The sequence below is a fragment of the Silene latifolia genome, chromosome 5 (assembly GCF_048544455.1).
Source record: "Silene latifolia isolate original U9 population chromosome 5, ASM4854445v1, whole genome shotgun sequence".
Taxonomy (NCBI): domain Eukaryota; kingdom Viridiplantae; phylum Streptophyta; class Magnoliopsida; order Caryophyllales; family Caryophyllaceae; genus Silene; species Silene latifolia.
In genome coordinates, this window is record NC_133530.1 from 88280397 (window position 1) to 88397627 (window position 117231).

Consider the following 117231-nt stretch of genomic DNA (forward strand, 5'->3'; position numbering starts at 1 on the left):
ATTCCTCCAAAATAAACATATTATAACTAAAGCTAACCTTTATGTGATTCGCAAATTAGATTAACCTACAACATCTACCCATATATTCAACTCTGTAAGCATAAGACGGTGTAAAGGCTGAATGGTGGTACACAAAACAACATGTATTCCAATCATATATATAACATGTTTGGAGAATTTGTTATATCTTTAACCAATAAAATTTGTTTTCATAATTTACAATTAAGACTGGTAATTCCCTGTAAACTTCATGCAAAATATATAATATGACACCTAATTGGTAGATGTGTGAAAATTTCTTTGTAAACAATATCTTTCGCGTGGCACTGGTATACTTGTTTTCTATCATCAATGTAGAGCATTCATCCCTTGGTGATGTTGTTTTTGACGTTGTTACTTAAAGCTAACCATGACTAAAATCTGAGTTCCAACATATAAATTTCAACATGATTAAGTAACTGCCCCTTGTCTCTATTTATCGTCATGGCGAAGTATGACATCAATGGATATTGTCTCCGCTTAAACACGAAATAGATTTTTGTATCTGAGAACCCATCATTATCCCCGTGTACATGTATGAAGATATGAGTCATTAAAGTTGCATGTCTAGTACATAGATGTATCTTTATATCTTAGAGAATAACCAAATACTCCAATAACTAAATATTACATTTGTCTCAATAAAATATTTACATATGCTTCATATAAATACACAAAGACCAAGGTACAAAGAGAGGGGAATTGATTTTAATATTTTTTAAAGATAAAGTAGAGAGTATAAAACATATCCAAAATAGAAATGTAAACTATTGACTGAAACACTCAAAAAAGGATAATGTAAACTATTGACCAGGGAGGGAGTAAATGTTTAATTTTTTAGAGTTTAGAATGGATAGTAGGCACTACTTGTAAATTCGATTAGATCTAGATTAATTTTATTAAAAAAATTGATTATAGGATTAATTAACGGGCAATATGAGTTATATTAACTTCATTGTGTATGCACTTTATTGTGAAATTTCCAAGAGAAGTGGTGATTGACCCCCCATAACTTTATGCAATTATGAAATTAACCCCCATAACTTTCAATTGGAGTGATTAGGCCCCATAACTTACATCATAAGTGAAATTAAACCTCTTTATCAAAATCTCACGAGAAATTCAATTTATCATATCATAAAAGTAAAAATGCTTAGGTTCTTATGAAAAATACGAAATAAAATTTCTAAAATTAAAAAAAAAAATAGCATAAATTAGATAAAATAAAATTAAAAATATTTTACGAAAAGCAAACAATTTATTATTTTTATATAAAGTACATATTTTTCAAATTTTTGTAAAGAAATTTCAATTGCAAAATATTTTGTTAGGTAGTTGTGTTAAAATCAGAGGTCGAAATAAAAGATTTTCATGACAAAAAAAATATAATAAAAGGGTAAAAAAGTATTCAAAATTTTCTATTTTTCAACAATTAAAAAAAGTTTACACAAAGTTGTTAATTGTTTTTTTCCTAAAAAAATCATACCGATTTACATAGGTATGTAAAAAATGGTTTAGTATGTATTACGTATGATTTTAGTATGTTATATGTATACTTGTTGGTATAGTTGTTGGTATATAAATTTTTGTGAGATTTTTGATTAATTTTTTAAAACTTTTATTTTGTATTTTTCATAAGAACATAACCATTTTTACTTTTGTGATATGATAAATTCAATTTCTCGTGAGATTTAATAAAGGGTTTAATTTCACTTATTATGCAAGTTATGGGGCTTAATCACTCCAATTGAAAGTTACGGGTAGAGATGGCAATCCCAGCCGGGCTAAGGCTGGCGGCACGGGCACGGCACGAGTCCGGCACGGGAACGACACGGCACAGATGAATAATACTGATGGCACGGGCACGGCACGAACGGGATTGAGGCGGGCCGCGGCAGCATTTTTTGGAAATTCCCGTGCCTAGGCACGGCACGACCCTAGCACGGAGGGTCCGGCACGAACCAGGCACGGCGGGCCTGGCACGGCACGGCCCGAGATTTGGCCCGTTTCTTAATTATTTAATTAAATTCCATTTTTAATATCGTTTTTTAATTATTTAATTAAATCTAGTACATTAAAAATACAAGTAATCAACTAATCAAGACATCAAGTACATTAATATTTAATCAAATATATATTTAAATCGTTAATATTCATTATTTATATAAATAAAAGTGTATTTAGAAAAAAAATACTAAGGTTATTGGGCCGGCCCACGTGCTAGGCACGATTAGCCCATGGGCCAGGCACGACCCGAGCACGAAATTGGGCGTGCCAAGAGCGGGCCGCGGGGGGGATTTGGGTGAGTGGGCTAGGCACGGCACGGCACGGCACGGCCAGCCCAATATCCGTGCTTGGGTCGGGCCATTTTTTGGGGAAGGCACGATGGGTCGGCATGCGGGCCGGTCCAGCACGGCCCAATGTCAACTCTAGTTACAGGGGTTAATTTCACAATTGCACAAAGTTATGGGGGTCTAGTTCATTTTCAATTTAAGATAGAATGAGAAGTTAAAGTTAACATTACTTATAAATTTATACTCACTAAACTATATATATATATATATATATATAGGAATGGGATCATGTGAGGATACACTATCTTTTTGAGGATTGAGGATTTCTTTACAATATCACAGGTTGTTCGAAACAATATCACACGAAAAAAATAGTTGTGCAAAAAAAAAAAAAAAAAAAAAAATTTTTTTTTTATAAAAAAAAAATTTTTTTTGGACAAGTCTGATTTTTTCGTGATATTCAATACAATATCACAGGTTGTTCGAAACAATATCACACGAAAAAAATAGTCACAAAAAAAAAAAAAAAAAAAAAATTATAAATTTTTTTTTTTTTTGATAAGTCTAATTTTTTCGTGATATTCAATACAATATCACAGGTTGTTCGAAACAATATCACACGAAAAAAATAGCTGCGCAAAAAAAAAAAATTTTTTTTTTTTTATAAATTTTTTTTTTTTTTGGACAAGTCTGATTTTTTTCGTGATATTGTATTGAAGAACCCGTGATATTGTATTGCAATCCTCAATCCTCAAATATATATATATATATAGAGTCGGGATCCGGTGAGAACTCCTAAATATTTGAGGATTGAGTAACGAATAAAGTATCACACCATATACAAAACAATATCGCGAGGAAAATTGACAAACAAAACCACCTAAAACTCAAAAAATCAATCGTCAGTTTCTCTCTCTAATAATTTTACCAAAAATCAATCAAACATCTCAAACGAAAACTATTACAAAATCCTCTCTAAAATCTCGCCGAAAATCCGTAAAAACTTAAAATTCAAAGACGATTTCAACTGCATTTCAACATTCTAGATGTATCCGTTCACTAGATTGAATAATCTCACCAGAATTCTCTCCAAAATCGTTGAGGTACATTTGTTTCTCATCTTTATCCATTTTTGCGATTTTTTTCAACTTTTGTAGCATTAAATTGATTATACATTTTGATTTTGTTCGAAATTATTGTATGTATGTTGAATTAGATGAATTTAATTGGATTAAATCAACAAAATCGAACTAATTATCGAGTTATTTAGGGTTCTTTCGTGTTCTTGCTGTAAATTTCTAAATATCTTACTTATAAATGATTTTAAACATTTTTCGTTCATAATATCGACACATTGAATCAATTACTATCATCAATTGAAGTTTTAGTTGTTTATAAGATGTCTTTTTAGTTTGAATCGCTAAAATTAGGATTTTATATTGATCGATTGTGAAAATTAGGGTTCAACTTTGTTTAATTGTGAAAATTAGGGTTTCATATTGTTTTAATCGCGAAAGTTAGGGTTTAACATTGTTTAATTGTGCAAAATTACAGTTTCATATGATAGAATTGAAGTAATCGTTTGTTTTCAGTAAAATGAGTAATGTCGAATTACATGTTGGCTATGATAACGGAAAACGTGTGATCTTTGTTGTTTGTATGATGTGATATCAATGTGAATATTCGTGGTACTCTATTTTCATACATTTTGGCAAGTTGACTACTACATAATTAAGTTGTAAAATGTCATCAAGGCACTAAAATGCTATAGTATGGTATTTTCATTTGTAAAATGTCACCGTTTTGCGAAAAATAATGTAAAATGTTGCTGTAAATGCTGTAATATGGTGTGTTTTTTATATTTGTTGTATTTTCTTTTGTCTGAAAGATGATGTTTGTACTTTTTTTTCCTTTTTTTTGCAGATTTCTTCGCTTTTGGAGGTTACTTAAGAGTATGTGTGCATGTTGGCGAAGTCTATAGTACATGATCAACTAAACAAATCATGTTTTTTTATTCATTTCTCTTATAAAGACAAATTCTGTATTCTTAGATATTGTTTCAAGCGATTATTAATTTGTATCTTTTTTTTTTTTGCATTTTTGAGTTGGAATGTAAAGTAATGGTAACAATATTATAGTTGTATCAGGATTTGCCTCTTTTTTTATGTCATTAAATAGAGAATATATGGTTCTTAAAGTATTTCATTTTTTTTGGTAAACAATATCACACGTTTGTTTTAGCAATATCACAAGTTTTAGTAAACAATATCACATTTAATTATAAAAAATATCACCTTTCATGACACAATATCAAATGACTTTGAGAACAATATCACACTATTAGTTTAACAATATCACAAGATGTGGTAAACGATATCACACTACTGGCTTAACAATATCACAAGATGTGGTAAACAATATCATAAAACAATATCACCATTATTGTGTTAATAATATCATATAATTTAGTTCTTTCAAAAAAAATATCAAATGATATGGTAAACAATATCAAGTTATTGTGCTAATAATATCACACTATGTTATTAACAATATCATATATTTATCTTTATTTGCTAGTTTCCAAACAGTTATAAGAAACAATATATATCTTCATAAGTATCACGTCATATTGTTCTAGAAGCATTACCGAACAATATCAAACTTCACAGATCCCGGTATCACACTTTATCCAAAACAATATCACATTCACAAGGAATTTTGAAACCCTCAAACTTTTTGCTATTGAGAAACAATATCACAGCATATAAGATAAAATATCATTGCTGATTCTAAACAATATCACAAAATTACAATAATAATATTAATTTATAACGACTATAACAGATTACTATCCTTCCAAAATTACATCAATCAGTGCATATTCAATTAAAGTTCTGTCAACACAATCTGAGTACACAGATTAGTTCCTTTCTCTTCCTCTACCTTTACCAATTTCCTTTTATTATCCTTTTTGGCATCTTTTTCCAGCACAATCTTCAACTTCTTGCTTGACGTTTGTTCAACCTCATCTTGTTTTAAACACCAGTACAACCGTTTTTACAACCATTTCATGACCATGACTCAACTTAATGCAGTCACCTGACTATCTACTCAACTTTTAGGAACTCAATTATATCAAACCATTAGTACGACACCAATGAAGAATATCATGAAACTTCATATCCCCTTGGAAAGTAACACTGATCCTTAGCTTCATTTCTGACTTGGTTTTATCAATTAGCTTCTCTGGACGCATCATGAGACTTCATATCCCCTTCAAAGAGGATCTGTCATTCCCAGTAAGCAAACATGTGAGAGATATACAAGGATGCAAAATAAAGCTCGTCAAGACGAATGAACCATATTGTGTTGTGGCGTCTACTTCCACTTTCATCGATGATCCATCTCAAATAAATAAAAGGTGGCCAACACATTTACTCCGCAGGATGCTTCACCTTTAAGCCGCTTAACCAACCTGGTTTACGCAACCAACAATCTAGTGGGACAAAGTCCAACCTATTGTACCAATAGAAGAAAGTGGATTAATCAAAACTCGAATCCACCAATGAATTAAGAGCACTCACAGAAAATATGAGCAAGGCCACAACTGAAATTAGACAAATCCGATCTAATTTTTTTCAATACCTGATGAAAACAATGGAATCAGAAGAACCAACAACATCTTAAAATTTATGTTGTGCTTGCTGGTCAACAAGATGAAATGGTGATGGTCAAACAAAATACCGCAACTCAATAAACAAGCAGAATGTAAATCAGAAACATATGATAACAACTCAACATCAAATCTATACCAAAACCAAACATACACCAAACTTGGAGACTCATTTGGCAGGTAAATTAAGCCTTAAGCCCAAAGCTTCGTATGCCAATTTGGACCAAGTCATATCTCTGTCCAATAGGCCGCTCAAAGCTAAACAACTTTCACGAGCTGACAAAAAATAGCACAAAAAACTACAATGTAAACAAACAAGTAGTAATTGATTTCTGACAATCAAAGTAAAAGGGATGTAATAAAACAATATCACACAGTCTGCTAAACAATATCACATAGTCTTCTAAACAATATCACACTGGATACTTTAGCAGCAAATACGTGATATTTATAAGATGTCAAACAATTTAGAACCTAAATCGGCGAAATATATACTACTACTAGCTAACAGTAAAAAGTAACAATGTAAAACAGATGTAAATAAATCTGACACAAATTTAAAGAAATTTGAAACAAGATACTACACATATAAATTAGGTTTATATGACAACAAAACTCGAACAAAGTGAAATAATTTAAAATCGCAATCAAATAACAAGACTATGAATCAATCTCATCAAAATTATAAATCGAGAACAAAAAACTCATAACAACAGGTGAGTTTAACATAGATCAGGAAAAAATACTGAATATATAACAAATTCGTAACTTGTTCGAATTAAATTAACCTAGATATATGAGAAAGAAGACCAATAAATCATATGAAATCCTCACAAATTAAACCTAATTTAGGAAAAAGAGATACAAAGCATTGAAATCACGAAGAGTAGCTGCAAAATCATAACAAACGCAGTAAGATGACTAGTAATTGCAAATATATGTAGCGAAACAACAATCACATGAAAATAAAACTGAAATTAAAAACTAAAGATAAAGTATATGTACCTAACATCGCGATTTCAATTGAAAGAGTATGATCGTTGATAAGAAATAGAAGAATGACAAATGATTGAGTTGAGATTGAATTCGAAACAAAAAAGTCACGAAAACAGGAAAATTAGTGATTCATCGAAGAAGATAGAAGGTAGATAGAGAAAGACTTTAACTGAGAATGAATGAATTAGGTTTGTTCGATGGAATAAGGAGTATATATGTGCATCCGCGAAATTACCATATTACCCTTACTTATCCGCACCAAATCATGGATGTTGGATCTCTTAGATCTGACAGCTAGTATTAATCCTCAATCCTCAAATATATGAGTCATACTCACATGATCCCATTCCTATATATATATATATATATATATATATATATATATATATATATATATATATATATATATATATATTTGGTTTCATCACTTCTTCTCACCTCATCCCCTTCTGTTGAGTTTATGGATTCGAGTACCTAAGAGGGGGAGGGGGTGAATTAGGTACTATTTAAAAAATTTTAACTTCAACTTTATTGATTTAAAGTGAGTTAAGGGAACAAGAAGATAAGAGAGTACTTGGTGTAGTAAGTTAAGATTAAACGAGTGATATAATGAATGTTTGCTGAAGTATGAAAGTAACAACGGTTCGGACTGTAGCTATTTGTCTCAGTTTATGAAGTACAGACTGCAGACCAAATGTGACAGTATGATGAACTGTTACTTCGAAGGTAAAGCAAAGCAAAACAAACAAAGTAAAAGAAGCAGCGGAAATGAAAGAAATAAATCAAACACGAGATTTTGAATTGGTTCGGCAAATACTCAAGTGCCTACGTCCAATATACCTTTTTATTGATTTCTTTTAGTGATCTACTCCGACTACTAAAAGACCCGTACAATAAAAAACACCAACCTACTCCGGTTGTAAAGCGAGTCCAAGAACTACTCCGTTCTTATGACAAGCCAACTTGCAACCTACTCCGGCTGCCAAGAGTTAAAGACTACTCCGTCCTAAACTCTACTAACTCTTGAGCAATTTCCTCAATCTCATTTTGCATTACCTCAAGCTTATCATTTTGAAACCGACACTTATCAAAAAGTTGGTCAAGAAGCTTACATACTTTCTCTTTGGAGTAAGTTCTAGCCTTGGCCCTTAGATGATTTACCTCGTTGTCGGAATCGGAGTCGGAATCGTCGGGATTAGCCATGAGGCATCTTAAATGTTCAATTTTTGAGGTTTTTGAGACTTTTTCTTTAAAATTATTTGAAAGACACATTTTAGCCTCTAGTTCCTCCTCGATGAGTTCATCATCTTCCTCGGAGTCGGACATTCCCCAAATGGCACTCATGACTCTATGTTTATAGTCCTTTTTAACCTTTTCTCTTCTTTCCTTAGATTTGATATCATCCCACTTGGGACATTCTTTAATTTGGTGAGTTTTATCACCACATTTAAAGCATCCCACGGTGGAGTTAGGTCGTCTCTTAGGAAAGCGTTTTTTCGAGTAATTATTAGTGAATCTTTTGTTTCCTTGACCATTGACTAACCCGGCTAGGTTTCTTGAGAACATAGCAAACTCGTCATCCTCATCATCTTCTTCATCACTTGGAGAAGATGTGAGGGCGAGACTCTTTCCCTTTGAGGACTCACTAGAATGCTTGTCGAGGTTGAACTCGTGAGCCATTAGTGATCCCATTAGTTCATGAAGAGATAGGGTTGACAAGTCTTTAGCTTCCTCTATGGCGGTGACCTTGGGTTGCCACTTAGAGGTTAGACTACGAAGGATTTTTCGAATGGTGTCCTCGGACTCGAAGTTCCTTCCTAGACTTTTAAGCTCATTAATAATACAAGAAAAACGTGCAGAGAAACTATTTATGGACTCGTCCTTTGACATTCTAAACATCTCATATTGTTGCATGAGAATGTCAATACGGTGTTTTCTTACTTGGGACGTCCCTTCATAGGCAAGTACAAGGGAATCCCAAATAGATTTTGCCGTAGGACATCCAGAGATTCGACTAACTTCCCCCTCACCAACACAACGTTGAAGAATCGACATTGCTTTGGAATTCTTTTCGGCGAGTTTAAAGTCGTTTTCATTGTAATTTCTTTCCTCTTTTGTCTTGGTGAACCGTTTAAGATATCGGTTTCCTCAATGACAAGAGGTCCATTTTGGATGATGTTCTAACATTGATAGTCTATGCTTTTGATGTAATGTTCCATTTTGAGTTTCCACCAACCAAAATTCGAACCGGTAAAGACCGGGATCTTGGAGTGTTTCTCGGAATCCATTACCCATGAATCAAACTCTAAGGCGATTAGCCTCGATCAAGAGCACGAGGCTCTGATACCAATTGTTGAGTTTATGGATTCGAGTACCTAAGAGGGGGAGGGGGTGAATTAGGTACTATTTAAAAAATTTTAACTTCAACTTTATTGATTTAAAGTGAGTTAAGAGAACAAGAAGATAAGAGAGTACTTGGTGTAGTAAGTTAAGATTAAACGAGTGATATAATGAATGTTTGCTGAAGTATGAAAGTAACAACGGTTCAGACTGTAGCTATTTGTCTCAGTTTATGAAGTACAGACTGCAGACCAAATGTGACAGTATGATGAACTGTTACTTCGAAGGTAAAGCAAAGCAAAACAAACAAAGTAAAAGAAGTAGCGGAAATGAAAGAAATAAATCAAACACGAGATTTTGAATTGGTTCGGCAAATACTCAAGTCCCTACGTCCAATCTACCTTTTTATTGATTTCTTTTAGTGATCTACTCCGACTACTAAAAGACCCGTACAATAAAAAACACCAACCTACTCCGGTTGTAAAGCGAGTCCAAGAACTACTCCGTTCTTATGACAAGCCAACTTGCAACCTACTCCGGTTGCCAAGTGTTAAAGACTACTCCGTCCTAAACTCTACTAACACACTTAGAATGTTATAGGATCAAGTTTCCACTAACATATTCTTAGCAAAGAATAGAGATGGACAACTTTTACAAGATCAACAATTCTTAAGCAAGAGAGTTTAGTATGTTAAAAATAATGAGTACAGAGCCACGACATCAGTAACAACTTGAAGACTCTTTAGAGATTTTGCAAAGGACACACGGTTTAAAGCTTTTAAAACAAATTTGCAAACTTGAAATTAATTTTAGAAAGAATTCTTGAGATTTTATGAGGGAGATGGCTCGCCTTTTATAGAGGAAATGGGTGAGGAGGTTGCTAGGGTTTTGAAGGGTCAAAGACCACACATGTGAAGAGCTCCAATAACCACCCAATACTTACACCAAAGAAGGTTCTTTTGCAAAGGCAAGAATAGAGAAAGAGTGTTTGAAAGATATCCTTAAAAGCTCATGCAAATTAAGAAAACAAAGAGAGAAAAGACAAGTTACATGATGACAAGTTTACACAAATGAGGCAAAAAGCATTTCTTGTTTTCTAAAAGACCAAAGGGTTGAATTTGCACAAAGAGGAAACATTTTGAAAATAATAATTATTTAAACCACTCTTTATTGAAGGTAACAGTCGTCTTGACTGTTTCTATTACTCTAAGATACTCTACTTTCTCACTTGTACATTAGATGACACTTGACTCATTACAATGGGATCCTTAACAACTTCAACACTTCTTAATCCAAGCTTGATTTAATCATTAATCCTGAAAAGGTAAACTAAGATAACACAAATCAAATGGGCATGTTATCATCAATCATAGGGAACCCAACAAATTCCCCCTTTGATGATGACAAGCCCCAAACGAATGTATAAGCAATGTAAACACCTTAATTCAAGATTTTGATCAAGCAAGATCAAGTGAGAGAAGGGACAGTATTACCGTATATAAAGCAAGCACTTAAATCAAACTAACCGTGACAATTTTACATTGCCCCAAAACAAGATTCAAAGTTAAGAAGGTTAGGCAAGACATTAGTTAATCAATATGCAAAGAGATTAAGAGCATGAGTTTACCTTTTCCCCCTCTTGACATCATCAAAAAGGATAGGGATGTCAAAGGCATTAGAGTGCAGATAACCATAAGAAAACGCAAAAAGACACATATAACCGTGACAAGATAACAAAGTCAACATAAACATACGGATTAAACAAGTTAACCATAGTTCACCACGGCTAAATAAAGTTTAAGATACACCACCAAGCATCAAAATAACGAGTAAAAAAAATAATCTTAGGAGGGCACAACACGGTGGGACAAAATGAAAAAGGCAAGGACAAAGGTCAAGGGGCCGAAATAGATAGGATAGGCTAAGGGGAGGAAGCTTGTTCACCATCCGAGCCACTACCCAAGGGATCATCATCCAATGGAGCATCATCACCATGTTCCTTTGTTGAGACAAGAGTGGATATAATGTCCACTTCACCACGAATGAGGTCCACGGTGGAAGCAAGAGCCGAGATGGCCAAATCCTTTTGGCTAGCATCGTGCTTAACCCAAGCACTCAACTCAGCCACGGCTTGAAGAACTTCCCGCATACTACCCGTATTCACTTGACTAGACGACCCACCATCAGGATCCGTCTTAATTGTCATAGAAATCAATTCATCATTTTCCACTTTGATAAGCATTTTCCCCATTTGACCATTACTCATAATGTCACACATGTCTAATGACCCTAAGCTAGTAATCACTAATACCCCATGTGCCTTGAGCACAACCGACAACCACATTCCATAAGGTAAGTGTAGCATGCTAGAAGAGGGTCTACGGAGTTTGGTCGAAATAAGATGAAATTGCTTAAACATTAACCCAACTAAGTTCACCTTCTTGTGAGTTGCAATGTGATAAATTAGGTATTGTTGGGCTATGGAGAGTTTTACCCGGTCACCCGAAGGGTAAATGGAACGACACAACATGTTAAAGACAATTCGAAGAGGAGGGTGTATTTGAGTGTTGCTAACGGGACCACAAGAGACTGCTTTAGGACACACAGTTTGAGCGACGCCGAGGGGTGAGGCGTAAGGTAAAGCAACCCAGGTTTCGGAGGGAGTTTGTCATAACCTCCGGTTGGGATACCAAGGGCTGTAGCAAAATCAGATTGAGTAAGTTTCAGAGGCTTACCGTTCACCTTAGCCGTGAGAAATTCACCCGTTTTATCAACACGGACGGTTGCAAAGAATTGAATCACTTCACTAACAAATATCGGTTCCCGTACTTCCAACAATTTTTCCCAACCTTGAGCCAAGATCATGTCACGGACAGTGTGAAAGACGGGAGGCTCGAACCAAGATTGATTGTAAACCCGAGGAGAATGGATGGCTTTGGGATTCATCAACCTCTCACAATTTTTGTAGATGGAGGTGGGAAGATCCAAACTTTCGAGTTGTTCCCAAATAAGAGTCAAATCCCATTTAGAGGTTAGGGAAACCGAATCAGAGGGTGAAAGGTACACTAATTTCTTCTTTGTTGGTTTTGATTTTTTCAAGGGTGGTTCACTGGGTGTTTCAACAGGAGGATTGATAGAGGGGTTTTCAATGTTGCTTTGCTCGACACTTTCGGAGATAGGGGTAATTGGGATGAAGAAGCTTTATCTTTTCTTTTGTTGTTTTTCTTTGCCGGAATCGGATCAGATTCGGCAGACTTAGTTGGATTCTCATTCAAATCGAATTCAGTTTCTTCAATATCATCAACATTCACCTTAACCGGTTCAGAGGAAAAGCTTGGGACAGTAGTACTCTTCTTTCGACCTTGAGTACGACGCCCGACCATGGAGGAAATGGGGATGTCGTCAGATGGGACCGATGATGGTGGAATAGTGGAGAGAGGTGTTGGATGAGGGTTTGGTGGTTCTGGGTTCGGTGATGGGGTTGGAGCCGTGTTTGAGGTTTGTGGAGGAAAGGCATGGGAGATTTTGGGTGAAGGCATGTTTGGAGTTGTTGTTGTTGGTGGGTCAGATGTGACGGGTGGTGAGGTCATTTTTGTGGGTTTGACGGGTATAGTTGTATTGAAGGATGTTTTTACCATGGTGGGTTAAGGGTAGGTTAGTGGGTAGGTGAGATGGTAGGATTTGGGAGATGAAGAGATGGATGGATTTGGAAATATCGGTGGGTTGAGGGAGTTGGGACGATGGATTGTAGGTAGGAAGTGGCCCAAACATTAAATGAGGTTAATGATGTAGTTGGCCCAACTAAACAAATTTAATTACTCGAGATAAGACGCAAGGTAACATATTATAAACGTAAATTTAGATGTGAGGTTGAGTGATTACCGACTCACGAATACGGTGTCAATTTTTGGTCTAAAAATAATGTCAATGCACTTAGAACACCAAATAACATATTTCTATTTTATTTTAATCAATTAAGGAAATTTGTAAAACTCACACTAAAAATCACAAGCAATTAATTAACCCAATTTCTAGTCTAAATTTCTCAAAATGTTCTCTTGCAAGTGGCTTAGTGAAAATATCGGCAATTTGATTTTCGGTTTTGCAAAAGATAAGTTTAATATGTCCTTTTTCCACATGATCACGAATAAAATGGTGACGAATATCAATATGCTTAGTTTTAGAGTGTTGAATAGGATTTTTGGAAATATTTATTGCACTCGTATTATCACACATTAAGGGAATGGAGTCAAAAATAATACCAAAATCCAAGAGTTGTTGTTTTACCCAAAGGAGTTGAGAACAACAATGTGCCGCACTAACATACTCACTTTCGGCCGTAGAAAGAGCTACCATGTTTTGTTTCTTTGAGCCCCAAGAAGTCAAGCAAGGACCCAAGAACGTTGCAATTCCGGAGGTGCTCTTTCTATCCACCGTGCATCCCGCATAGTCCGCATCCGAAAAACCTATGAGATCAAAAGGACAATGTAAGGGATACCATAAGTAAAGATTTTGTGTTCCAATCAAATACCGAAGAATTCTTTTAACGACTTTGAAATGTGATTCTTTCGGATTTGCTTGGAACCTAGCACATAAACAAACACTAAAGAGAATGTCGGGACGACTTGCGGTCAAGTAGAGAAGTGAGCCTATCATACCTCTATACACCTTATCACTAACATTCTTACCGAGTTCATCTTTGTCCAATTTGGACCCGGCTACCATAGATGTATCATGAGACTTACCATTAGTCTTCCCAAATTTCTTAAGCATTTCCTTAATGTACTTTTGTTGATGGATCATGATTCCATCCTTTGATTGTTTAATTTGGAGCCCAAGGAAAAATCCTAGCTCACCCATCATGCTCATTTCAAACTCCGATTTCATTAGTTCGGAAAAATATAAGTAAAGGAGTTCATTTGTTGCACCAAATATAATGTCATCAACATATACTTGTACAACCAACAGTTCGTCTGACTGTGACTTTAAGAACAATGTTTTTTCAACGGAGCCTCTTTTAAAACCATTTTCAATAAGAAATTTAGACAATCTATCATACCAACACCTAGGTGCTTGTTTTAAACCATAAAGAGCTTTGTCTAATTTGAAAACATGGTTAGGCAAGTCATTGTTTTCAAAACCCGATGGTTGCTCTACAAAGACATCTTCTTCCAAATATCCATTTAAGAAAGCGGTTTTAACATCCATTTGGAAGAGTTTAATGCCTTTGTGAGCCGCAAAAGCTATAAGTAATCGTATGGCCTCAAGTCTAGCTACCGGTGCATAGGTTTCATCGTAATCAATACCCTCTTGTTGGTTATAACCTTGCACCACTAGCCTAGCCTTGTTCCTTACAATTTCTCCCGAGTCATCAAGCTTATTGCGAAAGACCCACCTAGTACCAATGACGGTACGATTAGGCGGTCTAGGGACTAAGTGCCATACCTCGTTTCTTTTAAATTGATTGAGTTCTTCTTGCATAGCAAGCAACCAGATCTGCATCGATCAAGGCGATCACATTTGAAGGTTCAATTTGAGAAAGGAAGGCATTGTGGGCACAAAATTCATTGAGATGAGCGAGATTGTTGAGGGATGATCTTGTTCGAATTCCCGAGTTGAGATCACTTGTGAGATTAGAGAGTGGATGAGAGCCTTGATGTTTCCACTTCTTTGGAACAATGGTTTCTTGTTCCCCCTGAGCCGCATCAGTCACAATGACTGTTTCTTTTGGCCTGGAGTGATCTTCATCATCACTGTTTTGGGTTGCTTCAGTTCTGGAGGTGGAGGCAACAGTCGTTGGGTCTGTTGCTTCCAGAGAAGAAACAGTAGCAGATGTGCTACGTGTTCCCCCTGAGTTGCTGATATCCTTTGAAGGTGACAGTCCCTGTGTCTGTTGCAATTCAGCATTGGGAGTTTCTTCATCCTCGAACACGAAGTCCTTTCGAACAAGACCAATCTCAAACTCATCGTCCTCATCCTCATCATCATCATCCACGTTTTGTACCTGTCCAAGTACACTAGATTCATCAAAAATGACATGGATGCTTTCTTCAATTAACATGGTTCGTTTGTTGTAAACCTTATAGGCCTTGCTATGATCGGAGTAGCCAATAAATACTCCTTCATCACTACGTGGATTGAACTTACCCAAATTGTTTTTACCATTGTTATGAACAAAACATTTGCTTCCAAAACATCTGAAATATGAAATATTGGGTTTTCTACCACGTAGCAATTCATAGGGAGTTTTATTCAATATACTCCTTATCATGACACGATTATGAATGTAGCAAGCGGTATTTACCGCTTCGGCCCAAAAGTTCTTAGGCAACTTACTATATAATAACATTGTTCTAGCCATTCCTTCAAGGGTTCTACTCATCCTTTCAACCACACCATTTTGTTGTGGGGTTCTAGGAGCCGAGAAGTTATGGTCTACACCATTGTCATCACAATAAGCACCAAATGATGAGTTTTCGAATTCGGTTCCGTGATCGGTTCTCATTGAAACAAGTTTTAAATCAAGTTTATTTTGAATCTTTCTTAACCAAATTAGAAACTCATCAAATGTCTCATCCTTAGAGCTTAGGAAGAGTGCCCAAACAAACCTAGAGTAATCATCAACAATGACACACACATAACGACTACCACCTCTACTTCTAGTTCTCATTGGTCCACACAAGTCGATATGTAAAAGTTGCAAGGGTTGAGATGTACTCACAATTCTTTTGGATTTAAAGGAACTTCTAACATGTTTGCCCTTAGCACATTCATCACATACTTTATCAAAGTCAAATTTCATATTGGGAATGCCTTCAACTAAGTCGAGTCTTTTAAGGGTATTAAGAGTTTTAGTACTAACATGACCAAACCTTTTATGCCATAACCAAGGATCATTGTTCATTACACTCATGCAAGACATAGTGTGACCGGATAGAGTGTTCAAATTAGTTAAGTACACGTCTTTGACACGTCTTCCTTCGAGTATTAGTTCTTTGGTAGTGGCATCAATTATTCGACACATATTAGGACTAAATTCTACTATATTACCCTTATCACAAAGTTGAGAAATGCTAAGAAGATTATGCTTCAAACCTTTGACAAGCCGCACGTTGTCGACACAAAGTAATGGTGACTTACCAACCTTTCCAATGCCAATTACTTCACCTTTCTTGTTGTCACCAAACCTTACCGTGCCACCATTGTATGCTTTGAGTTAGAGGAATTGGCTTCTATCACCCGTCATGTGACGAGAGCATCCACTATCCAAGTACCAATTGCGGCCGCCTCTCACCAAGCCCTACACAAAATTAGATTTTGAGTTTAGGAACCCAAATGAATTTGGGTCCCTTTTTGTGATCAACATATCTTGTGGTGTCTTTCTTAACGCACATTTGCTTTATTGTTTTGGTATTCTTGTTAATGTCATAAAATCGTTTTGTACATCCATTGAAAACATGACCATTGTCACCACAATAATTGCAAATGATGTATTCGGGAAGACCCACGTATTTCCTTCCTCTAAAATCAGCTTTAGGCTTCTGGATGCAACAGTCAGTCTGACTGTTCCATTTGAAGCCCAAACCAGCAACTTTGTCACATTTCTCGATTTGATTCGTGAGGAAGTTTAACACGGTTTGACTTACTTCCCATTTTTCAGTGATGTTTTTGGCACTCACAAGTTCATTGGTCAAGTCATTGACTCTAGAGAGGAGATGCAAATTCTTTTCTTTTTCTCTCTTGAGTTCATCATTGTTGACACTTTCTATGGACAATCTTTTCTCAACTATAAAGTCATGAGTGTGGTTGTTGAGTTTAGACACAAGATACATGATTCTTTCTTTGGACTCTTCATATTTAGATGTCATCTCGTCAAGACTTTTGTTTAGATCAACGATTTCATCGGATCTATGATGAGGAGAAGACCCAGAAGTGCTACATTCGGGCATACCTTTTTGAAAGAAAGTAAGCCTATCATGAAGAACTTCTATTTCATTCTTGAGACAAATAACCTCACCTTTTAGACACTTGTTTTCATTCTCTAAACATTCAATCTTTTCTTTAGACTTGTCTAAATCTATGTCAGAAGCAACAGTCTTAGACACTGTTTCTCTTAGGTCTACAACTTCAACTACAAAGTCATAGATCTCATTTTCAAGAGCATCTTTGTCCTTCAAAAGTTCATCACGTTCCTTGGTTAGTGAGGAAACTTGCATCACCAAGGTAGTGTTGACGTTTTCAAGGTCAGAGACGTCTGTGGGGGTCATCCTAAGACGTTCTAGTTCTTTAGTCAAATGCTTGTTCAACTTGTTGACTATTTTAACTTCGTCATAAGCCTCAGAGGTGACAGTGACGCTGTCTGTTGCTTTCAGTTCATTTTTAAGGTTAAAGTTCTCTTGAGCAATTTCCTCAATCTCATTTTGCATTACCTCAAACTTATCATTTTGAAACCGACACTTATAAAAAAGTTGGTCAAGAAGCTTACATACTTTCTCTTTGGAGTAAGTTCTAGCCTTGGCCTTTAGATGATTTACCTCGTTGTCGGAATCGGAGTCGGAATCGTCGGGATTAGCCATGAGGCATCTTAAATGTTCAATTTTTGAGGTTTTTGAGACTTTTTCTTTAAAATTATTTGAAAGACACATTTTAGCCTCTAGTTCCTCCTAGAGGAGTTCATCATCTTCCTCGGAGTCGGACATTTCCCAAATGGCACTCATGACTCTATGTTTATAGTCCTTTTTAACCTTTTCTCTTCTTTCCTTAGATTTGATATCATCCCACTTGGGACATTCTTTAATTTGGTGAGTTTTATCACCACATTTAAAGCATCCCACGGTGGAGTTAGGTCGTCTCTTAGGAAAGCGTTTTTTCGAGTAATTATTAGTGAATCTTTTGTTTCCTTGACCATTGACTAACCCGGCTAGGTTTCTTGAGAACATAGCAAACTCGTCATCCTCATCATCTTCTTCATCACTTGGAGAAGATGTGAGGGCGAGACTCTTTCCCTTTGAGGACTCACTAGAATGCTTGTCGAGGTTGAACTCGTGAGCCATTAGTGATCCCATTAGTTCATGAAGAGATAGGGTTGACAAGTCTTTAGCTTCCTCTATGGCGGTGACCTTGGGTTGCCACTTAGAGGTTAGACTACGGAGGATTTTTCGAATGGTGTCCTCGGACTCGAACTTCCTTCCTAGACTTTTAAGCTCATTAATAATACAAGAAAAACGTGCAGAGAAACTATTTATGGACTCGTCCTTTGACATTCTAAACATCTCATATTGTTGCATGAGAAGGTCAATACGGTGTTTTCTTACTTGGGACGTCCCTTCATAGGCAAGTACAAGGGAATCCCAAATAGATTTTGCCGTAGGACATCCGGAGATTCGACTAACTTCCCCCTCACCAACACAACGTTGAAGAATCGACATTGCTTTGGAATTCTTTTCGGCGAGTTTAAAGTCGTTTTCATTGTAATTTCTTTCCTCTTTTGTCTTGGTGAAACCATTTAAGATATCGGTTTCCTCAATGACAAGAGGTCCATTTTGGATGATGTTCCAACATTGATAGTCTATGCTTTTGATGTAATGTTCCATTTTGAGTTTCCACCAACCAAAATTCGAACCGGTAAAGACCGGGATCTTGGAGTGTTTCTCGGAATCCATTACCCATGAATCAAACTCTAAGGCGATTAGCCTCGATCAAGAGCACAAGGCTCTGATACCAATTGTTGAGTTTATGGATTCGAGTACCTAAGAGGGGGAGGGGGTGAATTAGGTACTATTTAAAAAATTTTAACTTCAACTTTATTGATTTAAAGTGAGTTAAGAGAACAAGAAGATAAGAGAGTACTTGGTGTAGTAAGTTAAGATTAAACGAGTGATATAATGAATGTTTGCTGAAGTATGAAAGTAACAACGGTTCGGACTGTAGTTATTTGTCTCAATTTATGAAGTACAGACTGCAGACCAAATGTGACAGTATGATGAACTGTTACTTCGAAGGTAAAGCAAAGCAAAACAAACAAAGTAAAAGAAGTAGCGGAAATGAAAGAAATAAATCAAACACGAGATTTTGAATTGGTTCGGCAAATACTCAAGTCCCTACGTCCAATCTACCTTTTTATTGATTTCTTTTAGTGATCTACTCCGACTACTAAAAGACCCGTACAATAAAAAACACCAACCTACTCCGGTTGTAAAGCGAGTCCAAGAACTACTCCGTTCTTATGACAAGCCAACTTGCAACCTACTCCGGTTGCCAAGTGTTAAAGACTACTCCGTCCTAAACTCTACTAACACACTTAGAATGTTATAGGATCAAGTTTCCACTAACATATTCTTAGCAAAGAATAGAGATGGACAACTTTTACAAGATCAACAATTCTTAAGCAAGAGAGTTTAGTATGTTAAAGTAACAGTAGCCACGACTGTAACAACTTGAAGACTCTTTAGAGATTTTGCAAAGGACACACGGTTTAAAGCTTTTAAAACAAATTTGCAAACTTGAAATTAATTTTAGAAAGAATTCTTGAGATTTTATGAGGGAGATGGCTCGCCTTTTATAGAGGAAATGGGTGAGGAGGTTGCTAGGGTTTTGAAGGGTCAAAGACCACACATGTGAAGAGCTCCAATAACCACCCAATACTTACACCAAAGAAGGTTCTTTTGCAAAGGCAAGAATAGAGAAAGAGTGTTTGAAAGATATCCTTAAAAGCTCATGCAAATTAAGAAAACAAAGAGAGAAAAGACAAGTTACATGATGACAAGTTTACACAAATGAGGCAAAAAGCATTTCTTGTTTTCTAAAAGACCAAAGGGTTGAATTTGCACAAAGAGGAAACATTTTGAAAATAATAATTATTTAAACCACTCTTTATTGAAGGCTAAATCCTAATAAAAATATGAAGTTTATCTTTGAAAAATAAGAGACACGTGAAAGAGTTTTCGAAAGATAAAAAGGCTTCAAGTGTTACGAATTGTGGCAACAATCCAAGCAGCTGTTCACTTGTGAAAGTAACAGTCGTCTTGACTGTTTCTATTACTCTAAGATACTCTACTTTCTCACTTGTACATTAGATGACACTTGACTCATTACAATGGGATGCTTAACAACTTCAACACTTCTTAATCCAAGCTTGATTTAATCATTAATCCTGAAAAGGTAAACTAAGATAACACAAATCAAATGGGCATGTTATCATCAATCATAGGGAACCCAACACCTTCACTACACTCTACAATAGTCTCACACACATTACCTCCATCACCACTATCAATACTCGTCAATTTCCCCTCAACCTTACCAGAAACCGACTCAATCAGATCCGAAACATCAAACAATCCATCACCATCACTATCAGATACCTTCCCAACGAAACTCAAACTCATCGCTCTCCTCAACTTAATCGACCGCGACGCCGCAGCCGCTGCAGCAAGCGTCGCACCAGGCTTCCCTGCCGCCCTATATCCGCTGCCAAAAACCGACGCCGACCGCGAATTCGACGGTTTTCTACTAGTATATCCGGAATACTCATCCAATTTACACCGTTGAATCAAATTATACTTCACTTGATCGTAATTAGACGATTTTGATGTCGAAACTAGGGTTTGAGAATTAGTGCTTATCGAAACGACGTCGTTGTCGTCACTGTCGTGATCGGAGTTGTTGAGAAGGTCATCCACACGGCGGCGATCATCGTCGTTGTCATAAGAGGTGGAGGAAGAAGAGGTGGAGTCAACGGCAGCGTTGTGTCTGCGGAGTAATGAGTCAAGGTCGAGTTCGTCGGCCATTGATGTGGGTTTTAGTGGATTGATGACGTTTTTAGTCATTGTTGGTACGAAGAGTGAAACTGGAAGTTTTATTGTTGTTTATCTATGCCGTGTATTTTTCCTAATCTAATGGCCCGGATTTTTCAAACTCACAACTCACCGTAAGAACCAAACTCACGAGATCCCGCCTCTATATATATTTTTTTCCTATAAATCTTAATATTAGTATTATACTATGAATATTAATATTATTATAGTGATAATAACAATAATATTTTAATATTATTGTTATTAATATGATTATTTCAGTTAAGTTCAGCTCAATTCAGCTTTATTCAGTCAGCTTAACTCTATTCAGGTCAGTTCAGCTCCATTCAGCTCAGTTCAGTTCAGTTCACCTCTAAAAAGTCAGAAAAAACAGAGCCTTAATCTTTTAGTTATAGGGGGTTATCATTAAATAAATAAATATGTCTTGCTTGTGACCCGTCTTCAGCCTGTGACCTCTCACATCCTTTCTCCGACTAGCCCTCCTACTTGTTTTTGTGAGAGGTCTTTTTAAAGAGGGGGATTTTGTCCGTTTTCAATGAGGATTTGTTTAAATATAGTCATTATTTGTTTAAAGAACTAATCAATCCAAGACCCGGTATAACGTTGCAATACTGAATATATTAGACAAAAAAATTGCTTACTCTTACGAATATCATATATCAAACTAGAGAAAATAAAACCCCGTATAACGTCGTCCTTTCTATTTTAAGAATAAACTTGATGAACAATTTGATCATCAAGAGTAAATTTGTCAAGTTGTCATTTAGTAATTGACCATCTCCACTTTCGTTAATCTTTATACCAAAAACAAAAGGACCAAAAATAAACATGTATAAAAAGGAGTTAATTTAACCCATTTCGGACGCTAATCAGATCAGAAACGTATATAAACCTGACTTTTTAACCCACCCACTTGACCCGTTTCCCACTTTTGACATAAAAAAAAGGAAAAAGGGAAAAATGATACTTGATGGCCAAGGTGTGTACGGGTGAAGCTCATTTGCAGAGAGTATAGAGCAGAGAGAAAGAGAGAGAGAGGGTAAGAAGAAGAAAGAAATTAAAGCCGTAAGAAAAATTAAAGCCATAATTTTCAAAATCCGAACACAAAAGTAGTAATGACAGGGATGGGGGAGGAGGATGAGTTTTATGATTTAATTAGTAGAGATTTTAAAGGAGAAAAGGAAAAAGAAATAGAAGAGAGAAACTGGAGAAATGACTTATTAATGGATGTTGATTCTGGCGGTTCCTCTCCCCGTGTCACAATTTCTCTTGAAGGGAATCCATTTGGGCCGGTGTCTCGCTTTACAGATATGGTGGTAATGTTGCCTTAAATATCTCTAAGGTACTATCTCAAGGTTTGAATCCTTATTGTTTGGCATATTCACTGTATCATTCAATGTGTATTCAATGTGATATATCGACCCTTGCATGCAAACGACACCACCTTTGATCATGTCGTATGTTGTTTTGCATGGGATATCAAGGGTGATCGTTTTGTTTTCTAATGAACAGATTTAGAAGGTGGTGTGCTGAAATTGATCAAGAGTATAAGTCACATCCATGATGTAATGATTTTCCAAATCATTGACTTTCGTCAAAACGACAAGAGACTACGCAAGAAGCTCAACAAGGGGACACGGGAGGTGATTATATAGAAGTATATAACTATAATCGCTCAGACGGAGAGAGCGTAATAAAAAAAAGGAAAAAAAATAGAAAACAATAATCGCCGCAAAACACTAACAAACGTAGCAATATTCGTGACAAAATAATAATAAATTGTGGCAAAAGTTTAGTAACTTGTGGCCATATACATAACAATAAATATATTTTGATGGTATATTATGACAATATACGTATTGGTTAATAATTTTTTTTTTCTTACGAGAGTTTTTTGTCCATATGGCCCAGTGTTATCGCAAATTCGCCTTGTATAACACCACCACCTTGACAACATAGCTAGACCCGTGAATTTCACAAGTAATAAAACTAGTTTTTCATTAATAAATCATTCCTCCAATTTCTCTCTTAAATTAAACCAACTGGCAAAAACTTGACAAACGAATCAAAACATTGTCAGATATAAGTCACTTAAATTAAACCAACTGGAAAACATGAATTACAGTATAAAGGAAACGATTCATAAAACCAACAACATAACAAATTAAAATATATTTATTGGAAACAACAACAACAATAACAACAACAACAACAACACTCAACAATAATACTCGACAATAATACTCAATATACTCAATATAATCAAATAAATAAACTAAACCAAATATACAATCCACAACTTAGAAACTCATGACAAATGACCATATTTTAAATAAATAAAGTGAACAGAAACTATTATAGGTATTGTAGGTTTTATAGTCATTACACAACCATAAATTTCCATATTTTAATTTAATTTTTAATTTATTTTGTGCTATTATTAAATTAGATAATTGATTGTCGAGCACCTCAAGAGATGAATTAAATAGGACAAAATGTTAATAAAATTATGGGCGTTGAGTAATATAAGGACTTTTAATAAAATTATTAACATATTATATTACAAAAATTAATTAAATAGGAAAAACTTTTAATTAATTTTGTGTGTGTTGAGTATTATGAAGAGTTTTAATCAATTTGTTATCATGTTTAATTAAAAAAATAGAAAAATGTTAATAATAGTGGGTGTTCAGTAATATGAAGAGGCTTAATTAATTTATTAACAAGTTTTATCACAAAAATTTTAAAAACAATGATTTAAATAGGAAATGTTAATAACGGTGAGTTTTTAGTAATATGAAGAGGTTTAATTAATTCCTTAACATGTTTTATTACAAAAATTTCAATTAAAATTTCAATTTTAATTATAAATTACGAAATTTATTAACATGTTTTATTACAAAAAATTCAATTAAAATGTAAATACTAATTATAAATTATGAAATTTGATGTAAATTTGTAAGGGTTATATAAATTTTGGAAGATAATATATTTAATATACAAAATTAATTTAACAATAATGATAATATCCTTTCATATTATAGATATAAGTGAATTAAATTAATTTATAGATAAATGATTTAAATTAATGTATAAATGAAAATTAATGTCATGTAATAATAAATTGATAATCCATGTCACATTAATTCGCCATGTCACATTAAAAATATGCAACATCACATTTAAATATGCCTTCTCACATTAAATTTTAATCTAGCTGATATTTTGGATCCTACGTGGCTTTGTCTAGGTGACGTTTATTTGTCACTTTAGGGTAGCCTTTTAATTATATTTTATAGATATTTTAATTGTCATAAATCATATATTAGCATAGTTATGAACTTTAATAAATGCTAGTCTTACTATATACCAATTTGTCAAAATTCTAGATGATAAAATGATAAAATGAGTTAAATGATAAAATGAGTTAAATAGTAGCCTACTACAAATCTCATTACAATCTCTAATTAAGTGTTATAAGAAATATGCATTAGATAATATGACATGTACGCATAAATATTAGATAATATTTTACATTTAGCCATTATCTATGTCAATAGATTTTTTTGTCCAACGTGTTAATAAAATTGAGATTCTCGCAACTCCAATTTCATTCTATGAGAGCTATTTTTCAAAGGAAAAATGATGAATAAAAAAGAAACACATACCCAAATAAAACATACATTTGAAAGTTTTTGAAATACTAAATTTTATTTATGAACCTAAAAACAATTAGTCATTCACATTCAATGTTGTCAATTTTGTAGTTAGTTTATAACATAATATTGAGTGGAATGGAGGGAATATTTGTTTAAACAATTCTAGTATTTCTCTTCTTCAAATAGTCTTCTTTCTCCAATTAACTATCCCTAAAAAAATCCACCGAGTGATTAATAAAAACAAAATGATGGAGTTTGATTTATGTAATATTAACCTTATCGTTATTTATTTAAGTTTTCCCTTAAACAATGTAAGAAATAGGGTATTGAATCATAAAGATGTAAGTATATTTACCTACGAATAGCATAACTCCACAAATCTTGATAGCCCCTAAATGAGAACAAAACAACATATATGTAATGGTTAAATGTAACACCCCGTAAATTTGAAGACCTTTATTATATTTTAAAAGTAATATTTTAATCTATTTTAATTTAATATTAATTTATTTGAAATAAAATTTATTTGATAAAATATAATCTTATTTTATTTTGAAGAAATGTAATTATTTTTGATAGTTTAGAAATGTTTAAAAGTGATTTAAACTATATTTAAACATTTTCCTTTGATAAAATAGATTTCGGATAAAAGTCGTAAAATTGGGATTTTCCATTTCTTACGGTCGTTGGGTAAACAAATTTGGATATTGGGCATATGAGTACTTAATCTTTTAGTAAAATCGTGTTTAAGAACTTTAGCGTTTTCGGAAATCGCGTTCGACGAATATTTCTAATTACCGTCAAAACAAACCCAAACCGCGAACAAAACAAGTAGACCCGACTCACCCTTTGACTGCCTGGTACTGTTCATCCGGGCACTATTCACCCTCTAGGGGTCTTCACTCTTCAATTCATTCCTCCATAATTCACTCTTTCTCTTCCTTTTATCAAACAACCAAATTCCTCTAAAAATAACCTCCTTACAATCCCTAAAACCACCATAAATCCTTCATTTCTCCACCAATTTGCATAAAACTTATATATTTGGAATTCTCTCTTCAATCCCCATCTACTAGTAAGCTTTATTTTCATTTCCCCCAATTTCATTTCGGGTCTTATCTTTTTAGGGTTTCGAATTTAGGACTAATTTATGTGTTTTTGTTGTTCTTATAGGTGAAGAATATGAAGATGAGTTAGGAGACTCATATATTGTGGAAGATGATGCATAATTTCGGTCTATAGGATCTTTCTCAAGTTTATTTTGCTCCCTTTCTAGCTTAAGGTAACTATTCCGAGTTACTCGACGAAATAATGTCACATTAGTGTTGTTTATGATGTGTTGGATGCTTATGTGATTAATAACATGTTAACTTTAATTTTCACATGAATTGATGTTGTTAAAGTTTGTTAAATATGTTGTTTTTCACATGTTTAAGTGTTGAAACGGAATGAATATTGTTGAATGTTGCTTGAAAGGGATGTTGTATTGATGTTGGAACAAATTGCAAATGGAGACTTGTGTTGACCGAGAGAACTGAACCAAAACAGCCCGGTTCAGGCCCGGTCTGACCCGGTTCATGGCCCGTTGTGTGGGTCGGGTCTTGGGTCTATTGTTTTATGTTTTGGGTCTTTTGTTTGCGTATTTATGTATTTTGGTATTTTTGGCATGTGGGTAATCATTATTATGCGAGAATTTAAATGAATTGGATATTTTGTAAATTGAAATATATTCCCTTATGTTGATAGTTTTTCACATGATAGAAATTGAAAATGGCATGAGAATGATATTGTGATGAATTTTGTGATTTGGGCCAAAGTAGGCCAAGACTCTGAGTTGGGCCAGATTGATCGAACTTGTTTGGTCAAACTAGGTTTAAACCGGTCATCCTCGATTTGACCGATGACCCGTCGCGGGACTCGGGTCGAGGGTTTGTCTTTGAGGTGAGATTGGTTGTTATTGGATGTTTTATGTTGATGCCTTGATATTTGTGATTATCGTTTCACATGTTGGTTATTGGATGCTTTGGATGCCTTATGCTTGAGTGTTGTTGCCTCTTTGCCATTTTAGCTTGTTCTCATGGATTATGGTACTGTTGGTTAGCTGGAATTTGGATTATTATTGATATTGGAGATATTGTTGGATTGTCAGCTGAATATGCTCTTGCGTAGCCTTTCATATGCTAGGTTGTGTATGATCATTTGTGTGTGCAAGTTTGGACTTTTTGCCCCTTTTATGGTTAATTGGGTGTCCTACTTGTCTTGTGTGGTGTGGGCTAAAGTATTCAAGCTGGGACTAGGTCCTAGGTGAGTATTTCAGCCTTCGTCATAGATAGGCCATTATAGTTTTTGACGAGTGTATATTTGCTGCTTAATAGCCTCTGTGTCCTAGCTTGGTGGGTTTATATCCAAGTGGGGCATGACCTGTTTGCCCTACCTTAGAGTAAGTGGTCAGTTTAAGTACTAGCCAACCCTTTGGTGGACTCCTTAGGTGTACTCATGTGGTTTTATCGTGAGTCTTGGATGCGGTGGATTGTATCCGCATGTCTTTAGGTCTGCGCAGGTCTAGGATTAGGGTATGTTTACCTTACCTCGTGGTATAGACTCGAGTTACAGAGTGACTATTGACCGTCCTAAGAACTTATGCCTGTCTCTAGATATATTGTCCTTTCTTGTTTGATGATCCTATGAGTCGTAGAAGGTGAGATGCAAGCCGGCTACGGTTGATAGGGTTTGGATTCCTGGATGTTATGTGATTCACATGATAGTGTAGTATGAGTCAGTCTAGTATTCACATGCTAGGACTATGCGTTGTTTATATTCTTGTTCACATGATAAGCATGATTGTCTTGCATTTGTATGCTAAGGCTATGTGTTGTTCATATTCATATTCATATTCTTATGTTTACATGTTATATTAACTATGACATTTCGTGGCTGGGAGAACTCGGAGTTACTCCCCACTGACTGTGGCTTTCGTATTTGTATAAAATGCGATTGACAGGTAGGTGATGCATATATGGGGTACATGGACGAGCTAGCGAGCAAAGTAACCTTGGGACCTAGATTGACTTTATTTTATTGTGACCCTTAAACACTTTTGATGTCATATACTTTTTAGGGACATATATGTCTCCCTTTTTCATATTTGGGTTGTATAACTTTGTTTCGCGACTTTAGCGATGTTTTATTTATTAGATTTATTTTAGACCTTGCATGTTTGACACCTTCCCATTTGGATATTTTTATAACAGGTTCAGGTTTCGTTTTCGATTTTAAAAATTACAGGTATTTACCCAAATGAACCTATTACAAACATATTCATGCAGTTCTTATCTAGAATTATGTGTTTACTTTTCCGCAATAAATGAGGGTGTCACATTAAAAATGTGAAGATTACTTCATAACCAATGAAACTTAAAAATAAATAAATAAATTATTAATTTAAAACCTTAGTACACTTATCTTGATGTTGATACAATGATAAGAAAGATTATTGACACACAAGACCATCTTTGAGCCCGTGCGGCTGCACAGAACCCTCAATTTTTTGAGCCAGAATTCAAAATAAAAGAAAGAATAAATAAATGCAGTACATTAAATGTTCAATAAAGGATAATGTCTTGGTGGTTAGTAATTGGGTTTTTAGATACTAGATCTCAGGTTCAAGATTTAGTAGCCACATTTATGTACTTTTTTTTGCCTTCTTTTTTAATATTTTGTTTCTTAAAATGTTATATATGGCCCCATATCTAGAGTTCGCACTGGGGCCCCTAATACCCCTAGACGGCCCTGTTGACACAAACACACACACACACACACACACACACACACACACACACATATATATAAAATTCTTTTGGCGATTAGGGTAAAAAAATATTCGTTTGAATTTCGGCTCACAAATTTGCCTTCTATCAAACATTTATAGCCAAATGAGGATGCGTTTTATGACTTTTGGCTTTTTTATTATTACCAAATTTAATATATACATAAATATGTATAAACGTTTTATGACTTTTGAGCATTTATTTTCATTATTAGCAAATTTAATATAGACATAAATATAGAGTAATGAGAATGAAATATAAGAGGTTTACTTTTTTTTTTTTTTTTACAAAATCCACATTGCATGAGAATTGTTTAGTAAGTTATCTTACGAACTGAAAAATGGTAGATATTTTGTCTTCCCTTTTATTTATAAATCATATTTATAGATTTACATATGTATTCAATTTAATGAAATTGAACAAGTTTATTGCAATAATATTTAAGAAGGAGTTGCACATATAAATAATTTAAAATTAAAGTGATTTAATTTATTTATTTTTGGTTTAACCAATTGTAGTTTTAAAAATTAAAATGTCAATGTTTAATGTTAAGTATGTTATTATTTACCCTTAATATTTACGAATTATTTATTATTTCATAAACGACTTAAAATTAGACGTATGTGATATTTATTTGTTACTTATTAATATCCTAAGAGTAAACGTAGAAATTTAAAATTTAGTATGAATTTTGATTTTTTAATCGTTTTTTTTTTAATTTATCTAGAAATTAAAAATGTCAAAATTTAATGTTTGTTATGCTAATTTATTTTCTATGTAAGTATTTTGTAATTTGTGTATCGTTTTAAATGGATCATTATACGAACATTAATTACCCTCTTAATTAAACACGTCATACTACATGGATGATTGGTGACGTGGAATTTTGGTAATGCAAGGTGACATTTAGTAATTGTAGATACCTCATTTCTGCACCTCCCGCAAACCACCCGGTGATGATTGGGCCGCATGTTTGGTACGCGGAACGATTTGTGACAGTTCGTAAGTTTATCGTCAGGTGATTGCTCAAACATTAATGTCTACCTCATAAATGTCATCTACGCGTCGATACGGTCGTTTTGGCAGTAATTAGAGTACATTTGGAGTCCGGGCCTAAAACCGTCTTCATTTTCTGATAACCGTAAAATCCCGAGTCAGAATGTTCTAAAATGTTCCGGATATTTCTATTCCATATTTTAAATAAATCTTTCACAAATCTTTAATCTTTGGTAAACAATTTCTCGTAATATTCACACAAAATATTAAGGAAAACCAAATTATTCCGTCTTTCCATAACCTAAACACGGAATTCTTTCTTCCGCAGGAGGAAACCACCTGGGAACAGACGCAGTAGGTGCTGCGCCTCTTCCAAGAGACGCAGTGACTGCTGCGCCTCTTCCCAGGTCCTTTTCTGCGTAGTTTTCGTATCTTTTTCATATCTTTCCGAGATTCACTTCCAAAGTCTCTCCGAAAACCCTACTCCTTCACGTGATTAGTATAAATAGGAGCCTTCGCTCCTCATATTTCTCACGCGAGTGTCCGTCCTTCTCTTCTCCCTTTGCATTCTAGACCTTTGTTCTTACTTTTTGGCGTCTACGTGCTTGAACATTCGACCACGTAAGCTCGGATCCTTCTGAGTACCAGCCTCGTTTGCATGACCGACCAATTTGACCAACTCCACATCAATCAACTTAATTAATCTAACCGTTTTCCTCTTACGAGGGCACTTTCTTTACATTCGAGTCGAGCATCACTAATCGATAACTTAGTTTATCTCGTTTCGTCAACATGTAAGTCTGAGGGTGTAAATCTCACTTTTATTATTGTATTTTATTGTATCATTAATGTAAGGTTTATGTCGAAAGCACCTCTTAAAACCGATTTCAAAACCTCTTTAAAAAACCTTTTTTACGGATTTCCAGAAGACAAACCGTCGAGAAAGGACGCAACAACTGTTGCGCCTCTTCGAAGGAGCGCAGTACCTGCTGCGCCTCTTCGTGAGGCTGCCGCTGTTCCTGCTTCCTTTCTTCTTCCTTCGTCCTCTGTAAATTCGTTGTTTTGTTATTTGTTTTCGTTTGTTCTTCAATTTCTTAACATAATAGCATAATAATTTCACATGTATATTATTCATCATTAATACGTATAATTCATTGTTAAATCCGACTTAAATCCCAAGTAATCAATATTTGCGGGTTTTCGTCATTAAATTCAAACTCGGGTTTTGGAGGTCCGGTTCATTCATATTATTGAGTCTCTGGAATTCGTCATTGATACATTCTAACCTGTCTTTTGTCATATATTCATCATTAGTTCATCGTATCCATCGTATTTAGCCTAATTAGTTTAATTTGTTAATTTGTTAATAATCCTCATTAATCTTGTAAATAAATAATTCGTTCACTTCCGTCTCATCCATGTTTTATCGCTTTTATGACTAATTCACATGTAAATAATCTGATAAAACACTTTCATCCGAGTAAATAATACTAATTGATCATTAAATTCATCAATTTATATTAACGATTTGCAGTTCCGGCTTCACAGCCAGAACTCACAATTAGTAGATTATACAACTGGTTGTATGTAGTTTATGTACAACACTTTCAATGTTGTCGAGTTTTGTTATAAAGTTATCGAGTTTTACTAACAAAATTGTCGAGTTACAATACAAAGTTATTGAGCTTAAGAGGAATAATTATTAAACTCAATAACTTTTTAAATTAGCTCAATAACTTATAAAATAGCTCGACAACTTTGTGTATAGAACTCAACAACTTTGAGACGGTTGTACAATGCTAATATACAACTGGTTGTAAGATAGTATTTGTGCAGAACTCACCCTTGGAACAGACGCAAAGAATCGCCGCGCTTTCTTTCCAAAGGGCGCGATCTCTTCGCGCTGTTCCAGTTGAGTTCGTCCCCAACTTCCGTCGCCTTGACTGTTTAATTAGCTTACGTATAACTAACTATTATTCGTATTATCGCCTACTGATCTGTTCGTTAATTTCATTCCTTTATTCTTTTTCTCAAATTATCCGTTTTGGAAGTATTTTCGACATAAATCGCTAAACCCAATGTAATTATTGTAATTTTCATTATTGTAATTATTATTATTATTTTCTTTATCATATTGCTTGCTTGCCTTCACATGCAATTAACTTAAATCCCTACTTTGACCCAATCGTATGATTAAATTAATTGTCTACCGACTTAGTTAATTCTTCACATGTTAGGATCAAAACTTGGATGTTGCATTGCATGCATATAATCGACGATACATCGAGTACGAATAACTTCCCTAATCATTAGTAGAGGCCGCTATCGAGGCGGGCGGAATTAGGTGTTCGATCAAAAGAGCTTCCTAATACGTACCTCACCCTTACCCATCTCTCGTGAACATCCGTGTTCATTGGCATCCACAAGAGTCATTCTAGACATAGAATGCTAAGGGTAACGATTGCTTAGTGTTCATGTCTCTACTTTGTGTCTTGACATGACACGAGGTATTCGAACGGTTCCAATTTCCCATAAAAATTGGTGGCGACTCCACAAATACAAACGCTTGTTCTCTCCTCCAAAGCGCCCCCGTGGGCCCGCTTCCACAGTAATACGAGGTGTCATTGTCTACGTGTCTTTTAAGGTTTAACCTTTTAATAATATTTATAGATTATGCGAGTTTTAAGGGAGACTTACAGTTATTATATTGCCTTCTCAGTTGCTAATTATATTCATGTTATTAATTATATCACAAATTTGTATTAGGGGAGACTTTGTGTTATTATTCAATTCCAACTCTTTTAATTCTCTCTTTCAACTTTATCATGCCACCGCACCCACCACCATCCCACCTCGACCGCGCCACCTCAACCCTTATCCTCACCAACCCTAACCCCACCTCCATCTCCACCCGTCTTCTTTCCCCACTACGCGACGCACGCCATACCCTCCCTTCCTCCAACTGCCACTGATGTGAGCTTAGTAGCCACGCTCAATCAAAACACATTTATAATCTCAACAAACACGCCAGTTTAGCATGATAAGTCGAGGTCTAACCCATAGGACGTTGTGTTCCAAGTTCTAAGTCTATCTAGCTCAATTTATACCAGTGTTACAATTATATGGGTTTTGGATTTAAAGATAAACTAATAAAATTGAATAACAAAGACAACTATGTAAACAATCACAATAAAGAAGCAACTAAGATGAGTGAATTCATATGGGTAATTAGTAGGTCGGTGATATATGCATAATTTATACTATTTCCCCTCTTCATTTTCATGTATTTTGACCTCACTTGACACGGTTTTGCCTTCTATTGCTTGGATTTTGTACCTTTATTCCGAGTTGTTCCTATGTTGTGAACAAAAATCACGAAACGTTATCACGATAGTTTAAACCGATCTGTTTTTGGAAATAATTTGTACTGTATGAGTTTGGTCAAATTGAAGATTTATGAGAATTAGTGAACATATTTTTAAACGCGGAATATTAAGGGAATGCTCGCAATTATAATTGAATATTAAGGGGATGCAAGGTGTCTACTTTGATGACCATCCAACCTATTTGATTTGATGTACATGAAATCGTATGATAAGCACATTCGATAGGAATAAGGATAGAGTTGATATTCGATTAATAGTAAGGTAGCTGGTTGGACCTCATGAACCGGGCGAGCTTATCTTAGTAAGAATAATTACCAATATAGAAGATCATAACGGAAGTATCTCAATGCATATCGATAGCTACTTTAGGAGAAGGCAATCATCTGCCATACTGCATATTTGATTTGCCAGCTCTATCCGTGTGAATTTTTAGGAATAAGAAAATTTAAGTAATATTCGTGTGAATTTTTAGGAATAAGAAAATTTAAGTATTCAACTACATACTCCCTCCGTATCACACCAATGATAACATGGACCCGCTTTTTGTGAGGAGAAAAGTAGGTCCATGTTACCATTGGTGTGGTATGGAGTAGGGCAGAGTACGGATCGGGTATCCGATCCAAAGTGCTAGTTCGGATCAGATATCCATATTAAAAATCCTAAAATTAGATATCCAATATCCAAACCAAATGTTACGGATATCCAATGTTCGGGTATCCAAAATAATCGGATCGGATGCGGATATCCATACTTTTGAATTTACTTTAAAATTAAGTTTGAAACACGATTATATTCATAGTCTTACATGATGATTTTCTTTAGTATTCTTACTCCAATGTTCTCGACATAAAATTTAAGTACCACTTAGTTATTTCTCTAATATTTTAAACATTAATTAAGTTGTTGTATCAAATAAAATTTTATTTTCTCGAAATTATACTAGAAAAATATAGTTTCGGATCGGATCGGATATCCAAATATTTTAATTCTAATATCCATATCCAAACCAAAACCAAAGATTTCGGATCAGATATCCAAACCAAACTTAAATTTCGGATCGGATATCCAACAATTCGGATCGGATTCGGATCGAATATCGGATAAGATTTTTTTTTTTTTTTTTTTTTTTTTTTTTTTTTTTGACAAGTAGAAAGACAAAACTAGGCTCTAGCCCAGTTTGCCAATCTATGAGTTTAAAAAATGTTGAGATGCACAATTGTCACAGGGATGACTTGATTTTTTACAAAGTCGATGGAGTTCATATTGAAGGCCAAAAAGATGGCCGAAACAAAGATGCTACATTAGCCAAAACATTTAAATAGACATTAATCTTAATTAATTACATACCTGGAAGACATTACCTAAATTCATAACAAAATCCTTAGCAAGACCCATACCATACTCCTCTATTTACTATATAAATAGAATTACTCCTTAATTCGGAATAAACTCCTTAGGCAATAGTAAAAGAGCGGGTCTTGTTCGAAAATGTTAACAAGCCCCACACTATCCCCTTGCAGCCACCTAAGGGATGATGAACAGTATTGGTACAATATTGGCACCCACGATCTTCTGGATCATCTGCACCACAGCGGGATTAATCGGATCAAATTTGGCAGATAACAAGCTATGATCAGCCTTGCAAGAATCAAATTAAATTAAAAACAGTCTGTATAGTCACAATAGTAACATACACGGTAAGGAGTCAGATTCCCCCAAAGAGACGCAGCATTCAACAACGATTTCAGTTTCGCCATAATAACACAACTGCCCGAAATACATCTCCACAGGAGCACTAGGGTCATCTTTTCTTTTAGCCTTGAAGTTGAAATGCGCCCTATACCCATGCGTGACCTCTCCTACTTCATATAAACAGGGCTTGACCAGCTCCAAGTTGTGACCCTGTCAAATAACCAATTCCATGTAAGGTCAGGGGGAGGGGACAAAATAGTCCGCTAAAAACATGGTTATTATATTCGGTAGCAGAATGACAGATAAATAAGAACACAAACCCGTTCACGCAGGTATGATAAAGCTGCACATGCAAACTTACGAGAAGTCTTCTCCATTTCTTCAGATTCCCTAGCAAAGACAGTGGGATAAAGGCGTCATTTCCTCACCCAGCTACCCAGTTCTCATTCACAACCACGTCAATTGCAATGAAACACACTCTCCTTACTTGCATAGAGACTTTTTTAGGGCCACAACGGGAAAAAGGAGATCATAATTTCACATCCAATGGGGGCAAAAAGACTAACACGAGAAGGAATAGACATATCCATATAGAAAGAGCAAGACCGCCTCAACATACCGGAAAAAACAGTCTTCCAGATCTTCACGCTTTTCACCAAACCTTCAATTATCAAAATTAAAAACAGGAATTCTTCAAAAGTTTGACAAAGTGGAAAAGGGCTAGCATATATACTGTATACATAGCAAATACGGATTGATAACCGATAGTTGTACACATTATTATAACACGTGACGAGTGCAGATATAGAAAACGAAGATACATCAACACATTGTTTAGAACAGTCGAACGCAGTATCATGTTGAAAATAGCCCAATTCAATACTGGAAGCGAAACACAATACGGATAGCTACAACAAAGGTTACCCTCGAAACAATTAATCCCCAACAGATCACAGCTATTTAGCTTCAGCACCGTTACATCAAGAAATGAAATAAGAAAATAGTTCACAAGAATAATCCAAACTATGGGTGACCTTTTCATATTAACCCAAACATTTGATATTGAAATTTAACTCAGTGCACAAAGTAATTATTTACAAAAGAAATACTATACTCCGTACCAAATGAGTTATGAAAACTCAACAACAAAAATCTGAAGAAAGAAGTAGCGACAACCAGCAATGCTACATTCAATGTTAAGTTCATTAGTATTCTGTACAGTATTTTTATAAATCAAGGGGTGGGAGTGCATCCTCTCTAGAATCGCCCCTGCTCCAATCCACCCCTCAACTCTACCTATTCGATAAGCTGAAAACCACAAGTGTCTAATAATATCCTGTTATTGATACATTAAAACAAAGAGCTATTTGTGACTTTTTGAAAGTGAGGGGTGCTTTTAGCGGCCCAAGGTACCATGAAATTTAAGCATGGCCTTAACTAATGCAAAATTGGTGAACCGAGATCCCGCATTTTCGAGTAAATATACTTTTATGCATGAGCACAGATAAATTGGTGAATTAAGAAGTGGCCATAATAATTTGGAGGATTATTCTATGGAAACAAATATTTTTCTGTAAACCATACGGAATCTAGTAAGTCTGCAAAAAATCGAAATGAATATGACCTATTCTGACACCCCAGCTACCTAGTTCCCGTTGACAACCACATCATGTGTGACCAAATAAAAACTTAGACAGCACATGAAATGTCGGTGAAAGAGAAGTAGAGAACTTTATATCCAGTCTGGTCAAACGGGTACAAAGACTTTGATGAGAAGAAATAAACAATTGCAATTAGAAAGCGTGAAAGCGTCAACATACCGCCTATTCTCCTTTATCTTTATTGCTTTAGGCTTCTTCTTCTTTTTCGGACGGGTGACCTCTGTATAAACCTTAATACCATTCCTTCAAATGATAAAATGAAAAAAAAAAAAAAAAAAGCCTTGAAATGTTATACCAACATTATATATAATAAATGCAATAAACATCTATCTATACATTCATGTTGGGGGTCTTTTGTGGGTACTTTTGGGATTGAATGGATCCAATGTATCATCGTTGAGCTATTTTGGAATAAAGGATCTCACTCCGCCCGAACCCGCTATAATCCAAACCTCTTTTTCCCCCTAGCATCAAACCAAACTGCTAAAACAGGGTATTGGGCTCTAAATAAATACATCGCACACTCCAGTCACGTCCATTCCAATCTTATGAACCAAACGCCTACGTGCGAATAGAAAAGGGAAGAAGGAATCAACTTACCAGCCTACCACATAGTGCTGAGGGAAATAATCCAGATACTCGTCAGGTTCCAGCTTCAGAGAATCCTCTGGAACCTTTTCACCAGACCTGACAAACCAAAAAATAAAACCAAGAATCCATTAAAAAATGATTATCAAAGTTTCCAACTTCACACACACACACACACACACATATTTGACAGAGTTTCTTAGGGCCAGAATGCAAAAAAAAGGGAACATAACTTAATATCTAACGACGCCAAAAAAATTGAAAAGTTCCAAACAGAAACAACAAGAATGCATGAACATACTGGAATCGAACAGCAACAATTACCAAAGTTGCTAATCAATTATCTAGACGTATATTTTTGGACTTTTCGTATACTAGAGCTTGCAAAAAGTTTAATGCTATAGGCGGAAGTAGGGTGAGCAAAAATATACGATACGGTTTTATAAATACGGATACGATACGGTTTGAGTTATACGGATTTCCGTATATACGATACGAAAATTCGTTTACACAATACGGTTTTATAAAAACCGTACCGTATCCGGGTCGGGCAAAACAAAACCGTATATACGGTTTCTGACACGGTTTAAAGTTTTTGTATAAAAAAAATTAAAAAAATGCAAAGTTCCTATTTCAACTCCACTCTTTTAATGTTTTTACGACTTTTTTTACCAATGTATCTCAATAAACAAAAAATAAGCCCTTTATAAGAGGTGGTCATGTTAGAGGTAATTATTAGCTCTTGAATAATTAAAATGTTTAATTGGGCATTTGTCACCAAACCGTATCCGTATATACGGATTCCGTATACATGGTTTTTCCGGGTACCCGAATACCGTATATACGGTTAAACCGTATCGAATCCGTATAGTAATTTTTGCGATTTTTAAAACCGTAGATCCTATACGGTTTTCAAAACCGTATCAGGTACACGGTTTTGCTCACCCCTAGGCGGAACTACGCTACAGGGACTCACTATACATGTAATCAGTCAAAAAGTGGGCGGAGACAGTTACCAACAGAAAGAGCGAGAACATCTCAACATACCGAAACACATCATTTTCCAGATTCTCCTTAGGTTTCGTTGCGTCAGACTTCTTTTGAGAAGAGGAAACCTGGCCCAAAGGAAGCTTTCCTTCAGACCTCCATGTGAAAAACACAAATGAGAATACTTCAAAAATTCATCAAGGTCAATAAATTAGTAGTAGTTGGTAAAATATACAAAGTAAATATGGATAGTCGGATAGATAAAGTGGGAAGCTTACATATTCTTAGAACATAAATGCAAATAGCCAAAAATGATACAACGTTAAATTGTATAGAACGGTGGACAGTTACTGGGTTCGAAGTAGCCCAGTTCAAAGATTCAATTGAAAGACAAAAACAAAAGGGTGAAACGTCCTGGAGTTGTCACTCCCTGGACAGCAGAAAACTCCTTGTAAATTGTAATGACAAGTAAGCATGAAATAACTGGGCTAAACTTTGACAAAAAGGAATAAAGTCCAACGCTGCATGATTCAGAGATCGTCTAGCCAGTCTCCGAACCGGTTCGCTCGTACCATAACCCAGTTCGTTTGTTACCTGAGTCGCCAAAATGAGCAATCTGGATCGGAGATATGGAGGGTGTGGCGTATTTGAAATCAAAAGCAATAAAAGTTACAAGATGAAATTCAGAAGATACAAATGCTGAAGTAGCAGCGTGCGTGGAACTATTTATTGGGAAATGGAGATATTCATTATTTTTCTTGTTCTATAGTGGTAACAAGGAGTAGTGGTTTGATGAAATAGAAAAAATGTACTCTCTTTACCATGTAAGCATCGCAGGTTAGTGTGCATTGAGAATAGCAGTTTCTTTTCTCTCTTTTTCACAATAGAACGTGGGGCAGGTTTGTGAACCTAGTCATGACTTTCTTACAAAAATACCCTATTGGAACAAAGTTCGTGATGGGTAGCGTTTTACGAACTAGAACCCGTGACTCAAACCTAATCAACCCAAGTATTATTAGAATAAAGTTCGTGATGGGCGAGTTGCAGAAAGGAAGATAAAGAAAGCTTCAACATACCTGGAAAGAAAATCTTCTGGAACCTCCTTACATTCCGTAGCTTTATTCTTTTCCAGTTGATCAGCATCCTTGCCCAGATTAAGCTTTTCACCAAACCTTAAATTGCCAAAATAAAAAATAATCCTTCAAAGGTTACCAAGGTGCAACATATTGCGCATATCAGTAGAACACAGATGCAGAAACAAATGGGGAAGGTAGACCATATTGTTTTAGAGAAGCGAAGAACAGTTGTATTATATTGACAGTAGGACAACTCAAAATTAAAATTGAAACATGATTCTTATAAAAGCAACAAAGTATCCTTAGAATCATAAATTAATCTCCTAACAAATCAATATTGTTTTAACTTCAGCACGGTCAATTCGAAAGATGATCCCATCAACCCCACGAGATCTATCAAAATTTCATCGCGAAAGTGGTAATTAACCCCCTTAACTTTGGCCAATTGTGAGATTAAGCCCCATAAGTTACACATGCATTAATTAGGCCCCATTACTTTGACAGAAAGTAAAATCCAACTCAATTAAAAATTTGGGTTGAACTTCACTCCTTATATCAAAGTTACATTGGAAACTCAAGGGGCTTAATCTCCCAATTCGTCAAAGTTAAGGGGGCTAATTGCCACTTTCGCGAAAATTTAATATATGAATCCCCAAGGTCATTAATAAATTATCCTTGACGCGAAGTGATCTGTACAATGGTTCCAGTGCAAAGTGTCTAAACACATAGATGGAATGACTCACCACTTTACACGTATACGGTATACATAAATATAGTGCATCAGTAAAAGAGAATAGACAACTAAAAATAGAAAGAGCACGAGCAAGAACGCCTCAACATACATATCTTCCAGAGGCTCCTTAGTTTCCGCTCGGGTAGGCTTCTTTCGCGAAGGAGAAACCGTGTCCAAGGGAAACTTTGCACCGGACCTTCAGATGCTAAAGGTAAAATGAGAAAGTCCATCAAAATTTACCTAAATGACTAAAATTAAGAAAAATATACCAAGTAAATCCTGATTGATAAAGAGGGAAGCTTGTACATCTTACTAGAACATATGAGTGCTATACAAGATTAAAGTTAATTGAAACAGTCAACAGTTGTAGTAGTTGAAAGTAACAAAATACGAAACTTTAATTTGATGAGAAGGAATAAAGAGTTTCAAATAAAAAGGAGATAGAAAGGGTAACCTAGTAACCTACAGCGAATCACTATTACATTTCATTGCCTTAGGCTTCTTCTTCTTAGTCTTATTCTTTTGCGAACAAGAAACCTCACTTTCACTTTCAGGATCGTAGGGAAGCATTCAAATGACAACATGAAAAACAAGAACCAAGGTGAACAGATGGTATACAAACAATACAAAATTTGCAACTCACATGGATTACAATTCTTGTCCTCCCTCCGTCTCAGTCATTTGTTTACTATTTCACTCTACTCTACGGTATCTCATTCATTTGTTTACCTTTCTATATCGAAAATGTTTTCTATAGGCAATTTGATTATGGTCCACTTGTCAACCAATAATCAACAAAGTAGCTAATCAATCACACTACAATTAATTCCATTCCATTCCATTCCGACCTCGACTCGGAAGTGAGTTGTAAATAATAAAAATAGAAATAAGGAAGAAGGAATCATCATACCCGATATCATCCATTGAAAGCTTTCCACCAGACCTGATAATCCAAACAAAACAAAAAAATAATTCAAAAAACTGATTATTAAGATGAATAAATTACGATTAAAAAAAACAAAAACAAAAACAAGAAGGCGAAGAATGAAAACCTGGATTTTAGAACTACAAAAGTCGGCATGATTTTGATTTTGACCTTGATCTTAATCACGCTCTCGCCTTAATTTAACCGCTATTTCTTTCTCGATCGATTGATTTAAAAACCTTCTTGATCTTGATTTTGATTTTGATTTTGAAACCCTAGAATTTTTCCTCGTATTCCTGAGTTTATTTGGTGTAGGAATGTTATCGGGGCTGCCTTACAGAAATAAGGCTCGTGATTTGAAATAACCCAACTTATATATATCCTCCGAAATCTAACCCGTAATTAATCCCATTGAAATATTAGTTAAATACTAACCCGCCACGATTCTAGTAATAAAAAAAAACTGAAAATATTAGTAATGTAGGACGTAGGATTGGATCGTATAATTGTGGGATCGTGGAATGGGGTTACGATTCTATTTTAGAAAAATTAAAATCCTACCTAGCATCGGAATCGGTCACCACCTTTTCCTACGATCCTGATCGAGAATTTTAACAACAATAGGCGAGATCCCGTGCGAACTAAAGTACAGTACGAACTATATGTACTACCCAGACACACATGTCAGTACTGCCAGATGCAGCACATATCCCAATACTGCCAGATAAATCATACTCCCTTTCATCTAAACTAAAGGTAACACTTACTTTTTGACACTATTGATTGTTGTAGAGAATCTTTGATATTTTATTCTTAATTTATAAGACAAAATATAGTCATATTAGATCTTATTTGATTTATCGTCATGAATGCTATAAGAATATCAAAATTTTATAATTTTATAATAATACTATATAACTAAAGATATTTACATTAGAAAACATGTATCTGGTAGTATTCATACGCTTATCTGGTGACAGTATTTCATGTATCCAATTATCCACCCCCAAATGTCCAAACTTTGAACTACCACCATAACTACTCCAAATACATAAATCAAATCATAGTAGTATTCATACATGTGTCCAACATTTCGACATTCTCTTGCAACCGCGACACATTTTCTGTGAACAAAAATTCATTAAACAATGTCACAATAGTTTAAAGAATTAAAGCGATCTGTTTTTGGAAATAACTTGTACTGTGTGAGTTTGGTCAAATTGAAGATTTTTGGGAATTAGCATGGAATATTAATGGAATGCTATAACTTATAACTGAGGAATATTAAGGGGGTGCAAGATTGCAAGGTGACCATCTAACATTGGGCTGTAAATGAGACGAGACAGCTCGCGAGTAGCTTGAGTTTGACTGAGCTCGACTCGGGCTCGAAAGCTCGACTCAAAAAGTTCGTGAGCGGCTCGAACTTGTGTAATTAGATAATATATTACTCGTATTTTGTAAAAATATTTTGTCATAATTATATATTTATATCACACGTATAAAAAATGTCTCGTTAATTATCCAATATTTGTATATAAAACTTTTGAGCCTTGTTATTGAAAATATCGAGAGAGAAAAAACGAACATTCAACAATTATATATAGGCTCGAGTTGAGCTCGAATTTGGCTCCATATCGCATTAAAGCTCGCAAGCTTGATAACGAGCACAATTTTTTAAAGCTCTGGTAAGCTCGACATCGGCTCGAGTTTGAGTTTTACTTTATGAGCACAAGCCGAACAAGGCCAAGCTTGGGCTCGGCTCGACTCGTTAAATTGATGTACATGAAATTGTATGTAAGCACATTCGATATCAAAATTAGACCCTATCCTATATTTCCGTCATAAGCAAGACTAGCTGATAATAAATACGTCGGTCGCCTGTCGGTCAAAATTAGACCCCATCCTAAAATAGTATAGTACTCTGCAATATGCTAATTTAAAAATGTAACACGAAAAATAGGATATCAAGCTTTATGAAATCCTAAACCCCTTAAAAAGTTTATACTTGTGCACTGTAGCGATGAATAGTGCTCTCACAAGTTCCCTTCTCAGCCGTTGGATCTTCCTTTTGAATCTCCTCCCTCCATTTCACTTGCATTTTCGTCCACTGCTTTATCACATTTTCTTCTATTCCCATCCACTCCTTTCCATCTCATAAAGCCTCTCCCTTTCATTCTTCACTTTACTCCTTCTCTAATCTCTCTTCTCTCGACGCTGATACCACGGTCAGTCAGTCATGATGATGAACTGGCATGAGACGATGGCGGTGATGCTGATGATGACGACGATAGGTTTGTTATTTTGTTGTTGATTAGTTCACTCTTTGTTTTCTGTTTGTGCCATGTTAAATTTTAAGGTTTGGTTCTTCATTTTACATTTTCTTACCCATCTCGCATTCTCATTTGCTTCTCTCATAAAATACTACTCTCTAATCCTTCCCAAATTCACTTCTCCTTTAATAAACCTTCACAAATCTCACACAAATTGCTTCAAATAACCGGTTCCCATCTCAAATTCATCACTTGAATCAACCTAAATTCTCAGATCACTTAAATATCACGAATTAGGGTTATGGTTCACAATTAAATTGGGGCTTTCGATTGTTTTGGATTACTAATAAGATTATAAGGTTTTGTTGCGGATCAATCATGTCTTGTCTTATATCGAAACTCAAGGGTGTTTACTATTTCGTAGGTTTGGCTCTTCTTCACTATTTTGATTTGTTGGTTGCGTTGTGTCGAGTAGGGTATTGCATTTTATTACACATTAGTTCTAGCTTCTTTTATGCCTTCTTAATTTTCGTGGATCTGTTGCTTTGTGTTTCTGATAGTTCCTATTGTATTTGTGTTCTTATTTATGTGGGGCTCTGTGAAATTTTAGGGGGTTTATTGCGGACCATTCCGAAGCGCTAACTGCCGTCTGTCTTATGAGTACGGTTCGTGGCTCCTGGTGATGGCTGATTGTTGATGGTGGTTGGTTTGATTGGCCATTAAAGATTGTCTTTCAAATTCCTATGCTTAATTCGTTTTTTTCATGTTTTGGGGGTTTCTTTAAAGGTATTGGTCAAGCATAGGTACTGGTTTTGAGTAAAGGTAATTTCGGGTCCCTTCAAACTGCCATTTACTTGCTTGTGTCGCTTTCAGGCTTCTGGGTGATTGTACAATTTGATCTACATGTTCGTTCTGTGGTTAATTGTTGTCTTGTTGTACTCGTGTACTGTTTATTGTAACTTAGTTTGGTTCTTTATGTATTTCAGGTTGCTTTGTATTGCTGGATCTTAGACTCTGTCTTATTGGGCTGCTTTCAACTGGTTTGATCTAGGTGGTTTTTTGGTTTTGTAACTTAAGTTGCTTTCTTTCTTCTTTCCTTTTAGACTTCTTCCATGGGTTACCTTATTTGTGTTCCTTTCAGAGTTCTTCCATCGGTTTTTTTAAATAGCTTACTAAGTTTGGTTTCTTTATTTTCTGCTTTGAAATATCTGTATCTGCTGTTTTTCTCTGCATTATCACTTTTTAATAGATTATTCGGTTTTTACCTTGCTTTCATACAGGTGCGTGCATGGAATGCAGGTGCCGTGGTTTCGGATTCGAAAAGGTTTATGGGCTTCTATTCTTTGTATATTGCGGCTTTCTTGTTTTTGTTCTGCTCAAATTATTTGGCATCGAATATTATTTGTTATTCAATTACATTTCTCGCTGTATCTTAACTTTGTGTTTATTTGCCTTGTTGAATCTTTTGCTTTACAACTCTTTCTTGTGTCCTTAATTTTTTTTCACTATTATTACGGTATTTCTGCTCGTTTCAGTTACTGTGTATTTGTTGACGAGTGCAGCGATGCGAAGATTATTTCCTGGGGCTGGAATTGCAGACATTAGCCTGGTGCTGAAGATGTTGATAATTTTCCTAAAAGGGAACCTATTCAAATCTTTTTTTATTGCTCAATTTGTTCATCTGTTCATTTGTCTATGTATTTCCAATATCGTTTAACCTCCTTCTCGTCGACGTACAGGTTGTGCAGGCTTCCACATCAGGTGGATTCGTTCATATGTCGTTTAAGCCATTATACCCTGCGGTTTTAAAACGTTGTGTAAGTGGAAATGAGATAGAGCTTGGGTCAGTTTGATACATCCTCTCCACTCCACTGCTTTCTTTCGGACTTTGATTACTTTTTTTTTTAATTGTAACCCAATCTAGAGTATATAAATGTCAAGTTCTTGTAGTGATATCCATGGATAAATTTTGAATCTGGCATACATCTGTACTACATGTGTAACCTGGCTGATTTGTTGTCTGTTGTATTTGTTTGGCATAGGAAAGTGGAACTGAAAAGCCCGTAGTTGCTTTCGTTGCTCGGCTAACAACACCTCCTGGCCGCCGCATGGGTCATGCTGGAGGTATTGCTTCATATATCATCTCATTTGTTAGCAGTTGTCTGTTCTGCATTCTCATTTTTTTGCAATTGTATGTGTAACTTGTAATTAGTCGCTTTAATGTGTTAACTTTTGTATTAAGCTCATTAATCAAATATTATGATTTTATTTTTAAAACTAAGGATAGGAATAAGCCTTTAATCGATGGCTTGCTCCTACTGATGTCCTAAAATTGTCTTTAAACGATAGTTGTTCACCGATGTGGAGGGGGACGTTTGTGTAAAGAAGTTGTTGTAGGGCTTAAGAGTCATCGACAACTTGGGATTTAATGAACTTGGGAACTCAGTATGTCAAGCTTTTAATTATATGCTATCATTTGTCTCAAACAAATATATTATAACCTTTCTTTACGTTTTCAGAAAAAGGAGGAGAGGGGAGCGGGAGGGAGAAGTCGAGTAAGAAACTAGGAAAGATGGAAATTTGGGTAATTTCCATCATTTTTCTCATCATTGTTCTAGACCATTACATTTATTTCTTTAGTGGTTCGTTTTATTTTCATTTTATTTCCGCTTTTATCTAATCGTTCTTGTACTGGAAGTCTGCGCTCTCATCCTTTGTCAATTGCTACGATGAGGTCGCCTGCACGAGAAAGAGGGGAGAATGTTTTCTAACTCCACTTTTATATATATTGTAACATAGGTTTGCTTTCTTATTTGGTGCACTTGGTTATGGAGCTGGGCAATACAAGATGGTATAGCGAGCAATATGCCAGTTAAGGAGAGGATGCTGACCTTGCTCTACTTCATGAGTAGACCTCATTCTACAAGGATCTGGTTAGTTTACTCAGTTTGAAACTCTCTGTATTTTATATGCAACTTGAAATTAGCATTGATGTACATTTCATAGTGCTGATGTTGTCGTTCAAGCACGTGTTTGTGTGGACATTTTTGCTGTTACAAATGAGTACACAGATTTGGCATCCCTGAAGTTTCCCTTGGGCTGCCGCTCAACGGTTATCCGACTGCTCATTTTAAACACCTTTTAGTTTCCTTTTCCCCCTCCTCCTCCCCCTCCCCCTCCCCCTCCCCCTCCCCCTCCCCCTTATTGTCTTTTCCTTTTTAATAATACACACTAAGTACTCTCTGCAACTTGATGATAGATTCTTAGGTGCCACTTATATGACTTCAGAAGTTTGATTATTTTACTTCACGTGGGCAGTGAGCATTCGAGATGATTCAGTGGTCATATTAGAATGTTGCATTTAACCATTTGAGGAACATATGTGTTCGTTACAATTTGAATAGTATAAGAGTGACCGCTTCCTAGGATTTTGACTAATACAAGAGTTTCCACTTCCTAGGATTCCCATTGGACCCTTCTTGCCACTCCATCCTTGGTTTTTAGTTTCTCCTTTGGTCATACAAACTTTCTGCTTCGTCCTTAATAACTCTTGTATTATTGTATAATGAGGTTTATAACATGTGCGTATGATTCCACTAATCTATATGGGAAGGACGTCGATCTAGAATTTGCTTTTTGAAACTGTTATTTAAGTGCTGATGAGACGGTTAGCTGGTAAGCTATTGTATTCTCTCACTTTTGCGTTTCGTTTGTGTAGACACCTCGTTTCTGCACCTCTCGCAAAACACCCGGTGATGATTGGGCCGCATGTTTGGTACGCGGAACGATTTGTGACAGTTTGTAAGTTTATCGTCAAGTGATTGCTCAAACGTTAATGTCTACCTCTTAGTTGTCATCTACGTGCCGATACAGTCGTTTTGACAGTAATTAGAGTACATTTGGAGTCCGGGCCTAAAACCGTCTTCATTTTCGGATAGCCGCTAAATCCCGAGTCCGAATGTTCTGGAATGTTCCGGATATTTCTATTCCATATTTTATAAATATTTCACAATCTTTTATTCTTTGGTAAACAATTTCCCGTAATATTCATACAAAATATTAAGGAAAACCAAATTAATCCGTCATTCCATAACTTAAACACGGAAATCTTTCTTCCGCAGGAGGAAACCACTTGGGAACAGACGCAGCAGGTGTTGCGCCTCTTCCAAGAGACGCAGTGACTGCTGCGCCTCTTCCCAGGTCCTTTTCTGCGTATTTTTCGTATCTTTTTCATATCTTTCCGAGATTCACTTCCAAAGTCTCTCCGAAAACCCTATTCCTTCACGTGATTAGTATAAATAGGAGCCTTTGCTCTTCATATTTCTCACGCGAGTGTCCGCCCTTCTCTTCTCCCTTTGCATTCTAGACTTTTGTTCTTACTTTTTGGCGTCTACGTGCTTGAACATTCGACCACGTAAGCTCGGATCCTTCTGAGTTCCAGCCTCGTTTTGCATGACCGACCAATTTGACCAACTCCACAATTAATCAACTTTAATTAATCTTAATCGTTTTCCTCTTACGAGGGCACTTTCGTTGCATTCGAGTCGAGCATCACTAATCATAAACTTAGTTCATCTCGTTTCGTCAAACATGTAAGTCTGAGGGTGTAAATCCTCCTTTATTTATTGTTATTTACTTATTGTATCATTAATGTAAGGTTTATGTCGAAAATACCAATTAAAACCGATTTCTAAAACCATATTTAAAACCCTTTTTACGGATTTCCAGTAGACAAACCGTCGAGAAAGGACGCAGAATCGCCGCGCCTCTTGAAGGAGCGCAGCGCTCGCCGCGCTCTTCGTGAGGGCCGCCGCAGCTTCCTCGCTTCCTTTCTTCTTCCTTCGTCCTCTGTAATTCGTTGCTTTTTTATTTGTTTTCGTTTGTTCTTCAAATCTTTGAAATAATAGCATAGTAATTTTACATGTACATTGTTTATCATCATTAGCATATAATTCGTCATTAAAATCCGACTTAAATCCCAAGTAATCCAATATTTGCGGGTTTTCGTCATTAAATTCAATTCCGGGTTGTAGAAATTCAATTCGTTCATATTGAGTTTCTGGAATTCGATCGTTAATATATTTTCACCTGTCTTTTGTCATATTCGTCGTATTTGTCATTAATTCGCCATGTTTAATCTATTTTGTTCACCTATGTCACTAATCAATCATTCACTCATGTAAATAATTCGTTTGCATCCGTCTCATCCATGTTTATTGCTTTTATGACCATTAATCATATGTAAATAACCTAATAATCACTTTCATCCGAGTAAATATATTAATCGATCCTTAAAATTACCAACGAATGTTAACGATTTGCAATTCCGGCTTCACAGCCAGAACTGAGCCAAGGAACAGACGCAGCGACTGCTGCGCCTCTTCCAAAGGGCGCAGTCCTGCTGCGCCTGTTCCTGGTTGAGCTCTGTCTCTGAACTTCCGTTTCTGCTTTGACTTAGTTTAATTAGTTCGTATAATTAACTATTAATCGTATTATCGCCTTAATTCTTGTTCGTTAATTCCTTTATTCTTTCTTTTCTTAAATTATCCGTTTTAAAGGTATTTTCGACATAAATCATTTGACCCAATGTAATTATTGTAATTTTCCTTTATTGTATTTATCGTTGTATTTATTTTTCATTACTTGTATGCTTTCACATGTAATCAATCCTTAAATCCCGACTTTGACTCAAATGCATGTTAAATTACGTGTTCACCGACTTAGTCTAATTCTCACATGTTAGGATTAAAACGTTGGATGTTGCATTGCATGCATATAATCGACGATATATCAAGTATAGACGATTTTCCCTAATCATTAGTAGAGGCCGCTATCGAGGCGGGCGGGATTAGGTGTTCGATCAAAAGAGCTTCCTAATACGTACCCTCACCCTTACCCCAGGATCTCTGAACATCCGTGTTCATTGGCATCCACGAGAGTCATTCTAGACATAGAATGCTAAGGGTAACGAGTTCTTGGTGTTCATGTCTCTACTTTGTGTCTTGACATGACACGAGGTATTCGAACGGTTCCAATTTCCCATAAAAATTGGTGGCGACTCCACAAAATGCAAACGCTTGTTCTCTTGCCAAGCGCCCCCGTGGCCCATGTCCACAGTTTGGCGACTCCGCTGGGGATAATACACTTACGTGTAGCCAAGGGTGAAATTTGAACAAGGTTAGGGAATAGTTGGTACAAGACAATTGTCGGTTTTCATAACTCGGTCTTCCTAGATCGTTTATTCGGCCTTCCTAGGCCCAACCCAACCAATTCGACCAATCGTCCCGTCTAAACGGTCCTAATTCTTATTTGGGCCTAAGGATGGATAGCGATTGACGTCATCTATACCATGATGCTTACTCTTATTTGTATCAAGGACTTTCACTACTTGAGGAAATGGACTAGGAATCGGCCTTACTCTTGTTTGGTACGAGCCTCTCCACAGACTTCGGGTTTGATTGTTCGGTATGGCAACCCACCCTTTAAACCAAAACCTTTTTAAATGCACTCAGCATCCCGTTGTAATGCTTGTATGATGTTTGTACCTTACGTGATCACCATTTCTAAACGAAACCATGACGATTTTTGTAAAAATCAAAACCCATTTTCAAATAAAAATTTCGAAAAGGCCATTGATTAGCGCAAAACCCAGTCAAAACTCTGTCCGTTTGTCGAGTCAAAGTTCGGGCCCAAGCCCATTTCAAAAACCTCACTTCGAGTCCACTCCTACAACTACTACACCATAGTTGGCTAGGACATACATTTTCAAACTTTGTCGTTTCTTCAAAGCTCACTGACACAAGTGGCACACACCCACTTCACAAGTCAAAACTTTTCTCTCTTAGCAAGTGTGTTAGAAGGGTTGATCGTGTTTTGATTCGTCATTGATCTCTTGTCCAGTTTCCAAGATGCCTGAAACAAGCGACGCGAATTTCAATCAACTTCAAGATGGTAATGATCGAATCCTAGCCGCGCTAGCTCAAATCCAAGTTACCCAAGACCAAGTGCATGATCGCCTTGACACCATCGAAGGCCGGATCTATACTGTAGAAACAAGGATTCCTCCTCGAGAAAGTGAAGTCGTTGATGACTTCGTGAATGACTTCAGGGATGACAATCCTCCCATGGGAATGACAGTAGCTGAGAAAAGACTCCAATACTTAGAGGAGCAATTGATGTACCTCAAAGGGGATGACATTTATAGGGAGAATAATCGCAAGTATGAGGCCGTCAATTCCAAATTGCCAACCAACTTCAACATGACGGATATCCCTAAATTCAAGGGACATGAAAACCCTTTGAACCACATCCGTGCCTTTAAGGATTACATGTCTATCAAAGGCATCAAACCCGAGATGTTCTTAAGGATCTTTCCTTCATCTCTTGACACCATCCCAAAGCAATGGTTCTACTCTTTAGAACACAAGAAGATCGCTACTTGGGAGGACGCCGCGATCGAGTTTTCTAAGCAATATGCGGATAATGCCGAGATCCAAGTAAACATGCGCACTCTAGAGGTTCTTACCCAAAATGACAAAGAAGGTTTCACCGACTTCCTAAGTAGGTGGAGGAAGACTAGTACCCAACTAGTTGAACGCCCGGATGAGGCTACCCTTGTGGAGAAGTTCGTGGATAACTTAAAACCCATCTATGCCAGTCATTTGAGGTACCAAAACATCAAGACTTTCAAGGACTTAACCGTACTAGGAACGAGAATTGAAGATGACATCCGTAAAGGGCTCTTGTCCAAAACGGTGGGTCGAGGATATCAAGGCTCAACAAGTCGTTCATACGGCTCCACTAGTAAGACCGACGAGGTTAACCTACTCGAGCCATCCAAGAAGAGTACCCCACCAAGGAAATTCACAAATCTTGGGGATACTTATTCCAACGCTCTAAAGAGGTTAATGAAGCAAGGCAAACTCCAACCCATAGGACCTACTCTCGAACCAGAAAAGAAATCCAAATTTTGGGATGAGAACTCTTACTGTGAATACCATAGGGGCAAGGGGCATGACACAGAAAAATGCTATAAATTGAAAAATGCTCTTCAAGACATGATCGAGGACGGTCGACTACCAATACCGTCGGGAGGTAAACCCAACAACACTCAGAACCCTCTTGGGATTCTAGTGATCACAAGTGAAGAATCTACCTTAGATTGTTCACACCTCATTTCTCCAGTTGAAGACGAAATCCATGCAATCGAGAATGAAGGGTTCTACTCTACTATCTCCCCTACCATTGCCGATTTCAGCGCATGGACAAAAGGAGTGGATAGGCACGTTTCGGAATTAGAAGATGTGGAGACAATTTTACGTGACCCCAATGCAACACCTAAGGTGCATGTGCCATTAATTTTCTCCCAAAATGCTACTATGCAAGAAGTACTCGTCGTGGTTGATAGACTAATCGACCAAATCACACAATTAGAGGACGAGATCATGAGAATGAGGGAATTAGCTACAATCAATGGAGTATGGGCCGATGATGATGAAGATGAGTATCTCATTGAACACTCCCTAGTCAAAGAAATAGTCCAAAATGGTGAAGACCAAGATGTGGACCACCTAACTCGTTCGGGGCGTCCATATCAAAACACTACTCAAAATGGTCCAACCAACGTTCTCACACCAAATGATAACGAAGATGACCCCACTGATCATTTGCTCAAGCAACTACAGAAGACAAAGGCTGATCTTTCAGTCTGGCAACTAGTAGCAAGCTCATTCCCACATCGCCAAGCTTTACTGCAAGCTTTGGCCAAGCTAAGTGTAGCACATAATTCCACACCCGACGATGTAGTAAACTTGGTCTTCCAAGAATCACCAAAGCTAAGTAATCCTATTACTTTCTCAGATGAAGATTTGCCACCCTTTGGCGCTAGTCACAACTTGGCTCTTTACATCACCGTCACTTGCTTAAAGAAGAATGTACCAATGACTTTGGTAGATGATGGCTCCGCGGTCAACGTCATACCCCTTAAAACGGCGTACAAATTGGGTATGAAAGAGTCGGATTGGACCCCTACCAATCAAGGTGTTCGCGCGTATGATGGTACACGACGAAAGGTAGTAGGACTCGCTAACCTAACCATAGCCACAGGGCCAATCGGGCGAAAGGTTAACTTCCAAATAGTGGACATCGAAGCTTCCTTCAACATACTTCTGGGAAGACCTTGGATTCACGCTTCCAAAGCGGTAACATCCACCCTTCACCAAAAGATCAAGATCCCACTAAATGGCAAAGTAGTGACGATCACTTCGTCACCCATCAAGGCAATAATCTAAAAGAAGTCAAACAATCAAGTCCTTGCGGATCCAGTATATGAACTTGGGGGCTTTCAAAGCATAAGTGTCATAGAAAGTGAATTGGCACCCCTATACTACGATCCCTACTCCAACTTGGTGGTCAACCACATACTCAAATCCCAGGGATACTTCCCTGGAATGCCTTTAAACCCCATCCGAAGAAACACCTTCGCACCATACAAGGAAGGCAACTAAAAAAGGATACCACTTGGACTAGGGTACAAACCCACCAAAGAGGAAGTGCTCGAAATGCTTGCTCAAGTTCAAAACCGTAAGTACGTAGGAGTCCAAATGCGACCCTATCTCCCTACCCTAAATGGATACTTCGTTCAGGAAGGAAGTCTAGAACTCTTTTACGGATTTCCCGAACCTTGGCATTATCTCGGAAGGAAGCTAGCCGGAATCGAGATCTTTCACGATTGCTACTTCATTCCTCCAGAAACGGTTCCTACCGTCAAAACCCGTCAAGCACCTTGCTTAGACGAACAAGCTGTTAGTCTATTGTTTGGAGAAGATCGATTTGTTAGAGCCGCGCAGGATGAGATCATTACCATGATACTTCAAGACGATCACTTCAACCCTACCGCGTTAATCACAGAAACAAACACGAATCAGCAGAAAGGATGGAGAAAGTCAATCAAGTGGACCAACAATCAAGGAAGACTCTTCAAGCTCACCACTGGAGAAGGAGAGATGTTCAAAGGAGAACCAGAAGACGATGAATTCGAGTCAGAGTCGGAGTCTAGAGAAGTCACTAAGGAGTCTCCTCCTGTCGTCATCCCCATTCCCTTTGTTTCTCCTAGCTTAGCCTCAAATAGTAACAGTAGTTCGGGAAATGTCCCAACCACTGTCCCTTTACCGCCACTGACCACAGATCATATGGCTTCTTTGTTTCAACTTTTCTCAAACTTTAATATGAATAAATCAGGTTCTGCTTACTCTTTGTGTTATCTTGAGTGCAATTCTGTTTATGATGATACTGAGGATGACCAAGATCCAGATTCAATTGAGATACCTCCTTACGTAGCCAAAGAAATACTACAGGAAGGGGAAGGGGGACCAGTAATAGAGAACACCGAACCCATCAATGTAGGAACTGAACTAGAACCCCAAGAACTTAGGATAGGGACTACCTTGAGCTCTACCGAAAGGGCCGACTTCATAGACCTCCTAAACGAGTTCAAAGACGTTTTCGCGTGGTCCTACAAAGACATGCCAGGGATCGACAGGGATATCGCCGAACATAGAATCCCAATTAAGCCAGGTTTCAAGCCTGTAAAGCAGAAGCTTCGCCGAATGAGAACGGAATGGGCTCTCAAGATTAAGGAAGAAGTCGACAAGCAATTCAAAGCCGGGTTCATCAAAGTTTCTGAGTACTCTGACTGGGTAGCTAACATAGTACCTGTACCCAAAAAGGATAAGAGAATCCGTGTTTGTGTTGATTTTTGGGACTTAAACAAAGCAAGTCCTAAAGATGACTTCCCTCTACCACATATCGAGATATTGGTGGACAATACTACAGACCACGCATTACTATCCTTCATGGATGGATACACGGGTTATAACCAAATCAAGATGGCCATAGAAGACATGCATAAGACCGCTTTCGTCACTCAATGGGGAACCTATTGCTATACGGTAATGCCGTTTGGGTTAATCAACGCCGGAGCTACATATCAACGCATCGCAACTACACTCTTACATGACATGATGCACAAAGAAGTTGAGGTATACGTAGATGATATGATTGTCAAGTCCAAGGATAGAGAAGGGCATATTGCGAACCTTCGCAAATTTTTCGCAAGGCTACGAAAGTACAACATGAGACTCAATCCTCAGAAATGCGCATTCGGAGTAACATCTGGCAAGCTCCTGAGATACGTCGTTAGCCAACGAGGTATAGAAATAGACCCTTCCAAAATCAAGGCTCTGATCGAAATGCCACAACCTCAAACAGAAAAAGAAGTCAGAGGATTCCTAGGGAAAGTGCAATATATAAGTCGATTCATATCGAAACTCACCATGATTTGTGAACCTATCTTCAAAAAGCTCAAGAAAACAGATCACACCATATGGGATGATGACTGTCAGAAGGCATTCGACCGAATCAAGGAGATATTAGCCAAACCGCCAGTGCTCATGCCACCACAACGAGATCAACCTCTTGGTTTATATCTCACGGTAACCGAAACAGCCATGGGTGCCATGTTAGCTCAAACCGTAGGAAAAGAAGAAAGGGCTATCTACTACCTTAGTAAGAAGTTCTTGGAGTACGAGTGCAAATACTCACAACTCGAAAAGACATGCCTCGCTCTTGTGTGGGCGACGAAGAAGCTACGCCATTACATGCTTAGCTACTTCGTCAAAATATACTCCAAAATGGATCCAGTCAAATACCTCTTCGAGAAACCCGTCCTCAACGGACGCCTAGCAAGATGGACTCTGATGCTCTCAGAATTCGTTCTTAAATACGTGCCTCTGAAAGTTATAAAAGGGCGCGCCGTTGCCGAATTCTTTGCAGAAAATCCCATCGATGATGCACAAACAATAGACACTTGGTCATTTCCAGACGAGGATATACTCCAAACTGATGTAGACTCCTGGGACCTTTATTTTGATGGGGAATCAAATTTAAGAGGATTTGGAATAGGAGTTGATGCGTGTCTTTTATATAAGGTTTTCACCTCATTTTACACGCATTTCTGTACTTTTTATGTGGCATCTGGCTACAAATACCCCCGAATATTCTACTTCGGTCCGTTTATTGTAATTTGCAGGAATTGACCGAAGAGGAGCTAAATCGAACCTAATCCGTCCCATTTGTATGCATTCATGGAAAATAAGGAGCCGGGGCTTGGAAATTTAACACTTGGAAGACGCGTGAGCTGAGTTTGGGAAGCAATTCAAGGTCTAACGTGCCTATATAGTTCGATCGAGTAGTAAGCCACTCGATCGAATGCTTTATATACTCAAGACTGGTCGATCGACCAGTTTAAGGAGCCAATCGAGGAGTTTTTGCAAGAGGTGCTCGATCGAGTGGTTTGTTACCACTCGATCGAGTGGTTTGGTGATGAGGTGCTCGATCGAGTAGATTATTTCTACTCGATCGACTGGTTTCTTGCGCTTTAGTTAATTTCCGCCTAATTATTTCATGGGCTTTTGTAATTGGTCCATAGATTAGGTTTTAGGATGGATTTTAGTATAAGACTGAGAGAGTAACTACGTTACTCGTCTCTTCACTTCGTTCGTTCATTTTTTCCGGATTATACTTTGTCACTGTTCTTGAATTTTATTCCTCCTCTATACCTTGCAACTCGGATTGGATTTTGCGATCGGTATTATCATTCTAGTTTTATACTTAATCTCATTTACCGCTTTAATTCTTCTTCTCTTTATTGTTGTCATAATTGCTTAATTGAATCTTTATTAGTTTCATCATCATGTCTAGTTTTAATTATCTGTTTGTTGTTATTGATAATTCAATGATTATGAGTAGCTAATTTTCTTATGCTAAGACTTTAGGGGATCCATAACATGAAGGGAGAGTAATCGATTTGTTGGGTTAATGCGGTATAATCTTTGTTGGTTAAATGCTACAGTTAATTGTAACTGCCTAATTGAGTCGACGCAATTAGACCTTTAATTCTTAGTGATCCTTGACCTGGATCGAAAGGTTGGAAAAGGCAAGACTAGTAGCGAACAATAGAGTATTGCAGTGAGGGCGAAAGTTAAGCTGTTTACACTTTAAGGTGAATTAAGGACCGAAAGGTGACGTTCGCTACCCCTTAGACCGTATTGCATTGACCTGAGACCTAGATTACTCGACCGGATGACTATGGTGAACCGTTTGTCTTAGCTGTTCTTCTCTATCTGTTATTTCCTCCTTTTTATTTCTCCCCTCCTTATTCTCTTTAGTTTAGAAAATCACATTTATAAACCCCCAATTTGGTTACCTTGACGAACTTATATTTAGCTGACAATTTCCTACCTCTCTGTGGATTCGACCCGACTTCCCTAGCTATATTAGTTAGAGCCAGTTGGTTATTTTTGACAGGTACGCGACACAGACGTGTCGAGTGTTGCTCATTTCTCCTGAAGGTGAGCATACACCAATCTCTGTCAAACTCGACTTCGAGGTGACAAATAATGCTGCAGAATACGAAGCTTGTCTCATTGGACTACAAGCGGCAGTGAGCTTAGGCATTAAAAACCTCCGAGTACATGGGGATTCATCCCTGATCATCAATCAAGTTACGGGATCCTGGAAAATCCGAAGCGAAAGCTTAGCACCTTATCAAGCCAGAATAGATCAAGTTGCCCAATTCTTTGATCACGTGACCTATCTACACCTACCTCGGAAAGAAAATCAATTTGCAGATGCTCTTGCAAAACTTGCATCTTTGATTAATATGCCAGATGACATGGTGGAAATGCCTTTATGCATCGAACGACGATCAGAGCCGGCTTATGTCCATCAAATTACCGATGAAGAGGAAATCGCAGAGGAACCATGGTTCCAAGCAATCCTAAATTTCAAGCTCAACGGTACCTATCCACCGGAAATGGACAAAAGGGGACAACGCGCTATACGCCTACTAGCTTCCCAATACGTTCTCTTGCAAGGAGAGCTATACAAAAGAACACCTCTTGGTGTAATCCTACGTTGCCTTGATCATTCACAGGCACGGAAAGTGATGGAAGAAGTCCATGATGGAGAATGCGGTCCTCACATGAGTGGGCCGATGATGGCAAAGAAAATCACGCGTTTGGGGTATTATTGGACCAAAATGGAATCCGATTGCATCAAATATGTAAGACATTGCCACAATTGCCAAATCTTCCGGAATGTACAACATGTCCCTTCTTCATTGCTCTATACGATGACATCTCCTTGGCCATTTTCTGCCTGGGGAATTGATATAATTGGGAAGATAACCCCAGCTGGAACAGAAGGTCACTGTTTCATCCTAGTGGCAATCGACTATTTCACCAAATGGGTAGAAGCGGCTTCCTACACTAGTCTCACGGCTAAAAACGTGGCAAAGTTCATACAAAACAACATCATCTGTCGATATGGTTGCCCACATGAGATCATTAGTGATAATGGATCACACTTCCAAGCTGAGACTGAGCAACTGTTAGCCAAGTACAAGATTAGGCATCACCACTCTTCGCCCTATAGACCACAGACTAATGGCGAAGTAGAGGCGGCAAACAAGAACGTTGTCACAATTCTCAAGAAAATGATCGACAACTATCGAGATTGGCCAAGCAAGATACCCTTTGCTTTGTGGGGATATCACACATCTGTAAGGACGCCCACTGGGGCCACCCCTTTCTATTTGACCTATGGCATGGAGGCCGTACAGCCAGTCGAGTTAGAAATACCATCCTTGCGTATCTTACTCGAAAGTCAAATCCCGGAAGCTGATTGGAAGAGGGATAGATATGAAGAACTCATCCTCCTAGATGAACGTAGACTACGCGCCTTGTATAATGTCCAAACATATCAAGCACGCATCAAAAGAGCCTTCAACAAAAGGGTTAAGCCAAGAAACATTAAAGAAGGAGATTTGGTACTCAAGTCGGTTATAGCTCTTTTACCTGTCGATCCACGGGGAAAATTCAAACCTAATTAGGCCGGACCATTTCTAGTCAAGTCCATACTTCCAGGGGGTGCAGTTAGAATCACAGACCTAGATGGGAATGAGTTTTCCAACCCAACAAACCTCGACCAACTAAAACGGTATTATGCCTAGAATAGGAACAAAAACGCGCCTCGCGTAACCTCACGTGTCGCTCTTATGGCACTAAATAAACGGCCCCTGGCCGAGCTGAAATAAGCTATTGTCACTCTGCTTTTGCATTTTGACAAATTTGTCATCCTCATATTATCAAATAAACTAAATTTGCACCTTCGGAGTAAGCAAAAGCTCATGCTTATTTTCTAAGTTCATTACAAGCTCTTACTTAGAACAATTATTCTTTTACATTTACTCGAACTACGCGCAAGGGTTTGATTTCATTTTCTAAATGAATACGTAGGCAATCCTTCACGGGATACAACCCTTTATTTCAAAATGTAAATAGAAGGACATTTGCATTGCATTTGGAATTCGACAAGAATAATAAATAGAAAATCACAACGGTTTCATAACCAATAAACCTTTTTTATTTTATTCGCTTTCTAGTAATAATAATACGTTACATAATAAAAAATAAAAAATAGGCTAGGATTCTAAAAACCCCACCTTTTTATTATAATAATAATAAATAAATAATAATAAAGACTTGGGCTATTCCTCCATTTTCCCTTTGCCCTTGTCATTTTTGTCATACTTCTTGTCACGGCCTCGAGTCGGGCGCTCTTGCGCAATTTCCGACCTAATCACCAACGGTCTTTCTCGAGGCCTAGCTTTCCTATTTTTACCAATCACCATCTCGACGACAGGAGTAGTCTTCGGTTTCTTCGAAGGATGAACAATTCGAAACCCGGCTTCTTCCTCTTCCTCAGTCAGATGCTTCTCTTTCTCCTTTTCCACCTCGCGCACCTTGTAGTCAACGGGCTCGCGCTTTCTCAATCTCTCGCGCTCTTCCGGAGTAGTAGCTTTCCTCCATCGCAGATAAGAATCCGACACCCATAAGGCGTTGGCAGAAGAGTTCAAAAACCACACGTTTCTTTGGGCCCATTTAAAAGCCCAATCCCTTCGGCTATCAGTAGTAAGCGCCACGGCAGTCTGCGGGACGGTGTCAAGCTTCGGGATCGTCTGTTTTACTCCAACTTGTCTCATCAGCCTTTCCGGGAAGATGCACACCATGAATTCCAAGCCAGGAATGCGCACAGATCGAGTAGGATCCAAGGAAGACACTTCAGTGACGGATTTGAGATGCCACCATGGTACGATCCACCTAATCAAGGGGCCATCATCACTCTTCAATTTGTTCTCCCAATAATTGCAGACTCAAGTGAAGTCCACCATATACAGCCTAGTCCTCATTGCGATCGAACGAGCATGATAAGAAGGAACATGAACTGGGGGCTCGATCAATCGAAGGCGTTCCATAAGCCAAACCTACCAAAAGCAGGTATTAGAAAACAAAAAAAAAGACGAAAAAAAAAGCAAAAAAAAAAGACAAAAAAAGAAAGAAAAGAAAAAAACGAAAATAAGAAGAAAAAGAAAAAGAAGAGAAAAAGTTATTTTACCTGCAGAATAACGGGACTTCCCAAATACGGTAGGTCACGATTGGCTTGTCCTATTATCCAAACCCAACAAGATCTCTCCTAAGCATAAACAAGCTGGGATCCTGCGCAGCTCCATTTGCTCAACTAGGCTCAGGAGACGGGGATCACCTCTCAAGTCTTCATCAACATGCCCTTGAAGGACATATACATGCAACAAACAAAACCCAAATGCCCTTCGCCTAGCAACATAAGAAACGGTGGGGTCGGCCCTGTTAATAAATCGGTCAATAAAGTCCAAAATCCGTACTCCTTTCGAGGTCACTAAACGGTCCACCTCAAGCCTTGTCAACCCAAGCAAGTCTCTAAATTTGCTCTTATACCCTTGCGAAGTAGAAGGAATGGCAGGCAAGTGTTCTGGATCCCACCCACCAATCGCAGCAATTTATTCAGGAAACGGGCAAATGTCGCCTCCGGGGAAAGCAAAAACATGATAATTCGGGTCCCAGTAATCAAGACAAGCATCCAAGAATGGTTTCAAAACTTTGATGAGCTTCAAACTCAACAAAGATCCAAGATTATAGGCGCCCATGTCATACTTCTCCATATTGGAAAACTCGTTGGTCCACTCTTTTAGGCGAATCTCCAAAGTATTCATGATGAAGGATTATATTAAGAATTTTATGTAATAAGACGAAGAAGAGATGGGAGAATTGTGTGAATAAAAGCTTTATCGACGTCTCTATTTATACTAAATTCTGTTTCCTAAAATCTGCCAGAGCAGACACACCTGGGAACAGGCGCATCACCTGCTGCGCCTCTTCAAAGGGACGCAGCTCATGCTGCGCCTCTTCCTCAGCAAGGTTTCTGTGATTTTCCGCGTTGGATCTTTCCTAAATTCCTTGACGAATAATTTCCTATTCCTACGGGTTATTGTTTTGGTAAATACGTGGAAATTACCATATTCCATGTTTCCTAATTCAGTGGGCACGCATTTCGAGGCAATATCAGCATTCTCGTCATTTTATCACACTTGTATATTTTCATTTTAGGAAATAATTCTTCATTTCATTTTAGGAAATAATTTTTTTCATTTCATTTTTGGAAATAATTTTCATTTTAAATTTAATTTCAAAACTTATATATTTATATATATTTCATTTACATTTATTTTATTTCTTTTTTAATCATTTCATTTCTAACTTATAGATTTCTATTTTTTCTTTTTTTAGGGGTAACCCTCCCTACAGTCCGGTCATTTCCGGCAAATTTTTTGCATTTTTTGCATTTTCTCTTACATTTTTGCATTATTTTGAGTCATTCGTTTTGCGCTAATTCAGACCACATGTATACACAAATGTACGTTCTACGTGATTTCTATGTAAATTTCGGCAGCATGACGGCGTAAACCGTCATCTACCAAACCTGTTCAAAGCTAACCTGCAGGTACAAGCAACACAATCCAGCAACAAAGGCACTCAGGCCATCATATACAACTAAAAAAAGGGAAATGTACAACAAACTGGGGGCTCGAGCCCCAACCAAAATCCAAAATGTCCAAAATGAAGGTCCAAAATGTACAAATGTACAAGATACAACCAACAAGAAACAAAACAAAACTACTGCCGGTCACCCTCCAGCTCCGCAACTCTTGCCGCAAGAGCAGCAACCTCGGCGTCGCGAACCCCGAGCTCCCTCAACAAGCGAGCTGTCTCCTCCCGAGACTGGGCCAACTCTCGCTCCAGCTCACGGTCCTCCTGTAAATAACAAAATTGGCTCATGTCAATCGTTTCAAGCAATTACAAGAAAGTTAGAGAATAAAAAATGGAATAGACACAAGGTTCATACCTGACGACCTCGACCGCCGACAAGTGCCTCGATCGCAGTAGCTCGCAGCCGGTTGGCCACCCTCCATAACGCCACAAACCGAGACAGCGCAACCTGCATTTTCAAGAAGAAGTTCTCAATAATTGGATAAGTTCAAATCAAATGTGTTCTTACACAAAAATCATGCAAATTAGAGGCTCACCCTCCGAATCAGATGCTGCCAATCGTTTAAGCCAGCATCCCTAACAGCCACGTCGAAGTCACGCAGCTCGGAGAGCGTCGTCCTCCCGGTCGCGTCTATGTACTCAAGGGTCTCAGGGTACTTTGGGGGCTCGATGCCCGCCGCCTCGACCTCCTGCAAAGCCAAATGATTCTCGTTAATCGATGATCTTTCATCGAATTCTCAAAACCAAGGATAAAGGAGAGTAAAAGATGCTCACCACAACCGGCTAGTACGCCAACCTCCCGTAGAGTAACGCCGAGTAGTCCTCGCCAGGAAGAAGAAGGGCGTCACCACCAACGCCAGCCAAGTCAGCCTCCCTCTCAGCCTCAGAAGGCTCCCTGAACATCGTCCTAGGAGGATCGATGGGAACCGTCAACACATCCCGAGAGCACTGACGAGCCAAGCGCTCGCCCAAGTACCACACAGGACCCATCGACGTCCTCAACAATAGCCGGCTCGAGCTCCTAGGTCGAAGGACCTCAGCCACGAAAGGAGGAGCGTCCGCGTACTCTGCCCAAGGCCTGGGCACCCACTGAGACAAGACAAACAAGGAATCATTCTTATGATCGATTAAAAGCAATGTAGAAGCAAAATGAATATAAGTGAGATGCTCACGCTGTCCAGCTGAAGAGCGTTCACGTCCCGCCGATAAACGCCGTGAGAGGAACGCTTGCTCTTCGTCCTGCACATCACCCAATCCCTCACCACGGGATAAGCCTTCTCTAGCGGCTCCGTCCTCTTGGGCGAGAGGCTCGGAAAGTAGGAGTATACCCACGCTTGTGGAGCAAGATAGTCAATAACGATCTTTCGTAATTTGACAAGAAAAAGAGATGATCTAGAAGAAATGAAGGTTCATACCTCCAGCAGAAGTCCAGGGCCGACAGCACCAGGAGAAGTCCCCTTCTCCATCAACTCCGGACGAACCATGGCCCTCATGAAGCGGATGAGGACCGCAAAACCAGCAGTGACCCAGTCCCAACGCCCTAGGGAGCTCAGGTCAGAAAGGAAGGGAAAAAGCTTCGTCGATGACCTCTCTCTTTGTCTCGAGGTAAATCGAAGACAAAACCACCAAAGCCACAAACGGACCCTCCTCGCCACCAGTACAGGAGGAGGAGCCGTCTCTCTCCGTCAATCGTCACCCGCCGGATCTTCCCCCGCAAAGTAGTCTCGGACATAGGAACTGGGCACCAAACTGGCATCAGAATGACCCTCGGCGACAAGTTCCAGCCGATCAACCTCCTAGCCTCGGCCGAGTCCATCCTCATGGCAGTCTCCGGCCACTCCACCACCTCGGTCCCACACAGCAGACCAGAAATCATGCCGTAGTCCTCCAGAGTGACTCCCACCTCGCCAAAAGGCATGTGAAAAGTGGAAGTCGTATCCCAGAATCGGTCCAAGAAAGCGCGGACCAGGCTAAGGTTAGCCCGCAACTTCCTCTTCGCGATATCCCTCCAAGCCTGCACCAAGGCACCAAACGCTCCACGCTTGATCATGGCGCGCTCCTCCGCGGACAGCCGCTCGTAGCACTCCATAGCCGTCGTATAACCCAAGAACGACCTGATGTTCCCGACCTCCTATTGTGATTTGAAACAAAAGCTATCTTTAGTTTTGAATGAAAATTGGAAAAGATATGAGCAAATGAAATGGAAAAAGATGAGTGATGAGTAATGAATTCAAGATTACCAAGCTCTTCACCGTCCTGTAGGACAGGTGACCCTCGGCAGCCCAAAGCAAGGGCCTGCTGTCCCAGGTCTCAGCCCACTCGGGTGCTCCCCTCAGCTGACGACCTCCTCGCCCCACGTTGGCCCTCCTCGGGGCCTCCTCCTCCTCAACAGCCTCCTCCTCGTGGACCTCGTCCCCAGTAGCCGTCACCGCGGCGGTGAAAGCCTCCTCCAAAGCCTCCTCGATGACACGAGAAGGGTCAACAGCAGAGTCTATCTCCATGGGAGCTCTCCCAGAAGTAGACGCCTCATCACCTGCAACATTAAAGTAATTTTAGGCCGCGTCACGTGACGACAAGCCTGGATTAGGGGATTTTCGAGCCTTTGGAAGCCCTGAAATCGCTCTTTTCTCGCCATCTTTGGCTATATTCTCACAAACCCGATTACTCATGTGGTAATTAGGGTCAAGTCAAGCCTAAGTTGAAGCCTAGTTCCGGGTTCAAGTCGAAATTTCGGCAGCATTTCGTTATAACGGCGATTATGTCCTAAAAGTGTCCTGAAAAAGCCGTCACAAACCAAAATTCCGAGATGGTAGGAAGTTTACCCATCATCCAAGGATCCCAAATATCAAGTTTCATCGCAAATGGGCAATCCTAAGGCTATTTTCGAAGCAATTTACGGTTTAGCTGTGAAACCGTCACAATTTCACTCAAATGCTCAAAATCCAACGAAAATTCGAAACAAATACATGGTTGTGTTCCTTATATTACCAATTATCCGTTTCTAATGCCAATTTCACAAGGCAAATCCATTTGGGGGAAAAGCCCCAAATTTTCGATTAAATTGGGTTGAAAACCCTAATTATTTCGATCCAAGTTAAGCGAATATAGAAGATTGAAGCAAGAATGATATACATACCTTGATTAGTCATGATGAATGCAAGCTTTTGGATCAAATTTTGGCGGAAATGGTTAAGATTTGAGAGAGAATTTGAGGAATTTGTGTTTCGAACAAATGAAATTAAACCCTCTGTTTATCGCGTTTTTACGCAGAAGATACACCTTCAGGAACAGACGCAGTAGGTGCTGCGCCTATTCCAAGAGACGCAGCTCTTGCTGCGCCTCTTCCTGGTGTTTCCTCCATACGAGTTTTCAAAAATTCGTTATGAGTTCGTTATTCGTGGGCCCATCTTTGGTGCGCCTCTTCCTCGTTGCCGTTTTATCTTTTTGGTCCGTTTGACGATTGCCCTTCACCCGGACCCGTATTTCCAAGCCAGCAGTAGACTATTATACGTTATTTATCGCTTCCAAGACATTGCTTGTCACAACGAGCGGATATTCCTTCACAGGTGTTTCGACACACCTCTATTCTGTTCCCCCAGCGAGAGTAAGCGGATAGACTTTCCCTCTCGAGACATGGAGATCAGTTCCCGATTACATTCCCCAACGAGAGTTCGCGACCGACAGTCGTTTCCTCTCGAGACATGGAGATCAACATCAACCCCGAATTCTTCCGAAGTTTGTTTGAAGACGACCCAAGCAGATTTCCCAAGCAGTTCCCGCCTGTGTCCTACTACTCACAATATTTCTTGTTTCCTCGCGGAGTTCGACGACGGTGTCGTTCTCCAGAAGTTCCCAAACTAAAGCTTCCTTCCTTAGGTTCGTAAACCCGAAGTTAGGATTCTTAACCCTAGGATCCCAAATCCTTTTAGGTTCATAAACCTTTAAGTTCCCAAACCGACAGTTCCTACACCCAAACCTTAGTTACCCCTTAAGTTGAACTTATATTTGGCCTCTTTCCCATTGATTCTTTCCTTTAGGGCCCCATACCCTAGCACAAATCCTTATATATCTTTTAGGTCCTAGCCTTAGCTCCTACGCTTACCCTTAGCTCTTACGCACCCCCGGAAGCATCTCGAGAAAGAAGTCTCAGGTATGGTCTATTCTTATGGCTGGCGAGCTTCCTTACGTAGTCTAATGGACTTTAAACGACCCTCCCCGAAAGTCGACAGACTCTAAAATGTTCCCGACGACAGGTCCTTGGTTCAGACCCCTTGAGCCGCCTCGCGTCGCCATAGTCGTCAGGTTGTAATCTTTGATTGACCTGATGGCTATACTTTGACTTTCGCCTTGTCCAAGCCTCAGTCAAAGTGGGAGCTCTGTAGACACCTCGTTTCTGCACCTCTCGCAAAACACCCGGTGATGATTGGGCCGCATGTTTGGTACGCGGAACGATTTGTGACAGTTTGTAAGTTTATCGTCAAGTGATTGCTCAAACATTAATGTCTACCTCTTAGTTGTCATCTACGTGCAGATACGGTCGTTTTGACAGTAATTAGAGTACATTTGGAGTCCGGGCCTAAAACCGTCTTCATTTTCTGATAGCCGCTAAATCCCGAGTCAGAATGTTCTGGAATGTTCCGAATATTTCTATTCCATATTTTATAAATATTTCACAATCTTTTATTCTTTGGTAAACAATTTCCCGTAATATTCATACAAAATATTAAGGAAAACCAAATTAATCCGTCATTCCATAACTTAAACACGGAAATCTTTCTTCCGCAGGAGGAAACCACTTGGGAACAGACGCAGCAGTGTGTTGCGCCTCTTCCAAGAGACGCAGATGATCGCCGCGCCTCTTCCCAGTCCTTTCTCGCGTATTTTTCGTATCTTTTTCATATCTTTCCGAGATTCACTTCCAAAGTCTCTCCGAAAACTCTATTCCTTCACGTGATTAGTATAAATAGGAGCCTTTGCTCCTCATATTTCTCACGCGAGTGTCCGCCCTTCTCTTCTCCCTTTGCATTCTAGACTTTTGTTCTTACTTTTTGGCGTCTACGTGCTTGAACATTCGACCACGTAAGCTCGGATCCTTCTGAGTTCCAGCCTCGTTTTGCATGACCGACCAATTTGACCAACTCCACAATTAATCAACTTTAATTAATCTTAATCGTTTTCCTCTTACGAGGGAACTTTCGTTGCATTCGAGTCGAGCATCACTAATCATAAACTTAGTTCATCTCGTTTCGTCAAACATGTAAGTCTGAGGGTGTAAATCCTCCTTTATTTATTGTTATTTACTTATTGTATCATTAATGTAAGGTTTATGTCGAAAATACCAATTAAAACCAATTTCTAAAACCATATTTAAAACCCTTTTTACGGATTTCCAATAGACAAACCATCGAGAAAGGACGCAGCAACTGCTGCGCCTTTTCGAAGGAACGCAGTGCCTGCTGCGCCTCTTCGTGAGGCTGCCGCAGTTCCTGCTTCCTTTCTTCTTCCTTCGTCCTCTGTAATTCGTTGCTTTTTTATTTGTTTTCGTTTGTTCTTCAAATCTTTGATATAATAGCATAGTAATTTTACATGTACATTGTTTATCATCATTAGAATATAATTCGTCATTAAAATCCGACTTAAATCCCAAGTAATCCAATATTTGCGGGTTTTCGTCATTAAATTCAATTCCGGGTTGTAGAAATTCAATTCGTTCATATTGAGTTTCTGGAATTCGATCGTTGATATATTTTCACCTGTCTTTTGTCATATTCGTCGTATTTGTCATTAATTCGCCATGTTTAATCTATTTTGTTCACCTATGTCACTAATCAATCATTCACTCATGTAAATAATTCGTTTGCATCCGTCTCATCCATGTTTATTGCTTTTATGACCATTAATCATATGTAAATAACCTAATAATCACTTTCATCCGAGTAAATATATTAATCGATCCTTAAAATTACCAACGAATGTTAACGATTTGCAATTCCGGCTTCACAGCCAGAACTGAGCCAAGGAACAGATGCAGCGACTGCTGCGCCTCTTCCAAAGGGCGCAGTCCTGCTGCGCCTGTTCCTGGTTGAGCTCTGTCTCTGAACTTCCGTTTCTGCTTTGACTTAGTTTAATTAGTTCGTATAATTAACTATTAATCGTATTATCGCCTTAATTCTTGTTCGTTAATTCCTTTATTCTTTCTTTTCTTAAATTATCCGTTTTAAAGGTATTTTCGACATAAATCATTTGACCCAATGTAATTATTGTAATTTTCCTTTATTGTATTTATCGTTGTATTTATTTTTCATTACTTGTATGCTTTCACATGTAATCAATCCTTAAATCCCGACTTTGACTCAAATGCATGTTAAATTACGTGTTCACCGACTTAGTCTAATTCTCACATGTTAGGATTAAAACGTTAGATGTTGCATTGCATGCATATAATCGACGATATATCAAGTAGAGACGATTTTCCCTAATCATTAGTAGAGGCCGCTATCGAGGCGGGGGGATTAGGTGTTCGATCAAAAGAGCTTCCTAATATCTACCCTCACCCCTTACTCCAGATCTCTGTGAACATCCGTGTTCATTGGCATCCACGAGAGTCATTCTAGACATAGAATGCTAAGGGTAACGAGTTCTTGGTGTTCATGTCTCTACTTTGTGTCTTGACATGACACGAGGTATTCGAACGGTTCCAATTTCCCATAAAAATTGGTGGCGACTCCACAAAATGAAAACGCTTGTTCTCCTCCCAAGCGCCCCCGTGGCCCATGTCCACAGTTTGGATTATACTTTGTCAGTTTAAGATATGTAGGACTCTATGGTGATCCTTGCTTTGGTCTTCATACCTTTGGTTTTAATGTGCTTACCTGGCTATTTGTGATTTGTGTAGTTTCTAGGGCCAATTGTTCCTTCATTGTTCTGATTCTTTGTTGTTTGTTATTGTGATAAGCATTAGATGGATTTGGATTGGAGGCTGGGTGTGTTTTTTGTGCGTGGATTTGTTCCCTTTTTTTCTTCGTTTAAAAGGTCAGGTAATGTTCTAATCCTTTTAGCTTCCATTCTCTGCCTTCTTTTCTTCTCTATGGAGAGTGATTAGCGAGAATGAATTGTTTTGGTTTCGTTCTAATCCTTATGGATTTGTCCTGTGTGGACGGTGATTACTTGTTGTTTTGCTCTGCATCAATTTTATACAATTTGGACTACTTTTTCTCAGGCTGACTTTAATATGGTCAACATTGCAGTGTTGGCACAACTATAGGAAAGCGGCTATTTGATACTGCCAGCTCGTGCAGACCGACAATAATATCATAAGCGACGCTAAAACACAGGTGCTTATTTCGTTAGTCTAATCTCTGTTGATTCCTATTTTGGCAAGTGTTGATTGGTTTTGCTATTTTTGTTGCCTTTTTGTTACTTTTACTTCCCCACAGTTACCTGAGAATATGTGTTCACACGGCATTGGCTGCCGCCGCCATTTCTGTGTTGCACTCCTCACCATCGCCTTTGAATTCTATTTTGAACTCGAGCTTCTCGTCTCGATCTTTAACATGCAAATCATTGCAGTATTGGCGTGCTCAGGTAGGCGGGTCGACATGTTACCCGTGGCGCTTTTGTTTGACGGCCGCATTGGCGACGCCATGGCGAAGGCATTGGTCTTTTGACCTAACTGTTTTTTTTTCGTTCTTGTGGGTGCTGATTGGTCGTGCTATTTCCGTTTCCTTTTTGTTACTTTTACTATGCCAGCAACCTGTTTATATGCCCTCACGTGCATTTTATGATGCATTGATAACAAGCGGTCGTGATTTGCCCAACTGGTTCGCACATTAAGGTAAAACAATAGAAACAAATTCTCTTCTTCCCTATGTGATCTGTTGGTTGCGTTTTATCGAGTCCTATCCTGCATTTTTTGTTTATCATTTACACATTCGTTCTAGCTTCTTTTATTTTGCTGGTTTTTATGTGCTTTTTTTTTCTCTTTCTAAACTTACCTTGTAAGTGATTTAGAATATTCGTTCTTTGTTTTGATTTCGAGTGTGCATTGTTGAATTGCTAGGGTTTTCTTACGAAGCGGTCGGGCATGCTGGCTAACGCCTGTTTAATAGGTGTTACTGTTCAGCCGATATGTCATGTTCGATAGCTCCTGATTAAGCGAGTTCACGCTGTTAATTTTCCATTTGGGTAACGTATCATCGATTTAAAAAATGGAGATAGCTAAAGAGAGGGAGGGAGAAAGTCAGAAAGGATAGGACTCCATTTGATAGGCGCAGCAACGCATGAAGTATTCAAACAAAGGGGTCTTCTAAGTTAGTTGGGGTAACAGGTAACCTGAGTCCCTTTTCACTGATTTTGTTGGTTTTGGGTTTTAGGTGAAATGGCACGATATAAATTCACCTGATAAATGTGAACTGAATTTGGAAGGTCCTTCCAGCATCGCTTGTTAAAGGATGAGACTGCGTTTGATGTTATCTCAAATTTTCGGTGTACTTGGTCCCTGCCTCTTTGTATTAGATTTGAAAGCTAGCCAAGTTTTTGGGTTCTGTTTTTTATCAATTAGTGAGTTGCAGATGTAGGTCTTGTCACCGCATTGCCTACATCTGCAACTCACTGATTTTCTGCAACTCCCAGATTTTCTGCAACTCACATCTCAACATCTGCAACTCACAGATTTTCCGACGAGGTTTTTCGTTATGAGTCAGTCAATTTCCAGGGTGTACTTTCAGTGGACAATTAGTCTGATTCGGTTTTTTGATTGCTCATTCGTTGTTCTAATCCCGTTAACACTAAAATTCTTATTTCTGAGGTTTCATTTAGTTGTAGCACAGGTAACTGACTACTGACTGACTGACTGTCATTAGTTTATTGGCCTAAAATTGTTACCACTACACTATAATCTAAGGTATATATGAGGTCGACCAAAAAAAGAAAATAAAGTGAATAGGAGAGATACTAACCTCAATCGTAAAAAAGATAACAAAAAAGATACTAAATTATACCAAATAAATGTTCTCTCAAAAGCTAAAGTGAATAGGGGAAATCCGTTCTCTTATCTGTTGTCCTAAGCATAAACATCTTCACTATAGAACCGAAAATCATCATAGCTAAAAGATGAAATTATCCAACGATTTTGGTCATGTTGTAGCGAAGTTAGGGCCTCTATTTTTGATGTGATTGCTACTATTAGTTAAGTATTTCCACGTGTGTATATTTCTTCCCTTTAGATTAAATTGGGATTTTGTCTTTCTGAAATCAATACTAGGTTGTGAAGCATAAAGTGCAATTTAGTCCAGTTTTTTTACTTGCGAATTTGTTTCATTAACTCAATGTTTTAGTTTGAGATTACTTTAACGGTGATTGCATTTCATGAAAGTTGTTGCAAGATTCTTACACTGACTCTTATATTGGATAAAGTGTTTGCCTCATTTGTCCATTGGCGAGATTATGACTATAAAATCATTCAATTGGGAAAGTCATTTTCTTAGAGGTTTCATGTGAAAATTATAGGATTGTCCATTGTTAGATATAAGATTCTTGTGAATTTGCTCTGAGTTTTTTTGGATTCGGTGAGTAGGGGTACATAAAAGTTACCGAACACAAGTCTCGTCTTTCTGAAATCATTTTGACTCATGTAACTAACTCCTTATTTGGTTATTTTCGTTGTATTCCTATAAGCACAATGTGGTCTTGAACAATCGCATTCTTTGATTTTTCGTTTATATAAACTTATTCTCATCAAATTTTACTACCGAGAGATTTGTATATGTTTGTTTTGGTTAGATTAGGAAGGATGGTCGGAAAGGAAAAGAGAGGGTATATGTTTGTTTATATAAACTTATTCTCATCAAATTTTAATTACCCTTATTTCCGCTATTCTGCTCATTTTAAGGCTACTGCTATTGATGATCTCGTATTATAGATAGTATTGTTGTGCTAATTAGTGGACGTTTCCTTCGTTCTTCACTTCACTCTTCTATCAACGCTCACACCACACCACGATGACGATCGGTGCTGCTGATGATGACGACTACTTATTTTTTCTAGGCTACTATCGATTTTCTTCTTCCGTTATTGGTTAGTTTACTCTTTGTTTTCGGGGTTTTCCGTATTTCCATTATCGATCTTCTTTTTCTCTCATTTTGTTTCCTGGATATTATTACTATTACAATTGTTATTGTTATTATTACTCCGATGAAATTTGTTGATGGTTGTGACGCTTCCAAAGAGTGGATTGAGGTCATCTGTCTTGCTTTCTAACTGTGTTGCTGCTGCTTCATGATGCGCCCTTTGTGGTGTGTTTTTTTTTGGTTTGAGGGGTGTTTAATGTGCCTACAACCCGTCCGTCATTTCCCGAATCTAAGGAAGGACTGTGTTATCTCTGTAACCGTAAATTATGATAGTTGTTTGTTGTAAAGCTGCTTTTGTCCTTATCTCTTTCTTTTTTTACAAAAAAAAATGACCGGACTTGTTATGACTCCTTAATTACTAATGCTGAATTTACATTAATTGCTACCACGCACTTGCTATCCGAGAGATCCTCTTTGTTTAGTTCGTACGACTTTTAGGTTCCTTTTAGATTAATAGGTTGTGTGCACACTTTATGCATGTCGACACACCTCCTTTTAGCACAGGCCATGGGTTTGTCGTTGGCGAGAGGCCTGAGGCTGGAATTATGTGATGCATTCCCCATCATTATTGTTGTTTTAGCATGGGCTACCGCTCAATGTTAGTTTGAATTGTCTTATGCTACTAACTCTTATGAACAGTCCCGTCATCTCCCTTCCTCATCGTAGATCATCTCCTTTCAATCTCTACCCTCCGTTTGAAATGTGGTTTCTGGCCCTCTCGCGTCACTCACACACTCCCCTCACCCATCTCTCTGAATCACTCATTTTCTTCTCCCACATAATACTAGACAAACGATTGTGCCATTCATTCTTGGACAAGAGGTTGCTTTTTGAAAGAGAATGGCATTATGTTAGGGTAAATTTTGAATCTGGCATACATCTGGACTACATGTGTATTATGCTATCATTTGTCTCAAACAAATGTATTACAACGTTAGCTCCATTTCAAATGGTCGTTTGAACAGCCTTGAGCCAGGTGGCTTGTCCGGACACAGTGCCTGAGTAACTATGATAGTTACAAATGTTTAACACCCGGGTAACTATGGTAGCATTGAATCTATTATATTCATCATTTTACATGTTGATAATCCTAGCTATGATGGATCGAATCAATTATTTATTGTTAACAAGACCTATTAAATTGTTGGGGGTGAGAGATTTCTATTCTAAATGAACATTAATTGTTGTGGAATTAGCGCTGCACATATGTTATTTACGTGGACGTGAGTGGTTTGACGTTGAGAACGGAATTGAGTTGACCTGAAAACAGAAACTCGAGCACTTTAATCTATTATTCATATATGTAAATTATGTTAGTATAAACATTGGGGTTTGTGCGCTAGGTGTGTGCTGTTGTTGCACATTATTATCCACTCAGAAAGGAAGTACGTTCTACACTCCCTTTACCACACATTGTCTCATGTCATATGCTCTTTATTGGTCAGGGTCTGCCTCATTGGTAGTGAGTGTTGAGACTTAGTGTATTATTATAGTGAGAGCATTGCCCGATCTGTTTTCATTCAAGTTGTTAATTTGTTAATTTATTTTGATGAGCACGTCATTGCTAACCAATTTCATTTACGAAATTCTTTTCCCTATTTTCCTTTGCAAACCCATTTCAGTATTGTACGGTTCACTTAATGTTAGTCACAATAATTATGTTTGTAAACTTTAATCTGTCTTAAATACGACGAATTCTTCTATCTAAATTTTAGCTCCGCCTATTGGTTTACATTTAAGTTTTAGTTTTTTAGTTCTTACTATAGTTGGGGATAATTTCTGAAATAAAATTGGGTTTTGATTTGGTTATAGGGAGGACATCACTTTCTTGAAAGGAATTAATTTAAAGAATTAAAGTAAAACGATAGCAGTAAGAATTGCTCGTTGTCAAGTAGGAGATCGTCAGGAAATGATATCGGTACAAAATTTCAGTGTTCAGAAGGAATTGCTTCTCCTTTGGTATTATACTTGAAAGAAGGGGGAAAAAAGGCATGATAGATATTTTCGGTTTATGTGAGCTTTGGTTGCGCAATAGCTCTTGTTATCAATGTGTGATTTCGTATGGTGTAGTCTATGTTAAAGATTTTATTAAAATGCTCCTAAAGTCAGCTGTTGCGAAGCATTGCAAGAGTGTTGGTATTGTAGCTTAGGATTAGTATCATAATGTTGCGTCACTAAACTCTTATACTGCCTTTGGTATTCCATTTGTCTTTCAGGACTGTCTAATTAGTTACTAGATCTGACAATTGCCTTCACTTTGCTATAATTTTCAGTGTTCCTCCTTTTTAGCAATCTTTCATTATGCTTCTTCTACCTTATTTATGTTTGCTCTAAATTCAAGAGCTAAGTATAGGCATAACCCCTCGCTTTATATCTTCATATGTCTTCCTCTTGTGTCGCTTGATTTAAACCTTGCACTCTGGTGGCTAATCTCATATGTCGCCTAGATTCAGCTATTATGATACCAAGCATAATTGAAGGCCTTATTGAGATGCCTCTCGCTCGTGATAAGTAGTCTGTGCTTGTGTCGGTGTCGTGTTCAAGGTGTGGACAGCGGGGGCCCACGGGGGCGCTTGGGAGGAAAAGAGAAACAAGCGTTTGCATTTTTGTATGGAGTCGCCACCAATTTTTATGGGAAATTGGAACCGTTCGAATACCTCGTGTCATGTCAAGACACAAAGTAGTGACATGAACACTAAGCAATCGTTACCCTTAGCATTCTATGTCTAAAATGACTCTCGTGGATGCCAATGAACACGGGTCCTCACGGAGATCTGGAGTAAGGGGTGAGGGTACGTATTAGGAAGCTCTTTTGATCGAACACCTAATCCCGCCCGCCTCGATAGCGGCCTCTACTAATGATTAGGGAAGTTATTCGTACTCGATATATCGTCGGTTATATGCATGCAATGCAACATCCAAGTTTTAATCCTAGCATGTGAGAATTAATACTAAGTCGGTTGACACGTAATTAACAAACAATTGGGTCGAATTGGGATTTAATGCTCAATTACATGTGAAAACATACAAATGATAAAAGAAATACAATAATTATGAATTACAATAATGATAATTACATTAATTACAACGGATTAGGCGATTTATGTCGAAAATACCTTTAAAACGGATAATTTGAGAAAAAGGAATAAAAGAATAAATTACATAAATTAACGAACAGGAATTAGCGTGATACTACGGATAATAGTTAATTAAATGTAAGCTAATTAAACTAGGTCAAGCAACAACGGAGTCCAGGGACAGAATTCAACCAACTCGAATAAAAAGTAGCGAGTCGCGTCCTTTGATTAGCGCAGCGATTCTTGCGTCATTTCGACCAATTCTGGGCCGTGAAGCGGAATTGCGTGTTGTTAATATCAATTGGTGAATTTAACGATGGATTAATTTATTTACTCGGATGAAAGTGATTAGTAGGTTATTTACATGTGATGAAGGGTCATAAAACAATAAAACATGGATGAAACGGAATTAAACGAATTAAAATAAGATTAATGAGAATTATTAACAAGTTAACAAACTAAATCAATTAATTAGGTTAAATACAACGGATTAATGACGAATATATGATAGATATGACAAATAACAGATGTAAATATGTCAATGATGAATTCCAGAAACTCAATATTGATGAATTGAATCTCTAAAACCCGAATTGAGTTTAATGACGAAAACCCGCAAATATTGATTACTTGGGATTTAAGTCGAATTTATGACGAATTATGTGCTAATGAATGATAATTAATATACATGTGAAATATCAGACTATTATGACGAAGAATTAAAGAACAAACAAATAAAAAGCAAACAACGAACGAGTTTACAGAGGACGAAGGAAGAAGAAAGGAAGCGAGAATCGCGCGGCCTCACGAAGAGGCGCAACAGGTATTGCGCTCCTTCGAAGAGGCGCAGCAGTTGCTGCGTCCTTTCTCGACGGTTAGTCTTCTGGAAATCCGTAAAAAAAGAGGTTTTAAAGCATGGTTTAGAAATCGGTTTTAACGAGGTATTTTCGACATAAACCTTACAATAGAGATACAATAATTAAAATACAATAAATAAAAGAGAGATTTACACCCTCAGACTTACATGTTGACGAAACGAGAAGGACTAAGATATCGATTAGTGATGCTCGACGCGAATGCAAAGAAAGTGCTCTCGTAAGAGGAAAACGATTAAGTTAATTAAGTTGATTGATGTGGAGTTGGTCAAATTGGTCGGTCATGCAAACGGGGAGGCTGGTACTCAGAAGGATCCGAGCTTACGTGGTCGAAAGTTCAAGCACGTAGACGCCAAAAAGTAAGAACAAAGTCTAGAATGCAAAGGGAGAAGAGAAGCGAAGGCTCCTATTTATACTAATCACGGAATTAGGGTTTAGGAAAGAAGAGAAAGATCCGGAAATAACCGACTTAGGTTAAACGCGGAAACTTGGACAAAAAGAAAACCTTGAGGAAAAGGCGCAGCAGAGCTGCGTCCCTTGGAAGAGGCGCGGACTGCCGCGTCCTTTCCTCAGCGGGTTCCTCCTGCGCAAGAAAGCGCGTTTGATAGCCTGTCGTATTTTAGGCATAACTTTCTCTACAAGACTCGGAATAAGGTGATTTCGGTGGCGTTGGAAAGCTAAGAAAGATATCTAGAAAATTCTGTGAAATAGGCCTGACCCAAAAAAGTCGTTATGACCTCGTAAAACGGGCCTAAAGCTCGGGTTGTCATTTTAACTAAAAGAAATGCACATTTTGTAATGTAAATTTTTAGTTTAGCCTAATGAAGTGACATGGGACTCAAAATGAGATATAATCTCAACATTTTGTGACATCCTAACCTTAGGTAGACAAGCCCATTGCTTTGACTCGGGATTTGACGGTTTTTAGAAAATGAAGACGGTTTTTGACCCAGACTCCAAATGAACTCTAATTACTGCCAAAACGACCGTAACGGCACGTAGATGACAACCATGAGGTAGACATTAATTTTTGAGCAATCACTTGACGATAAACTTACGATCTGTCACAAATCGTTTCGCATAACAAACATGCGGCCCAATCATCACCGGGTGTTTGGCGGGAGGTGTAGAAACGAGGTGTCTACACAAGGTAGACATGTGTTTCTGACAGGGACATTATCTTTCCATTGTTTTATGCGTGATAGATTTAGCGTACTACTAACTTTCGTGGTAATGCTTCGCGATAATTTCAGGTTTCACCTCAGTAGCAACTCCTTTGTTATTAAGTGGTCGGACGACAACCATAAGAACCTTGCAGAGTTGCAGGTAATCGTTTCCTCCGCCTTTCCTTCTTTTACCGACTCTTTGCTTGGCTTTTAGATCTTGAACATTTTCTAAGGCTTATATTTTGTTTTAACGCTTAATTGCTCCGAAGTTAGATAGGTATTGACGTTTCTGACGATGGACATAGGCCTTTAGGTTGTGGATTAATACATCACTTATTGATGCGGTTATTAAAACTGATTGTATTGTGCCACTGATTTGGTCATTGCTTTCAAGCCTTTGTGATACGGGAGCATTAGAAGATGGCGAAAATGAAGTACTCATTAGTCGAAATGTAACTCAAATTACAGAAGGTTTCAAAATGGGTTCGAGTTATGTGACGATGTTGAAATAGGAGAGCAATGAAGGTGGAGGAGCTGGAAACACGCTTCCCTAAGCCGTGTAGGAGCCCGAAATTCCAGCCTTGTTAGGAGACACGATTTCCTAAATCGTGTTGGATTAGCTATTAGTTTATTTTACTGTTTTCGAATAAAATTAGGAAACTCTTTATTTCCTAATCCTAGTTTTATTTAGATTCTTCAAATCTGATTTTTATTAGTTAATTATATAATAAGTTTCCTAGTTAGTTTAGGAAAGATAGCTTGGAAGATAAGTTGAGGAATTAGATCTCGAGTCAGATTATGACATCGAGTAGGACTATAAATAAGGACCGATTGTGGCCTTATTTTTCAGATTATTTTTACAGAAATACAATAAAGTTTACAGTTCGTAAAACTTGTGTCAATCTTGCGAGATTAGATTAGGACTCTTCCTTGCGAGGCTGAGTTATAGCAAATCGAGCTATAACCTTGCGAGGTTAGAACAAGATTCGCTAATCTATCCTGTTCTTTGTTCCAAATTCACACAATTACCTTCAATATAATCCTTGTTTTCTGATCTTATACACGACATACTTCAAACTATACAATAATTCCGCTGCAATCAAACTAACGTTACATTAAACGACCTAATTCTACATCAAGTGGTTACCAGAGCAAGGTTTGTGATTTATTTCCTAATAAATCAGTCTTGGGATCGTTTGCCATGGGTGATAAAGCAGGAAACGGCGATGGTTCAGAGAAGCCATGGAAGGACGATATGGATGCAATGAGAGCAGAGATTGGCCAGATCTCGTATATTGTGAAGAACATAGCCACTGTTTTGAATAAGGGAAAGAAGAAACAGAACGAGGCTGATTCGGATAGCCAAGCCGAATCTGAGGAAGAAGAACGGCCATAGGAGAAAAAGAAAACCAAGAACGATGATGACAGAGGCCTTAAACTCGACATACCCGAGTTTAATGGAGATCTAGATGCTGAAAAGTTTCTAGACTGGATTCGTAAAGCAGAGAGGATTTTAGAATACAAAGACTACGATGAGCATAAGCAATTTAAGGTTGCTACATTAAAATTAACCAAGTACGCATCTTTATGGTACGAAAATCTGAAGAAACAACGCAAGAAAGACAGAAAACCTAAGATTGAAACTTGGGCAAAATTAAAGAAGCATCTTATGAAGAGGTTTCTTCCTAGAGACTACGAGCAAGATAATTACTTAAAGCTAACATCTTTAACGCAGGAAAGCTTGAGTGTTGCTGATTATGTGAAAGAATTCGAGAAATTGAGCATTGTTTGCGATTTAGAAGAGAAGGAAGAATTGAGAACTGCGTGTTTTATTCGTGGCCTCAATTCGAGCCTAGCACAACGGGTGGAAATCCAGAATTATGATGGATTTAACGATGTTTGCAGGCTAGCTCTTAAATTCGAGAAGCAAGATAAAGGCAAGAAATCCTATGCTCGTGATTATTCGAGGAATTCGAGCACTTACTCGAAACCAGCAGCTACCACGACCAGTAGCAAGGATGTATGAAAGGAGGATCCAAAAGATAAGGGCAAGGGTACAATGGTTGAAACAAAGGATGCGAGATTGCGACGATGTTTCAAGTGCCAAGGATATGGGCACATTGCCAATGAATGTCCACAAAAGCGAGCTCTAATGATTCAAGAATTGGTTGACTTAGTTCCAAACTTTGTGCTTCCAGAACCTGAATCCAAATCTGATTTGCAAGAGGAAGGGAGTGGCGATGAAGTGATACATGTTGTTGAACCCTACAGCGACGAGGAGAAGGAGGTGTTGGTGCTTCGAAGCCTCCACACCGAGGCTGCTCACGTTGAAGAGGAGCAAAGGGAACGATTATTTCATTCTCGTTGTAAGGTAAGCAATCAGATTTGCACTCTTATTGTCGACAGTGGTTCCTGTACCAATGTCGTATCTAGAGACTTAGTTGATAATCTGAAGTTGCCAACTAAAAACCACCCTAAACCATACAAATTGCATTGGCTTAACGGGAGTAATGGGATATTAGTTAAGAAACAGGCCCTAGTATCATTACAATTGGGACCGTATGAAGATAAGGTGCTATGTGATATAATCCCGATGAATGCTTGTCATATTTTACTGGGTAGGCCGTGGCAATATGATCGAAAGGTAGAACATGACGGGAGGAGCAATGTTTATGTCGTGACTAAAGGAAAAGCTAAATATTATCTTAAACCGTTATCACCAAGTAAACATAAGAAGCCTGTTGCAAAGGAGAGTTTGTTTTTAGAAGCAAGTGAAGTAGAGGAGGTCCTTGCTCAAGGAAAACGAGCTTATGTGCTGGTTGTCCGAGACTTGGAGTCCGTTGGTGAGAGTAACCGCCAAGGAGTACAGGGGTTACTTGATGAGTTCATGGATGTGTTTCCCGAGGAGTTACCATATGGGTTACCTCCCTTGCGGGGAATTGAACATCGCATTGACTTAATTCCCGGAGTTGCATTGCCTAATAAACCAGCTTATCGGTGTAATCCCGAGGAAGCTAAAGAATTACAGAGGCAAGTACAGGAATTAATTGATCGAGGGTATGTACAAGAGAGCTTGAGTCCGTGTGCAGTACCAACGTTGTTAGTGCCGAAAAAGGAGGGAACTTGGCGAATGTGTATTGACAGTAGAGCGGTGAACAACATTACAATCAAATACCGCTTTCCTATGCCAAGGCTTGACGATATGTTAGACGAACTTTCTAGTTCGTGTGTTTTCTCTAAACTTGATTTACGGAGTGGTTATCATCAGATGAGGATTCGAGAGGGAGATGAGTGGAAGACTGCTTTTAAAATGAAACAGGGGTTATATGAATGGCTCGTGATTCCATTTGGTCTATGTAATGCTCCTAGCTCATTTATGAGGCTTATGAATGAAGTGTTAAGTCCTTTCCTTAACAAGTTCGTGGTTGTATATCTCGATGATATTCTGATTTATAGCAAGAATGAAGAAGAGCACAAACAACATTTAAGATCAGTGTTCGAAGTTATGCGAAAACAGAAGCTATTTGGCAAGCTTGAGAAGTGCACGTTTATGGTGCCGAGTGTAGTGTTTCTTGGTTACATTGTGGGCAAATATAGCGTGAGTATGGACCCATCTAAGGTCGAAGCAATCCAGGCCTGGCCGGTTCCTAAATCGACTACAGAGGTGCGAAGTTTCCATGGGTTAGCATCATTCTATAGGCGATTCATTCAAGGATTTAGTTCGATCATGGCTCCAATTACAGAGCTGGCCAAGAAAGGGGTTTTCGTGTGGACTACTAGCGCCCAAAAGGCATTTGAAGAAGTAAAGGGTAAGTTGTGTTCCAGACCTATTTTAGCACTTCCTAATTTCGACAAGTTGTTTGAGGTCGAATGTGATGCGAGTGGTGTTGGAATTGGTGCCGTGTTGGTACAAGAGAAGCGGCCTATTTCATATTTCAGCGAGAAGCTAGGTGGTGCAAGGCTGAACTACTCAACTTACGATAAAGAATTCTATGCCATTGTGAGAGCATTAGACCATTGGAGTCACTATTTGCGACCTAAGCCTTTTGTATTACATTCTGATCATGAGGCATTAAAACATATACATGGGCAGCAAAAGTTGAACCAAAGGCACGCTAAATGGGTCGAATTTTTACAGTCTTTTACATTCTCATCAAAGTATAAGACGGGAAGTTCGAATGTTGTAGCTGATGCACTTTCTAGGAGGCATTGTTTGTTGGTTGAGCTCGATGCAAGATTGTTGGGTTTCGAGCATATTAAGGAGTTATACAAGACTGATCCGTCTTTTGCTAAAGAGTTGTTTGAGCCTACTGGAGCTTATACATTGCAAGATGGATTTTTATTTAAGGGAAATCGACTTTGCATTCCACAAAGTTCGATTCAAGAGTTGCTTATACGCGAGGCTCATGGAGGGGCGATAGCTGGTCACTTCGGTTCTAATAAGACTTATGACATTGTAAGTGAACACTTTTATTGGCCAAAGATGATCAAAGATGTGCAAGACATAGTAGCAAAGTGCGTTGTGTGTCAGAAGGCAAAGAGTTCGTTCAATAAGGGGTTATACACGCCCTTACCTGTCCCAAAGCAGCCATGGAGCGAGGTTAGTATGGATTTTATACTCGGGTTACCAAGAACACAGCGTGGTAAAGACTCAATAATGGTTGTTGTTGATCGGTTTTCAAAGATGGCTCATTTCATTCCTTGTCATAAAACCGATGATGCTACTAATGTTGCTGATTTGTATTACAAGGAAGTGGTTCGTTTACATGGAATCCCACTTACCATTGTATCGGATCGAGATGTAAAGTTTCTTAGTTATTTCTGGAAAACGTTATGGCGTTTGATGGGAACTAAGTTACTATTTAGTACTTCTCACCATCCACAAACATATGGTCAGACGGAAGTAACTAATCGCACTCTTGGAAGTTTATTAAGAGGATTAGTTAGTAAGAGTACAAAGGATTGGGATGTTAAACTCGCACATGCCGAGTTTGCTTACAATCGAACTCCATCTGTTACTACTGGGAGAGCTCCATTCGAAATAGTATACGGGGTCAATCTATTTCTGCCTATTGACTTGGTCCCGATCCCGAAGAAATATCTCATGAGTTTCGAAGCCAAAGATAGACAAGCTACTTTTCTTCGTACTTGTGAACAGGTGAGAGCTCAAATAGAGAAGGCAAATGCAAAATACAAGGAGAAAGCAAACAAGCATAGAAAACAGCCCGTGTTCAAGGTAGGAGATCTTGTGTGGCTGCACTTAAGGAAGGAACGATTTCCGTCTAAGCGCAAAAATAAACTAATGCCAAGAGCTGATGGCCCGTTCAAAGTCCTAGAATGTTATGGTTCGAATGCTTACAAGCTGGATTTGCCAAGTGAGTATGGAGGAGTGAGTGCAACTTTCAATGTGGGAGATCTATCACCGTATCTTGAAGACGAAAATTTGAGGTCAAATTCTCAAAAAGAAGGAGGGAATGATGCGGGAGCATGTAGACACCTCGTTTCTGCACCCCTCGCAAACCACCCGGTGATGATTGGGCCGCATGTTTGGTACGCGGAACGATTTGTGACAATTCGTAAGTTTATCGTCAAGTGATTGCTCAAACATTAATGTCTACCTCTTAGTTGTCATCTACGTCCGGATACGGTCGTTTTGGCAGTAATTAGAGTACATTCGGAGTCCGGGTCAAAAACCGTCTCCATTTTCTGATAATTGTTAAAACCCGAGTCAGAATGTTCTGGAATGTTCCGGATATTTCTATTCCATATTTCACAAATTTTATCTTTTGGCAAATAATATCCCGTAATATTCAAAAGATAATCGGATTATTTCCGTCCTACCATAACTCAAACGCGGAAATCTTTCTTCAGCAAGAGGAAACCTCCTGGGAATAGACGCAGCAGGTGCTGCGCCTCTTCCAAGGGACGCAGTGGCTGCTGCGCCTCTTCCCAGGCCCTTCTTTGCATGATTTACGTATCTTTTCTATATCTTTCCGAGATTCACTTCCAAAGAGTCTCTGAAACCCTATTCCTCCGTGTGATTAGTATAAATAGGAGCTTTCGTTCCTCATATTTCTCACGCGAGTGTCCGCCCTTCTCTTCTCCCTTTGCATTCTAGACTTCGTTCTTACTAATTGGCGCCTACGTGCTTGGACTTCCGACCACGTAAGCTCGGATCTTTCCGGGTACCAGCCTCTCCGTTGCATGACCGACCAATTTGACCAACTACACAATAATCAATCTAATTAATCAATTTGTTTCAATCGTTTTCCTCTTACGAGGGCACTCTCTTTGCATTCGCGTCGAGCATTCACTAGTCGATACTTAGTTCATCTCGTTTCGTCAACATGTAAGTCTGAGGGTGTATAATTCTCTTTATTTATCGTATTTTATTTATTCATCGTTGTAAGGTCTATGTCGAAAACATCTAATTAAAACCGATTTCTAAAACCGTCTTTAAAAACCTGTTTTTGCGGATTTCCAGTAGACAGACGTCGAGAAAAGACGCAGCAACTGCTGCGCCTCTTCGAAGGAGCGCAGTTCCTGCTGCGCCTCTTCGTGAGGCTGCCGCAGTTCCTGCTTCTTTTCTTCTTCCTCCGTCCTCTGTAATTCGTGTTTATTTGTTTGTTTTCCTTTGCTTATTTCGATAAATCGTTCGCATGATAGCATCAATAATTCACATGTATTATATTCATCATCATTAATTCACATGTTTTAAATCATCATTGTTCCGACTTAAATCCTAAGTAATCAATATTTGCGGGTTTTCGTCATTAATATTCAATCCGGGTTTTAGAGGTTCAATTCATTCATATTGAGTTTAAAGATTCATTGTTGGTATATTTTCATCTGTTTATTCACATGTTCATTATTAATTCATCATGTTTAGTTTGTTCTATTCACCGATGTCACTAATTACTCATTCATTAACATCGTCCCTTCACGTAATTAATCCGTTTAATTACTGTTTCATCCATGTTTTACTTTTTTTTATGACTCCTTCATATGTAAAATAATCCATTAAATCACTTCTATCCGAGTAATATCATCAATCGATCCATTAAAGTTAACAATTAACATTAACGATTTGCGATTAAAACACGACGGGAACTCACCCTTGAACAGACGCAAGAATCATGCGCGCCTCTTCCAGAGGGCGCAGTCTCTGCTGCGCCTGTTCCAGGTTGAGTTCTGTCTCTGAACTCCTTTCTGCTTTGACTTAGTTATTTAGCCTACGTAATTATTTAACTAATATCCGTAATATCGCTAATTTCTGTTCGTTATTTATTTCTTCTATTCTTTTATTTCTTTTATTCCTTTTTCTCAAATCATCCGTTTTAAAGGTGTTTTCGACATAAATCGCCTATTTCAATGTAATTAATGTATTTTTCATTATTGTAATTTATATTATTGTATTTCTTTTACTGCTTGTATGCTTTCACATGTAAATCAACCTTAATTCCAACTTCGACCAAATTGTTTGCTAATTATGTGTCAACCGACTTAGTTAATTCTCACATGCTAGGATTAAAACAATGGATGTTGCATTGCATGCATATAGCCAACGATATATCGAGTACGAATAACTCCCCTAATCATTAGTAGAGGCCGCTATCGAGGCGGGCGGGATTAGGTGTTCGATCAAAAGAGCTTCCTAATACGTACCCTCACCCCTTACTCCAGATCTCCGTGAGCACCCGTGTTCATTGGCATCCACGAGAGTCATTCTAGACATAGAATGCTAAGGGTAACGATTGCTTAGTGTTCATGTCACTACTTTGTGTCTTGACATGACACGAGGTATTCGAACGGTTCCAATTTCCCATAAAAATTGGTGGCGACTCCTTACAAAATGCAAACGCTTGTCCCTCGTTTCTCACCAAGCGCCCCCGTGGGCGGCCCGCTGTCTACAGTTTGGCGACTCCGCTGGGGATATACACTTACGTGTAGCTAGGGTGAAACTCGAACAAGGTTAGGGAATAAGTTTGTACAAGACAATTGTCGGTTTTCATAACTCGGTCTTCCTAGATCGTTTAATTCGGCCTTCCTAGGCCCAACCCAACCCATTCGACCAATCGTCCCGTCTAAACGGTCCTAATTCTTATTTGGGCCTAAAGATGGATAGCGATTGACGTCATCCATACCATGATGCTTACTCTTGTTTATATCAAGGGCCTTCACTACTTGAGGAAATGGACTAGGAATCGGCCTTACTCTTGTTTGGCACGAGCCTCACCACAGACTTCGGGTTTGATGGTTCGGTATGGCAACCCACCCTTTAAACCAAAACCCTTTTAAATGCACTCAGCATCCCGTTATAATGCTTGTATAAATGTGTAAACCTTACGTGATCACTTCTAAACAAAACCATGACGAATTTTCAAAAAAATCAAAACTTGTTTTCAAACAAGATTTTCGAAAAAGTAGGCCTTCAATTAGCGCAAAATCCGGTCAAAACTCTGTCCGTTTGTCAAGTCAAAATTCGGGCCACAAGCCCATTTCAAAACCTCACTTCGAGTCCACTCCTACAACTACACTACAGTTGGCTAGGACACACATTTTCAAAGACCTTGTCTTTCTTCAAAACTCACTCAATACAAGTGGCACACACCCACTTCACGAGTCAAAACTTTTCTTCTTTTAGCAAGTGTGATAGAATGGTCGATCGTGTTTTGATTCGTCGCCAATCTCTTATCCAGTTTCCAAGATGCCTGGGTCAAGTGATGAAACAAACCTCCAGCAAATTCAAGAAAGTAGTGATCGAATCCTAGCCGCGATAGCCCAAATGCAAATCACTCAAGAACAAACCTATGACCGCCTTGAGCTTATCGAAGGCCGTATCTTTGATGTAGAGGGAAGGTTGCCTCCCCCTAAAGGTGAAGTACTACAATTTTCTGATGACGAGTCTAAAGATGAGAATCCCGTCCTAGGGACAACCGCAGCTGAGAAAAGACTCCAATACCTAGAGGAACAATTGATGTACCTTAAGGGAGATGACATCTATAGGGAAAACAATCGCAAGTATGAAGCCGTCAACTCCAAATTGCCTACTAACTTTAGCATGACGGATATCCCTAAGTTTAAAGGACATGAGAACCCTTTGAACCACATCCGCGCCTTCAAGGACTACATGTCTATCAAAGGCATCAAACCCGAGATGTTCTTAAGGATCTTTCCTTCATCTCTTGACACCATTCCGAAGCAATGGTTCTACACTTTGGATCACAAAAAGGTCGCTACTTGGGAAGACGCCGCGATCGAATTCTCGAAACAATACGCGGATAATGCCGAGATCCAAGTCAACATGCGTACCCTAGAGGTTCTTACCCAAAATGACAAAGAAGGATTCACCGACTTCCTAAGTAGGTGGAGGAAGACTAGTACTCAACTAGTTGAACGCCCGGATGAGGCCACTCTTGTGGAAAAGTTCGTGGATAATCTCAAGCCCATATATGCCAACCATTTGAGATATCAAAACATCAAGACTTTCAAAGACTTAACCGTACTAGGGACACGAATTGAAGATGACATCCGCAAAGGACTCTTGTCCAAAACGGTAGGTCGAGGATATCAAGGGTCCACAAGTCGTTCCTACGGCTCTACTAGCAAGACCGACGAAGTTAACCTTCTCGAGCCATCCAAGAAAACTAGCCCACCAAGGAAGTTCACAAACCTTGGGGATACATACTCCAACGCTCTAAAAAGACTAATAAAGCAAGGTAAACTCCAACCCATTGGACCTACTCCCGAACCTGAAAAGAAGTCCAAATTCTGGGATGAAAACTCCTACTGTGAATACCATAGGGGCAAAGGGCACGACACAGAAAAATGCTACAAGTTAAAACACGTGCTTCAAGATATGATCGAAGATGGTCGACTTCCAATTCCACCAGGAGGTAAGCCCAACAACACTCAGAATCCTCTTGGAGTAGTGATTACAAGTGACGAATCTACCTTAGATTGCTCACATCTCATTTCTCCCACCGAAAACGAAATTCATGCAATTGAGAAAGAAAGGCTCTACTCTACTATCTCCCCTACCATTTCCGACTTCATCGCATGGGCAAGGAGTGTAGATAGACAAGTGTGGGAACTAGAAAACATGGTAACGACTTTACGCGATCCCAATGCAACACCTAAAGAACGTGTACCATTGATCTTCTCTCTGAATGCCACTATGCAAGAAGTAGTCGCCGTGGTCGATGGGCTAGTCGACCAAATCATACAACTAGAAGGTGATATCATGAGAATGAAAGAACTAGATACAGTCAATGGGGTTTGGGCCGATGATGATCAAGACGAATACCTCATTGAAAACTCCTTAGTCAAGGAAATAGTCCAAAATGGCGAAGACCAAGATGTGGATCACCTAACTCGTTCGGGTCGTCCATATCAAAGCACCACTCAAAACGGTCCAACCAACGTCATCACACCAAATGATAACGAAGACGACCCCACCGATCATTTGCTCAAGCAATTACAGAAAACCAAGGCTGATCTTTCAGTCTGGCAACTAGTGGCAAGCTCATTTCCGCATCGCCAAGCTTTACTGCAAGCTTTGGCCAAATTAAATGTAGCACATAACTCCACTCCTGAAGATGTAGTCAACTTGGTCTTCCAAGAACCACCGAGACTAAGTAATCCTATTACTTTCTCAGACGAAGACTTTCCACCTTTTGGCGCTAGTCACAACCTTGCTCTATACATCACTGTCATCTGTCTAAAGAAGAACGTGCCAATGACTTTGGTAGATGATGGCTCCGCGGTCAACGTCATACCCCTCAAAACGGCATACAAACTAGGCATGAAGGAGTCGGATTGGACTCCCACCAATCAAGGTGTACGTGCATATGACGGTACACGACGAAAAGTGGTTGGACTTGCTAGCCTAACCATAGCCACGGGACCAATCGAGCGAAAGGCTAATTTCCAAATAGTGGACATCGAAGCCTCATTCAACATACTTTTGGGAAGACCTTGGATTCACGCTTCCAAAGCGGTAACATCCACCCTCCATCAAAAGATCAAGATCCCACTAAATGGCAAAGTTGTGACGATCACTTCGTCACCCATCAAGGCGATAATTGAGAAGCAATCAAACAACCAAGTCCTTGCAGATCCCATATACGAACTTGGGGGCTTCCAAAGTGTGAGCGTCATAGAAAGTGAGTTGGCGCCCTTATACTATAATCCCTACTCCAACTTGGTGGTCAACCACATACTCAAGTCCCAGGGATACTTCCCTGGAATGCCTTTGAACCCAATTCGGAAGAACACCTTCGCACCATACAAGAAAGGCAACTCGACAAGGATACCACTTGGACTAGGATACAAACCCACAGCTGAAGAAGTTCTCGAAATGCTCGCTCAAGTCCAAAATCGCAAGTACGTGGGAGTCCAAATGAGACCATATATCCCCACTCTAAATGGGTACTTCGTTCAAGAAGGAAGTTCAGAACTCTTCCATGGATTTCCCGAACCTTGGCATTATCTTGAGAGGAAGTTAGCCGGAATCGAGATCTTTCACGATTGCTACTTCATTCCTCCCGAAACGGTTCCTACCGTCAAAACCCGTCAAGCACCTTGCTTCGACGAACAAGCTGTTAGCCTCTTGTTTGGAGAGGACCGATTCATTAGGGCCGTGCAGGATGAGATCATTACTATGATACTTCAAGACGATCGCTTCAACCCCACCGCGTTAATCACGAAACCGACGCAGCGAGAAGGATGGAGAAAATCTATCAAATGGACCAACAACCAAGGAAGACTCTTCAAGCTCACTACTGGAGAAGGAGAGATGTTCAAAGGAGAACCGGAAGACGACGAGTTCGAGTCGGAGTCGGAGTCGGAGTCGGAGTCGGAGTCAGAGTCGGAGTCTAGAAAAGTCATTAGAGAGTCTACTCCTGTTGTCATCCCCACTCCCTTCGTTTCTCCTAGCTTAGCCTCGAGTAGTCACGGTAGTTCGGGGAACGCCCCACCATTCTTGTTCCTTGCCGCCACCGACCATGGATCGCTTGGCTTCTTTGTTTCAACTTTACTCAAATCTTAATATGAATAAATCGGGTTACGCTTACTCTCTCGTGTTCTTTCGAGTGCAATTCTGTTTATGATGATACTGAGGATGACCAAGACCCAGACTTGACCGAAATACCTCCCTACGTAGCCAAAGAAATATTACAGGAAGAGGAAGGGGGACCGGTAATAGAGGACACCGAACCCATCAACGTAGGAACCGAATTAGAACCCAAAGAACTTAGGATAGGGACTACCTTGAGTTCTACCGAAAGGGCCGATTTCATAGACCTCCTAAATGAATTCAAAGACGTTTTCGCTTGGTCCTACAAAGACATGCCAGGGATCGACAGAGATATCGCCGAACATAGGATTCCTATTAAGCCGGGTTTCAAACCCGTGAAACAGAAGCTTCGACGAATGAGGACAGAATGGGCTCTAAAGATTAAGGAAGAAGTGGATAAGCAATTCAAAGCCGGGTTCATAAAAGTTTCCGAGTACTCTGACTGGGTAGCCAACATAGTACCTGTGCCCAAAAAGGATGGGAGAATCCGTGTTTGTGTTGACTTCAGGGACTTAAACAAAGCAAGTCCAAAAGATGACTTCCCTCTATCTCACATTGACATATTGGTGGACAATACCGCAGACCACGCATTACTATCCTTCATGGATGGATATGCGGGATATAACCAAATCAAGATGGCCATGGAAGATATGCACAAGACCGCTTTCGTCACCCAATGGGGAACATATTGCTATACAGTAATGCCATTCGGATTGATCAACGCCGGAGCTACATACCAACGCACCGCAACTACACTCCTACATGACATGATGCACAAAGAAGTTGAGGTATATGTAGATGACATGATCGTCAAATCCAAAGAAAGAGAAGGACATATTGCAAACCTTCGCAAGTTCTTCGCAAGGCTACGAAAGTACAACATGAGACTCAATCCTCAGAAATGCACATTTGGGGTAACATCCGGAAAACTCCTGAGATATGTCGTCAGCCAACGCGGTATAGAAATAGATCCCTCGAAAATCAAAGCTCTGATTGAAATGCCACAACCTCAAACAGAAAAAGAAGTCAGAGGATTCCTGGGAAAGGTACAATATATAAGTCGATTCATATCGAAACTTACCATGATTTGCGAGCCTATCTTCAATAAACTCAAGAAAACAGACCACACTATGTGGGATGATGATTGTCAAAAGGCGTTTGACCGAATCAAAGAAATATTGGCTAAACCACCAGTGCTCATGCCACCACAACGAGATCAACCTCTTGGTTTATATCTCACAAGAATCGAAAGCGCCATGGGTGCTATGCTTTGCTCAAATCGTAGGAAGTGAAGAAAGAGCTATTTACTATCTAAGTAAGAAGTTCTTGGAATATGAGTGCAAATACTCGCAACTCGAAAAGACATGCCTCGCTCTTGTGTGGGCGACGAAGAAGCTACGTCACTACATGCTTAGCTACTCCGTCAAGATATATTCCAAAATGGATCCAGTCAAATACCTCTTCGAGAAACCCGTCCTCAACGGACGTCTAGCAAGATGGACTCTGATGCTCTCAGAATTCGACCTCAAATATGTCCCACTGAAGGTCATAAAAGGTCGCGCCGTCGCCGAATTCTTCGCAGAGAATCCTATCAACGACGCACAAACCATAGATACTTGGTCATTTCCCGACGAGGACATACTTCAAACAGACGTGGAATCTTGGGATCTATACTTTGATGGAGCATCAAATTTAAGAGGATTCGGAATAGGAGTGTTGCTCATTTCTCCTGAAGGTGAGCATACACCAATTGCTGTCAAACTCGACTTCGAGGTGACAAACAACGCTGCAGAGTATGAAGCTTGTCTCATCGGATTACAAGCGGCAGTAAGCTTAGGCATCAAAAACCTCCGAGTACATGGGGATTCATCATTGATCATCAATCAAGTTACAGGATCCTGGAAAATCCGAAGCGAAAGCCTCGCGCCCTATCAGGCTAGGATAGACCAAGTGGCTCAATTCTTTGATCACGTAACCTACTTACACCTACCTCGAGAGGAAAATCAATTTGCAGACGCTCTTGCGAAACTTGCATTTTTGATAAGCATACCAGATCACATGGTGGAAATGCCTTTGTGCATCGAACGACGATCGGAACCGGCTTATGTCCATCAAATCACCGATGAAGAGGAAATCGCGCAGGAACCCTGGTTCCAAGCGATCCTAAATTTCAAGCTCAATGGTACCTATCCACCAGATATGGACAAAAGGGGAGAACGTGCTATACGCCTATTAGATTCCCAATACATCCTCATGCAAGGAGAGTTATACAAAAGAACACCTCTTGGTGTAGTCCTACGTTGCCTTGATCATTCACAGGCACGAAAGGTGATGGAAGAAGTCCACGACGGAGAATGCGGTCCTCACATGAGTGGGCCCATGATGGCAAAGAAAATCACACGTTTAGGGTATTATTGGACCACCATGGAATCTGATTGCATCAAATACGTGAGACATTGCCACAACTGCCAAATCTTCGGGAACGTACAACACGTCCCTCCTTCGTTGCTATACACGATGACATCTCCTTGGCCATTTTCCGCATGGGGAATTGACATAACCGGGAAGATAACGCCGGCCGGAACAGGAGGTCACTGTTTCATTCTAGTAGCGATTGACTATTTCACCAAATGGGTAGAAGCGGCTTCCTACACTGCTCTTACGGCTAAAAACGTGGCAAAATTCATACAAAACAACATCATTTGTCGATATGGTTGCCCACATGAGATCATCAGTGATAACGGGTCACACTTCCAAGCCGAAACCGAGCAATTGCTAGCCAAATATAAGATTAAGCATCACCACTCCTCGCCCTATAGACCACAGACTAACGGCGCGGTAGAGGCGGCAAACAAGAACGTTGTCACAATTCTCAAGAAAACGACTGACAACTACAGAGATTGGCCAAGCAAGATACCCTTTGCTTTATGGGGGTATCGTACATCAGTTAGGACACCCACTGGGGCTACTCCTTTCTATTTGACCTATGGCATGGAGGCCGTACAACCAGTCGAGCTAGAAATACCATCCTTGCGTATTCTACTCGAAAGCCAAATCCCTGAAGCCGATTGGAAGAGGGACAGATATGAAGAACTCATCCTCCTGGATGAACGTAGGCTACGCGCCTTACACAATGTCCAAACATACCAAGCACGTATCAAACGAGCTTTCAACAAAAGAGTCAGGCCAAGAAACATCAAAGAAGGAGACTTAGTACTCAAATCGGTTAGAGCTCTTTTACCTGTCGACCCAAGGGGAAAATTCAAACCTAATTGGGCAGGACCATATCTAGTCAAATCAATACTCCCAGGGGGTGCGGTTAGGATCACAGACCTAGACGGGAATGAGTTCTCAAACCCCACAAACCTTGACCAACTGAAACGATACTATGCCTAGAATAGGACAAAAAACGCGCCTCGCGTAAACCCATGTGTCGCTCTTGTGGCACTAAATAAACGGCCCCTGGCCAAGCTAAAATAAGCTAAGTGTCACTATGCTCTTGCATTTTGACAAGATTGTCATCCTCATATCGTCAAATAAACTAATTTCGCACCTTGAGAACAAGCAAAAGCTCATGCTTATTTTCTATGTTCATTACAAGCTCTTGCTTCGAACAATTATTCTTTTACATTTACTCGAACTACGCGCAAGGGTTTGATTTCGCTTTTTTAAGTGAATACGTAGGCAATCCTTCACGGGATTCAACCCATTATACCTAAAATGTAAATAGAAGGACATTTGCATTGCATTTGAAATTCAACAAGAATAATAAAAGAAAATCACAACGGTTTCATAACCATTTAACCTTTTTTATTCCATTCATCTTCTGATAATAATAATACGATACATAATAAAAATAAGAATAGGCTAGGATTCTAAAAAATCCCTCCTTTTTATTACAACAATAATAATAATACTCAAATAATAAATAAAGACTCGGGCTATTCTTCCATCTTCCCTTTGCCCTTGTCATTCTTGTCATACTTCTTGTCACGACCTCGGGCCGGCGCTCTTGCACCACTTCACTCCTAATCACCAACGGTCTTTCTCGAGGCCGGACTCTTCCGTTCTTGCCAACCACCATTTCCGCAACAGAGTAGTCTTTGATTTCTTCAAGGATGAATGACCAAATCCAGCTTCTTCTTCTCCTTCTGTCAGATGCTTCTCCTTCTCTTTCTCTCCCTCGCGCACCTTGTAGTCAACAGGCTCGCGTTTCCTCAGTCTCTCGCGTTCTTCCGAAGTTGCAGCCTTTCTCCACCTCAGGTAGGAATCCGACACCCACAAAGCATTGGCGGAGAAGCTCAAGAACCACATGTTTCTCTGGGCCCATTTGATAGCCCACTCTCTTCGGCTCTCGGTGGTAAGCACTACAGCAGTCTGCGGAACGGTATCAAGCCTCGGGATGGTCTGCTTCAACCCGACTTGCCTCATCAATCTTTCCGGAAAGATGCATACCATGAACTCCAATCCCGGAATGCGCACGGACCTAGTAGGATCCAAAGAAGACACCCCAGTGACAGACTTGAGGTGCCACCACGGTACGACCCACCTAATCAACGGGCCATCATCATTCTTCAGCTTGTTCTTCCAATAGTCACAGACCCGAGTGAAGTCCACCATGTATAACCGCGTCCTCATCGCAATCATACGGGAATGATAGGAAAGTGCATGAACCGGGGCTCGAGCGGTGAGCCGTTCCATAAGCCAAACCTACCAAAAGCGGGTATTAGACACAAAAAAAAAAAAAAAAAAAAAAAAAAAAAAAAAAAAAAAAAAAAACCAAAAAAAAAAAAAAAAAAAAAAAAAAAAAAAAAAAAAAAAAAAAAAAAAAAAAACGAAAAAGAAAAAAAAAAAAGGGTCTTTTACCTGTAGGATGACGGGACTCCCCAGAAATGGCAGATCGCGGTTGGATTTCCTATTATCCAAACCCAAGATGATCTCCCTAAGCACAAGCAAGTCGGGCTCTGCGCGACTCCATTTGCTCAATAAGACCCAAAAGACGGGGATCACCTCGCAAATCCTCATCAACGTGCCCATGAAAGACATACACATGCAGCAAACAAGCCAAAGGCTCTCCTCCACAGCAACATAAGAGACGTGGGGGTCGGCTGCGGATGATGAATCGGTCTACAAAGTCCAACATTCTCACGCCTTTCGGGGTAACCAAGCGATCCACCTCGAGTCTAGTCAATCCAAGCAAGTCCCTGAATTTGCTCTTATACCCTTGTGAAGTGAAAGGAATAGCGGGTAAGTGCTCGGGATCCCACCCACCAATAGCAGCAACTTCCTCCGGAAAAGGACAAATATCACCACCTGGGAACGCGAACACATGACAATTTGGGTCCCAGTAGTCAAGACAAGCATCCAAGAACGGTTTTACAACCTTAATGAGTTTCAAACTCAATAGAGACCCAAGGTTATGAGCACCCATGTCGTGCTTCTCAACATTCGAAAATTCATTAGTCCATTCCTTCAAGCGGATCTCCAAAGTGTTCATAATGACAAATTTTCTCTTGAGAATTTATTTTGGGAGTTTTTATGTGGATTAACGGAGAAGAGACGGAAGAATTATATGATTTAAAGCTTCGTCGACGCTTCTATTTATACTAATTGCGGTTTCCAAAAATTCGCCAGGAGAGACAAGCTTGGGAACAGGCGCAGCAGGTTCAAAGCGACGCAGCTCATGCTGCGCCTCTTCCCCAGGCTCACTCTCTGTGATTTCCGCGTTTGGATCTTTCCTAATTCTATAGCGAATAATTTCCTATTCCTACGGGATTTTATTTTGGTAAATACGAGCAGTTTACCGTATTTCAAACTTCCTAAATTCGCGGGCACGCATTTCGAGGCGACGTCGACACCTTCGCCATTTTCATCGCACTTAATTCTTTTACTTTTTTTTAATTCATTTATTCATTCTTAGGAAATAAAATTTCATTTTAATTAAATTACATAAGTTACATTTCTAATTTCTTTTTTTTAGGAAATAATTCTCTTTTATTTTCGTTTCAACATTTTTATTTCTACACTTATAGATTTCTCTTTTTTTCTTTTTTTAGGGGTAACCCTCCCTATCGTCCGGTCATTTCCGTCAAATTATTTCCGTCAAAATTTTTGCAAATTTTTGGCATTTCGCATTTTTGTATCTTTTGAGTCTCTTTTTTGCGCTAATTACGACCTTATGTGTATAAAATGTATGTTTTGCGTGGTTTCTATGTGAATTTCGGCAGCATGACGGCATAAACCGTTGTCTACCAAACCTGTTCAAGAACTAACCTGCAGGTACAAGCGACACAACCCAGCAGCAAAGGCACTCAGGCCATCATATATACAAATGTACAAGCAAACTGGGGGCTTGCACCCCGAACCAAATCCAAAGTACAAGCAAACTGGGGGCTTGCACCCCGAACCAAATCCAAAGTTCAAGCAAACTGGGGGCTTGCGCCCCAAACAAGTCCAAAAATGTTCAAAATCAGATGTACGAGTCTACAAAACTATGCCAAACTACTGCTGGGCACCCTCCAACTCAAAGAACCCTCGCCATAAGAGCAAAGAATCTCGGCGTCCCGAAACTCGAGCTCCCTTGACAAGCGAGCCGTCTCCTCCCGAGATCGGGCCAACTCTCGCTCCAAATTTTTCAAGGTCACCCTAATAAACAAGAAATTGGCTCATGTCAATCAACTCAAACAAAACTAAAAATCAAAAATCAAAAGAAAAATCAAACGGGGCTCGTACCTGACGACCTCGACCACCGACGAGTGCCTCGATGGCGGTAGCTCGTAGCCGGTTGGCCACCCTCCAAAGTGCCACGAACCGAGATGGCGCGACCTGCATTTCAAAAGAATTCTCAGTAAAATTGAACAAGTTCAATCAAATGTGTTCTTACACGAAAGGTACATAAGCTGGAGGCTCACCCTCCGAATCGAATCTTGCCATCGTCTAGGCCGATCCGTCACGCCTACGTCAAAGTCACGCAACTCGGAGATCGTCGTCCTCCCGGGCCGCGTCGGTGTACTCAAGAGTCTCGGGGGTACACCGAGGGCTCGATGCCCGCCGCCTCGACCTCCTGCAAAGACAAATAGCTCTCATCAACCGATGATCTTTCATCGTAATTCTCGAAATCAAATCAAGAAAAGTAAAGGATACTCACCACTCGGCCGACGCCAACCTCCCGTAAAGGAACGCCGAGTAGTCCTCGCCAGGGCGGGAAGAAGGTCGTCGCCACTAGCACCGACTAGGTCCGCCTCCCTCTCGGCCTCGGTGGCTCCGGAACATCGTCCTCGGAGGATCAATGGGAACCGTCAACGCGCCCGAGAGCACCGACGAGCCAAACGCTCGCCCGGATACCACACAGACCCATCGACGTCCACAACAAAGAAATTCGCTCGGACTCCTAGATCGAAGGACCTCAGCAACAAAAGGAGGCGCTCCAGCGTACTCCGCCCAAGGTCTGGGCACCCACTGCGATAAGTTAAGGCAAAGATCATTCCTATGGTCAAATGAAAGCAAAGTACAAAAGATGTAAATACGAGTGGGATACTCACGCTACTCAGCTGAAGGGCGTTCACGTCCCGCCGGTAGACATTGTGAGAAGAGTGCTTGCTCTTCGTCCTGCACATCACCCAATCCCTCACCACGGGATAGGCCTTCTCCAGCGGCTCTGTCCTCTTCGGCGCGAGACTCGGGAAGTAAGAATACACCCATGCCTGTAAAACAAAATAATCAATGACGATCTTTCGTATTTTAATGAAGAAAGGAATTTGCTTAGGAAGGTTCATACCTCCAACAAAGATCCCGTGTCCGGCGCAGAGAAGTCCCCTTCTCCATCAACTCCGGACGAACCATGGCCCTCATGAAGCGGATGAGGACCGCAAAACCGGCGACCCCGGTCCCGGCGCCCTAGGGAACTCGGTCGAGAAAGAAAAGGAAGAAGCCGTCGATAGCCTCTCTCCCTTGTCTCCGAGGTAAATCGAAGACAGAACCACCAAAGCCAAAGACGAGCCCTCTCGCTCACCAGTACAAGGAGGAGGAGCGGTCTCCTCCCATCGATCGTCACCAACTCCGGGGTCTTCCCCGCAAGTAGTCTCGGACATAGGTGCGGGTACCAACCCCCAGCAAGATCGCTACGACCGGCGACGGTTCCAGCCGATCAACCCCCTCGCCTCGGCCGAATCCGCTCTCATAGCGATCTCCGCCACACCATCTCCTCGGTCCCCGCGGCGGACACCGAAATCATGCCGTAATCCTCCCGAGTAACTCCCACCTCACCAAAAGGCAGGTGAAACGTGGAAGTCGTATCCCGGAATCGATCCAAGAAAGCGCGGACCAGCCGAGGTTGGCCCGCAACTTCCTCTTCACAATGTCCCTCCGGACTGAACCAGGAGGGACCGAACGCTCCGCGCTCGATCATGGCCCTCTCCTCCGCCGACAGCCGATCGTAGTGCTCCATCGCTGTCGTGTAACCCGAGAACGACCTGATGTTCCCGGCCTCCTATAATGATTTGAAACAAAGCTATCTTTAGTTTTGAATGGAAATTTGCAAGAAGTTTGGACAAAAAGAATGAAAGAGAATAGGTAATGGGTAGTAAATTCTTATTTACCAAGCTCTTCACCGTCCTGTAGGACAGGTGACCCTCTGCAGCCCACACAAGGTGCCTACTCTCCCAGGTCTCAGCCCACGCAGGAGCTCCCCTCAGCTGACGACCTCCTCGCCTGACGTTGGCCCGTCTCGGAGCCTCCTCCTCCACCTCCTCGTGCGCCTCATCTCCAGTGGCCATCACCGCGTCGGTGAAAGCCTGCTCTAAAGCCTCCTCAATCGCACTGGCGTCTATCTCCATGGGAGTCCTCCCAGAAGTAGAAGCCCCATCACCTGCAACGTTAAAGTAAATTTAGGCCGCGTCACACGACGACAAGCCTTTGTTAAGGAGTTTTCGAGCCTCCAAAGCCCTGAAAACCGCCCTTTCTGGCCATCTTTGGCCATATTCCCGCCAATCCGATCGCTCATGTGATAAATTGGGTCAAAGTCAAGTCCAAGTCAAAGCCTAGTTCCGGGTTCGAGTCGAAAATTCGGCAGCATTTCGTTATAACGGCGATTATGCCCTAGAAAGGTGCCCTGAAAAAGTTGTCACAAACCAAAATTTCGAGATGGCAGAAAGTTTACCCATCATCCAAGGGTCCCAAATATCAAATTTCACCGCCAATGGGTAATCCTAAGGCATTTTTCGAAGCAATTTACGGTTCAGCTGTAAAACCGTCCCAAAATTCGCTCAAGGGCTCAAAACTCGACGAAAATTCAAAGCAAATACATGGTTATGTTCCTAACATTGCCTACTACCCATTTCTAGCATCAATTTGGCAAAACAAATCCATTTGGGGGAAAAGCCCCAAATTTTCGATCAAATGGGTTGAAAACCCTAGTTTTTGCGGCTCAAAATTCGACAAATACAGATGATTAATGCAAGATTAAGACACATACCTCGATTAGTCATATTTCAAGCAAGCTTTTGAATCCAACCTCGACGGAAATGGTGAAGATTTGAGAGAGAAATCGAAGGGAATGTGTTTCGAAATAATGAAATAAAACCTTCGATTTCGCGTTTTTTACGCAGAATTGCCAATTTGGGAAAAGACGCAAAGAGTCTGCGCCTCTTCCAAGGGACGCAGCTCTTGCTGCGCCACTTCCTTGCGTTCCCTCCATACGAATTTTCAAATATTCGTTATGGGTTCGTTATTTGTGGGCCCATCTTTGGTGCGCCTCTTCTTCAACGCTGTTATATTCTTTTGGTCCGTTTCGATGGTTTTCTTTCGTTCTGGTCCGCATTTTATCCGCGACAGTATTTTGCAGTATTGTCCGAATTCCTTATATCCAAAGACACAAGATTTTTTGCGATATTGCTCAAATTTATTTTGTCCAAATAGCGTAGAGTATTTTGCGATCGCTCACTCAAGATTTTTCCCATGACGATCAAGATGTTCCTAGTCGTCAATATATTCCCAAAATGAGAGTTCATGACGGTAGATTGCACTTCTCGAGAGACGAAGTTTGTTCGAAAGCGATACGAGATTTTCCGAAATGATTCAATCCAGACAGAGTCATTCCCCAACAAGAGTTCGCTTGAGACCGACGCAAGCGATTCAACCTCAAGTTTTGTCGAGTTCGCTTGAGACCAACGCAGCGGATTCCCCCGGCTTTTCTACCGACGTCCTGCTGCTTTCACTATATTTTATGTTTCCTCGCGGAGTTCGACAGGGTGTCATTCTCCAGAGGTTCCCACACCCAAACCTTAGTTACCTCTAGGTTGAACTTACTTTTGGCCTCCTTCCCGTCAATGCTTTCCTTTAGGGCCCCCACACCCTAGCACAATCTTTATATTTATCCTTTAGGTCTTACCCTTAGCTCCTATGCAACTCCGAAAGCATCTCGAGAAAGAAGTCTCAGGTACGGTCTCTTCTTATGGCTGGCGAGCTTCCTTACGTAGTCTAATGGACTTTAAACGACCCTCCCCGATAGTCGACAGACTCTAAAATGTTCCCGACGACAGGTCCTTGGCTCAGACCCCTTGAGCGCCTCGCGTCGCCATAGTCATCGGTTGTAATCTTGATTGACCTGATGGCTATACTTTGACTTTCGCCTTGTCCAAGCCTCGGTCAAAGTGGGGGCTCAGAGACACCTCGTTTCTGCACCCCTCGCAAACCACCCGGTGATGATTGGGCCGCATGTTTGGTACGCGGAACGATTTGTGACAATTCGTAAGTTTATCGTCAAGTGATTGCTCAAACATTAATGTCTACCTCTTAGTTGTCATCTACGTCCGGATACGGTCGTTTTGGCAGTAATTAGAGTACATTCGGAGTCCGGGTCAAAAACCGTCTCCATTTTCTGATAATTGTTAAAACCCGAGTCAGAATGTTCTAGAATGTTCCGGATATTTCTATTCCATATTTCACAAATTTTATCTTTTGGCAAATAATATCCCATAATATTCAAAAGATAATCGGATTATTTCCGTCCTACCATAACTCAAACGCGGAAATCTTTCTTCAACGGAGGAAACCTCACTCGGGAATAGACGCAGCAGTCTCTGCGCCTCTTCCAAGGGACGCAGTGGCTGCTGCGCCTCTTCCCAGGCCCTTCTTTTCATGATTTACGTATCTTTTCTATATCTTTTCGAGATTCACTTCCAAAGAGTCTCCGAAACCCTATTCCTCCGTGTGATTAGTATAAATAGGAGCTTTCGTTCCTCATATTTCTCACGCGAGTGTCCGCCCTTCTCTTCTCCCTTTGCATTCTAGACTTCGTTCTTACTAATTGGCGCCTACGTGCTTGGACTTCCGACCACGTAAGCTCGGATCTTTCCGGGTACCAGCCTCTCCGTTGCATGACCGACCAATTTGACCAACTACACAATAATCAATCTAATTAATCAATTTGTTTCAATCGTTTTCCTCTTACGAGGGCACTCTCTTTGCATTCGCGTCGAGCATTCACTAGTCGATACTTAGTTCATCTCGTTTCGTCAACATGTAAGTCTGAGGGTGTATAATTCTCTTTATTTATCGTATTTTATTTATTCATCGTTGTAAGGTCTATGTCGAAAACATCTAATTAAAACCGATTTCTAAAACCGTCTTTAAAAACCTGTTTTTGCGGATTTCCAGTAGACAGACGTCGAGAAAAGACGCAGCAACTGCTGCGCCTCTTCGAAGGAGCGCAGTTCCTGCTGCGCCTCTTCGTGAGGCTGCCGCAGTTCCTGCTTCTTTTCTTCTTCCTCCGTCCTCTGTAATTCGTGTTTATTTGTTTGTTTTCCTTTGCTTATTTCGATAAATCGTTCGCATGATAGCATCAATAATTCACATGTATTATATTCATCATCATTAATTCACATGTTTTAAATCATCATTGTTCCGACTTAAATCCTAAGTAATCAATATTTGCGGGTTTTCGTCATTAATATTCAATCCGGGTTTTAGAGGTTCAATTCATTCATATTGAGTTTCTGAGATTCATTGTTGGTATATTTTCATCTGTTTATTCACATGTTCATTATTAATTCATCATGTTTAGTTTGTTCTATTCACCGATGTCACTAATTACTCATTCATTAACATCGTCCCTTCACGTAATTAATCCGTTTAATTCTGTTTCATCCATGTTTTACTGTTTTTATGACTCCTTCATATGTAAAATAATCCATTAAATCACTTCTATCCGAGTAATATCATCAATCGATCCATTAAAGTTAACAATTAACATTAACGATTTGCAGTTCCGGCTTCACAGCCAGAACTCACCCTTGGAACAGACGCAGCAGCTGCTGCGCCTCTTCCAGAGGGCGCAGTCTCTGCTGCGCCTGTTCCAGGTTGAGTTCTGTCTCTGAACTCCTTTCTGCTTTGACTTAGTTATTTAGCCTACGTAATTATTTAACTAATATCCGTAATATCGCTAATTTCTGTTCGTTATTTATTTCTTCTATTCTTTTATTTCTTTTATTCCTTTTTCTCAAATCATCCGTTTTAAAGGTGTTTTCGACATAAATCGCCTATTTCAATGTAATTAATGTATTTTTCATTATTGTAATTTATATTATTGTATTTCTTTTACTGCTTGTATGCTTTCACATGTAAATCAACATTAATTCCAACTTCGACCAAATTGTTTGCTAATTATGTGTCAACCGACTTAGTTAATTCTCACATGCTAGGATTAAAACAATGGATGTTGCATTGCATGCATATAGCCGACGATATATCGAGTACGAATAACTCCCCTAATCATTAGTAGAGGCCGCTATCGAGGCGGGCGGGATTAGGTGTTCGATCAAAAGAGCTTCCTAATACGTACCCTCACCCCTTACTCCAGATCTCCGTGAGCACCCGTGTTCATTGGCATCCACGAGAGTCATTCTAGACATAGAATGCTAAGGGTAACGATTGCTTAGTGTTCATGTCACTACTTTGTGTCTTGACATGACACGAGGTATTCGAACGGTTCCAATTTCCCATAAAAATTGGTGGCGACTCCTTACAAAATGCAAACGCTTGTCCCTCGTTTCTCACCAAGCGCCCCCGTGGGCGGCCCGCTGTCCACAGAGCATTAGAAGATAGCGAAAATGAAGTACTCATTAGTCGAAATGTAACTCAAATTACATAAGGTTTCAAAATGGGTTCGAGTTATGTGACGATGTTGAAATGGGAGAGCAATGAAGGTGAAGGAGCTGGAAACACGCTTCCCTAAGCCGTGTAGGAGCCCGGAATTCCAGCCTTGTTAGGAGACACGATTTCCTAAATCGTGTTGGATTAGCTATTAGTTTATTTTACTGTTTTCGAATAAAATTAGGAAACTCTTTATTTCCTAATCCTAGTTTTATTTAGATTCTTCAAATCTGATTTTTATTAGTTAATTATATAATAAGTTTCCTAGTTAGTTTAGGAAAGATAGCTTGGAAGATAAGTTGAGGAATTAGATCTCGAGTCAGATTGTGACATCGAGTAGGACTATAAATAAGGACCGATTGTGGCCTTATTTTTCAGATTATTTTTACAGAAATACAATAAAGTTTACAGTTCGTAAAACTTGTGTCAATCTTGCGAGATTAGATTAGGACTCGTCCTTGCGAGGCTGAGTTATAGCAAATCGAGCTATAACCTTGCGAGGTTAGAACAAGATTCGCTAATCTATCCTGTTCTTTGTTCCAAATTCACACAATTACCTTCAATGTAATCCTTGTTTTCTGATCTTATACACGACATACTTCAAACTATACAATAATTCCGCTGCAATCAAACTAACGTTACATTAAACGACCTAATTCTACATCACTTTGTTTATGGCATGACTTGGTGTTTGTGCTAATATTTGGGCTTTAACGGAGCTTGTAGTTATTCATCTACAGCCCTTAGAAGTGGCTGTGGCGCCACCACAAACTACAAGTAAGGATGTAGTATATATTGGTAGGCTTGCAGATGTGTCAATTTGAGTGTAAGATATGGATTGGATTATTTGTTCAAGTAAAAATCATTGAAAAGGGAACCAAAAGTAAGGTTATAAAGGCGCTACTAGCTAGATTCACTAAAGGGTCTCGTGACTTTATGTATCATATTTTGCTGCTAAAAAAATGTTCTCAGCTACTCGCATCAAATGTTACTTTGTATCCCGCTCCCTCTCATTCACCTTACCGCTATCACAGTGCCCACGTGAATTAATGCACTGATTTACTATTAGTGGTAGCATAAGGATTTTGACTATGGTCGATTGTTAATTTGAGAAACTCATATTTCTTATCACTAAATTTGAATGCTTTTATCGTCACAGAGGGAGATCTGATTCTTGTTGACCTTCTAGCTCTAAAGCTTGTTGGGAGAAGACACTTAGGGCCAACCTGGATGACAATTGACAAGTAAAGCTTCCTTTTGTCTCTCAAATTTACGTGTAAGTCGAGGTTCATATGTATTGTATGTGACCACTGTTTTTAAATCATGCTTAGGTTTATAGAATCAGGCCCAGTACTAGAACCTGGCAAGACGGGCGTTTTGGCGGTGTTCGAATACTGAGTCACTTTAAGAGTGAGAGTACATCCCCGAATTTGAAGGACTATAGCTCAAATCGACAGGAGAAGACCGAGGAGCCTTTTTTTAAATGGGAATGTATCTTAGGGAACACGTAATTCTAGAGGTAGTCTTAACCGCTTTAGTGGTTTGTTTCTCTATACAAGACTCGAACCTTCTAAGTCAACATATGTAAATTCTCATAGCTACTGCAATTTCAGAATTTATGTAAATGGTTGGTGCTTATTGATTTTGTTACAAAAAATCTCGGCACGTCATTGCCACTGCTGCTGCTTTTTGGAAAAAATGGGGCAGATATTAAAGAAGATAGGCTAGCACATTTAAAGAACAAGTGGGTGCTCAAACATAAGTCTCTAATCTAAACACAAAATAGTTCATGCTTATCTTGTCAACTTCTGGTACACTTTTGTAACGGGTGCACACTTTCAAGCATAAGAAGGAAAGGTTTCAGGTTAAATAGCCCAAAAACAGTTGTACGGAAAGTTGTATTGGAAATAAAACTAGCAGTTAATTTCTGGGTGTAGCTGATAGTAACATATGACTACTAGACAAACCTGTAATACTCCGTATTTATATGTCTTGGGGTACTCTGTCGAGTAAGGGCAAGTTGCGGAATAAAATAGTTTCTGACCTGTTGGGTACTCGATCGAGTAGCTGGGGTACTCGATCGAGTAAGGGGGTACTCGATCGAGTGTCCGGTTTTACGGGGGAGTTTTCTCGGGTTTTGTTAATTACGCGATTAAGGTATTTAAACATATTCGTAATTGTTTTAAATCACTTTTTACAAAACCTAAAACCTGTTTAAGAGAGAAAGCAACTAGTCTTCTTCCTAATCGCGTTCTTGACAATTCCCGGAGTTCAGACGGTCAGTTCGTATCGTAGTTCGCGTCGTTGGATTCCCTGCGTCGAGGGTAAGCTTTTAATATAATTTATATAATGTTTTGTTAAGATTGATGAAACCCTAATTTAGGAATTGGGGGTTTTTATGAGTAGTATTTGAATGGTAGCATCTATGTGTTGTATGGTAGGAGGAGAATTCATAGAGGAGCCGTTTTGATACAAACAGTAGATACCGTCTGCGTGTTGTGCTTTCCGGTAGGATTTCTACTCGGTATTAGTCCCATAATGGGGTATTGGTGATGTCTTTGTAGTTAGTTGTTTGATATGATGATTGTGATTGTGATTGTGATTGTGCTTGGTTATCTATGGTTCTCGAGATGCGTTCTCGGCTGAGTGGGGTCACTTGCGGGAGTGACTTCACGCCCTAGTTTCGCCCTTCGTGGAACCCGCCACGAAAGGGGATGTGCACATTAATGGACAGGGTTATCGCTCGTACGATGAGCGGGGCTTAGGTGGGAACGGCTGCGGTCCCCCATCGGCGGCGGTCCAGTGGACAGTCAGTATTGAGATGATGGGAGTTGGTGTGTGTGTGTGTGTGTGTGTGTGTGACAGTTCAGTTGTCTGTGTATCTTGTTATTGCTGTCTATATTGTTTGTGTGATTAGTACTGACCCCGGTGTTGTTTTGTAAACCTGCGGTGATCCATTCGGGGATGGTGAGCAGATATTGAACAGGTATAGAGATGAGTACGGGGATAGCTGGGATGGCCACGACATGACGATAGAGTCTTCCGCTGTAGTTTAGCATTTATTTACATTTCAGTTGAGAACAGATAGTTTGGAATAATGTATTGTACTTTCAGTTTGGTTTCGAGGATTGTATTTATTCATTAAACTACTTATAATAAATGTTGTTTCTGTTTTGTCTATTTGATTATCATACCTCGGGCGACCGAGATGGTGATGTCTTCATACCTGAGTGGTCCTGGTAAGGCACTTGGAGTATGGGGGTGTTACAAATGGTATCAGAGCGACGATCCTGAAACCTGTAACCAATGAACTTAATGAACATAGGGAGTCAATTAAAATGAACCCGGGGTAGAAGTTGTAGGAGCTAGTGCAAAGGCTTGGGAGACGTCCTAAAGTCGCGGGGGTCGCCCTACAACTTTGAACCGGTCACATGGGGGAAATGTGTGTTGAGTCATATGTGTGCTAAGTAACTTACGTAATAATGTGATGGAATGTGTTGATGGTTGGATGTTCGAATTGGAAGTTGGTGAGATAAAAGAAAAGTGATGTTATATATATATAGACATTGTTGATGGAATGATAGCATGATGGAATGTTTTACAACGTGGCAATTAATAGCATGATTGTTATGATATAATGTGATTTATACAGTTAGCATGTTAGTATATGACATAATATGCGGGTAGCTCTTACGTATGGGTGGTACTTGATCGAGTGAGGCTGACTCGATCGGGTAGGTTTTTGACGATTTTGAGTCCAGAATCGCGTTTTGGGGCACTCGATCGAGTAACTAGGGGTACTCGATCGAGTAGAAAATCACTCGATCGAGTAGCCTAGATACTCGATCGAGTGGGTTAGAGATCAGAAGGTCTGTTTGGTTCTTGAGTTTGGGTACTCGATCGAGTACATGGGGCACTCGATCGAGTAGCCCGTTACTCGATCGAGTGGGTTTGGATACTCGATCGAGTAGGTTAAGGGCGCGCGTTCTCGTGTTTTGAGGTTTAGTACGTGTGTTTATGTTTACCCTTTCTTATATAGCTTCAAGATGCCGCCCAAGAGAAATGCTTTGTACGCGAGAGCAGAGCTTATGACTACGGACGACATCGTCAAGATGTTAGAGCACCAGGATGCTCTTACTGAGACCCTGAAGAGAGTGAATGAGGACAAGGATAAGAGTAAGGAGAAGGAGGTTGACCATGCTAAAGTCAGCCTCTATATTGCGAGGTTTAACCCGAAGGAGTACAAGGGAGTTGAGGAGCCTAACCTTCTTGATAGTTGGCTGAGGGAGATGGAGAACATACTAGATTTAGTTCGCCGTCCCGATGAGATGAGAGTGGATCAGCCGCATTCTATCCGAGGGAGGCAGTGGGCAAGTGGTGGGATTCGGTGAAAGTGAGTGCCAAGGAGATATATACCAACCAGGGGTTACCCGCTATACCTTGGGAGGAGTTTCGTAGGGTTTGTGAGAAAGGAGTTCGTACCAGAACATGTGAGAAGTAAGTTGAGAGAGGAGTTCGACAAGTTTAAGATGACTGATCTGAGATGTCTGTGGTCGAGTACTACAGCGTTCAATGAGAAATCTAGATATCTTTGAGGATATGGGTTTGAGTGAGGAGAATCTGGCTTTGAGGTTTGAGAGAGGGCTAACCACGAAAATTATGGATAAGTTACCCGTGGGAGTCCTTACCGATGTAAAGGAAGCGTATGAGAGGGCTGGGAGAGCTGAGAGACTAGTGGAGATGGCTCAGGAGAGGTCAGGTGGAGAGAAGAGGAAGTCTGAGAGCGAGGGTGGTGGCCAATCTAATTTCAAGAAAGGCAACCACAATCAATCTAAGGGATTTTCTTCGGGTCCAGGTTTAGTCTTTGGAACTTCCTTTGGGAGAGGCCGTGGGAGTGTGAGCAATAGCTGGGGAGTGACCTGCTTTGGTTGTGGTGGCGTAGGCCACAAGAGACATGAGTGCACAAGTGCACCGGGATCTTTCCAGAGACCTGCACAGAGCTTTGCGAGCAATGGACCCGGATGGATCATGGCCAAACCGGGAGGTCGAGCTACCAGAGTGGAGGCAACCGCAACGGCGGTAATTCTTATCAGAAGACACCGATGAACAACAACAATAACAATCATGGGTCGGGTGCTAAGCCGATCGCATCGCCAATCTTGTCCAGGGAGGTGGGCGGAAGGCAGACCGTGTGGCAAGTTGTTCATGATGGACAAGAAGACAACCGAGGAAGATGCGCACGTTATCACCAGACATTTCTTGTTAATGGTGTTCCTACCTTTGTTTTGTTTGATTCGGGGGCTTCTCAGTCGTTTGTGTCTTCGAGTCATGTAAAACAGTTGGGTTTGAGAGTATATGAGTCTGTTAGGGAGCAAGTTTTCATACCTTCGGGTGAGTCCGTATCGTGTGGGAGGTTGTTTAGAGATGCATCTTTGATAGTTGGGCAAGTCGATTTCCCTGTAGACTTGCTAGAATTTCCTTTTAATGGTTTTGAGATGATAGTTGGGATGGATTGGTTAGGAAAGTATAAAGCTAAGATAGACTGTCATCAAAAGAAAGTGTCCTTAAGAGGTCCAAAGGGTGTTAGTGTGTCTTACCGTGGGTTTCTAGTCAAACCCAAAGTCAAGTTGATTGCAGCTGTCACCTTGAAGTCGTATCTGAGGAAGGGATGTCCTCTGATTTTGTGCCATGTGAGAGATGACCGGATAGAGAGCCCTATAGCTTGACGAGATACCAAAGGTGGGAGAGTTTGCGATGTTTTTCCGAGGAGATTCCGGGGTTGCCACCGAAGAGGGAGATAGATTTCACCGTTGAGTTGAAGCCGGGGACGGGGCCAATCTCTAAGGCACCGTACCGTATGGGTCCTAAGGAGATGGAGGAACTTAGGAAGCGATTGGACGATTTGATAGAGAAGGGATACATTAGACCAAGTGTATCGCCTTGGGGAGCACCATTCTTTTCGTGAAGAAGAAAGATGGGAGTTTGAGGTCCGTGCATAGATTACCGGAGTGAACCGTGTGACGATAAAGAACAAGTATCCTTTGCCAAGGATAGATGACCTGTTTGATCAGTTGAGCGGTGCAACGGTCTTTTCTAAGATTGATTTGAGGTCGGGGTACCATCAGGTGAAGATTAGAGAGGTGGACATACCGAAGACAGCTTTCACGTCGAGGTATGGCCATTATGAGTATGTGGTGATGCCATTTGGGTTGTCTAATGCGCCGGCGGTGTTTATGGATTTGATGAATAGGATCTTCGAGACAGTTCTTGGACCGATTCGTGGTGGTGTTTATCGATGACATCTTAGTCTACTCTAAGACTAAGGAGGAGCATGAGGAGCATCCGAGGATCGTGTTGCAGACTTTGAGGATCATGAGTTGTATGCTAAGCTGTCCAAGTGTGAGTTCGGTTAGAGAAAGTTGCTTTTCTGGGCATGTAATCTCTAAAGATGGGGTAGTCAGTGGATCCGGCGAAGATTGAGGCAAAGACAAAGTGGGAAGCACCGAAGAATGTTGCTTGAGGTGAGGAGTTTCTTGGGTTTAGCTGGATACTACAGACGGTTCGTGAAAGATTTCTCCAAGATAGCTAGACCGATGACAGCGTTGATGAGGAAAGAGAACAGGTTTCGTTGGGATGAGAGTTGTGAGACGGCGTTCCAAACATTAAAGGAGCGTTTGACCACAGCTCCTGTCCTCGCATTGCCTGAAGGGAGCGAGAATTTCGAGGTTTATACAGATGCCTCGAAGAATGGGTTGGGATGTGTGTTGATGCAGAATGGTAAAGTGATTGCCTATGCTTCTAGGCAGTTGAAGCCTTATGAGGAGAACTACCCTACTCATGATCTGGAGTTGGGTGCAGTGGTGTTTGCTCTCAAGATTTGGAGGCATTACCTTTATGGAGCAATCTTTAAGGAATTTTCTGACCACAAGAGTCTTAAGTACATCTTCACGCAGAAGGAGTTGAACATGAGACAGAGGAGGTGGATGGAGTTGATTGGCGACTATGACATGGAAATCATCTACCATGAAGGGAAGGCCAACGTTGTAGCTGATGCTTTGAGTAGGAAGAGTGTACATTCCTTGTGTACAGCTCTATCTTTGATGAGGCTGAGGGATGAGGTAGCGAGCTTTGGAATACATATGATGCAGAAAGGAGATGCCATGGGTGATATGACAGTACATATGGAGTTTTATGATGACATTCGGGATAAACAGGCTTTGGATCCTAAGATAGTGGAGTGGAGAGTCGAGTAGAAAAGGGACGGTGTCCCGGTTTTCCATTCATACAGATGGTAGCTTGAGGTTTGATGGTAGGTGGTGTGTTCCTAATGACGAGGAGTTGAAAAAGACAATCATGACAGAGGCACATTGCACACCATATTCAGTGCATCCGGGTGGAGACAAGCTTTACAAAGATTTGAAGAAAACGTTTTGGTGGCCTGGGATGAAGAAAGAGACAGCTGAGTTCGTGTCCCGTTATTTGACATGCCAAAGAGTTAAAGGGGAACAGAGAAGACCACAAGGTAAGATTCAGTCTTTAGAGGTGCCTGAGTGGAAGTGGGAATCCATTTCCATGGATTTCATTGTGGGTTTGCCGAAGAGTCAACAAGGTAACAACATGATCTGGGTGATAGTGGATCGTCTGACCAAGTCAGCTCACTTTGTTCCAATGAAAGATACATGGACTAAGGCACAACTGGCTATGGCCTATCGAAAGAACGTGCTTAAGTTACATGGAGTCCCTAAGGACATAGTGTCTGACAGAGATGCGAGGTTTATATCGAGGTTTTGGAAGGAGTTGCAGGAATCGTTGGGAACAGACTTTGAAGATGAGTACAGACATTTCATCCTCCGCGACGATGGGCGACGAGAGAACAATCAAGACCCTTGAGGATATGTTGCGAGCTTGTGTGATGGATTTTGGTGGTAGCTGGGAGCAGAGGTTGGACTTGATAGAATTTTCTTACAATAACAGCTATCACACTAGTATTGGTATGGCACCGTTTGAGGCTTTGTATGGGAGGAGATGTAGGAGTCCAATCTGTTGGGACGATAGTCTTTGAGGCAAAGTGGTTTTAGGACCAGAGATGGTGCATGAGATGGTGGAACAGATTAAGATGATCGGGAACGGATGAGAGCGACCCGGATCGACGAGAAGAGTTATGCAGATCTACATCGTCGGGACATAGAGTTTCAGGTTGGGGACAAGGTTCTTCTGAAAGTGTCTCCAATGCGTGGAGTAATGAGATTTGGGAAGAAAGGCAAGCTAAGTCAGAAGTTTATAGGGCCTTATGAGATCTTAGAGCGAGTTGGGGAAGTTGCTTATCGTCTGGCATTACCAGCTGCATTAGAAAGAGTGCATAATGTGTTTCATGTATCGCAGCTGCGAAAGTATGTGAGTGACCCGTCACATGTGTTGGAGGCAGAGAGCTTAGAGCTGGATGAGTCTTTATCATATCTGGAGGTGCCTAAGCAGATCCTAGACCGAAAGGTTAGAAAGACCAGGAGTGGTGAGACAGTTTTGCTTAAGATCCTTTGGTCCAACCACGAGACTGAGGAAGCTACATGGGAGGCAGAGGATATCATGAAAGAGCGTTACCCTTTCCTTTTTGATCAGGTATGTATGGTTACGGGGACGTAACCTTGTTTCTTTTAGGGGGGTAGGAGATGATCGCGAGCAGTTTTTAAGAGTTTTATACACCTTTTATAGGTTGTGTCGGTATGTTTGTCGGGATAGGTTGGGGTTAGTATCATGTTTTACGTTGTGTTTTGTTTGACCTTCGAGTCGGGAGGCTTATGGGAGTACCTTTGTTTAGTGGTGGTTTGAACTTCGGGGACGAAGTTCCTTTTAAGGAGGGAAGACTGTAATACTCCGTATTTATATGTCTTGGGGTACTCTATCGAGTAGCCCTTACTCCGTCAGAGTAAGGGCAAGTTGCGGAATAAAATAGTTTCGACTGTTGGGTACTCGATCGAGTAGGTGGGGTACTCGATCGAGTAAGGGGGTACTCGATCGAGTACCTTGGGTACTCGATCGAGTGTCCGGTTTTTACGGGGAGTTTTCTCGGGTTTTGTTAATTACGCGATTAAGGTATTTAAACATATTCGTAATTGTTTTAAATCACTTTTTACAAAACCTAAAACCTGTTTAAGAGAGAAAGCAACTAGTCTTCTTCCTAATCGCGTTCTTGACAATTCCGAGTTCGACGGTCGGTTTGTATCGTAGTTCGCGTCGTTGGATTCCCTGCGTCGAGGGTAAGCTTTTAATATAATTTCTATAATGTTTTGATAAGATTGATGAAACCCTAATTTAGGAATTGGGGTTTTTATGAGTAGTATTTGAATGGTAGCATCTATGTGTTGTATGGTAGGAGGAGAATTCGTAGAGGAGCCGTTTTGATACAAATTGTAGATACCGTCTGCGTGTTGTGCTTTCCAGGTAGGATTTCCTACTCGTATTAGTCCCATAATGGGGTATTGGTGATGTCTTTGTAGTTAGTTGTTTGATATGATGATTGTGATTGTGATTGTGATTGTGCTTGGTTGTCTATGGTTCTCGAGATGCGTTCTCGGAGTGGGGTCACTTGCATGGAGTGACTTCACGGCCTAGTTTCGCCCTTCGTGGAACCCGCCACGAAAGGGGATGTGCACATTAATGGACAGGGTTATCGCTCGTACGATGAGCGGGGCTTAGGTGGGAACGGCTGCGGTCCCCCATCGGCGGGGGTCCGTGGACGATCGGATTGAGATGATGGGAGTTGGTGTGTGTGTGTGTGTGTGTGTGATTCAAATTGCCCTGTGTATCTTGTTATTGCTTTGTCTATATTGTTTGTGTGATTAGTACTGACCCGGTGTTGTTTTGTAAACCTGCGGTGATCCATTCGGGGATGGTGAGCGGATATTGAACAGTATAGAGATGAGTACGGGGATAGGCCGGGATGGCCACGACATGACGATAGAGTCTTCCGCTGTAGTTTAGCATTTATTTACATTTCAGTTGAGAACAGATAGTTTGGAATAATGTATTGTACTTTCAGTTTGGTTTCGAGGATTGTATTTATTCATTAAACTACTTTTAATAAATGTTGTTTCTGTTTTGTCTATTTGATTATCATACCTCGGGCGACCGAGATGGTGATGTCTTCATACCTGAGTGGTCCTGGTAAGGCACTTGGAGTATGGGGGTGTTACAAAACCCTACTTTTTTTCCTTACACATTCCTTACTTTGTCCCATCTTAATCCTGTATAGCATGCATCATCGTGCCTTTATTATGACTTTACAGTGCTGCACACTGTCCAAATTCATGACCCAACTGTAAAATTGTACGTTCCAATCCCTAAGTCATCCTATATGAATTTGACCACCCAAAATAGTGGAGTAAGGTTCCCGATATGTCTGATAAATGGTTTAGACCAAATTGACAAAATAATTAACATTCTATTCTATACGACAACGCACGGTATCTCAACAGAATTTTAGTTAGTCTTTTTTATAAATGATTTAACCGAATTGGGGCTCCGCGCACGGGAGGGCGCGGCGCAACAACTAGTTTTTTAAAAAAGTTGAGATGCACAATTGCCACTAGGATGACTTGATTTTTGACATTTGGAACTAGTTTTGAAACCCGTGAAAAATCACGGGTCCTATACAAATTCCCTTTTTTTTATTAATACTACTTGTATAAAATATATTTTGATTTGAAAACATTGCAGACGATGAAATAGGATGTAAATTATGAGATTGAACATAATAACACGGTAATATAAACAATAATAATAATATGAGATTAGTGGGGAATAGAGGCATTGTATTTGTCGCTAAAATGTGGTTCTTTGTAAAAGATACAAAAAAAATCTAATCATGAGTAACTCTTCTTCTCCTCTATTAACAACCTAGTAAATTAATGGGATTTAGGCATTTAATAGAGAGTTTTTTTGAATGTATATGTTGAACGGATGACGCTGCTCATTGCTCTGATGATTCATGATTTATGCTAACTCGTAAATTCAGTAATGATTTGCATTCTCAATTCATCAACTCAAATTAAATAGTCTAATTACATGTATATGGACATAAGTTGTTTATATAGAAATACATGATTAATACTTATACATGGGTTTTGTATTATGTAACTTCAAGATATTGGTGCTCCGGAGATTAAGGAGTTTCTTAACCGCCAATTTACCAAAGGCGGTCAAGTTTTTCTCCTTCAATAGCTAAAAGAAAAATAGCCTAAAAAAGTGAATGAAGTAAAACTAATATAGTAATTGAATACGTGTATCTCCATTTCAAATATAATTATCATTTGATGGTTTTTTTTCTCTTGTAAGAATTATCCGTCAATGTTGTGTCGATACTATCACTACAACTAAAAGGCCAAGAATAACTAATAAGCTAAAAACCTTAGCATAATTATTGGAACAAAAATAGATAGGCTAATATCAATTAAAATGATCAACGACATAAAAATACATCCTCAATATGGTGATTACTCCATTCAAGAGCTTCAGATTTGATCATCCAAATGAACACGTCCTCCAACATCAACTATCGTGTTAACTGATATTGAACTAATATCTGAAATATAAAAATTGATAATTCTTAAATTGTGTTATGTACTCACCAATTGTCATGTATTAATAATTAAAATAGGAATATCTCCCAAAAAAAAAAAATTCCAAGAAAAAAAAAAAAAAGAGAAACATCATGCTACCTCTTAAAAAATCCACATATTTGTCGATTGTTATTGCACGTATTGATCTCCAAGTATGTCATGCTCCTGAAAATTCAATCAATTGTACAAATTAGTATTATGCCAAAATCAATACACGAAATACAAAATTGCATAAGATATACCGAGTATATGTAAAATATTATCAAATGAGTTTTGTATTAATAATTAAAATAGGAAAATCTCCCAAAAAAATTCCAAAGGAAAAAAATGAGAAACATCATCCTCTTAAAAAATCCACATACTTGTCGATTGTCATTTGCACGTATTGATCTCCAAGTATGCCATGCTCCTGAAAATTCAATCAATTGTACAAATTAGTATTATGTCAAAATCAATTGTACACGAAATATAAAATTGCATAAGATATATATACCGGGTATATTTAAAATATTATCAAATGAGTTTGACCAATATAGTAAAATCTTATAATGGAAAAGAGAACATGAGAAAAACGAATGAGTTGTAGGTTGATAAAAAATTATAATAAAAATGCATGTCTATTGTTGTGCTCATGGAATAAACATTATCATCTCAAGAAAAAAAATTGTAATTAAGAAGTCATAATATCATCAAAAGTTTTAAGGTAAACTAAAAATATGAATCATTATAAAGAAACTTGAGAAATGAGTTATGGAGAATGAAGATGAAAAGTATGGTTAAATGCTTGTGGTGAATTGAATAAAGTATTGAAGTGGAAGAAGATAAAAAGTTTATTGTCTTCTTTAATTTTTTCTAATATTGTAATTGTAAGAATAAATATTAGGGGACATAAAAAAAATAATTATGATGATGAGACTTGAAATATGACTTCTTGAAATCATGTGATTATATCACATGTCATTTAAAAATGTACTCAATGTTAGCCTTTTTATACTATTTATTATATAAATTTTACAGAAATAAATAAATGTATACTTTAATTTTATGAGCCGTGTTAATATGAAAAAAATTTAACCGATTCACTAACATCTATGTTCTCTTCCAAAAATTTCAATTAAAATGTGAAATATAATTATAATTATGAAACTTTTATGTGAATTTTGGTAAGTTACATCTTTTTTTGGTTTTTTTAGCTCATCACATCTTTAATATATACATTTAATTTAAGAATATTAATGATGTCTTTTGATTTTCTTTATTTGTATGTTACACAATATGTAATGACATTTTTGTAAGGACTTTTAGTAATCATTCATTTTTTTTAAGAATTATATCAAATAACCAATAATCTAATAATAATTAATAAATAATTAAATAATCAATAAAAATAATAGAAATTAATGGGTTATAAAAGATTAAATGCTAATGCCATGTGAAATTAAATTAAATGCTTTAATCTAACCTTTTAACTATATTGTATAGATTTACTTAAGTATTTACAGAATTTGTTTCCAAATTACTTAAATTAAATAAATATTTTCTTTTCCATATATTTTATATTTTCCAAAACTTTATCCTTTACGGGAAATAATTTCATGAACTACATACACGGTATTACTACCCTTTTAAAATTCTATTATTAGTGTTTAATTTCACTTAAGTATTTAGAAAATTTGTTTGTAAATTACTTAAATTAAATAAATATTTTCTTTTCCATATATTTTATATTTTCCTAAGAAAATATTTTATATGATCTTTATTACTCATTTGTCGATTAAGTAGTTCTGTAAAACTTCTTCTATATACAACAAAGTTATAGTAACAACAATAGTGAATTAATGCCTTTAAAAAAAAGTAGAGAATTAGTGACAATACAATTTTTTTTTTTGTTTTCAACTTCATTTATTCATCTTCGTTCTTAATTTCTTATGTATTCAGTTTTTTTTTTCGAACACATATAATACTATTTCATATGAAATATCTTGAAATTATAACTTATAATTAATGCGTATTTTTTTATTGTAGTTTTTTTAGTTAATTAAATTTAAAGCTAATGGAATATGGATGAATTTTTAAAGGAAATAAGTATTTTAAATTAATGCAATATAATAATAAATTGGATAATCAATGTCATATTAGTTTGCCAAGTCACATTGTTATTGTGTACGTGGCTTTTTTTCATCCCATGTGGCATTGTCTACGTGGCTTTTTTAGGCTAGCCTTTTAATAATATTTATAGATTATAATGTTTAATTAAAAAAATGAATTAAATAGGAAAAAGTGTTAATAAAAATGGTGGGTGCATGTTAAGTAATATGAAAAGTTTTAATTTATTAACATGTTTTATTACCAAAATTTCAATTAAAATGCCAATTTTAATTATAAATTATGACATTTATTAACATGTTTTTATTACAAAAGTTCAATTAAAATGTCAATATTGATTATAAATTATGAAATTTTGATGTAAATTTGTAAGGGTTACATAAATTAAATTAATTTATAAAAAAATGAATTAAATCTATATAATAAGACAATTACGTGGCAATGAGTTTTCATGCTCACATTTACGTGGCATTTTTGGATTCTACGTGGCTTTATCTACGTGGCGTTTATTAGTCATTTTAGGGTAACCTTTTAATTATATTTTATAGAAGATGCAGGAAGCCCCCTTGAAAATTGGGGATACCATATACTTAAAGCTTATCGATGATGCTCCCACGTCTTCTAAACCTACTGTGAGTCATAACTCAGCAGTCAAGCACCACCAAAAAAAGCTACTGAACCCAATTCTAAACCTTACGATACGGGAACGATGTTAACATAGGTTCATTCACCACTTATTTACAGATTCCATGCATCAAAACATGTTTTTTCAGCATTTTTAAGACATAACTTTCACAAGTCCAGTTTCATGGAGTTAGATGGGTGGCTCCCCCTGAGTTGAATTCACGAAGCTTCTCCCCCATCCCTGCCATTACTACGTTTGTGTTCGGATTTCGAAAATATGGGTTTAATTTTTCTTACGGGTTTAATTTCTTTCTTTTTCTTCCCCTCTCTCTTTCTCTCTGCTCTCTACTCTCTGCAAATTCTAAACTCATGAGCTTCACCCGTACACACCTTGGCCATCAAGTATCATTTTTCCCTTTTCCCTTTTTTTTTTTAATGTCAAAAGCGGGAAACTACATACTAGTACTAGACCTGTTGTCAAACGGGTCAAGTGGGTGGGTTTAAAAAGTCAGTTTAATATACGTTTCGGATCTGATTAGCGTCCGAAATGGGTTAAATTAACGCCTTTTTATACATGTTTATTTTTGGTCCTTTGGTTTTTGGTATAAAGATTAACGAAAGTGGAGATAAAGATTAACGAAAGTGGAGATGGTCAATTATTAAATGACAACTTGACCAAATTTACTGTTGATGATCAAATTGTTCATCAAGTTTATTCTTAAGTGGAGATGGTCAATTATTAAATGACAACTTGACCAAATTCACTGTAGAGATCTTGCTATATTCGTAAGAGTAAGCAATTTTTTTGTCTAATATATTCAGTATTGAAACGTTATACCGGGTTTTGGATTGATCAGTTCTTTAAACCAATAGTGAGTTAGTGACTATATTTAAACAAATCCTCATTGAAGACGGACAAAATCCCTCTCTTCAAAAAGACCTCTCACAAAAGCAAGTAGGAGGGCTAGTCGGAGAAGGGATGTGACTTGTGAGAGGTCACGGGCTTAAGACGGGTCACAAACAAGACATATTTATTTATTTAATGATAATCCCCTATAACTAAAAGATTAAGGCTCTGTTCTTTCTCACCTTTTTAGAGGTGAACTGAATTGAACTGAACTGAACTGAAATAATCATATTAATAACAATAATATTTAATATTATTGTTATTATCACTATAATAATATTAATATTCATAGTATAATATTAATATTTATAGAAAAAAAATTATCATATTATATATATATATATATATATATATATATATATATATATATATGAATAATCAAAAATTATAAGAATGAAAAAATACTAATTTTTTACTAATAATATTCTTAATAACAATAATAAATAATAATGTCAATATTAATAATGATATTAGTAGAAATAATTGTTTCGAATAAAAACACTCATGTAACCGTTGCTCGAATCCGGATCGGGTCAACGCGGTCCTCTCAGATGGCCCCTCGAGCCT

The 117231-nt window shown here is 39.0% G+C and overlaps 1 protein-coding gene and 4 long non-coding RNA genes across 9 annotated transcripts; 4 read left to right on the forward strand and 1 right to left on the reverse strand.

The window, feature by feature from the left end:
- Window positions 1-34244: 34244 nt before the first annotated feature.
- Window positions 34245-40642, reverse strand: LOC141657799 (uncharacterized). 4 transcript variants are annotated; one of them, XM_074465141.1, is made up of 10 exons: window positions 40246-40642; window positions 39873-39959; window positions 39031-39126; window positions 38015-38138; window positions 36980-37066; window positions 36539-36622; window positions 35338-35379; window positions 35039-35108; window positions 34721-34928; window positions 34245-34607 (listed from the first exon to the last, which is right to left on the reverse strand). In XM_074465141.1, the coding sequence occupies exons 1-10, from the start codon at window positions 40331-40333 to the stop codon at window positions 34480-34482; spliced, it is 1014 nt and encodes a 337-aa protein (XP_074321242.1). In that variant the 5' UTR covers window positions 40334-40642; the 3' UTR covers window positions 34245-34479. The 4 variants fall into 4 exon arrangements, with proteins under 4 accessions (XP_074321242.1, XP_074321243.1, XP_074321244.1 ...); XM_074465142.1 differs by having other exon boundaries at window positions 34246-34607; window positions 38015-38110; window positions 40230-40641; XM_074465143.1 differs by having other exon boundaries at window positions 34247-34607; window positions 38015-38102; window positions 40246-40640.
- Window positions 40643-42856: 2214 nt separating this feature from the next.
- Window positions 42857-44599, forward strand: LOC141656228 (uncharacterized). The gene is made up of 6 exons (XR_012548434.1): window positions 42857-42979; window positions 43569-43660; window positions 43745-43780; window positions 43945-44009; window positions 44239-44282; window positions 44521-44599. It is a non-coding gene; the product is annotated as an uncharacterized LOC141656228 (long non-coding RNA).
- A 48-nt stretch (window positions 44600-44647) lies between these two features.
- Window positions 44648-45082, forward strand: LOC141656229 (uncharacterized). The gene is made up of 2 exons (XR_012548435.1): window positions 44648-44775; window positions 45001-45082. It is a non-coding gene; the product is annotated as an uncharacterized LOC141656229 (long non-coding RNA).
- A 679-nt stretch (window positions 45083-45761) lies between these two features.
- Window positions 45762-68839, forward strand: LOC141656230 (uncharacterized). Of its 2 annotated transcripts, none has more exons than XR_012548437.1 (3): window positions 45762-45891; window positions 67898-67979; window positions 68190-68839. It is a non-coding gene; the product is annotated as an uncharacterized LOC141656230 (long non-coding RNA). The 2 variants fall into 2 exon arrangements; XR_012548436.1 differs by having other exon boundaries at window positions 67898-67974.
- Window positions 68840-76221: 7382 nt separating this feature from the next.
- On the forward strand, window positions 76222-103340 carry LOC141656231 (uncharacterized). The gene is made up of 3 exons (XR_012548438.1): window positions 76222-76347; window positions 102572-102656; window positions 102744-103340. It is a non-coding gene; the product is annotated as an uncharacterized LOC141656231 (long non-coding RNA).
- Window positions 103341-117231: the final 13891 nt, after the last annotated feature.

Bases quoted from the DNA above. Each gene is read 5' to 3' on its own strand.
- LOC141657799 (XM_074465141.1), bottom strand. From the start codon at position 40,333: ATGCTTCCCTACGATCCTGAAAGTGAAAGTGAGGTTTCTTGTTCGCAA. The intron at 38,139-39,030 runs GTATGTTGAAGC...GAATTTTTGAAG, and splicing joins CCAGAAGATTTTCTTTCCAG to TATTCTCATTTGTGTTTTTC. The intron at 35,380-36,538 runs GTATGTTGACGC...TGATAATTGAAG, and splicing joins AAGATAAAGGAGAATAGGCG to GTTTGGTGAAAAGCGTGAAG.